This window comes from Lithobates pipiens, unplaced genomic scaffold (assembly GCF_037356315.1).
Source record: "Lithobates pipiens isolate NorthernLeopardFrog02 unplaced genomic scaffold, aLitPip1_a1.2 Scaffold_28, whole genome shotgun sequence".
NCBI lineage: Eukaryota > Metazoa > Chordata > Amphibia > Anura > Ranidae > Lithobates > Lithobates pipiens.
Window position 1 is genome coordinate 180548994 of NW_027507789.1, and position 140755 is coordinate 180689748.

A 140755-nucleotide genomic window follows, 5' to 3' on the forward strand; every position below is an offset into this window, starting at 1 on the left:
TTTAACATAGAGGCAAAAATCGGGCTTTTTGGAACAATGTGCTATGGACTGATCAATCAAAGATAGAGTTGTGCTGTCAAGACATAGTAATGGAAATGTTATGGACTTGGGTTGCTTAGAGCCTGGGCAGCTCGCAGTCATCGAGTCAACTAAGCATTTTATCAAAGTGTGCGTTAATTAAAAATGTGAGGCCATCTTTCCAAAAGTTGAAGTTAAACCAGAATTTAGTTTCTCAAGATAATAATGATCTAAAGGTCACCAGTAAAGCCACCAAGGAATGGCTCATTAAAAAATAGGTTTATTGACTTGCCTTAGTAAAAGCCCTCATTTGATTCCCATTAAAATTTTCTCAGGAGATTTTGAAATGGTCTGTCCATACAAGGAAACCTACAGACATTTTTCAACTGAAGGAATTTTGCATGAAGAAGTTGTCAACAATTGCACAGCATCAATATCAGAGTCTAGTGGACAGTGTCAGAAATCATGAAACAGACTGAGACAGAAGTACAATCAAATCACACTTGTTTATTAATAAAAATAAAAAGGTAAATAGAAAAAAGCGTAGTCAAGCATAGCCAGAGTCCAGTAGCCAGATCGGGTAGTCAGCCAGTCCAAAGTTCATTAACCAGATCGGGTAATCAGCCATGCCTGTAGTCAGGGATCCAAGGAGAGCAACTCCAAGCAGGATAAGAAGCCGGGAGGGATGTCAGCAAGCCAGTCTTGAAACAAACAGCAGGAGATGGTTCCTTGTGATGTGACCAACGCGAAGGCAAAGGAAAGAGTGAGCTGGAAGGCTTTAAATAGGCAGGTCAGACGAACATCATTGGGAACAGCTGGTAACTGTGGAAAGAGAAGAGAGCTGGCAATTAGCCGACAGCTGAGCGGCCAGCCCAGAGGAGGAAGGGCTAAGCCAGCCCTGACAGACAGCTATACAAAATGCTACTACAAGAAGTAATTTCTACTGGAAATGGCATCACCAGTTTTGATGCCAAGGTTGTATCTACTTCTTCCATGGTACACCATTACATCTATTGATATTTGAATATTCAATTGATATGTTGAATAAATGATCATCAAAAATTTCTTGTGTTCTCTCTCAGTCAAGTATATCAGCCTTTACCTGTAGGCACTGTGAATAAAGAGCTAATATAAATCTGTTCAAATAGGTTGAACAAGTCAGCAATTTCTTTGTGTGGTACATGGCTGTATATAAATATATTTACCGGCTGTCTAATATAAATGACAGTTTTTGGACATCAATTTTCAAATAGCCTTGTCATGCAGTCACACAAGGCAAATTGCACATCAGGCATTCTCAGGTTTCTCAACTTTTGTAACTTTTGAGCTTCTGTCTGCTTTCCCCCAAAGGCGCTATGCAAATATTAAGCCTGGCCATACATTATACAATCTTCTTATACAGTTTTCCTTTAGATTTATCAAAATCATATAATATGAGGTCAAACCTAAGCATTTTAAATTTGTATGCAATCAGGCAGGTCCTTGCACTACATAGTTGAAGGTAAATCTAAAGGAAACTGAATAAGAAAAGTGTATAATGTATGGCCAGCAACTCTTCTGAAACTCAGAAGTTGCATATGGTTAGGGTGTACCAGGTGCCCCTTGGACAAGGCAATAGGTTTCTCAGGCAGTGAGCACTGCTTGTGGAATAGGAAGGGAACATTTAGAAGTCTAGTTAACCAGTACCCCCAAAAACTGATCCTTTATCTTTAATTCCTCCAGAAAAACAGTCATGAATGTCTTGGGATGTGAAGGTGTCAAGACATTCCTGTGCCTACAGCCTAAGCCCTTGTACACACGGTCGGACATTCCGACAACAAAATCCATTGGATTTTGTCTGAAACTGGTGTTGCATACACACGGTCGGACAAAGTTGTCGGAAAATCCAATCGTTCAGAACATGATGACGTAATTTAGTTACGACAGGACTACGTTCAGGCTAGTAGCCAATAGCTTTGGTCTCGTAATTTGATCTGAGCATGCGTGGCACTTTGTCCATTCGGAATTCTCTACAAAAGAGAGGACAAAGTCCGATCGGATCATGTGTCGGAAAATTTTATAGCCCAGCTCTAAAACTTTGTCGGTTGGATATTCCGACAGAAACAGTCCGATGGAGCCCACACACGGTCGGATTATCCGACAACACGGTCCGATCGGACATTTTCCAACCGTGTGTACAGGGGCTAATAGCTGTATATCTGTAATGTGAGATCTACACCACTGCTGCTTCTGACTTCTAGTTCTAGGAGATCTGGGTTAAGGTTTGGTGATGTCACTACTGTACTCCCTGTTCTCCTTAATGCAGGCTCTGACACGAGGAAGCAAAACCCCGCCCCTACCAAGATGGCCACCTACATTTGAAGACACAGTGCAGAACAAGGCATGGAAAGTCAGTATTGGGGAAAAGATCATCTGCTGGGAGAAAGTATGCAATACTGAGGACTAGTCCTTTGTCCTCTGCTTGCCTTTTTTGGGGCACAACTTACGATGTATATTGAACACCATGCCTAATTTGTTTTATCAGCACTTTAATGCTAAACCCAAATAGTCGTTTGTGCAATATTGTCTTGCTATCTTTTTATGCAATAACCAAAATAGAACACAATATATAAAATTGGATTTTTAAAGCACAGCACTTTTCTTAAAATACAATTTCTTTTGAATACACATAGGGGGCTTGGTTTAGTCGCTGGCTAAGATACTTCATGCCTGTGTCAGACTGGCAGAGGATCTGAACAGGAAAACTAAGTGTAAATTTGTGTTTCCTCAAAAACTGTTTTACAAATACAGAAACAAAAGTGCCAAAATTCTAGCCAGAGTGTTGCAAGCTAGAAAGGCGGCCTCCACGATCCACCAAATTCACACCCCACAAGGCCAACCTGGGGTGACTTCCACAGAAATTGCATCTCAATTTGAAATGTATTACCCGGCTTATACAACCTTCCTCCAGCATAATGCCAATCAGATGACCCCAGACCCCAACTAGAACTCATCCAGGACCTCCTTGAGCAATATAGCCCCAAACCAATTCCCCACGAGACAGTTACCTAATTAGATGGTCCTTTATCTTATGAAGAACTAAAAGCATCAGTTAGACAACTAAAGTCAGGGAAAAGCCCAGGTCCAGATGGATATACTGCAATCTACTACAAAACGTTCCTGGATGTCCTTGCTCGCCCTTTCTCCGGGCATTCAACTCTCTATCAAAACCAGACATTAACATGCATAACCTTTCCGAGGCACAAATCTCAGTCATTTCAAAAGCAGGAAAAGACCCCAATCTAGTGATTAACTACCGTCCAATCTCACTGCTCAATGTAGACCTAAAAATATTTGCCAAAATACTGGCTAATCGCCTAGCACCTAGGTTTCATCCCAGGTAGGGAAGAAAGAGGCAATACTATCAAGGCAATTAATATCCATCATTGGCTCACCTCCTCCAAAAAAACAGGATTCTTTCTCTCCCTTGAAGCAGAGAAGGCTTTCGACAGGCTGGCCTGGGACTATCTCATGGCGGTCTTACAGAAGTACAGACCGCATGTTACATTTCATTATGGCTCTCTATAAAGCACCTTCAGCAGTGAATGACAACCTTAAAGAGATAACAATTGCAAATTATCAGTAAAAAGTAGCAGCCTTTGTGGATGATGTCCTGCCATTCCTTTCTGAGTCACACATCACCTTGCCCAACTTTATCCAAGATTTGCATCTCTTTCAATTTGTTTCTAACTTAAAAATAAACTTTAGAAAATCCCATGCTTTAAATTTCACCTTACCAAAGGCATTAGTAGAACAATGCAAAACGAATTTCCCATTCCACTGGCAATCAGAGGCAATAACATATCTAGAGATACAACTGCCAACACGTCTATCTGAACTCTATGCCAGAAACTATATACCGATTATACGAGCCATAACAGGATTTGGGACAAACCCATTTTTTCCTGGTTTGGGAGAGCGGCTATATTAACAAATGAATGTGCTCCCACGCTTACGTTATGTCTTGCAGACAGTGCTGATAGAATTACCTTCAAAATTCCTGCACACCTATCAGAAAATATGTACAACCTTTCTATGAGGCAGAAAACGCCCAAGCGTCAGCCATGCTCAACTAACCCTACTGAAATCGAAAAGGGGAGATAGGTCTTCCAGACCTAGGTAGATACCAATGGGCCTGGCTTCTAGCCAGAATAATTGACTGTGAAGAGTCTTCTGAAAGCCACCCCATGGTTGACAATCTGTCAACTCTACTCTGCAAAATTATCCGCTTATCAAACCGACCATTGTCAGCTTCCACAAAGCATGCACTAAAACCAAAATATCAGCAACTATGGGTCCCCTAACACCATTGCGAATGAATCCAGACTTTCAGTCTGGGACATCCCTTGGTTTTCTAGCAGGGGCGGATCTGAAAGATGGGCTTCAGGCACACCGCTTCCTTAATGCAGGGACATTATTGGATAGAGAGCACTTGGTCTCTCAATGGCCAGACACTAGTATAACCCCCATGGACATATATTCAACTTCGTCACTTCTTCCAAACCTCAGCTCACACTACCAAAATGTGTCGGCCACTTACCCCGTTCGAACACATATGTTCAAAAGCCGACCCTCAACAACATGTCATTTCTACAGTTTATGGTCTTCTCGGAGAACATACACCACAGAATACAGGCAAAGCATATTACACCTCACTCCCTATCAAGAATTATCACAAATCTCTAGCAATGCACATGATAAACACGGCTAGATCATGCATACCAGTACATTGGAATTCGCCATGGGTGCATTCCATAAAGGAATGGTTCACACGCATTAACAAAATCACTGAAATGGAGGAGCTGATACACATAGCTAATGAAAAAACAGACAAATATAATTCAACATGGGCCTGTTGGCTTCACTTTCGCACAACAGATGCATACAATCACATAATGAAAAATGGTCACTCGCAGGCCCATGCCGCAGATTCCAATACTCCCTGAAACTCACCTCCCTTTTAAAAAGGCACCACTTTCTACATCACCTTCCAATCCAGAAAACATACGCCCCAAACTTTAGAACATTTTGATAAGTGAATTGATACACTCATTGATTACCATACCCCATGGCTACAAACATAATACAGATAAGAATGCTTGAGCTGTCAGGCATTTCTCCAGAAGGCTCAGATGGTTTTTTTTTGGGGGGGGGGGGGGGTTCTTTCTCTTTCCCCTTCTTCTCTCTCCTTCTCACTTCTCTTCCTCATCCCTGTCTCTAGACCCTCATATTGGGCTGAAGATTTCTCCACAGCCAGGTACTCTACAGTAATAGGAGGACAATAGAGGCCAAAAGTGGATATAAGAGTACAACCACACTAACACAATAGATCCCTCCAAGAATAATAATATGCATTCCCAAATACCTCTCACTCCCTCTGCTCCGACCTTCTCCCTTTCCTATATTCAAGCTGTTCTCTAAACTTATAAGCTCTTAATAACCATTTTTGAGATAAATTGTTATAAGTCTCATAAGGTAAAGATCCATATACTACTACCCCGACTTTCAACCTCAAGGTTAAATGTTATGTTATGTATTTCCATATATGCAATTCAAATGTAAAAGTCTTGATGCTATTATCTGACTCACGAAAGGACTGTTTTCTTACTACTCATTTGCTGGGAATGTCTTTGACTATGTAATGTTTGTAATGTTCAATATGTATGAGATGTTTACCCGTATGTAAAATAAAATTTGTTTTGGAAGAAAAAAAAAAGAACACACATATAAAAATTGTGTTTTTTGTTATTCAACATATCATAAAATTGATCAATGATACAATTCATCCAGCAAGTCTATAACATGACAGTTCCTCATATTTTCATAGACATATACTAATTGCTTGTGGCCCGGCACGTTTCATGGACATGGTCCACTTCTTCAGTTGATGCCGGTATAATTATGTATCAAAAATTAGCTAAGTAGCTAAACTTCCAACACTTGTATAGACAGGAAGAAAACTTTATTCACAACATTCTAGGGGGTCCTCAGGAATGTTCTGATGCTCAAAGAGAGGAGCAGATATCTTCCAATCATTTAATTTCTTTACTGATGAAGAGTAGATATTTACATCTGAGTCACGGTCAGAGCCGCACATATAATGCCAAGCTATAAGAAAGGGAAATTTGGATTCAGTGTTGTATAAAATTAAATAAGGGCTTGTTACTCTTCATCGAAAACACATCCAGAGTCCTTCTCAAAGTATTTTATCCAAGATACATGAAAGGCATCGGGCTACAAGCAATTATTAAATGAAAATATGAGGAATTGTCATGTTATAGACTTGCTGGATGAAATGTATCATTGATCAACTTTATGATACACTATATTACCAAAAGTATTGGGACTCCTCCCTTTACACGCACATGAACGTTAATGGCATCCCAGTCCTAATCCGTAGGATTCAATATTGAGTTGGCCCACCCTTTGCGGCTATAACAGCTTCTACTCCTCTGGGAAGGCTGTCTACAGGGTTTAGAAGTGTGTCTATGGGAATGTTTGACCATTCTTCCAGAAGTGCATTTGTTAGGTCAGACGAGAAGACCTGGCTCGCAGTTTCCACTTTTATTTATCCCAAAGGGGATCTATCGGGTTGAGGCCAGGACTCTATGCATGGCCAGTCAAATTCCTCCACCCCAAACTCACTCATCCATGTCTTTATGGACCTTGCTTTGTGCGCTTGTCCAAATCATCATTATCCCAAAACTTTTGGTAATATAGTTTATGTTGTATAACAAAAAACACAATTTTTATATGTATAGCTTTAATAAAGAAATTGTATTTTAAGAAAAGCGCTGTGCCTTAAAAAGCCCATTTCATATCTTTTGTTGTTCTATTTTGGTTAGTCGTATAGAGATGTGGCAGTATAATTATAATCTATCTAAGCTTTTTGTACAGTACTTTTGGCTCATACAAATTTGTTACATAATTTTCCCCAAAAAATGTATTATTTGTCATTGCATTATTACTTTATTGCTAAAAAAATATATAAAGTTAAAAAAAATCTACAGTGCTTAGAAGACAAAGAACTGCCTTGGTATACGGAAGACTGACTTTTCACAAAACTCTTTGAAGAAGTGTACCTGTATCCTCATACTATGGTAAACTAGCATCTGGATTTTAAATTCAGAGTCCAATTTTCTTCCAGAGCAGGCAAACTACAAATGTCCCCTTCTACGTCTACCTTTCTGGCCGTGCAATTGGTCAGTCAGAGCACTCATGATATTTAACAGCCAATAGCAAGCCTGAGGAGACATGGAGCTGAAGTAGCTGGATAAAGTCGGTATTTGCATATTTCAGCTTCTCAAGTTTAGAGACTACTGGGATGTTCTGGAAAAGAGCAGGCTATGCCTGTAGACACATCTAGGAAAACAAGGTCACTTGATATTATGTACCTTGTTGCCAGGAATTTTGCTGTAGAAAATGCTGGCAGCCATGAACTATGAAGCATCTGTATTGACAACTAATTCTGAATAAGCTCATTAGTAGAGGACACACGGTAGAACGCCACTAAGTGTTCTCTGCATCAGAATGTCCCTGTGACATTACACTGATGTAATTTAAAGTAGAGAAAAACTCCATTGTATGTTCTATGTCCAAGGTTCAACGGGGAGAAGGTGCGGTCAAGAAGAAAATTAGGCAATCCCTAAATTTGAGCATAGGTGAAAGGAGAAAACCACCCAATAGTGGGATTATCTGGGCCCAAAAAAAAGAGTATAAGAGTGTAGCAAGGCCTCTTTGGGGACTGTTGAGAATTACCTGCTCATCTGCACGGCCATGACCAAGTGAACCTTCCAACCCACCTGACACTCTGGGTTCAGACATCCTCATAACACTGTGCGGCAAGAATCAAACAACTCAATAGTATTAGGTTCTGAAATATTTTACTTGAACCAAAAAGAGGAAAGTTATTTCACAGAAAGAGGTAATAAATCTGCTGAGCCGGGATAACAGCGCCAACTCAGAAAGCAAATTCCTCCCAATGGCATAAACAATGATTCAGCAACGAACAATATTATATACATCTATGTACACTATATTCAGATCCAAAATCATCTCCTATGTTTTAGTTAACTACTTATGTTGCCACTCTGAGATAGATGTGATCTAGCCAGCCTATGCTATCCTAATGAAAGAGCAGGTCTACAGAAGGAAATATATGGGCTTTCCTATAAGTAATGGCAATAGAGCTCCACGTTGCAGATCTGACGTTCTTTGCTAGCTAGTTGGAGCTTATTAACTGTAATCCATTTGGTTATATGTAAATCAATAGGTTCCTAGTGGTGATGAAGAAGAAGTGTTGTTCTGTAATGGTGGCAATAGATAAAAGATCAAGCTATTTGCCATCTCACCAACGACCAAATCGATCTGAGGTCTTCTGGACAGGAACACGTGTAGTGGCACTCAGGCAGTGGATCCGCTGTCTCAGTCTTCCAAAGTGACTTGCCTCACACACCCACACTGACGTGCAAGTGATCCAAGTGATGTTAGCAACAGGATGTCCGACAGCGAATAACATAGCTAGGCCCCTTAGGCCTCCGGGTGGAAGTAAGGGTCCGCATGGTAGGCTGCCACCTCTCTCTCCCTGTTACACAGAGAGGTCCGTCTGGCATCAGGCCCAGGAGGAATAGACATCTGCGTGGGCTTCTCACTCCTTTTATGGTCACTCCCAGCAACCTTCATGTTACCGTAAGGATCCCTGGGATGTGTAGTCGTACACACAACCGGACTTTCCTGCAGAATATGTCCGACGGAATCATTCCGTTGGATAGTCCGACCGTGTGTGGGATAGTCTGATCATTTTTCTTAAAAAAATCAGATGGACCTAGAAATAGAACATGTTTCAAATCTGTCCAACGGATTCAATTTGGGAAAACCGTTCGTTTGTATGCTGGTGCGACGGACCAAATACGACGCAATGGCAGCTATTGGCTATTGAACTTCCTTTTCTAGTCCCATCGTACGTCATCACGTTCAAATGAACAGACTTTTCTCTGGCGCCGCCCCCCCCAGTCCCCCCACCCCCGGGAGCCACCCATGCCGATGCCGGCGCCTGAATCCCCCCCTGGCCCGGCTCAAACCTACTCACCAATTCCTTTAAGCTAGCCAAAAACACCTGGAACCCCGAATCCGCTGTGGCGTGGTCGGTAACCAACGCGGCCGGAGGGGGAGGCACGGTCACCGCTGACCGCCCCGCTGACCCCTGCCCAACCCCCACTGTCCCCCTACCCCAGACCTAGAACTCTGTGAAACAATCAATGCAGCCTTACTGTGATGCATGGATGGGGTCCCACCAGCCGAAGGTCCCGTCTCCACTGCCTCCCTCAAACTCAACGAATCGAAAACAGAGCTTCTTATCCTACACACAAACCAAAATTCCCAAACCAAGACCCCTTGGACACCACCCACCATCTTTGGACAGACCATCTCTCCAAGGACCGAGAGTCCAAGAGTCCAAGAGTCTCGGAGTCATTTTTGACTCACAAATGTCAATGGATGCACTAATAGGATCGGTAGTCAGCGGATCCCACCATCTCCTCCGCCTGCTACGTAGACTCATCCCCTTCATTCCTAAAGAGGACAAAGCAGCGGTAGTTGGAACAGTAATTAATTCACGACTCGACTATGCAAACTCCCTCTATATAGGGCTACCCCAATATCAACTTGTGCGCTTACAACTCATCCAAAACACGGCGGCAAGACTGATAACAGGAAAAAAACCCTGGGAATCCATCTCCCCTTCCCTGAGGAGCCTACATTGGCTAACCGTAAAAAATCGGATCACATTTAAGACCCTCTGCCTCATCCACAAATGCACACATGGAGACCCTCCTCAATACCTACGCGAGAAAATAAAACACTATACACCCAATCGCATCCTTCGTTCATCTAACCAAAACCTTCTCCACATTCCCAAATCCCGTTACAAATCAAAGGGAGAACGGAGATTCGCAGTCCAAGGACCATGGCTATGAAACGCCCTACCGACTCACATCCACATGGAAGAAAACCATCTGGCTTTCAGGAAAGAACTCAAGACCCACCGCTTCTCAGATGCTTGACAACACAGGACGAATCCAGCGCCTTGAGGCGATTTAGTTCGCATTTGTTAGCGCTTTACAAGTTATTCATTCATTCATTCAGAACGGTGGTCTGCCTATGTAAACAAGAGAGATCGGCGTTCTGTCAGTATGGAGGACATTGATCCTGTATTCCTACAAAGCAGGTACAGGGATCTATGCCTTCCCTTTAGTAAACGCACCTCACCCACAGTAAGAAAACACTTGTTAGGCACACATTTAACCCTTTGATTGCCCTACATGTTATCCCCTTCCCAGCCAGTGTCATTAGTACAGTGACAGTGCATATTTTTAGCACTGATCACTGTATTAGTGTCACTGGTTCCCAAAAAGTGTCACTTAGTGTTCAATTTATCTGCCACAATATCACAGTCCAGCTATGAGTCGCAGTTTGCCGCCATTACTAGTAGAAAAAAAATGTCCCCGGATTTCATTTTAAAAAGTTGGTCACCTTACCTTAACCGGCTGGATCAAAATTCGATGTTGATCGATAGATCGACTTCTGTACCACCAGAATGCTTAAACATGGATCAAAATTCGTCCAGTCCCTACTGAATGGGGCGAATTTCGATCCACGTAAAAACACCCTGTCGGATTGTTGCCACTCAATCAGCGCCGCAGGCTATAGTCTGTAATGCTAATCAGTGGATTCTCACAGAGGGGAAGTCTCCTTGCTCTCAGAATACAATCACTCGATGGGAGGATTCCTCCATCCACCTCGAATGTGTTGATGGGGAAATAAAGTCATTTCTTTTTTTCTTTTTCCTTAAACCTGCTGGTTCAATGAAAAGAAATGACTCATCTATGGGCTGCTTTAGAAGGCCAGCGGGAGCTGGCAGTAGGAAAATATGGTCATTATTTTATGATACACAAAGCTTTGACAAATTAAATGTCATTCAGTTAGCATTTGCCTCCATTTTATGTGTAATTTGGTTGTCTTCTATTTCAATGGCTTTCTATTTTCATTACGTAAAAGCTGGGTTACTTCTAAAATGGTTATTTTGCATTTTCTGTGTCCAAAATACTGTATCTGCTTTGTATTTTTTTGATTTTTCCAATCTCATGTATAAACACCCCATCCCCCCCCCCCCCCCCCAGAGCACCTGACCACACTTCACTTTATTGAGGCTTCTTGGCCTTTTCCACTTTGCCGCTTCCTTATTTACCACATACCGAGGAATGACTCACTAGCCTGCTTGTGATTGTCATGCACAGTGCAGCACATGGTTGCCTTAGGAAAAAGCAAAGGAAAGTGTTGTCATGTTAAAGGAAAACTGCCATGTGGCAATCACATAGCTCCCAACTGTCCCTGATTTCGAGGGACTGTCCCTGATTTCGAGGGACTGTCCCTGATTTGGAGCAATGTCCCTCATTCCTCCTCAATTGTCCCTCATTTTGGACTGATCCATATAGTTGTATATAAAATGCACTTTTTATCCTTCAAAAAAAGTGTTTCCCAGCACTAAACCTTTCATCCAAATTCAAAATTTCTGGATTTGTAAATTTTAAAAGCCAATATAAAGGAATAGTAGTGGTAAAAAAAAAAGCCCTTGTGGATTTACCCCCTTCCTGACCAGAGCACTTTTTGCGATTCGGCACTGCGTCATTTTAACTGACAATTGCGCGGTCGTGCGACGTGGCTCCCAAACAAAATTGGCGTCCTTTTTTTCCCCACAAATAGAGCTTTCTTTTTTGTGGTATTTGATCACCTCTGCGGTTTTTATTTTTTGCGCTATAAACAAAAAAATTACAACAATTTTGAAAAAAAAAACGCATTATTTTTAACTTTTTGCTATAATAAATATCCCCCAAAAATATATAAAAAAACTGTTTTTTTCCTCAGTTTAGGCCGATACGTATTCTTTTACATATTTTTGTTAAAAAAAAAATGCAATAAGCGTTTATTGATTGGTTTGCGCAAAAGTTATAGTGTCTACGAAATAGCAGATAGTTTTATGGCATTTTTATAAAAAAAAATTTTTTACTAGTAATGGCGGCGATCAGTGATTTTTATCATGACTGTGACATTATGGCGGACACATCAGACAATTTTGACACATTTTTGGGACCACTGGCATTAATACAGCCATCAATGCTTTAAAATTGCATTGATTACTGTAAAAATGTCACTGGCAGTGAAGGGGTTAACCACTAGGGGTCGGGGAGGGGTTAAGTGTGTCCTAGGGGAGTGTTTCTAACTGTCTGGGGGATGGGCTTGTGTGACGTGGACACTGATCGCTGCTCCCAATGACAGGGAGCAGACGGTCAGTGTCCTGTCATTAGGCAGAATGGGGAGATGCTGTTTACATCGGTATCTCCTCGTTCTTGAGCTCCGTGACACAATCGCCGCGGCAATCGAGTCCGTGGGTCCCACGGGCACGGTCACGGAGCTCGCGGCAGGCGCGCACACGACGGAAATTTCAAAGTAACGTACAGGTACTTTACTTTTCCCAGCCGTGCCATTCTGCTGACGTATATATGCATACAGTGGTCAGCAAGTGGTTAAATAACCTTTTTATTTGGTTAATTCTCCTTTAAGGGGGTGTGACAGGGGGCGTGTCCTATGTCTACATACGTTTGCTAGTAGGTGTCCCTCATTCCCATCTCAAAATGTTGGGAGTTATGCAATCATGAAACCTTCCATTGGTGACCATTCCTTCTGATAATGCAAGTTGTCTGGCTGTCATGCTGGTGCATTTGCTTCTAATGCTTTCCGAATCACTGAGCTGGAACAAGTAAGAAGATAAGTAACTCTAATACCGCGTACACACGATTGGAATTCCGGCCAGAAAAAGACCGATGAGAGCTTTTCATCGGAAAATGCGACCGTATGTATGCTCCATCGGAATTTAGCTGTCCGAATTTTCGCCAGCCAAAAATTGATAGCATGTTCTCAATTTTCCCAACGGAAAAACGTTCTTTCGGTAATTCCGATCGTGTGTATGCAATTCCGACACGCCAAAAATCACGCATGCTCAGATTCAACTACGAGACAGAAGCTATTGGCTACTGGCTATTGAACTTCCTTTTTCTAGTCCCGTCGTACGTGTTGTACGTCACCGCGTTATAAACGATCGGAATTTGATGTGACCGTGTGTAGGCAAGACAGCTTGAGCCGAATTCCGTCGGAATCTCCGTTGCGAAAACCATCAGAGCTTTTTCCGACGAGAATTCCGATCGTGTGTACGCGGCATCACACTCATTTACACCATGCACGTTCCAGGTCTGTGACCCAATTATTATCGATGTCAGACAAAACCGGCTTACAAGCATTTTTCAGAAGAAGATCTGCAATGGTGTTCTCTCCATACACTCATGACAGGGTCACTTTAAGCCACTCTCACACAAGCTATAGCTGCAGAATAACACAAGAAAGCCAAATAATGAAAAGGGGCATTTAAGAATGAGATAACAATATTGTAAAAATAAAATGTAGGAGCAGTTGGGAATCATTGCTGATCTTCTTGCATGGAAAAAAAGGTGGAGTATCCCTTTAAGCTAAAACTCAGACATGGCTGGCCTGCAGTAAAATTGGCAGAAGGGTGTGCATTGTTTCTGGCTCTCACAGATCAATCTTCTTCCTCTCACTGCAGAAGGGGATCAATAAGTGAAATTCTGCCTGCATATTAGGAGACACAACTGACTAGTACAAACAGGCTTCACAGATGAGGGAATTGTTACTTCTACGCATTTTTTAATGAAAAATAAAGTAATGCAAGTGCGTAGAGCACATTGAAGAAGGACAACAATTGGGGATTCCTAAACTCCCAACCGGGATATGAGAAGGCTTCTCCACTAGAAGACCCAGAATGTTCCCTGCTTCTCTAACAACCACCCACAGCCTCCATAGAACTCAACAACATAGGGGTTGCTAAAAGTTACCTATCCTATAATTTTGCCCAGTTCCACATCTTTCTTCACTGTGCATGTAGAGCTAGAGGATGCTAGAACTGCCAATAATAATATGAGCACAACTCAATTAGTCAGAGCAGAAGAGATCTAAAGATTATAGATGACTCTTTATGGTTTTGAAGCTTAGGCCCATGAAGGACGACTATTGATGCTGACACTTCTGAAACTAGTTGCAAGTCACTAGCAACAGGATCTTAGAATTCTGCCTTTTACAAGGCCTAAAGCCAACTCACTGTACAATCTCCCCTGTAGGTGAGGGAGCATAAAAAGAGATGCCTTGCTGATCCAACCAGCATGGTAGGAGCAGTTGAGTACTTTCATTGCTCTCATAAGGATATTATTGCTGGTGTCACTGTTTTTTCGGGTGGAATGAAGCCCAGTACTGTTTAACCCAGAAGACTAAAGCCTAGTGCCCACCACACTGACAGCTCTGATCGGAGCCGCTGTACTAACAGCGGTGAATGTCGGCCGGTTTCTATTGGGCTTGAGTGTACTAGGCATAAGGGCATACTGTGCGGTGCAGGCCATCATAAACCTGCCCCTTGAAGTGGCATATAGGTATATATAGAGACCCTAAATGTGTCTGTATAAGACTTTGATTGAGGTTGCACTAAGCAAATTGGGAAGGCCAACATCTGAGTTAAGGATATGTATCTGACCCAACCAGCCCCTAAAGTCCTTGTTCAGAGCTATGGTTTTAGAAATGATACATATTTGGAGCACCTTGCCATAGTGTTCTTTCTAGGATTCTGCCTGCAGAGGTTATCTGCATAGACTGATCATTACTTGGGCCTCATCCTGAAGCAATGTGTTGTAGGCCCAGGATCTTAGATCCCTGCTGGAGTGGATATCTTGAGGGAGCTGGGCTTGGAAAGAGGAGCTGGGTAATGCTGGAAATTTTAGGACTGATCCATAACCCACAGATCAAGGATCCTGTGACTATGAGAGGGTCAAGAGCCATGCTGTGCCTGCTCCTAAAGGATCATACATCTGCTTGGCTACTCTCACAGGGCCAGAAAATACCAAGACGTCCAGCTACAACTTTATTCCAATATAAGTCAAGGACAATCCAAAAATTGTCCAACACATTTCAAAGGCCCCAAAACTGTCCCTTCATCAGGTCTTGATTGAAAACAATATGAATGAACTAGAAGTGAACTGGTCCTTTAATGTTATTTATTTCAGTGCGATTACTAGTACGGGCAGCTGGTCCAGCTGCCATGGGACAAAGGGGCATTTTTGGACCCCTGAAACACCTTGGATACTTTCTAGATTATCCCCCTGACTTTTATTGGTATAAAGTTGTATCTGGGCCCCTTAGCAATGGTGTGGAGATTCATTTTTTTATTTTTGTTACATTAAACCACAAGACAAGAAACCCATAGAGATCCTCTGGGGCGTTGAAGCCGCCTGCCTGGGAACCATTATTTTCATCTACATCAATACTTTAGGATAGCAATACCAATAATATAACCTTATGTGTACAACGCTATTTTTCCACTTTGCTTAACTCACAGAAAGGCTGCTCTTAACGGACCTACTGCTACCAGAACACTTGTCCTATTTTTATGACCTTTTTGGTGTATCTTGCACCCCCAAACCCTCACTCTTGGAATTGAGTTCCATAATAAAAGGTAAAAGGACTACATTGACTGGTACCCACCTTATTTTACACCTTACCATACACCAAGAACCAGAACCTGAGATGGAAATGTTAACCTGTCACAATACTTAAGGGGCCATTCTGCACGATCCCAAAAGGATGACATAAAATACAAAAAATACACAGCGGGAGTATTATATTATCTATAAGGCTAGTGTTGGTTAGACTTTGGCACCTGAAACTCGACAATGTGTGTTATTTTTGTGTTTCAAAATACTGATCTGTGTGACATTGCACGTGTATTTCACTATTAGGAAAATGTCTGCATTTGTGTTTGATTGTTTTGTTTGTGCAGTTCACTATTGTGTTTGTCTACTGTATATTTCAGTATATTGTAGGTACCTATAGTTTGTGTGTTATTTTATCTGTTTGCCTCACTTTAAGGCTGCTACACAGAAATCCTTATCCCATCTCTCCTGCAAGCAACAATCAATTCTTTTCATGAATTCTTTTTCTCCTGGGCTTTTAAAGTAAGATTTATTGAAGAGCAGCATTTAAAATGCAAAAAAAAGTGTTTTTAGTATAATCAGCAAACAAACTAAGATGGAGAGTGGAGGAGGTAGTGCTCGCTCCTCCGAGACAACTACGTGAATAGGCATAATTGTAATGTAGTCATTTTCAAGTGATCTCTTTTTGTTGTTACAGGATACGTAAACTCCCTATCCTATGCACATCACAAAAGGGCCTTCTCAAAACTGTTGCCACAAGGCTGGAAGTGCACCATTGTCTTTGTATGCTGTAGAACAGGGTGTCAAACTCAATTTCATCATGGGCCGCATCATCAGTATTGTCACCCTCAAAAGACCAGCTTTATCTGAGGTGCACTACGTAGAGCAGCCATTCTCAACCAGGGTTCCGTGGATCCCTGGGGTTCCTTCTGAGATTGCTAGGGGTTCCTTGAGCTGTAGCTGATGAACGACCTATTTGATGATACCTACTGAGTTCAATGTTCAGCACCACTTAGCAAACCCAGCAGCATGACACCAAATATCTTTTTAACTGTCTTTAAGGGTGGCATTCTAAACACCACTTTAAGGGGGACATTCTTCCTATTGACCACTAATATAAGGAGCATTGTTCCTATTGAGCCCTAATGATTTGGTTTTAGTAAGGGTTCCTTCGAGAAATGAAAATTATTTTTGGGGTTCCTCTAGGGTTAAAAGGTTGAGAAAGCCTGACACTAGAGAGTGCAGAGTTCAGGATTGCATTACGTTCATTACGTTTCAGAGTGCAGAGTTCATGACTGGTGTATGGCTGATGTAGTCTGCCACCACCGACCTACTACCACAACCCCTCTTACTGCCCAGCAATACCTTAGAAACTCTCTGGATTTTAAATGGTAGTAGCGGGCCCCTTTATTAACAACCATAACAATTTTATATAAAACTTTTTATATTTTATATTTATTTTATAACCCAACTTTTTTACTTCAACTGACTGACTATGTCTCAGGTTGATGCAGGAAGGTATATATCTATCGCATCGGCTGTACCACTACCACCTCAGCATCCTGGCCCCTAGCCGCAGTTCCACCAGCTCAGGGACAAACTGATGCAGCCTGATGCAGCCCGATGACCGATAGCTCATTATTTCCATGGTAGGGAAGGTACCCATATCGCCATACCGAGATGGGCCCAACCCCTTCCACACCACATACTGTATTCCTTCCACCATTCCGACCTTCAAGAAACCGAGACCCCTACTCCAGACGCCCCCAACCAGTGAAGCCTCACGAACCCACCACAGCTTCAAGGCCCACTGAAGCCCCCCCTGGAGGACCAGAAACCACATATCTATGCCCACCACTGACAGGTGCCTTCTGTCACCCCTCAAATACAACCCATTATCTCCCTCCAACTCCCCATGGCAAACAACCAGCCCCCCCATTGAGGACCACAAACATGGCCACTGCTTTATTGACCTTGATCCTGGCCTTGTTCATCCGATCATCTGACTAGGCCCCCCTCCAAGCTGCCCTGCCAATGATATCAGACCACACCAGGACAGTGTCCAGAAAGGCCGAACACAAGCGAAGAAAGTCCCACTTAATGTCCCGAATAAGATCTCTTGAAGCCCTAATACTTTGGTCATTACTGCCCATATGCAGTAACAGCACATAGGGATGCTTGTCCATCCTGGCGTACTGCTGAATTTCTGGTAACACAGCATACCAGGAATCCCAATCCACCGAACCACTGCATCACTGTGGGGAAAACCCAACTGCCTGCCTTCCGGTCTAACCAATGCCCCCCAGTAAACATACGAGTGGCCCAGAATCCACATCAAGCACACCGGGCCTGAAAAACATAAAGCACAGGAGACAAAGAGAAACCATGATCACCCCCTCCACACACACACAGACCCCAACAGTTAACCCACCGGCCAAACAAGGCCACAGCACACAGACAACATAAGACAAAAGATGCCTCCCTTATTGCACCCCGCTAAGGAACAGATAGTGTAAAATGGATCCAAGGCCCGACAAGTCCTTGATGACCCATTTGAGAAAAGAACTGAACATCTCAAAATATGAACAGGAAATGGCGCAACCCATCGGCAAGCACTGGTCTACAAAGTAGTCCCCTTCGCAACGGCAACCCAACAGGCAAACACTGTCTGGGTGGACCAGCAACAGGTGAAAAGCTGATTCAATATCAGTCTTGGCCATCAGCGGCCCCCGACCAAGCTTTTGAACCCACCGCACTGCTTCATCAAACGATGAGACAGTACATAGGGAGGGATCGATCGCATCATTCACCGACCCCCCTTTCGGGTGGGAAAGGTGGTGCATAAGGCAAAACTGATTCGGCTCCCTCTTGGGGACTACCCCCAACGGTAAAACCACCAGATCCGCCACCGGCAGAACAGAGAATGGGCTCGACATCCTCCCCAATGCCACCGCCTTCCGCAGTTTCTGAAAAAACTCTTTGGGATGAACATAAGCCGACTTCAAGTTAGCAGAAACAGGGGGGACACTGGCCAACAAACTTGGAATTTGAAAGCCCTGCTTAAAACCCATCCACAAAGTTCTCACAGCATAATACCTACTTAGGTACGGTGCCATTTTTTCCACCCTCACTGGTATCTTCCCTCTTTCCAGTGTCGGCCATCTTCTTTACTTTTTTGAAGCACTTGGCCACTGAATGTGAACCTCTGCACCCAGAGCACTCGTGTCAGAAACAGCAGGAACCTCCAAATCTGCAGGTGCCCTCATTAAACTGCCAGCAGAACCACTTTTGTTTTGCAGCCAATGGTGAAGAGGTAGTGGCACCCCTGGCCCCACCAGGAAAGGGGGACGGAGCGACCCTAGCCTGTACCATGAACAAGCCAATGTCTTTGTGATCCCATTGCAAGGTCGGTCTCACAGCCTTCCGTTGTCGGAACTGCTCGTCGTAGCGCAGCCATGCCACGCTCCCATAGACCCGTTGGTCCTCGCTGATGGCGTCCAAACAGCAAAACAACGCTGAACAATTTTCCGGTGCCCTTTTCCATATTACGCTAGCCAATATGTTGAACGCTTAGAGCCAGTTGGTGAATGTCCGTAGAATAAGTCTATAGCGACTCTTCTCTTTCTCCTTTTTGCTCTCTTCACGTTTAACCTTATTCAGGTTAATCTTTTCCAGCGGCATCAGCGAAAAGATCTCCACATAGTCCCCTTTACAAATCTTCTCCATAATCTCTGCTTTCAAATGAGACCTCAAGGGGTCCTCGTAGAACACATAAACTTCACAGCATCAGCAAAGCCGCACCCTGTCTGATGACGACTCACCCAGGGTGGTACCCGTAACATTACTCACCTGCAAGTACTGATCCATCTGACGCAGTGGGTGACCATGGAGCCACCTTCACCACTGGTGGCAGCAAAGGCGGCACAACAATGGGCGTCCGCCCTACCCCCTGCTGCCGTCCAGGCTGAAATTGGGGAGACCAAAACCAACGTCATCAGCAAACAGGGCAGTAAAGCATCCCCAGCTCCCGCTGGCCCCTGGCCACCAACCCCCCCGCTAGATCCAGGAGAGCCAAGCCCGCCAACCAGAGCACCCCACCCGTCCCTGGCCACTGTGACAGGCACAGAAACAGGACCGCCCCCCGCTTGCAACAAAGGAGATAAAGAGACACTAGGGACACCAGAGGCATACAAAGACACAGGACTCACAAGGACAGATAAAGATACATTCAAGGACTTTCCAGGCTGCCTTAGGGAATCCATGCACACAGCTGCACCTCCGGATCCCTGAAGAGGCCCCATCTGGACCGCAGCCGCCATGACCTCCTCTGCATCCGAGTCAGACACTTCTCCTTCTGACCACTGATCCTGCCGCATGACAGCGGATGCCGATGAGGTGGAGGGGACCGGACACCCGCTGGTGTCATCATCAGCCAACGCCCGGTGCACCACGTGAATCTCTGTTTCCAGACTCCCCTGCCGAGCACTCTGTGGGCCTGCACCCACCCCAGCTGCCAATCTACTATCGCTGCCGTCTTCCAAGGCAACTCCACTTCCTCCCGGCTGGGTCCTGATCCATAGCCGGTGGAGGCCTGGAGGGGGGTGGAAATAGCACCCTCCTTGCCGGGTTCCCTCCAATGTCTGGGATTCTTCCAAGCACCCGCTGAGGAAGGAGGAGGAACAGATCTCGACATCCTCCCCAATGCCACCACCTTCCGCAGTTTATGAAAAACCACTTTGGGATGAACATAAGCCAACTTCAAGTTCAAGTTCAACTTCCAACAAACTTGGAATTTGAAAGCCCTCCTTAAGACCCATCCACAAAGTTCTCGCAGCAGCCCTATTCGGATACCTACTTAGGTACAGTGCCATTTTTTCCACCCTCACTGGTGTCTTTCCTCTTTCCAGCGTCGGCTATCTTCTTTCCTTTTTTGAAGCACATGTCTTTGTGATCCCATCGCAAGGTCGGTCTCACAGCCTTCCGCCGTCAGAACTGCTTGTCGTAGCGCAGCCATGCCACGCTCCCACACGCTGGTCCTCACTGATGGAGTCCAAATAGCAAAACAATTTTCCGCAGCCCTTTCCCATATTACGCTAGCCAATATGTTGAATGCTTGGAGCCAGTTGGTGAATGTCCGTGGAATAAGTCTATAGTGACTCTTCTCCTCTTTCTCCTTTTTGCTCTCATCAGGTATAACCTTGTTCAGCTTAAACTTTTCCAGCGGTATCAGCGAAAAGATCTCCACGTAGTCCCCTTTCCAAATCTTCTCCATAATCTCTGCTGTTGAATGAGACCCCAAGGGGCCCTTGTAGCACACATAAACTTCACAGCATCAGCTGTCTGATGACGACTCACTCGGGGTGGTATCCGTAACATTACTCACTTGCGAGTACTGATTCATCTGACGCAGTAGGTGGCTGTGGTGCCGCCTGCACCACTGGTGGCAGCAAAGGCGGCTTGATCCATAGCCGGAGGACGCCTGGAGGGGTGTGGAAATGGCACCCTCCTTGCCGAGTCCCGCTAATGTCTGGGATTCTTCCAAGCACCCGCTGAGGAAGGAGGAGGAACAGGTCTCTTCACCCTGGGGGCTAGAGGATCCAAAATCCAATCCAATGATCCAATGGCTCCCTGTGCAGTGGCTCACCCTAGGGGTAGTGTCTGGGATGAAGCGCGCAGGAAGCCGGGATCTCCTTGCATGTGGAGAAGCAGGGGCAGGAGTGACAAGGCCTTTCCCCAACCGACCCCTGTAGCACAGCAGCCAGCTATGAGTTCAGCCACTGAGGGCCATTGGCCATGGCTGCAGAGCGCAGCTGCCCCAGAATTTTGTCCAGGTCCTCCATCTTCTAGCAGCAAAGGAAGGGGGGGGGGGGCTATACCTTATGCTTTCTTCAATCCTGCAGTCCCCTTACTGACCTCTACCTATGCCCCCGAGACCAACTCAGCCTGCAGCCCGCACCCCTACCCCACCATTGACCCAATCAGGAAGCCCCCCTTTTTAGGGCTAACTATCAATACCCCAGTCCAGACTGCCCAGCTCCCCCAGTCATGTGGGCCCTCCTCCTACGTTGCCCTTCTGCTCCAGGCCTGTTCTGAATTGCACTATATAGAGAGTGCAGAGTTCAGGATTGCACTACCTAGAGATTCCAGAGTTCAGGATTGCACTACCTATAGAGTGCAGAGTTCAGGATTGCATTACCTAAAGAGTGCAGAGTTCAGGATTGCACTATGTTCAGATTGCAGAGTTCAGGATTATGCTACGTACAGAGTGCCGAGTTCAGGGGTGCACTACATACAGAGTGCAGAATTCAGGAGAGAGCTATGTACAGAGTGCAGAATTCAGGAGAGAGCTAAGTACAGAGTGCAGAATTCAGGAGAGAGCTATGTACAGAGTGCAGAATTCAGGAGAGAGCTAAGTACAGAGTGCAGAATTCAGGAGAGAGCTATGTACAGAGTGCAGAATTTAGGAGAAAGCTATGTACAGAGTGCAGAGTTCAGGATTACACATTCTGGAGAGCTGTCTGCACCATGAGGGATCTGTTAAATCTGAAAGCAAAGCTGTCCCTTGTAAACACAGAAGGCTGAGGATGAGAGTCGGAGGTGGAAGAATAGAGTTCCAGCTGCAAAGATGAGAAATAGGGCAACATGACAAGGCCTGGAGGGCCGGATACGGCCCACGGGCCTTGTGTTTGACATATGTGCTGTAGAACATACTATCGGTCATATGGTTGTAGGTATGGGGGTTAGGTGTCCACAAACGTTAAGCCATATAGTGCATGTTGGTATTACATAAAAATGGGAAATAACTGAAAATCTGTACCAACACCTGCCCCCATCCTGCTAAGTCTGCCATTTTAACCACAAGGATTTGGCCTTAGAGAATTCGCTGTCACAATATACACAAAGCTCCATTCACTAAACTTTATTTGCCATAAAACTATTTCTTTACAGCAATGACAACAAAGAGTTGAAACCAACAACCACCTGGCTTCAAATAACGAGCCTAAGCCAAAGGAGGGCAAGGCTGTCACTGGGTCGGGGCAAATTCCTTTCTTGTATTAAGAGCAGTATGGACTTCAGAGAGAGGGATATCATTTTGTCCCTGTACAAATCATTAGTAAGACCTCATCTGGAATATGCAATTCAGTTTTGGGCACCAGTTCTCAAAAAGGATATCGGGGAACTGGAGAAAGTGCAAAGAAGGGCAACCAAACTGATAAGAGGCATGGAGGAGCTCAGCTATGAGGAAAGATTAGAGAAATTAGATTAGAGGCCCCCACCATTACATCAGAGGCCCCCATCACATCAGAGTTCCCCCCCATTACATCAACCCCCCTCTTCACATCAGTGGCCCCCCTTCACATCAAATGTCCCCCTATCACCTCAGAGCTCCCTCTCACATCAGAGATCCCCACACATTATTACATTATAGCCATCCCTCAACATTAGAGGCCCCCATCACATCAGAGTCCCCTTCACATCAGAGGTTTCCACATCAGGTCAGAGGTCCCCATCACATTTGAGGTCCCCCATCACATCAGAGGCCCCCATTACATCAGAGTACCCTTTTCACATCAGAGGTCCCCACATCAGGTCAGAGGTCACCATATGACATCAGAGGCCCCCATCACATCAGAGTTCCCTGTGCACATCAGAGACCCCCATCACATCAGAGGTCTCTATCACATCGGAGGTCCCCTGTTCAGATCAGAGTCCCCCATCACATCAGAGTCCCCTGGTCACATCAGAGGCCCCCATCACATTAGAGGTCTCTATCACATCGGAGGTCCCCTGTTCAGATCAGAGTCCCCCATCACATCAGAGTCCCCTGTTCACATCAGAGGCCCCCATCACATTAGAGGTCTCTATCACATCGGAGGTCCCCTTTTCAGATCAGAGCCCCTCCCTTCACATCAGAGGCCCCTATCACATTAGAGGTCCTCCCTTCAGGTCAGAGCCCATCCTCACACCAGAGCATCTCTTTACATTAAAGTCCCCTCTTAACAATAGCGGCACCGTATCACATCAGAGGTCCTCCCCCTTCACATCATTGACCCCCCATCACATCAGGGGACCCACTTCAGATTAGAGCCCCCCCCCACCATCATGTCAGAGGCCCCTATCACATCAGAGGTCCTCCCTTCATGTCTGAGGTGCCCTCCATCACACCAGAGCCCTTTACATTAGAGTCCCCTCTTACCAATAGCAGCACTTCATCACATCGGGGGTTCTCCCTTCTCATCAGAGGCCCCCCATCATATCAGTGTCCCCCCTATACATCAGTATATCCCTTTACTCTCCATCGCATCAAAGTTATTTCTATACATTAGAAGCCTCATATAGATGAGTTGACCTATCACATCAGAGCCTCCCCATTACCACAGAGTACCCCCATCACATCAGAGCTCCCCCCATCACAGAGCCCCTCGATCAGAGTCCCAGTGGCACACAAAGTAAGAAAAACTGCCATATTCAATCCAAAACTAAAATAAAGTTTTGACTCTTGAAGAGATACTTTAACCATCGGGACAGTTACCCCTTGCCCCTGGACCCCTTCCTATATCAGCATCATGTTTTAATGAAACAGGGCAGCAAAATCCATGTCGTTTTTATGCAGTATTAAATATGAACTCCAGGGAGAAATACAAAAAGAAGAAGCAGCCCTGCAGCTACACATTTACAAAAAAAGAATTAAACTAAATGCATTGAAATGCAGCCAATGTAAATATCTGAATCTGTGTTCATATCAACTTCCTGTCATCTCCTGCACATCAAAACTCAGGCTGGGTGAAGGAGGGGGAACACTAACAGCCAATCTGGTTCTGCGGCAGAAAAAAAAGGGCTAATGGCATGTGAGTAAAGGGATGACCCTGTCGTTATGCTGCTACACTGCTGACCAATCAGACCAACCCACTCTGCTGCTGCAGTAAAGGTCAAGGACGAGGCTGAGCTGTCTGGCAGCATCTGGATCACAAGACTGCCGGGCAGAATTATGCCACGTACACATGGTCGGATTCTCTAATGGAAAATGTGCGATCGGATCATGTTGTCGGAAAATCCGATCGTGTGTGGGCTCCATCAGACTTTTAAAAATTTCTGACAACAAAATCCGATTGTTTACATTCCGATTGTGTGTAGACAATTCTGACGGACAAAGTGCCATGCATGCTCAGAATAAATTACGAGATGAAAGCTATTGGCTACTGGCCCATTTATAGTCCCGTCGTACGTGTTCTACGTCACCGTGTTCAGAACGATTGGATTTTCCGACAACTTTGTGCGACCGTGTGTATGCAAGACAAGTTTGGGCCAAAATCCGCTGGAAAAATATGACGGATTTTGTCGTCAGAAAGTCTGACCGTGTGTACAGGGCATTACGCATCCTGCAGCAAGTACAACAGTTCCCATGTATGTATTTAAAGCGGAGTTCCACCCTAAAATGGACCTCCGCTCATCGGAATCCCCCCCCCTCCGGCGCCACAATTGGCACCTTTCAGGGGGGAGGGGGGTGCAGTTACCTGGATAATCCAGGTAACTGCACCTACTTCCGGGATAGCTGTCTGCGGAAAGGGGCGTAGATTACGCCCCTTTCCGCAACTGCCCGCCCCTTTGCGCAAGTGCCCCGCTGCCTGCTGGGAAACACACAGTCCGGATTGCGCCGCGCGGCTCGCGCATTCGCGCAGTAGGGAACCGGGAAATGAAGCCGAAAGGCTCCATTTCCTGATTCCCATACCCAAGATGGCGGCGGCAGGACCCGACAGACGACCTAGCGATCGGCTTCGGGTGCCGACATCGCGGGCGCGCTGGACAGGTAAGTGTCACTATTTTAAAAGTCAGCAGCTGCAGTATTTGTAGCTGCTGGCTTTTAAAAAAAAAAAAAAAAACGCGGAGTCCCGGTGGACTCCCGCTTTAAGCTGCATATATATCTGTTTACCTGGAGCTCAGGGTTAAGGATCATACAGGACTAACACTGCTCTTACCCGTAGCTGCTTAAGTCGCAGCGAAGGCATGAGCAGTTATGTCGCGTACACGTGGTCGGACTTTCCGATGGCAAACGTGCGATTGGAGCGTGTTATTTCTGACCGTGTGTAGGCCCCATCGGACAGTTTCCAACGGAATTTCCGTCGCACAAAATTTGAGATCTGGTTCTCAAATTTTACGACAACAAAATCCGATCGTGTGTACACAATTCCGACACACAAAGTTCCATGCATGCTCAGAATCAAGCAGAAGAGCCGCATTGGCTATTGAACTTCCATTTTCTTGGCTCGTCATATGTCACCACGTTCTTGACGTTTGGAATTTCCGACAACGTTGTGTGACCGTATGTGTGCAAGACAAGTTTGAGCCAACATCCGTCTGAAAAAATCCCATGGATTTTGTTGTCGGAATGTCCGATCAATGTCCGATCGTGTGTACGCGGCATAAGAATTCATAATTCATCCATTTTTTTCCTCAAGATTTGTACTGCTGTTTTGATACAAGCGACCTGATTAATCTACCTTATTATTTTCTAGGTCAGCGTGTCATCCAGATATCCCCAGAAAAACAATGAGCTTTGACCTCCCCTTGGTAATGGCAATGTTCCCTTTCTGTTACCATGGCAACCTAATGCTTATACTGTATGGCGGCCAGGGGCGGACTAACCATTAGGTCCCTCGGGCACTGACAAAGGGCCCGTAGTCAGGGGGGCCCCAGGAGTGGCTCACAGGGGTGGCACCTCATAGTGCCCTCAAAAATTGCACTGAGGTATTGGCATACAATTCACATTATTTATTTTAAATAATATTGTACCTGCTGTGAATTCTGTCTGCTACTTAGCTGGGGACTCTTTTTTGTAGAGGAGGGATACAGCTCATTAGCCACTGAAATTTAGTTAGTCCCGGCTGAGAGGGGGGGCGGATTGATTCAGAATGCTGTGCAGAGGTGCTACCTTTTAAAAGCCCCCCTGTGTCACATGGTGCCTCTGCATCTGGCACGAGAAAGAAGAGAAGAAGAAGAGGAGAAGAGAGGAGAGAGGAGCAGAGAGATCAAGAGCCCAGAAGCAAGGAAGGTATGATGATGACTGCTGAGCTGCTGGCTGTTTCCTTGCTAGACCGTGGGGGAGGGAGCAGAGATGCTGTAGGCAGAGAGCTGACTGAGTCTGCAGTGCTCTTCATCTGCCAGGGGGGAGGGGGGTTCCCTGTTGTGCAGGCTGTGGTGGTGAGGAGGAGGAATTAGGATGGTTGATGGCTGTTCTTTTTATAAGGGAGCTGATTGCTGAATCTGGGCAGGGAAACTCCACTCTGTGCTCCTGTCATTTGATTTATGTCAGCAGAAGGCAGCCTGATCTGCTGCAAGAGGAATCCTGTCCTGGGATCTTGGCCAGTGGCGGCTGGTGAAGTTTTTGGATGGGGGGGGCGCCAGACCCCGCCCATCATGACCCCGCCCATCATTTGGCCCCTCCCACTTCTCATAAACCACGCCCCTTATGTAATCCACCTAATCCGTCCCCTGTATTCCACTTCCTTCCACCCATAGTGTCACGAGTATACAGCTCAGATCACAGGACAGAGTATACAGCCCCAGAATCACATGACAGATTATATATCTGGATAAAATATTGAAAATGTCAATGTTTAAACCAACTGTTAAAGAATGCAATAAAAGTACCACGAATCAGTGATTTTTTTTTTTTACAACAGAAAACAAACTTTATTGTACAACAAACAACAAAAAGACTAAAGCTCGGTTCACACAGGGGCGACTGCGATCCGACTTGAGGTCGCCCCTAGTCGCCTCAGGTTGGACAACATTTAAAAATCAATGTAAGTGAATGAGAGCCGTCTTAATGCACGCTACTGAAGTCGCCTCCGACTTCAAAAGAAGTTCCTGTACTACTTCAATCCGACTTGCAGGCGACTTGTACCCATTGATTTCAATGGAGGTCGCCTCCAAGTCGGATCTCTGTCTATACGGAGGAGACTTTGACATAATTATTAGCTCTGAAGGGGGAACTCCATGCCAAATTTCTGAAAAAAAATTTGGTGTGGGTCCCCCCTCCGAGAGCATACCAGGCCCTTAGGTCTGGTATGGATTCCAAGGGGAACCCCCTACGCCGAAAAAACGGCGTGGGGTCCCCCCCAGATCCACACCAGACCCTTATCCGAGTACGCTACCCGGCCGGCCAGGAAAGGGGGTGGGGATGAGCGGAGGCCCCCCCCTCCTGAGCCTTACCAGGCCGCGTGCCCTCAACATTGGGGGGTGCCTTGGGGGAGGGGGGCGTGCGGCCCCCCCACCCCAAAGCACCTTGTCCCCATGTTGATGAGGACAAGGGCCTCTTCCCGACAACCCTGGCCGTTGGTTGTCGGGGTCTGCGGGCGGGGGGCTTATCGGAATCCGGGAGCCCCCTTTAATAAGGGGGCCCCCGGATACCGGCCCCCCACCCTATGTGAATGAGTATGGGGTACAATGTACCCATACCCATTCACCTGTAAAATAAAGTACAAAAAAAACACAACACACAAGATAAAATAATTTATTGCACAGCTCCGGGGGTCTTCCGTCTTTGGGGGTCTTCTCGCCGGACTCCTCCGCTATCTTCTTGTAGCTCTTTTACTAGCGGAGGAGCCCGGCATTCTTCGTCGCCGCGGCCTCTTCTTCCGACTTCGGGGGTCTTGTCCCCCTCTTCGGTTCTTCTACCGGGCCACCGCGCCTTCTTATAGCTCTTTTACAGGCAGTGGCCCGGTCTTCTGTCGCCGCCGCCCGTTCTTCTTCTCCTGGAGATCTTGACTCGACGATCTCTCCGGCCGCAATGCCAGGGACGCGCTGCGCTGCCACTTATATAGGGACAATGGGGCAGTGTCACATGGGTTGATGTCACATGGGTTGGTCACATGGGTTGATGTCACATGGCGACAGTCCCAGCATCCTCCGGGACTGTGACATTGTAAGGGGGCGGGGTCACCATGTGACATCAACCCATGTGACCAACCCATGTGACATCAACCCATGTGACACTGCCCCATTGTCCCTATATAAGTGGCAGCGCAGCGCGTCCCTGGCATTGCGGCCGGAGAGATCGTCGAGTCAAGATCTCCAGGAGAAGAAGAAGAAGAACGGGCGGCGGCGACAGAAGACCGGGCCACTGCCTGTAAAAGAGCTATAAGAGGCCGCGGCGACAAAGAAGAATGCCGGGCTCCTCCGCTAGTAAAAGAGCTACAAGAAGATAGCGGAGGAGTCCAGCGAGAAGACCCCCGAAGACGGAAGACCCCCGGAGCTGTGCAATAAATTATTTTATCTTGTGTGTTGTGTTTTTTTTGTACTTTATTTTACAGGTGAATGGGTAGGGGTACATTGTACCCCATACTCATTCACATAGGGTGGGGGGCCGGTATCCAGGGGCCCCCTTATTAAAGGGGGCTCCCGGAATCCGATAAGCCCCCCGCCCGCAGACCCCGACAACCAACGGCCAGGGTTGTCGGGAAGAGGCCCTTGTCCTCATCAACATGGGGACAAGGTGCTTTGGGGTGGGGGGCCACACGCCCCCCCTCCCCCAAGGCACCCCCCCATGTTGAGGGCACGCGGCCTGGTACGGTTCAGGAGGGGAGGGGCGCCCGCTCGTCCCCACCCCCTTTCCTGGCCGCCGGGTAGCGTGCTCGGATAAGGGTCTGGGGGGGACCCCCACGCCGTTTTTTCGGCGTAGGGGGTTCCCCTTGGAATCCATACCAGACCTAAGGGCCTGGTATGCTCTCGGAGGGGGAACCCACGCCAAAATTTTTTTCAGAAATTTGTCGTGGAGTTCCCCCTTCAGAGCTCATTCTCTGATTGGCCACGGCAAAAGTCGCCTGGCCTGGGGCGACTTGTAAGTCGCCCCAGGTCGTGTCTAAAAGTCGTGTTCAAGTCGTCTCCAAGTTGCCTCAAAGTATAGAAAACCTTTCTGGCTCTGAAAGCTTTTTTTCCATTCATTCAGCTAAATGCATGAACATTCTCAACAAAGTAGAAACTAGAAAGCCTTTATGCGGTGACTCACCTCCTGCCTCACTGTCTTGCAGCTCCGCTCGGGCTGAGGAACGGAGCTGCCGACGTCACTTCCGGGTTTCGTGAAGCAGCCGAAAGCCGGAAGTGTCCTGCCTGTCTAAGAATGACAATGCTCCCGCCCGTAGAATCACAGTGATTTTACAGGCAGAAGCTAGTCGGCGTTCTACAGTGCGCCGCAAGGCGGGTTTTTAACCCGCAAATGAAGCGCCATGGATGCAATTTTGTGATTGCATCGACATGGCGCTTCTCATAGTGCACTGTGACCGGGGCCACAGTACACTATGTTAAATGACATTTTTTTTTTAATGTCTTAAAGGGCCCGTTTTTTTTTTTTTTACTTTTTTTTTTTTACACCTAGGGGGAGGGGGGCGGCGCCCGAGCGCACCCTATGGGCGGGCCGCCACTGATCTTGGGCACAGCAATCATTAGAATGTCCCCCAGATCAGGAGTGCCTGATTTACAGTATCCAAACAGAGCCAGTGCCCCCTTAAAAATATCATCACAATTTTTTAAAAACAGCAGAAAATTATCTAAAATAAAGACACTCCATGCATTTCTCATACACCCCCTATACTCATAGCACACTCCATGCATTCCTCATACATCCCCTATACTCACAGCACACTCCATGCATTCCTCATACACCCCCTATACTCACAGCACACTCCATGCATTCCTCATACACCCCCTATACTCACAGCACACTCCATGCATTCTTCATACAGCCCCTACACTCACAGCACACTCCATGCATTCTTCATACACCCCCTATACTCACCGCACACTCCATGCATTCCTCATACTCCCCTTATACTCACAGCACACTCAATGCATTCTTCATACACCCCCTATAATCACAGCAAATGCAGCCAACCTTCTCCATCAATTGCAGGCTTTGTGCCCATAATATGCAGCCGCTGTGCCTACCCGCCTGCTATCTGCCTGGCACCTAACCCATCGGGGGAAAATACAGGGGATTGGTACCAATGTATGCCACCCCTCTAGTCCCAGGTCATTTTCTTTCTGCTGCCCAGGTCCCCCTGTGTGCTCACCTGCTCCCCCCCTTGTTTTAGGATGACGACTGGGGAAGAGGCCGGTTAAAGTGGTTGTAAACCCTTACAAACCACTTTGACCTACAGGTAAGCCTAGATTAAGGCTTACCTGTATTTCCAGGAAATATCTCCCAAACCTATACGGTTTAGGAGATATTTGCCCGAAGACGGGCACCGCTATCTACGGCGCATGCGCCGTGTGACAGCGGCGCACAGGCGCACTGAGCGTGGCATCGTCGATGACGGCAATGCCGCGAGTCTCGGCTCCTGTGCGAATGCGAATCACAGCGCCGGAGCAGCGAGACCCACGGAGACCCACCAAGAAGATTTACGCTCGGAACTACAGGGGACAGCGGTGACTTTGCTGGCTCCTGTGTCAGGTAAGTGACACATAATGGACTACTATGCGGTGCAGAGTAGTCCATTATGCTTTGCCTTTACAGGGAATGAAAGAGGAAGTAAACACATCAGGGTTTACTTCCTCTTTAATATGTCACAAATGCATATGTGTTGGAGCTTTGAGGTGCACACTCCAATACCATAGGCTGTGCACACCTATGGGCAGGGCTGAGAGTCATGGCACAAGGAGGGTATCCCATGAGGACCAGAATGAATGAAGTCGTTAACTGTACACAAACACTAACCATGAGTGAAAGAAAAGTTTTTGTATTATCATTCATATACTCTAAAAAATGGGCAAGAAATCATAAATTCTAACAGGGTATGTAAACTTATGAGCACAACTGTGTGTGTGTATATATATATATATATATATATATATATATATATATATATATATAGTGTACTGTGACTTGTCCTTCGACTTGGGACTGCAAAAGTCGCATGACAAGTCGTAACCCATGATTTCAAATGATTACCATCCATATCTGTGCGACCTCAAGTCGCAGAGACTTCAAAGTAGTCCCTGCACTACTTTCGTCTGACTTTGATGCGACTTGGGGTCTCAAGATTACCTAGACATTGCTTTGCGTCAAAAGTCGTGTGACTTTCAGGTCATAAAAGTGTGAAAGGGGCCTTAAAGCAGAACTAAACTCATCGATTTAACAGTTTTACCCAAAGCATGCTGTGGATGCCAGGCTGTGAAAGACAACTGTCAAATCTTACTGTGCTGTCAACCAAACTATGAAGCCACCATTACATGACTGGTGGATGATCACTGATCACATGTACAGCGCCATGGAAACTGCAGACCTCAACAGAGGCTAAGATGGCAGCTTTCTTGGCTGTAAAAGAGAGGAGTTTAGTTCTCCTTTAAAGAGGTAGGTATTTTTCACTTTACTTTTCTAAAAAAACAACTGCAAAAATATTATATATATATATATATATATATATATATGTGTGTGTGTGTATATATAAAAAATAGTATGCCGAAGTTGCCAATACAATCTTGATTTCACTAACCTGGCTTTAGCAAAAATTTATCTGAACAGTTGATTGGTTGCTGATATTTTTACTAAATATTCCCACTAAGGGCTTGTGTATAGGAGAAGCCTCATACAAGTCTATGTTAGTATGGTGTAATGCAACTCAGAAGCAGCTTAAAATTATCCTAAATTCAAGACAGTTTCAAACTCAAATCGGTAGGGATTTTTATGGAAAAAAGTAAATGATCAGTAAAATATTTTTGATTGGTTGTTTGGCACATTGCTTAACCGCTTCCTGCCCGCCCTATAGCCGAATGCCGGCCTTAGGGCGGGCGGCTTCCCGTGCCTGGCCGTCCCTGGACGGCCTGGTGTTTACTTCCGCAATGCGCGCCGCCGCGGGCGCGCATCGCGGAAGTTCTGTGTTTGCCGTGTCCCCCGGGGACAGGCAAACACAGATCGCTGTAAACGGCCAATCACAGCGGCCGTTTACAGCGTGATCGGCGTGTCCAATGGGAGATGATCTCATATGTAAACATATGAGATCATCTCTCAGCGCCGCTCTCCCTCCTCACACAGACAGCGTGTGAGAGGGGAGAGAAGAACGGCTGCAGCAGCCGTCAGTGTAAAAAAGAAAAAAAAGTAAAAAAAAAGTTTAATAAAAAGTGCCATCCTCCCCCAGAGCCATCCTCCCCCAGTGCCACCCCCCCCCCCAGTGCCATGCCCCCCCCCCCAGTGCCATCCTGCCCCAGTGCCATCCTGCCCCAGTGCCATCCGCCCCAGTGCCATCCTGCCCCAGTGCCATCCGCCCCAGTGCCATCCGCCCCAGTGCCATCCACCCCAGTGCCATCCACCCCACCCCAGTGCCACCTGCCCGCAGTGCTATCTGTCCCCAGTGCCACCTGTTGTCAGTGCCATTTGTCCCCAGTGCCATCTGTCATCAGTGCCACGTATAAGTGGCATCTGTCATCAGTGCCACGTGTTATTAGTGCCACATAGTGCCATCTGTCATCAGTGCCACGTATTAGTGCCATCTGTCATCAGTGCCACGTATCAGTGCCATTTGTCATCAGTGCCACCTGTCAGTGTCACGTGCCATCTGTTGTCAGTGTCACGTGTCATCAATGCCACTTATCAGTGCCATCTGTCATCAGTGTCACGTGTCATTGGTGCCACGTATTAGTGCCATCTGTCACCGGTGGCACGTATTAGTGCCACGTATTAGTGCCACATGTCATCAGTGCCACGTATTAGTGCCACGTGTCATCAGTGCCACATATTAGTGCCACGTGTCATCAGTGCCACGTATTAGTGCCACGTGTCATCAGTGCCACGTATTAGTGCCACGTGTCATCAGTGCCACATATTAGTGTCATCTGTCATCAGTGCCACGTGTCATCAGTGCCACGTATAAGTGTCATCATTGCCACGTATCAGTGCCATCTGTCATCAGTGTCACGTGTCATTGTCCTGGTATTTCAAAAGTGTAATAAGTAGTCAACAAGTTAGATGTGTAATTTATGCTCCTAGAACACGTGATGGCGCTCCCTGCATGTTGGGCCTCTCTATGTGGCCAGGCTGCGAAAAAGTCCCACACATGTGGTATTGTAATACTCAGGAGGAGTAGCAGAATTTTTTGGGGGGTGTCATTTGTGGTATACACATGCCACGTGAGAGAAATAACCTATTACAATGACAATTTTGTGGAGAAAAATAAAGAAAATGAAAAATCTTCATTTTGCAAAGAATTGTGGGAAAAAAATGACAACATCAAAAAGCTCACCATGCCTCTTACTAAATACCTTGGAATGTCTACTTTCCAAAAAGGGGTCATTTGGGGGGTATTTGTACTTTCCTGACTTGTTTGGGTCACAAGAAGCGAGATAGGCCACCAGTACATCAGATGTGATCAATTTTGTGCGATTCGCACCACAGCTTGTAGACTCTCTAACTTTCACAAAGACCAAATAATATCCACTAATTTGGGTTATTTTTACCAAAGATATGTAGCAGTATAAATTGTGGCCAAAATTTATGAAGAAAAATTAATAATTTGCATAATTCTGTCACAGAAACAAAGAAATGTGCGTTTTTTTTCAAAATTTTCGGTCTTTTTTCATTTATAGCGCAAAAAATAAAAACCCCAGAGGTGATCAAATACCACCAAAAGAAAGCTCTATTTGTGGGAAAAAAAGGACACAAAATTCATTTGGGTACAGTGTTGCATGACTGAGTAATTGTCATTCAAAGTGTGAGAGCACCGAAAGCTGAAAATTGGTCTGGGCAGGAAGGGTGTTTAAGTGCCCAGTAAGCAAGTGGTTAAGAATGGTTCAATGTTGTGAGATTAAAGTGTCAAAATAATAACGTATTAAAGTGCATAATAAAATGTCTTCCAAACAATGTATGTATATATCTATCGTTTTATATATATATATATATATATATATATATATATATATATATATATATATATATATATATGTATGTATATATATATATATATATATATATATATATATATATATATATATATCGCTATATATATATATACACATACATATATATATATATATATATATATATATATATATATATATATATATATCGATAGATATACTGTATACAGAAAAAAAAAAAATATATATATATATATATATATATGTGTGTGTGTGCATTTGTGTTTGCACATATCTGCACTTCCAGTATGTCTTGTCACTTTAAGCGATTATTCACTCTCCTCTGCCAGCCCTCTAATACATTTTGACAGATGGATCACTCTTTTTTTCTCTAATCCCTTCCTCCCTCTCTGTTTTTGTTTCGTTCCAGCAATTCATCTCTCTGTAGGACCCTGCAGGAACCTTTTCAGATTACAGAAGGCAGGAAAAAAGGGAGAGCTCGAGAGAGGGGGAGTGATACAGAGAGAGGAGGGGGGGTCACATAGAGAAAGGAGGAAGGAGGATGTTGCTTTTCGTGATGCTAGTTTAGGCCAGGATGCATCAGCTCCAGTGACATGGTGGGGGACTGTGTTTGATAACGGTGCTCCATTGCCGGGCTACATCATCTCACCGCTTTGTGACACACCGGAAAGGATGCTCCAGTCTTGATGTGACAGACACAAAAACAGGAGGAGGCTGGAGGGAGAGGAGGAGGAGGAGAGAAGAGGACTATGAGATCTGGGTACCCACATCCTACATCCCAAAAATGATGAAGACGGAGGGTAAGACCCCAAGTGGGGGAACCAGGAGTTCCTCACCGCACAGAAATGCCTATGAGGTTGGGGTGCAAAAGCTGCGCACAGGCAAAGATGGGGCGCCGGAATCGGAATCCGAAGAGGCGCGCAAATCCAGGTGTAAATACGGTTCCAATGTGCACCGCATCAAGAACATGTTCCTGCAGATGGGGACAGTCCCAACAGGTAACGAAAACGAAACTGGGAAACCAAAAGAGAAGCCATCCCGACTGACATTGCCGCGGGCCGGCAGTCTGAATGAAAACGTCAACCATAGCGCCCTGCTGAAGCTAGGAACCAGCGTTTCCGAAAGGGTAAGCCATTTCGATGCATCAGGAGATAAACCGGGCTCCAAATTGCAAGAAGCACGCCGGGTTTTTGAGAGGAACCTACAAGAGAAGGAGACCACCAACAGGATCTTCTTGCGTAAAGAGCGAGGTGGCTTCCAAGACCGCAAACTAGATGTCGTGGTGAGGTTCGGTGGGAGCACGGAGTCCCTTGACAAATTGGACACTGATGCCGTCTCACCCACGGTCAGCCAGCTAAGCGCAGTTTTCGAGAACGCTGACCTCCGCAATAACATTCACAAAGTTCCCCTCAAAAGCCCATCTAGCCGCAGGACGAGAGTTTTTCAGCCAGAAGCAACCAATGCCACCGAAGAGAAGAAACCCGCATCTAAAACCGTAGATGCGCCTCACAGGCCAAACTCAGTCCAGGAGATTTGTAAAATCAAGCCAGTGGAAGTGGAAGAAAGTGGTGAGTCAGAAACCGACGTGGTTAAGGAGGCAGAACCATCAAGAGATGAAGGACCTGTCCACAACGCAACTGAGAATGGTGGGACAGAAGCTAAGGGGGTAACGGCGCGGGAAGCAGAGCTGGAGGAAGAAGTGGAAGCAGAAGCCGCAGATGAAGAATACAAGCGGGAAGACTGGTCCGAGGTTGAAGTAATAGAACTGAGTGCCTACAGTGGACTAGGGGAAGATTCAGGGGGCAGTGGTTTGGATGAAGATGAGGATGGTTTTTATGAACCGGTCAACAGTTGCCAAGAGATTGAGGGCCTCTCCGAAGAGGAGGAACCTGCTCCTGTGCGGAAAATACGGTTCAGCACAGCCCCCATTAAGGTAAGCCACCTGCAACTTCTTAGACTATTTCAGGTACTGTTGTCTGCTTACTCCAATTATAAGGTTGAAAATTTAAAAAAATGTGGGTAAAATAGATAAACCTAAATGAAGTCTGCAGTATATTGTGATTTTAAGACATTACACGGCAAGTCAATTATTTTCTTCTTTTGGATACATCACATGGATCCACCAAAAGGTAACCTAAAGCCTTGTTGGCCAACTAGGCACCAAATCAGCCCTTTTTACGATGACCAGTCGTTATTTTATGATGCTTATAAACTGTAGTTTAACCAAAATCCCACTGTCTGTTTAGACAAGCACTAAATTCCAACATTATTATGTTTGTCATGTCAGCAAATAATGTGAGAGGCTCAAGAGCGTGTTTCCGACTTGGAATATAGGCCATAAATTCCCAGAGTCCTCTGCAATGAGACCAAGACTCGATTTATGTCAAGGCATCTAGCCTTGCTGAGTCTCCATGACAGCAAGAAATGGAGATCTACCGGGGCTGGCATTGTTGACACAAACAAGCTCGCTATCATGATATCACCGATGTTTAATCTACTGACCTCACCTAAACCTTAAATATGGATTCTATGGAATTAGAAGGAGAAGCAGTAGTGGCTTCTGTCCGCCTGCTTGTCCTTCTGTCTGGGTGTCTATGTGTAGATCAATCCTTCCAGCAGAGCTGGTGTTTTTCTCGGATTCATTACTGTACAACACACTGAGCTGTTTGAGTGTAGGAAGTGTGTGTCTGTTTGACACTTCCTGCTGCGGGGACAGTGGCAGGCTGGCAGGGTGTGGGGGGGAAGAGTCTCCCCCGCCCCCTCTACCCCCACGCTTCCTGTTATTGGGGCTATCAATGATATAGAGATTCCTGTACAGTGACACAGCTGCAAAGATGAATGTAGAGCTTATTATATATTGCATTTCTTTGGTTTTGCTTCATAAGGCATGCAGTAATGAAATGAAAAAAATGCAGCAAGCATAATTAGTTGTCTATGGCCACTGGCACCCAGGGATGATCCTCCATGTTAAAAATTGCCATAGGTTTTAAATAGTGGTGCAAAAATAAGCAACATAGTGTTGCCTTTTGGTATATGCTCAAAGGTGACTGGTTATTATGTGTATGATAATCACCCAGGCATCCCAAACCAATCAGTGGTACTAATTGGATCAGTAAAGAATTAAATCAGATTGGTTAATAAGAGAAACAGATATTTTGCAAAGACATTATTTTAAAACAGAGGCCAGGCTGACTAGTGGTCCATCCTTATGGAGCCACCGTAATCGTTGCCTGAACCTGCCTGTAGTATGCATGCCGTTCTTTGACGTTTTAGCATAACAGAGGTAGGGTTTGGGCCTATCCACAGGGAGATGTTCTAACATGTTGATAGGCCTCCTTGTACAATTATGAGCACTTCTGGATGCCTCCAAACCTTATTATCACCCTATAGAACATGTCCCACAATCACAAGAGGTCTTGGAAAGCTGGAACTGGACTGTGAACCAAAACTGTTATTTGGTTTTCAGAGCTACCCGTAGTTGAAAGGATCCTAAGCAATGACATTTACACTAAACATACTGGTCTGGTCATGCAAAACAGAAATTTCTGTGCTTGGTCGATGCCATCAGGTCAAAGTCACACTGGAATTTCTTTCATTAGTGGCAGAATTGTTAAATGGTCACACACCTTCTCCTGCGATGTGGCTCCTTTGCTGGCTAAAGCAATCAATGGTACTAATCTGATGAGTAAAGGATGAAATCAGGTTATTTTGAGAAACAGCTATTTTGCAAAGAGATTATTTTAAAACAGGTCAGGCTGACTAGTGGTCCATCCTTACAGACCCACCGTAATCTTTGTCTGACTCGGCCCGTAGTGTGCATGTGGGTCTTTGATGCTTTAGCATAACAGAGGTAGGGTTTGGGCTTATCCACAGGGGAATGTTCTAACAAGTTCATAGGCCTCCTTATACAATTATGAGCACTTCTGGATGCCTCAGAACCTTATTATCACTCTAAAGAACATGTCCAACATTTACAAAGGGTCTTCCAAATCTGGAACTGGACTGTAAGCCAAGACTGTTATTTGGTTTTCAGAGCTGCCCGTAGTTGAAAGGATCCCTGAGCAATGACATTTATACTCAACATACTGGTCTGCCCATGCAAAACTGAAATTCCTATGCCTGGTCAATGCCATCAGGCCAAAGTCACACTAGAGTTTCTTTCATTAGTGGCAGAATTGTTAATGGTTCACATACACCTTCTCCTGCGATGTGGCTCCTTTTCTGGCCAAGCCAGCTAGATTTTACTCTGACATTCTTGTTAGCGATCAAGGTTCTATAGTGTTTTGGCAGAGTAGTAATGTCCAATAGGTAAGCTGGCAGTTGCACCTTGGTGAAGTATCACCAGTGGCAAGATAACCAATGTATGGGCCTTAAAGTGGTTGTAAACCTCCTATATGAAATATGAACAAAGCATATTTCTCTATATTGTGTACTTGTCTCAGTTAAGCCTCATACACACTATCAGATTGTCTGCTGAGTTTTTCCTTCAGATTTACCAAAACCATATAATATGAGGTCAAACCTTAGGAGTTTCAATGTGTATGCAATCAGGCAGGTCCTTCCACTACATGGTTTTGGTAAATCTGAAAGAAAAACTCAGCAGACAATCTGATAGTGTGTACGGGGCTTTAAGAGCACTAAATGTAATTTCTGTTTGCTGCTTAATTCCTTTGCTATCAGCAAGTTTTTCTGACACCAAGAGAAAAATGGTGGCAGGAGAGGGAGCTTCAGCTGATTAAAGCGGAGGTCCACCCTAAAATGGACCTTCCGCTCATCGGATTCCTCCCCCCCTCCGGCGCCACAATTGGCACCTTTCAAGGGGGAGGGGGGTGCAGTTACCTGGATAATCCAGGTAACTGCACCCACTTCCGGGCTAGCTCTCTGCGGAAAGGGGCGTACATTACGCCCCTTTCCGCAAGTGCCCGTCCCCTTCCGCAAGTGCCCCGCTGCCTGCTGGGAAACACACAGATCCCAGAGGCAGCGGGGACCATCATCATTGCGCAGCGCGGCTCGCACATGCGCAGTAGGAAACCGGGAAATGAAGCCAAGATGGCGGCGGCAGCACTCGAGTGTCGATCTAGAGATCGGCTTCGGGTGCCGACATCGCGGGCGCGCTGGACAGGTAAGTGTCACTATTTTAAAAGTCAGCAGCTGCAGTATTTGTAGCTGCTGACTTTAAAAAAAAATGCGGACTCCCGGCGGACTCCCACTTTAAAAGCCTCATCTCTGTCCCTGTATGCTATGTGATGAGGGGTATGTCCCTTCACTCCAATCGGCTCTCAGAGCTCTCCTCTCTGAGCACTGCAGAGTGTAACTTCAGCTCTCCATCCCTTTTTCCTGACATGTCAGGCAATTTTTATAAATTCTGGACTTTGAATGGATGTAGCGAACACAAGGCGGCAGATAAACAGGTACAACTTATGTAGGAGGATTTGATTAATCTCTGTGTATCACCTGAGGCCAGTCAATTCACTGGGTATATGTAAGGGTTTACAACCACTTTAAAGTGATTCTGGGAGGATTGAAGTATGGGGGGTTGCTCTTCATGATGCTTTTGTAAAGCTGCAAGTGTGAAAAGGTCATTGTGGTCCTTAGGGCAATGTCACATGAGGAATTCTGCTACTGGCAACATATCACCAAGATAAATCTACCACTGATCTCCAAAGAATTGCTTCTTTGCTGGCCCAGTACACCTGCCAAACCATCCTTACTAGTAAAGAGTAAAGATGAGCTTTGCATTCAGGTCAACTATGACTTTGACCCAAATCCAAGATGTTTGCAGCCTGCCGTTCATCTACTAAAAAATGTTAGAAATAAAAACAGACACCTTTAAAATAATCCTTTAAAAAAAAGAAAACAAGTAATGTAAATCTAACATCAATCACCAGTGATATAGTTCCAATGCCCCAAGGTCACAAACACAATGACCTGTGCATGGCAATCCTCTCCTGCCAGGCCCCCATCGCAATGGCAGTTCTAGGGAACCTGGCTGACGTCATTGACCAAATATGGTCATGACCATCGTTGGTCATTGACATCAATTGGGATACCCTGGCTGCTTTGTTGACAAACATAAACAGGCAAGGGATCGGAAACCTTTTTGTTTTGTCACTGTAGGCTGGGTTCACACCGGAGCGATGCGGGAACGCCGCAAATCCGTGGTGTTTTCCCGTATCGCATGCCTCCCGCCGGCAGTTCACACTGCCCTATGCGGACTGCTGGGAGTGTCAGTGAAATGTTAATGACACCCCCAGATCAGTTCTCATATCGCAGTGCGATCTGCAAACTCGGACAGGAATCGGATCGCATGGCGTGAACACCCATGCGATCCGATTCTGCTGCGGACCAAAAAAAGGGTCCCGTGCGAGTTTGCGGCGGGTGCGATGCGAATTCAGCCATACTATCTGTATGGCTGAACTCGCATCACACAGAGATCGGATGTGATTTGCACTGCAGTGCGGTGCAAATCACATCCGGTTCTCGCTGCCGCAGCGGTGTGAACCCAGCCTTAGTTGGAGTACATCCTATGAGTACGCCACTTTACATACAATTTTAAGGCATGTATTTTAAATTTGCCCTTTAAGCCTTATTGAAAAAACTGCGCCAAACAGTATTCTTTTTTAAATATTTTTTGAATTGGTACCTGTCCCAAATGGTAGTGTCCAGATACCCAAGTCCCTTTTCACCAAAAGCTTCCAAACTGTCCTTAACCTCCTTAGCGGTAATCCCGAGTCTGGCTCGGGTTGGAATTTTAATTACAATAGCGGTAACCCCGAGCCAGACTCGGGCTTGCACCGCTCGATGCAGGGGAGGACACAGGTAACGTTACTTACCTTGTCCCCTGGATCCAGCGATGTCCTCCGCGCTGTGTGATCGAGCTGTCCTCCGTTCGATTCACAGTGCCGAATGCTGCCGAGCTCCGTTCCCTGCGACGTTACGGCGCACGGGAGCGGAGAACGGCGGCAAATTCAAAAATGTAAAAAGACACAAAACACACACAGCACTGTAATCTTACAGATTACAGTGCTGTAGTAAAAAATACACACCCCCTTTGTCCCTAGTGGTTTGTGCAATGCCCTGCATGCACTTTTATATTATAAATACTGTTTTTTACTGCTTGGAATTTGGAGATTGTCCATAGCAACCAAAACATGTCCCTTTTTAATTTTTTTTTGGATTTGATTACATTATTGAATAATTTTTATTATTCTTTATTATATTATAAACTTTATCATACCCGGGATGTCCGCTAGACTCTGGTTTGAAGAGATTTCAGAGCGTTATTCCTAAGAATTACAGGACTACAAAATAAAAGCCAGATTTCCATGCAAAATAATTGTACCGCTTTCAGCACCTTATTCCAGACTGAATCATACCGCCAGGGAGGTTAACAATGTACCGATACAACTCAAGTAGACTTTATTGGGGTTCAGGCACTATGTTTGGGGTTTGTGGATGTATTCGGGTAATGTCCAACAAACCAAACTTTGCTTGGTTTACTCATCATTAGTGAAGAGGCAGTGGGGGAGTAACATCTTGCTGGCCGGCTAGTGAGGTAGCACACCCACAGAAACAGGTAGGTGGTTGACTAGTGATGCTGTTGTTGGCAAGTTGTCACCACCAACAGGATTGTTTGTATGACATGGGCCCCTAAACTGGTGATTGGTGATTCCACTGTTGGTGACAAGCATACAGTTTTCTTAACCAGTTGCCGACCGCCGCACGCCGATGTACGTCGGTACAATGGCACGGGCAGGCATAAGGACATACATGTACGTCCCTTGCCTCCCGCGGGTCGGGGGCCCGATCGGGCCCCCGCCCGGTGCCTGCGGCGGTCGGTATTCGTACGGGAGCGATCCCGGACGAGGGGACGGCCATTCATTCATGGCCACCCCCTCGCGATCGCTCCCGACGAATAGAAATCCCCGGTGACATCACTTCCTCTCCTGTAATGTAAACACAGGAGAGGAAGTGATGTATTCTCTCCTCCGTGTCGGTATTTTTCGTTCCGACACGGAGGAGAGCGGATCAGTAAGTTGCACCAACACTCTACACACACAGTAGAACATGCCAGGCACACTCACACCCCCCCTTTACCCCCCGATCACCCCCCCAATTACCCCTGCCCCCCAGTCACAGTGACACCAATGTCATTTTTTTTTTTTTTTTTTTTTGCATTGGTGTCATTTGTGACTGTAATAACTGTTAGGGCAGTTAGAGTTAGCCCCCTTTAGTTCTAATGTACCCCCCTAACCCCCCCAATAAAGGTTTAACCCCGTGATCACCCCCCGTCGCCAGTGTCACTAAGGCTGGGTTCACATTGCAGCGGTTTATGAGAACGAATGTGATTCGCACCGCACTGCAGTGCAAATCACATCCGATCTCTGTGCGATTCGAGTTCAGCCATTCGCCGCACCCGCCGCACCCGCCACACCCGCCGCAAATTCGCACGGGACCCTTTTTTTGGCCCGCAGCAGAATCGGATCGCATGGGTGTTCACACCATGCGATCCGAGTTTGCAGATCGCACTGCGATATGCGAACTGATCTGGGGGTGTCAGTAACATTTCACACACTTCACACACTCCCAGCAGTTCGCATATGGCAGTGTGAACTGCCGCCGGGAGGCATGCGATGCGGGAACCCGCCGCGGATTCGCGGCGTTTCCGCATCGCTCCAGTGTGAACCCAGCCTAATAAGCGATCATTTTTCTGATCGCTGTATTAGTGTCACAGGTGACGCTAGTTAGGCAGGTAGGTATTTAGGTTCGCCGCAGCTTTTTATAGCGCCAGGGACCCCCATATACTACCGCATAAAGCCCCCTGATTGCCCCCTAGTTAACCCTTTCACCAGTGATCACCATATAACTGTTACAGGTGACGCTGGTTGGTTAGTTATTTTTTTATAGTTTCAGGGCACCCGCCATTTATTACCTAATAAAGGTTTAACCCCCTGATCACCCGGCGGGTGTCATTTGTGACTAATAACTGTTAGGGCAGTTAGGGTTAGCCCCCTTTAGTTCTAAGGTACCCCCCTAACCCCCCCAATAAAGGTTTAACCCCGTGATCACCCCCCGTCGCCAGTGTCACTAAGGCTGGGTTCACATTGCAGCGGTTTATGAGAACGGATGTGATTCGCACCGCACTGCAGTGCAAATCACATCCGATCTCTGTGCGATTCGAGTTCAGCCATTCGCCGCACCCGCCGCAAATTCGCACGGGACCCTTTTTTTGGCCCGCAGCAGAATCGGATCGCATGGGTGTTCACACCATGCGATCCGAGTTTGCAGATCGCACTGCGATATGCGAACTGATCTGGGGGTGTCAGTAACATTTCACTGACACTCCCAGCAGTTCGCATAGGGCAGTGTGAACTGCCGCCGGGAGGCATGCGATGCGGGAACCCGCCGCGCATTCGTGGCGTTCCCGCATCGCTCCAGTGTGAACCCAGCCTAATAAGCGATCGTTTTTCTGATCGCTGTATTAGTGTCACAGGTGACGCTAGTTAGGCAGGTAGGTATTTAGGTTCGCTGCAGCTTTTTATAGCGCCAGGGACCCCCATATACTACCGCATAAAGCCCCCTAATTGCCCCCTAGTTAACCCTTTCACCAGTGATCACCATATAACTGTTACAGGTGACGCTGGTTGGTTAGTTATTTTTTTATAGTTTCAGGGCACCCGCCATTTATTACCTAGTCTCACTAGTGTACCCCTAAATTTAGGGGTGTCTACTTTCCAAAATGGGGTCATTTGGGGGGGGTTTGTGCCATCTTGGCATTTTATGGCCTTCAAAACTGTAACGCCCTTAGAAAGCCTGAAGGCGGTGCTTGGTTTTCGGGGCCCCGTACGCGGCTAGGCTCCCAAAAAGTCCCACATATGTGGTATCCCCATACTCAGGAGAAGCAGCAGAATTTATTTTGGGGTGTCATTTCACATATGCCCATGGCATGCGTGAGCAATATATCATTTAGTGACAACTTTGTGAAAAAAAAAAAAAAAAAAAAAAGTTTGTAATTTTCCCGCAACTTGTGGCAAAATATAAAATATTCCATGGACTCAACATGCCTCTCAGCAAATAGCTTGGGGTGTCTACTTTCTAAAATGGGGTCATTTGTGGGGGTTTTGTGCCATCTTGGCATTTTATGGCCTTCAAAACTGTAATAGGTAGTGAGAAGTGAACTCAAAAATTTACGCCCTTAGAAAGCCTGAAGGCGGTGCTTGGTTTTCGGGGCCCCGTACGCGGCTAGGCTCCCAAAAAGTCCCACATATGTGGTATCCTCGTACTCAGGAGAAGCAGCAGAATTTATTTTGGGGTGTCATTTCACATATGCCCATGGCATGCATGAGCAATATATCATTTAGTGACAACTTTGTTAAAAAAAAAAAAAAAAAAAAAGTTTGTAATTTTCCCGCAACTTGTGGCAAAATATAAAATATTCCATGAACTCAACATGCCTCTCAGCAAATAGCTTGGGGTGTCTACTTTCTAAAATGGGGTCATTTGTGGGGGTTTTGTGCCATCTTGGCATTTTATGGCCTTCAAAACTGTAATAGGTAGTGAGAAGTGAACTCAAAAATTTACGCCCTTAGAAAGCCTGAAGGCGGTGCTTGGTTTTCGGGGCCCCGTACGCGGCTAGGCTCCCAAAAAGTCCCACATATGTGGTATCCCCGTACTCAGGAGAAGCAGCAGAATTTATTTTGGGGTGTCATTTCACATACGCCCATAGCATGTGTGAGCAATATATCATTTAGTGACAACTTTGTGTAAAAAAAAAAAAAAATTTTTTTTTTGTCATTATTCAATCGCTTGAGGCAAAAAAATAAAATATTCAATGGGCTCAACATGCCTCTTATCAATTTCCTTAGGGGGTCTACTTTCCAAAATGGGGTCATTTGGGGGGGGGTTTGTACTGCCCTGCCATTTTAGCACCTCAAGAAATGAGATAGGCAGTCGTAAACTAAAAGCTGCGTAAATTCCAGAAAACGTACCTTAGTTTGTAGATGTGACAACTTTTGCGCAAACCAATAAATATACAATTATTGACTTTTTTTTTACCAAAGACATGTGGCTGAATACATTTTGGCCTAAATGTATGACTAAAATTGAGTTTATTGGATTTTTCTAATAACAAAAAGTAGAAAATATCATTTTTTTTCAAAATTTGCGGTCTTTTTACGTTTATATCGCAAAAAATAAAAATCGCAGAGGCAATCAAATACCATCAAAAGAAAGCTCTATTTGTGGGAAGAAAAGGACGCAAATTTTGTTTGGGTACAACATTGCATGACCGCGCAATTACCAGTTAAAGCAGCGCAGTGCCAAAGTGTAAAAAGACCTCTGGTCATTTACCAGCAAAATGGTCCGGTCTGAAAGTGGTTAATGGGTGTTAGTCCATCGTTGACTCTAAACACTACAGAACTGAACTTGTGAGCAACACAGAGGCATCTTGCTGGTCAGGCCATCTAGTGAGCAACTCCATGGGAAAAGATAAGTGGTAAGCATGGCTTATCTGGTGTGGCCCTAACTCCATTGCTAATGTGGACCAAGTAAGCAGTCAGTGAAGCCTGAAAGGTCTGAACTGATGCATGCTTATTCCAGGTCAATGACTCACCAGGTAGTGAAGTGACAATCAAGATCCCACTGCCTGTACCTTGTAGAACTGACAGCTTTCTTTTAAACCACCTACCTGTTCCTTCCATCTGGCAGTAAGCTCTGGAGGCTGCACACCAGCTACTGCAATTACGAGAAGGCCCACTCTCACTGCTAGATTCTTCTTTTTATATTATGAGGGAGGAACACCTAAACACCCCCTGTGCTAGTATAAGGATTAAGACTCCAAGGTGCGTGAAATCAAGCTCAAATCTGTCATGGGGGGATATTAGAGTCATCATACTGGAAGTTAGCGGGTAAGTCAGCCCACCAGGCTCCACTTACAATCAATACGATGAACTGACCATTTGAACAAATCTCTTTCTGAACATTTTTTTGAATGTGAATAGCATAGATCAGAAGACAAAAGCGGTCAGTGTTGGGCAAAATAATTTTCTCCGTATTTATCGTTTTCCTTACTTTTTTGGGGTTTCACAATGGTGATGGGTTTTCATTTGTGAGACTACAACTCCCTGCATGCCTTGTAAAAAGAATAACGTTTTTTTTTTTTTTAAGGTGGGAGTGATACACTAAAAGAAAATATAATTCATTCATATTGGAAATGTGAAGTTTACCTGACTAAAGTGATAAAATAGTTTGATATTTCAACTTTTTTGTCCCCGTCCATAATCAGTTCCCTTTAACTTATATTCATACCTTTAATGGTGAAATTGGCTTTCTGCCCACACTGACCTCCTTTTTCTGAAAAGGCTGGTTGCCTGGCTGTGAAGCTGATCCAGTGGCCTCAGTATTTTCTGGTTCAGAGATAGCCTAACAATTAGCATTTTAAAAAAGGTTAGAATGGGCAGCCAACTAAAGTTTCCTTTAAATCTCTGCTCTTGGATGTATACGGAGGAGCACCCAGTACAAAAGTTCATCTCACTTATGCCGCGTACACACGATTGAATTGTCCGGCGTACTTAGTCCGGCAAACAATCCGACGGATAGTCCAGCGGACTTTCTACCGAACGGACTTGGCCACACACACGGACACACAGAAAGTCCTGGGTTTGCTAGCGCGATGACGTACAGCATGTACGGCGGGACTAGAAAAAGGAAGTTCAATAGCCAGTAGCCAATAGCTTCCTTTTCGTACTTGCTTCTGAGCATGCGTCATTCTTAGTAGGCCGGACTAGCATACTGACGAACGTATTATCCGCTGAAACCCAACTCCGGCGGAAAGATTGGACTGCAAAAATACTTTCTAAGGCCGCGTACACACGGGCGGATTGTCTGCCCAACTTAGACCGCTGAACCGTGTTTCAGCGGACAATCCGCTCGTGTGTGGGCTTCAGCGGACTTTTTCAGCGGACAGTCTGACGGACTTTGTCTTTCGGAATTTCCGTAATTTTGTCCGTCCAAACTTGGTTTTGTCCGTCCAAACTTGGTTTCAGCGGACAGTCCGCTCGTGTGTAGGCAAGTTGGACGGTCTAAGTATGGCGCATGCTCAGAAAGGATTTACACGGCCGAAGGTTGCATTGCAGTGTATTGGACGTCGTTTTTCTAGTCCCGTCGTACGTGCTGTACACGTCATCGCGCAAGTTTTCAGCGTTCATTCAAAATTTGGACGGACTGTCTGTCGGATTGTCTGACGAACTTAGTTGGGCAGACAATCCGCCCGTGTGTACGCGGCCTAAGTCCGCTGGACTTTACGCTGAGAAAGTCTGCTGAAGCCCACACACGATCGAATTGTCCGGTGAAATGCGTTTCAATTTGATCATGTGTACGCGGCATTAGAGGACTTTTTGAAACATTTAATGGTTAAGAGCATCAATAAAGCCAATGCATTTCAGGGGAAAAAGCCTCCTTCCTAAACAGGTCTTGAGCAGTCAATATGAATAGAATCACCACCTTTAATGCCATTAGGAGATGCTAGTCTTTATCAAACCCTAACACAGGTCTTTGTGCATTATTTCATGATTTTGTTATCGTTGATTGCTCAAGCCCTGAAGAGGGAAAAAGCAAAAGCAAACTTTTGTACGAGGGGCTTTACAGTACACATCCAAGTTATGTGTTGAGCACTCTCTTTGTCGCTGTCACAGTGGTAGCTACCCAAGACCAGAACAGGGTCCACCTATACCATATTCTAATCATGGAAAAGCACCTTATGCCCCATACACACGAGCGGAATTTCCGACAGAAAAAGTCAGATGGGAGCTTTTCATCGTATATTTCGACCGTGTGTATGCTCCATCTGATTTTTACGTCGAAAATTCAGACGGAACCAATTCCTATTGGGAAAACCGCTCGTCTGTATGCTGTTCCGACGTACCAAAAACGGCGCATGCTCTGAAGCAAGTACGAGACGGAAGCTATTGGCTACTGGCTATTGAACTTCAGTTTTCTAGTCCTGTCGTACGTGTTGTATGTCACAGCGTTCTTGGTGTGACCATATGTATGCAAGACAGCTTGAGTGGAATTCCGTCGGAACTCCGTTGGAAAAACCTTCAGACGGGAAAACCGGTACTGGGCATTACAGTGGTACCATCAGAACTAACTTTCACTTCTACAAGTCCAGAGCTGTTATATACTGTATATATCATGTTTAATCTCTTGGCGTTGATAGCACACAAATAGGAGGCCCCTCGGGAGCTGGGCCTTGGTGCCGAGTGGCTGCATATTTGCATGCAACGTTGAAAAAACAGCTGTGCCAAGAGCGCGCGCCGGCCACAGTCATCTGTGGCTAACGGAAAGCCCTCTGATCATGTGTCCGCCATGATGCCGTCACGTGCCGCCAATCGCAGCAGTCACATGGTCATAAATCCACCCCACCTCCCGGCATCCAAAAACCCCTTTAAAGGCTGGAAGGTGTTAAAGGTTAAATATACACTATGGGGCGGATTTACTAAAGGCAAATTTGACTGTGCACTTTGCACGTGCAGTTGCTCCAGAGTTTGCTTACTTACATTATCCAATCATGTGCAAGCACAAATGCAGTTTTTGTTATTTTCCTTGCATGTGATTGGGTATTCTTTGCAAAGTAAAGCATCATCTCATTTACTAAGCTCTGGAGAAACTGCATATTCAAATTGTACAGTCTATTTTGCCTTTAGTAAATCCACCCCTTTGTGTACATGGAAAGTAGCCATAACTTTATCTAAAACAAATTTTAAAAATATGCTACAACATGCATGTAAACACGTGCAAGTCATGGGTAGTATTAGGTTCAGGGAAATGTCATAATGTGTACTCAGAGAAAACAAACTGGGGCCTGTGTATAATGGGTGTACTAATGGGAAGAATTTGTGCTTGCACATAGCAACCATTCAACTTCCAGCTATCATCTTTTCCGCAGACCAGATGTAAATTGGAAATGCAGATGGCAACAGAACAATAACAATGTATCAGTCAGCTCTAACCTTGGGTAAAAATAACTCAATCCATAGTCCAGTCGTGGCAGGGATACAACCTAAAATAGCTCTATTTATGCATAATCGTGATTAAATCTGTAAATCTCAAAGATTCAACTGAATCTTTGAGCTATACAGATCATTTCTTTATTAGGGCTGATGCACGTAGGCACAGAGGGCTGTACGGCATAGAAAATGGCCGCATTTCTGTTCTCAGGTGGATCACAGATTCCCTATTGACCAAAATGGACGTCACTTGTGTCAAAAGGTCCTTACTCATATCGGCCCATGCACAGTGGGTGGTACAGTGGTGTAGTCTCACCTAGCAGTAAAAAGGGTCGCTGGTTTGAATCCCAACCATGACACTACCTGCCTGGAGTTTGCATGTTCTCCCTGTGCCTGCATGGGTTTCCTCTGGGTACTCCGGTTTCCTCCCACACTCCAAAGACATGCAGGTAGGCTAATTGGCTTCTGTCCCAAATTGGCCCTAGTATATGAATGGGGGCCTTGGATTGTGGGCTCCTTGAGGGTAGGGACCAATGTGAGTGTGCAATGTACAGGGATAGGGACAATTGTAGACACTCAGGTTGAACTGGATGGACTGGTGTCTTTATTCAACCTTACTAACTATGTAACATGAGTGCATAGGGCCATACAGCTTCGAACGCGGCCATAGGTGTTTCGTACAGCCGTCTGTACAAATCAATGACAGGATGCAGCTGTACACCGGAAAATGCAGATCTGAGCATATACATGCGTAGAAGTATGGATGTACATTCCTGGATACAAACAATCTGTGTCCAGGGTAGTAATTCTGTACCTGTTCATGAATATGCATGTATCTGAGCTTACCAGCGTACAGTCACACCCTGTAATTGATTTGTACAGGTTGCTGTATGCAACACCTGTGATTGCCCGGCACAGAAATATGACCCGTATGGCCCTATGCATCAATGTGCATGAACCCTTAAGAATAAGGCAGGCCATAGATCAAGGTTAGGGAACCTCTGCTTTCCAGCTGTTTTGAAAGGTAGGGAACCTCGGCTCTCCAGCTGTTTTGAAACTACAAATCCCATCATGCCTGTGCCTCTAGGAGTCATGCCTGTGATTGTCAGGGTCTTGCAATGTCTCATGGGACTTGTAGTTTCAAAAGAGCTGGAGAGCCGAGGTTCCCTACCCCATAGACCATGGGTTGCAGGAAAGAAATTTGCACAATCCCCCCATCAACACAGACAGTGTTGATGCAGGAATCCCTCCTGCCAAGCAGTTTGTCTTTGCCCAGGGGGAGGGAAAGCATTCACCGTAGGGAGAAGACAGTGATGATTGCTAGCAGCTATAGCAGCCGTTAATTGCAAGTTAATCCAGCAGGCTGATTGTACCCAAGATGATTAATCGATTTACTTGGTACATTCTGTATGCCCATTAATGGTTCAAATCTTGGCCAGTTCCGGATGAACTGGCCAAGATTCAAACCGTCTGTGGCTGGCCTGAGGGCCCTTTCATGCAAGTGGTGTCCATTTCGGTCAGCAGGGGATCCATAAACAGATACCCTGCCAAATCAGGGCAGAATGGAATAGATGACACTCTTGTAACACCCATGTCCCCTCAGGTTTTCCTCCAGCCTGAAACTAAGCCCATAATAGGTCTACGGGCCGGTGGATTTAAGCTATAATCATCCTTTTACCTCAGATCTGTCACGTTTAGGTCCAAAAAAACAGAAAAGGATGCATCGGATCTAGGCAGACTTGAAGGTACATGTTTGTTTGAAGCCGCCTACCCATAACAAACATGGAGCTTCCATTCAGATCCATCTGAAAACTGGAAGCAGATCTGATTGGGCCTCCTGTGTGAAAGGACCCCAAGCAGAGCTATTTTATGTTGTATCTCTTTCTTTATTAGACTGTGGTGTGAGTTATTTATACTCAAGGTTGGCGCTGACTGATACATTGCTATTGTTTCTTATACTAGATTAACGGAGATTGGTCTAGTTCAGTTAAACTGCTGGATACATAATTTTTTATGCCCTAGAGCAGGGGTGTCCAAACTTTTTTCAAACAGGGCCAGATTTGATGAAGTGAGCATGTATGAGGGCCGAACATTTTGCCTGACATTCTTTGAACCATTAAAATGAAATGCAAATTAACTAATACATGGGCTAACAAGAATTCTCTTGCCTTTGTGGCTGTGGTGAGGAGTCTAAGGATGAGCTTGGGTGTGTTGGATATACCGTATTTATAGGCGTATAACACACACCTTCATTTTAAGAGGGAAGTTTCAGAAAAAATCTAAAATTTAAATAAAGAACTGTGAAGCAAAATAAGGGTGAGTGCCCATCAATGCAGCCTAATCAGTGCCCATCTACAGCCTCACCATTGCCATGAATTCAGCTTCACCATTGACATGAATGCAGCCTCACAAGTTCCATGAATGCAGCCTCACCATTACCATGAATGCAGCCTCACAAGTGCCACGAATGAAAAAACTCGCCACCGCCCCCATCTACAGCTGGCTATAGCAGTAAGCGGCATTGGAAGGCTGAATCATATAACAACAAGGCCTGGGGAATGCCCGGGAAAAACCCAAGCCTACTTATCAACCAGCTCGCAGACAACCAAATTAACCTAACAGTACGTTAAAAACGGGTTTAGTCCGCACACAATTGCAAATGCATGTGTAAGCCACAGAGCCTCGTTAAGGCACCCTGGTATCTGTGGTCCTAACACTAAAATATGAGTGTTCCCACAGTGGAGGCACATGCATTCTAATGGATAGATGAGGGCAGGTGGACTGAAGGGGAGCCACCCCTTCTTAAAGGTACATGCAGCACACCAAACACCCAGCATGTAGCACAATGGCTGCAAAGGTGTTGGTGCATTGCTGGACCAATACAAATATGATATGAAAAAACTCGCCACCGCCCCCATCTACAGCTGGCTATAGCAGTAAGCGGCATTGGAAGGCTGAATCAGATAACAACATGGCCTGGGGAATGCCCAGGAAAAACCCAAGCCTACTTACCAACCATGAATGCAGCCTCATCATTGCCATGAATGCAACCTCACCATTGTCAGGAATGCAGCCTCACCATTGACATGAATGCAGCCTCACAAATGCCATGAATGCAGCCTCACCATTGCCATGAATGCAGCCTCCCCATTGCCATGAATGCAGCCTCACCATTGCCATGAATGCAGCCTCACCATTGCCATCAGTGCAACCAGTGCAACCTGATCCATGCCCATCTGCAGCCTCGGAGGGGACAGGGAGGGGGCAGGACAAGCGCCAACAGATTACATACAGGAGAATCTCCTGTTTACTCGGTGGCCTCTTTAATACAAAGTCCCGCCTCCTATGATAGACGGAGCAGTTGTCCAATGCCAGCCCAGGAGACGGGACTTCCTATTACAGAGGCCGCCAAGTAAACAGGAGATTCTCCTTTATGTAATCTGACAGCACTTGTCCTACCCCCTCCTAGGAATGATAAATACAGTTCGTAGGGGGCCACAAAAGATATATATATATATATATATATATATATATATATATAAATTACCAGTGGGATCGTATGAATCCAGGCCACGGGCCGTAATTGGCGGGCCAAACTTTGGACATGCCTGTCCTAGAGTGTGCCGAAGAAACAAGTTTGTGTATTTCCTGATAGATACTAATGGGTTGCTGAGATATTTTCCTGTCAGCATACTTGTTATTAAATAGCCTTCTTTAGAGTTTCTTTGGAAATACCTATGCCAGGATGCAGTCTACACCCCCACAAAGCCTAAACAGGACCAAAAAGGAACAGAATGGGTACCCAAAAAATACTGCAGTGGCATCCACAAATGAAGTTTAGGGTATCCCAGTGTTCAGATATCTGCTGAGAACTTTTTTGTTCCTCAGAAATACACACAGGAGCTGCTGCACCCCTAAAATTATTTAGCCCATAAGTCTCTATATTCTAACTAGAGTCCATGTTTGACAATATAACAAGGATTCTGGGCAACACAAAGTCTTCCTACTATTATATCTTTCTCCAATCAACCCCATGCTATCTGGTTCGCTCTATCAAAGCAAAGAGAAATGTGGAAGTAGAAAGTGCACTTGTCCATAGCAACCAAGTTGATTTCAGTCAGTCAAGATTGATATACATTGCTACACTGTACACAATAGGCCGGTAACCTTACAAAAGGGAGAGCCTGTGAAGTTGTAGTCTAAGCTAACAACGGAAAGGAAGTTTATGTACTATCATGTGATAGGCTGTGGTTAACAAGCTGTGATGTGTAAGATAGAGCGGTGTCACCAGTAAACACACAGCCGGCCGAGCTGTGTGTATGTCTTATGCAAACTAGTATTGCGTTTTGTCATGCGGAAATACTCGCCTCATAGTATAAGGCATAAGTATGGAGGATCTGCCCAATGATTGTCACTTATTTCCAAGAACGTATGATGTTTTATATATCATTTGAGTACATTAAACCTGGTTTGGACCCTGGTATTGAAATTCTTACACACTTGTATTATTCTATATAATTTCTGCTCAACTTTGGTCATCAAGGGTATAGGGAGCCTGTAAGTTGTGCAGGCCCCAGTCACACCTGGGCATTTTGTAGCTTGAAGCCTGAAGCTACAAAACGCTGGAGGGGGAAAAAAATCAATTATTCTCTATGGAGATGGTTCACATCTCCACTCCAAAACGCCTGAAGCCAGAAGCTCAAAAACACCTGAAGCTTAAACACGTCTGAAGCTCAAACACGTCTGAAGCTCAAACAAGTTCTGGAACTTTTTCTTTAGGCAGATTAGTGGTTTTTCTTCTTTTTTACATTGGTGACCTTTTGTCCTGCATAAAAACGTGGCAAAACGGCGTACAAAACGCAGCGAAATCGCAGTAAAAAACGCTGCAAAATCATAGTAACATCTCGCAATTTTCTGCCTGAAAACGCTACACTCAGGTTTGAATGGGTCATTTGAAGGACTTTAAAGATCAGAACTTGTGGAATGGCAGCCATCTTTCCAGATGGGCCCATTCAAACTTTTTTCGTGTTTTTTTTCTGCACTTGACCAACACCAGTTGCTCTCAAGGGCACTAAGAAAACAATTATTTTCTATGTGCCCTGTTTGCACTGCAATGTTGCCTTCACCACGCACCACTGCTCATCTGAAGTCACCATTTTTGCACCACAGCATTGCACTTAAATTGTCACTTTGACATACAGTGCTTCACACCTCTTTATGACCAATAGGGCCTTGTCTCTATCATTTGCAGTGCCTTATTTGTCTCCATAACATACAATGCCTCATACCTTTCTATGAGGCCTTCACACTAGGAGGTCCAGCACCTCACTTTTTAGGGCGGCCCATTTGTTCCAATGCTTAAATGAGCATGAAATGTGGAAAAAAGTGAAGGCATGATTTTTAAATGTGCCCTGCACCATAGCGCATGATACTGTGCAGGGTAAATTTCATGTCAATCAAGTCAATTTAAATCACTAGTAAAAAGGCTTGATTTAAATCAACTTGATTTAAATCACAATTTTTAAAGAGCAACTGTCATGTCTGTCCCACAGTAGATCCTCTGACCTGCTTTTGACTCACCGACAGTCCCATTCACTTTAGTAGGATGGCTGGTGATGCGGCAGTGACACAACAAGGTGAGGGACGTGGCTGCAGCAGGAGAGGGGATGCCCACTAACATGCGCTGCCATGATGGATCTGAAATGACAGGTGCTCTTTAAATGTAAGGACTTATTCTTGCTGGTAGTTACAATCTTTAATATTTGCAAACAAAATGAAGGTTTCCTATTTAGAATAATAAGCTGTCAGGTTAGTAAAACGGCAACAGCGGAACCGATTCAATCATACAGTTTGTAGTGTACAAAGATTTGCAAAACAATGGGATAAAAGGAATATTCCTAAACTTTGGTTTATCTCCTGGTTACTGTGAAATTGTGTGAATGCATCAATGCGGTGTATGTTATGTCAGCTTGCAGAGCTTGGATTCATTGAAGTGAGTTGAGTTTACCAAAAATGTAAATATTGCAGAATATAAGCTCCATTTCATGCTGAATAAACTAAATTATTAATGTATCTTAAATAGAAAACTAGCTTTAGATAGATTTTTACTCCAAAAGCATTTTATTAAAATAATATTGATAAAAAAAAAAAACTGATTTAAATAAAAAAAATCTGATTTTGAAAAAAATTTTTTTTCAAAATCATTGATTTATATCCACCCTGGTACCGTGGTACCATGCGTTTTTGTGTTCCCTATTGCACACTTGAAAGATGCGTGGGGTCTGCTAAAGGGCAGCGTGTTTTGTGCAGTGCAGGAAAGTGGGTAATTTTGCATGCATTCCCGAACCGCAACTGGTGTGAACAGAGCCTTACACACAGTGCCTCATTCCTCTTTATTAAACATAGTACCCCATCCCTTTCTATTATACACAGCTGCTTATTCTTCGCTATTACACAAAGTGCCTCATCTTTCACTTTTGTATGTAGTGTCTCAGCACTCTCTAATACACACAATTGGAGAGATTTACTAAAACTGGTGCACACAGAATCAGGACCAGCTGTGCATGAACCAATCAGCTTCTAACTTCAACTTGCTCATTTAAGCTTTGACTATAAAACGTAGAAGCTGATTGGCTACTATGCAAAGCTGGGCCAGATTCTGTGTGCTCCAGTGTTAGTAAATCTCCCTCAGTGTCTCAGCCCTCTTTATTACATGCAATGTCTGATGCCCTGTACACATGGTCGGAAATTCCGACTGAAAAAGTCAGATCGGATTATGTTGTCGTGTGTGGGCTCTATTGGACTTTTTCAGTCTGAATTTCCGACAGAAAAAGTTTGAGAGCTGGATCTAAAATTTTCCAACAACAAAATCCGATCTGACTTTTTCTGATTATGTGCAGAGAATTCCGACGGACAAAGTGCCACGCATGCTCAGAATAAATGACGAGACAAAAGCTATTGGCTACTGGCCTCTTTATAGTCCCGTTGTACATGTTGTACATCACCTCGTTCCGAACGATCAGATTTTCTGACAACTTTGTCCGACCGTTTGTATGCAACACTAGTTTCAGCCAAAATCCGTCAGAAAAAATCAGACAGATTTAGTGGTCGGAATCAGGGCCGTCTTTAAGGCAGGGCAAAAGGGGCAGCGGCCATGGGCCCTATCATTGTTGTGGGGCCCAAAGCAGCTGCCTCATACTTGCCAATTATCCCAGTTTGAATTCTCTTGTCCTTTGAAGTTTTAGTCCTGTGCTGTGTCCCAATATCTCAGTGTGAAGTGCTGGTACTAATGCTGCCCAACTCTGCCTTATTGTTTTGTACAGGTGACTCACCCACAGACCCTGTGTTTACATGTAAATAACCGGCATTCATATGTAAATAGCGGCGGCATTCATAAGTAAAGAGCTGCGGCTGGTGGTATTGATATGTAAATAAAGGCAGCATTCATATAGTTCATTCCCCCCTGCAGTGAGGAGATGATTTTCTGTTACCACTAGCAACCAGTCTGTAAGCAGTAATACTGTACAGTAATCTCTAGCAACCAATTAACAAGCAGAAATCATTTTCTGTAACCTCTAGCAACTAATCAGTGAGCTGTAATGTGTGCTGTAACCTCTAGCAACCAGTCAGTAAGTAGTAACTGCTGGCAACCAATCGCAATTGCTGCCTGATTTTAAGTCTAGCTGCTATTTATGTATGTTGGAGGGGGGGCCCAAGAAAATTTGTACCCAGGGTCCAATCAATATTAAAGACGGCCCTGGTCGGAATGTCCGACCGTGTATACAAGGCATTAGCCCTCTTTGTTACATGCAATGTCTTAGCCCTCTGTATTACATACAATGATTCATGCCTCTTTATTACAAGCGGTGTCTAATTTCTCGCAATTTAAATGCAGTGCCTCATCAGTTTCTAGTACTTACAGTAACTCATGCCTCACTACTATATGCATGGCCTAATCCCCCCTCCAATACATACAATGGCTCATGCCTCTATTAATGTTTTCCCCTTCCACGCACCTTTTATAATCTGATTATACAACCTACACAGGTTAGGTTAAATGATTCAAACACTGTAAGAAAATTGTTTGAAAGAACCAATTGTAAAATGTATGTCCAAAAAAAATCTGTCCGGACATATTACAATCTGATCTATACTGTGTAAGGTCCTACCTAGGCAACTCAATACATTTAAAGGAAATCTATGGTCACAGCATACACTTTGATTTTGTCAGCCTTGTAATACAAACAATAGTTTCTGTATTACTGACAATTCAATAGAAGCCTTTTTGAAAAACCTTATTTTATGTTGTGTGTGCTGCCTGTCTGCTGGCCATCTCTTTTCAAAACTTTCTGAATTCCTTGCGTGGTTTGCAGCTTCTCCTCTGTTATTTTCCATTTATATGGACTAAATATCCCATGGTACATGGCTGCCTGCAAGCAGGGATTTCTGTACTTACTCCACCTCCTAAAACTCCTCCTCTCAGGACCTCTGTATTCACAAGGCAGGTGTAACGACATATTCGGCGACCCATCACAGTTTGCTACGGAAGTGGCACCATCGCCATCACCATCGCCACCATCTTGCTACACCCCACACTAGTCCACAGTAAGGATACACTAAGAAGGGGAGAAGCGAACATGTTGTTACAACTACCGGAGTTTTGCATTTTACATGTATTTATAACAGTAAAGTCAGTTTATATAGTGAAATACAGGACTTACAACTCTGACTACTTAGATCTTGAATTTTAAAAGCAGCAGCAACCCTGCTCATCTCACATGTTTTCTAATGTGACAGAAGTTCGCTGCTTTTAAAATTCAACATCTAAGCAGTCAGACGTTCTATGTCCTGTATTTCACTATATACTCACTTTACTGTTATAAATACCTCTAAAATGCACAACTCCGGTGGGTGTAACAACATGTCCGCTTTCCCCCTTCTTAGTGTAACCTTACTGTGGACGAGTGTGGGGTGTAGCAAGATGGCGGCGATGGAACGTTACTTCCGTAGCAAACTGCGATGGGTTGCCGAATATGTTGTTACACCGGCTCTGTGAAATGTGCAGGGCATATTGATGACTTGTCACAAGGAAATAACATATAGGGATCTTCACAAAGTAAGTTTACAAACTTCAGCATTGTTCAGAGTAATAGGAGCAAGCTAGAAATAATTGAACTACAATGTAGAAATTAATATATGATTTTACATTTTGACCACAGATACACTTTAATGTGGTTGTAAAGCCTTAAAGAGGTTGTAAACCTCCAAAAAAAAAAGCTGCAAAAAGGCATAATGAGCTAGTATGCATTGCATACTAGCTCATTATGAAATAATTATCTTAGAACAATTCCCTGCAGCGGCACCGGCACACTGCTGACACGGCCGACATCTTTCCCAGAGTTACTTCCGGGTTCGCTGGCTCCGTTGCTGGGATTGGACGGAGCCATGATGACATCACTCCCGCTCATGCGCGCGGGTGCCACCAGTCATGGCACGGGTCCTGAAGAAACAGCACGGGTGGGCCATTCCTTCAGTGAGCATGCGCCGATGATGTCGCCCGCAGCGTATATAGTAAATATCTGCTAAACGGTGCAAGTTTAGGAGATATTTAAAGTACCTACAGGTAAGCCTTACTATAGGCTTACCTGTAGGTACAAAAAGAGGAAGACTTTACTTTCTTCATTGTATGCATAAGGGTGAAAAACTTTCTGTGCTGCAGCTCCCCCAAGAGCCCCTCTTTTTCTTACCTGAACCCGATCCGATCCAGCAATGTGCAGTGGCTCCAACCGCTGTCTCTCTCATTGGACAAATTGATAGCAGCAGGAGCCATTGGCTCCCATTGCTGTCAATCAAACCCAGTGACACGAGGGGGCGGGGCTGAGTCCCGCTGTCTGTTTCAATGGACGCAGCAACGGGACTCGGGAGCGAGCCTGCACGTGTACCCCCATGGAAAGGGGTTTTCCATGGGGGCACCCGATGAAGAGGAGGAGACTGGAGCGCCATCAGGACACCCCAGAAGAAGAGGATTGGGGCTGCTCTGTGCAAAATGATTCCACAGAGCAGGTAAGTATAGGCCCTCTAAATCTAAACACCTTCACCCTACATTTTTGTTGGTAAATCTACTTCAGATTGCATAATATGGTTGACAGTGCATGACTATCTTTAATCTATTATTGTTCAGACGAATGCAATTGATTTTTTATACAGCCTCATCCAGATTTTATAAATGCATTTGCCCATATTTACTCCCACACAGCTTTATTATTTTGTACATTTCTAAAATGTAGTGAGCGCGGCTAAGCAGGCAGGTGTTCTGGAGGTGATTCTGACGCTTCCTAAATGCCTGTTCTTTTTATTTATTTTTCAATGGGAGTAATTCCCCGCAACCACAAGCCAAGCTTTTTGCTTGCTCTTGCGGTGTGGCCCAATTGACTTGAATGGCAACATGTCAACTCGACACGTTCCCTTGAATTTGCACTGGTCGCTGCATGTGAACAGCCCCCTCCAGCTGTATCGTAATCATTGGACGGGTGGACGAGGCCAGTAAAACTACTGCTCAACCACCTACAGTATATTTACCCGGGCAACCCATGTGAAAGAGGCCCTGAAAGCCCACCTGGAAAGCCCTCATTAATAACACTTAGTGCCTTGTGCATTGGTTGCAGAAACCTTTCCCAACCTTTTCAACAAAGAGAAACTCTTGAAAACCCTTTCTGGACTTGGGGAACCCCTTCTAAAGATTACTATATCTACAACTCATGATACATTAGTGTGATGGTCAGTGGCAAGAATGCTCCTTAGCCCTTGTACACGCGGTCGGACATTCTGACGGAAAATGTCCGATCGGACCGTGTTGCCGTATAATCCGACCGTGAGTGGGCTCTATCGGACTGTTTCTGTCAGAATATCCGACGGACCAAGTTTTCCAGCTTGGCTATAAAATTTTCCGACAACATGATCCGATCGGACCTTGTCCGATCATGTGTAGAGAATTCCGATCGGACAAAGTGCCACGCATGCTCAGATCAAATTCATACACCAAAGCTATTGGCTACTAGCCTGAACGTAGTCCCGTCGTAACTAAATAACGTCACCACGTTACGAACAATCAGATTTTCCGACAACTTTGTCCGACCGTGTGTATGCAACAGTTTCGGACAAAATCCGTCGGACAAGATCCGATGGACAAAATCCGACGGATTTGGTTGTCGGAATGCCCAACCGTGTGTACAAGGGCTTATACTTTTGGTTATTGGGGAGTATTACACCCTTACAGAGAGCTAAAAAACTCAATGGTATTAGGAACTTATCTGAGGTAGAAATTGCTCATTGCTTAAGGCTGGGTTCACACTGCTGCGGGGGGAGATCTGGATGTGATTCGCACCGCAAATCACATCCGATCTCCGTAGCGATGCGAGTTCAGCCATACAGATAGTATGGCTGAATTCGCAGCGCTCCCGCAGCAAACTCGCACGGGACCCTTTTTTTGGTCCGCAACAGAATCGGATCGCATGGTGGTTCACACCATGCGATCCGATTCCTGTGCGAGTCGGCAGATCGCACTGCGATATGCGGACGGATCTGGGGGTGTCATTAACATAACATTGACACTCCCAGCCGTCCGCATAGGGCAGTGTGAACTGCCGGCGGGAGGTGTGCGATGCGGGAAAACGCCGCGGATTTGCGGCGTTCCCGCATCGCAGCGGTGTGAACCCGGCCTAAAGGACACTTAGCAACCACTGGTGGAACCCTAGTTGAGAAATCCTGGGTTACAGGGCCAAGAGAAGAACCTTCAGCTTCTGAGTGCCCACCACTATGGGTCACCACTAAGGAGGACCAGGGCTAAGGGATTTTATAGTAAATGCCAAGATTTTAATACAATTTCTGCTACTTATTTCCAGATCACCTGCTTATACATGTTCCGTTGTTCCCACTCTGAAAGATAATTAGATTTAGTTCCAACTAGGTCAGTTGGCTGGTAAAAGTATTAAAGGATAAGTTCACCTTTAAAAAACAGGAGCCTGGAAAACATTGCACCAGCCATCAGCACATCGCTGATACCATGCAGGACTCCTGTAGACTGTCAGTATAGGCTTCACACCGACAGGAAGACTCAATGAACTACCACAACACTCAACAGGCCCGTGGTAGTTCCTTAGGAACTACAAGCCTACAGCCACAAATGCTGTCTGTACTTGTTCATTCCTTCACAGAACTCTCTAAATAAATGATAAATTATGGTACGGGGAACTTCTTGTACTGCTGTCACACAGAGGCAGCATGCCAACGAACTGCTGCAGGAGCGGGAACATGTTACATGTTCCACCCTCAAAACGGGTGAAACTCGTAACATGTTCCCAAAGGTGAGCTTATCCTTTAGGGGGGATAACTGCACACCTTGAAAAGATAAAGCTTCAACTTCTTTATTGAATTGATTAAAATCATTGGACAACAGTATAGCTACACAGAGAAAGCAGGTTGATGTGTTTCATGTCCACAGATGCTTAACAATGTGGTTATGATTATCACTGTATCTACAATTCATGATAGTAGTGTAGACATTAGTGCGATGGTCAGTGGGAAAATGCTCCTTACACTTGTGGCCATTGGGAAGAATTACCCCCTTACTGATAGCTAAAAAGATCAATGGTATTATTGGGAACCTATCTGAGAGGTACAAATTGCTCATTGCTTAACCACTTCCCGACCAGCGCACGACGATGTACGTCGACAGAATGGCACGGGCAGGCATATTGGCATACAGGTACGTCCAATATTCAATGCCGCCCTGCCATCGGGAGCGCGCCGCCGGCGGCGCGCTCCCGCGCTGGTCGGGACCCCCGTGAGTCTGGTCGCGGGACCCGCGGACTCGATCGCCGCGGGCATCCCCGCGATCGTCTCACGGAGCGGCCGAATGGAGGAAATGCCGAGTAAACAGCATTTCTCCATTCTGCCTAGCAACTAGTGACGCTGATCTCTGCTCCATGTGATTGGAGCAGAAATCAGTGTTCACTAAATGAAAGCCCAACCCCCCACAGTTAGTAACACACCCCTAAGAACACTTAACCCCTACACTGCCACCCCCTGGTTAACCCCTTCACTGCCAGTGTCATTTACACAGGAATCACTGCATTTATATAGCAGTGATTACTGTATAAATGACAATGGTCCCAAAAATGTGTCAAAAATGTCCGATGGGTCCCCCACAATGTCGCAGTCACAATAAAAATTGCTGATCGCCGCCATTACTAGTAAAAAAAAAAAAATATTAATAAAAATGCTATAAAACTATCCCTATTTTGTAAACGCTATAACTTTTGCGCAAACCAATCAATAATCGCTTATTGCGATTTTTTTTACCAAAAATATGTAGAAGAATACGTATCGGCCTAAACTGAGGGAAAAAAATGTTTTTTTATATATTTTTGGGGGATATTTATTATAACAAAAAGTAAAAAATAATGCGTTTTTTTCAAAATTGTCGCTCTATTTTTGTTTATAGCGCAAAAAATAAAAACCGCAGGGGTGATCAAATACCACCAAAAGAAAGCTCTATTTGTGGGAAAAAAGGACGTCAATTTTGTTTGGGAGCCACGTCGCACGACCGCACAATTGTCAGTTAAAGCGACGCAGTGCCGAATCGCAAAAAGTGGTCTGGTCTTTGACCAGCAAATTGGTCTGGTCTGAAAGTGGTTAAAGAACCCCTAGAAAACTCTGAAGGAACCCTAGTTGAGAAACCCTGGGTTACAGGGCCAAGAGAAGAACCTTCAGCTTCTGAGTGTCCACCACTATGGGTCACCACTGATGAGAACCAGGGCTAAAGGATTTTACAGTAAAAATCAAGATTTTAATACAATTTTGGCTACTTATTTCCAGTTCACCTGCTTATACATGTCCCATTGTTGCTAGTCTGAATCGTCCGGATGTGGACATTTTCAAGATACCGTAATTAGATTTAGTTGCCTCCAATGTGAAGTGATAATAATAATGAATTCATTCAAGCTTGCATGAAACTAACTGTGCTCATCCAAACAGGTCTTCAGCACATACTCCAATGAGGAATATGACCGCCGCAATGACGATGTAGACCCCATGGCTGCCTCTGCAGAGTATGAGCTTGAAAAACGGGTTGAGAGGCTGGACCTCTTCCCTGTGGAACTGGAAAAAGGTAAAGCACACAGTATACTTCCGTGTCTTCTCTTATGTTCATTTACAATCATCATATCTGCTGTGTGTTTTTTTTTTTGGGTCATGATTGTCTCATACGAAGTCAACTCACCGGAATGGAAAGTAGTCTAGGGTGACCCTAGCCTCAGTAATGCTAAATTAATATTGGAACATGCAGATCCCTGTATTTGTGTCCTGTCGCGTTCCAACTAGGCCAGATGGCTGGTAAAAGTATTAAAGGATAAGTTTACCTTTAATAAATTAATAACTGCAAATTTTTTTTGCAAGTAGAAAAATATGGATTTATTATTGTTTTTTTAGAAGCCTGGAAAGCATTGCAGATCGCTGGTACCATGCAGGACTCCTGCAGACTGTCAGTGTAAGCTGTCTGCTCGTACAGCGTACAGGCAGGCAGTTTCACACTGACAGGAAGACTTAATGAACTACTGCAACACTCAGCTGCAAAGGCTGTCGGTACTTGTAGTTCATTCATTTACAGAACTCTGTGAATGAATGACGCAGATGTGTGACAGCTGGTACAGGGAATGTCTCCCTATACTGTTGTCACACAGAGGCAGCAGACCCCTGAACAGCTGCAGAAGCAGGAACATGTAAAAAGGGGTGGAACATGTAACATGTTCCCAAAGGTGAACATCCTTTATGGGTGGATAACTGCACACCATGAAAAGATTAAACTGCTACTTCTTTAGTACTACTGGTGGATTGCCTATGTTATAACCCATATATTGTTGCAATGACCCATTTGGTGATCATGTATTGTTAGGATTGTCTGAATAGCTCATGTATTGCTAGTTCTTTTCCCATGTATTTTTATACAGCGTTCCCTGCCCGTGTGTTTTCAGTATTTCCAGTGTTTTTCCCATGTGTTGCCTTGTCTTATCTACATGTGTCCATCTGCTGTCACAACAATGTGTTGCCCAGATATTGCCACTATTGCCAATTTGTTACTCACATTTGCCCTTATATAATCATAGCTTAGTTATATGTTGCCGTATGTGTGAGTATGGGACCAAGTGAATGCTGTTTGTTTAAGGGATTTTGTTACTACATGTTGTCAAACCGCTTCCCTGAAAACCAACAAACATATATTGTCCACATCTCCATTTTATCATGCCACAGTGACACTACCCTGTTTCCCCGAAAATAAGACCTAGCGTGATTGTCTGTGATGGCTGCAATATAAGCCCTACCCCCCAAATAAGCCCAAGTTAAAGTCCTTGTAGGTCTACTTTTCAGGGTGGGGCTTATTTTGGGGGAAACAGGGTAGGGCTTATTTGGGGGGTAGGGCTTATATTGCAGCCATCACCGACAACCGTGCTGGGTCTTATTTTTGGGGAAACAGGGTATACCCCTAACCCTTCCATGATTGCTTTTCACATTCATAATGCATCCTAGTTCCTGGATTAGGACTTTATATAGTGTTTACAAATATACAAGTGTTTTTGTGGTTTCTTGGAGTATAGGTAAGGTGTCTATTGTTTATCTCTCTGATCTACTTTTTTTTGGGATACCTATAGAAGCATAATCCCTGCCCTAAAATGTGTCCACTAGATGGAGTACTAGGGTAAAAGTGGTTGCTATCTTTTACATTATTTACACATGTGCTTATAAATAACTGCAAAAAGTACATATAGATATATATATATATATATATATATATATATATATATATATTTACAGTTGTATGCAAAAGCGACTACGTTTGTGGCGTGTGTACAGAAAAGGCTTCTTTAGCATCACTCTCCCATACAGCTTCTCCCTGTGAAAAGTGTGTTGAATTGTTGAAGGATGCACAGTGACACCATCTGCAGCAAGTTGATGTAGGTCTTTGGAGGGGGTCCATGGGGTGTTTTGGACCATTATCACCATCCTTTGCCTCTCCAATATTTTATGTGGCCTGCCACTTCTGGCCTTAACAAAAACTGTGCCTGTGGTCTTCCATTTCCTCACTATGTTCCTCACAGTGGACACTGACAGCTTATATCTCTGCGATAACTTTTTGTAGCCTTCCCCTAAACCATAATGTAGAACAACCTTGGTTTTCAGGTCATTTGAGAGTTGTTTTGAGGACCCCATGTTGCCACTCTTCATAGGAGAGTCAAAGAGAACAACAACTTGCAATTGGCCACCAATTTACAATCAATAGCCCCATCCTTTAGCCCCTCAATGCGGCAAAGGCTGCCTGTACTTTTAACAATGAAACAGCCCCTAATGTTTCCACCTCCGTGCTTGACTGTAGGGATGGTGCTCCTAGGGTCAAAGTCAACATTTTTCTTCCTCCAAAACACCCCATGTCGAGCTAATACCAAAGAGCTAATTGTTGGTCTCATCTGACCACGGAACTTTCTCCCAATCCTTCTCTGAATCATTTAGATGTTCATATGCAAACTTCAAATGGGCCTGTACATGTGCCTTCTTGAGGAGATAGACAGGACCGTTTTTAAGGCAGGGCAAAAGGGGCAGCTGCCCTGGGCCCTGTCATTGTTATGGGGCCCAAAGCAGCTGTCTCATACTTGCCAACTATCCTGGTTTAAATTCCTCCATCCCTTGAGGTTTTAGTCCTGTGCTGTGTCCCAATATCTCAGTGTGAAGTGCTGCTACTAATGCTGCCCAGCTCTGCCCTATTGTTGCGTACAGATGACTCAGGTGCAGACCCTGTGTTTACATGTAAATTACCAGCATTCATATGTAAATAGCAGTGGCATTCATATGTAAATAGGAGTGACCGGCGGCATTGATATGTATATCATGCTCCCCTGAGGTCATATCCACAGTAATCTCTAGCAGCTAATCAACCAGCAGAAATCATGCGCTGTAACCTCTAGCAACTAATCAGTGAGTCGTAATGTGTGCTGTAACCTCTAGCAACCAGTCAGTGAGCGGTAATGATACACTGTAACCTCTGGCATCCAATTGCAATAGCCACCTGATCTGATTCATTAAACTTTTGAGTCTAGCTGCTATTTATTGTATGTCTCAGAGCAGGCGGAGAGCAAAACTACATGGGGGGGGGGGGGGGGGGCAAGAAAAGTTTAGCCCAGGGTCCAATCAATATTAAAGACGGCCCTGGAGATAGACCTTGTAGGCGCTGCAAGATTTCAATCAATGGCGGTGTATTGTGTTACCAATAGTTTGTTTGGTGACTGGTCCCAACTGCCTTGGAATTTGGTTAATGGTATTTTTCTTTTTTCAGTGTGCCTGAACTAATACCCGGCCCCATCCAAACCTTTTTTCTTTTTTTTGTTGGAGTGGAAGTAGGGATAAAAAAATCTCAGGCAGATTTTAATGTACAGTCTGTGTCCCCATTGGAGAGATCTCATCTGGGACAGGGACACAGACTGCAACAAACACAGTAAAATGGGGAAGTGTTAGAACCTCTATTGGTTTGTTATCAAAGTATAGCTAAGGGCCGGTTCACACTGTGGGCGATGCGAGGCGACACGACTTGCCTCGCCGCAATCTGACAAGTCGCCCCCGTTCTGTACAATGGAACCGTTCTGAGAGGAGCGACTCGAGTCGCTCCGACTCAGAAAAAAGGTTCCTGTACTACTTCTGGGCGACCTCGGGGCGACTTGCATTGACTTCTATACAGAAGTCATTTGCAAATCGCCGCTGAGGTCGCGGCGAGGCAAGTCGGTGTCGCCTCGCATCGCCCGCAGTGTGAACCGGCCCTTAAGGCAAAACTTTTTTTTAGCTTTGGATAGAGTGGAGAGGGATTAGAACCCCTGTTTTTATTGCTGTCTGTGTCCTCGTTAGGGAGATTCATCCTCTCTATTTGTCCTGTTTACCATTATCATTGAAGGTGAATGTAAAAGAAAATCCCACATTTTGGGTTGTTCCCAGAAAAGTAATAGAGGGGAAATCTTCCAATGAGGACACTAGTTCTGGTTACCTGGGGGTCCCCAAAAAATTCCCTTAATTTTAAGGGATTTCCTCATACTTCCTGTTTGGCTATGGGACAGGAATTAAATGGGACACAAATGACAAAAAAAAAAAAAATCTGACGGGTTATAAACCTCCTTTGCTCTATCCCAAATAAAAAAAATACAAATTTGCATATAGTTCTCCCCCCTCCCTCTTGTCAATCATCTGGGACACATGGCCGGTCCCAGATGATTGCGCGGCCAGTAAAAATACAAATTAGCATATAGTTCTACTTTAAAGTGGAGTTCCACCCCCAAAACAAAAAAAATAAATAAAAATTTGGAGAGAAATGATTTTTTTACTCACCTCTAAATGCCTGTTGCTAAGGGGTCCCTCTTAATCTGCCTCCTTCAGCGCCTGGGCTCATGTCCTCGCTTCCCTCAGCGCAGGAAGGGAGATCGCCTCTCCCCCCCCTCTTGTCAATCTTCTGGTACACGTGACCAGTCCCAGATGATTGCGCGGCCAGTGACGGCGAGCGGCGCGCGCATGCGCAGTGGGTGCCCGGCTGTGAAGCTACAGTCGGGCGCCCACAGTTAAAATGCCGGCGCCGCCAAGCGGAGGGGGGGGCGAGCATGGCTTCGATTCCCCGCATTGCTGGACCCTGGGACAGGTAAGTGTCCGATTATTAAAAGTCAGCAGCTGCAGTATTTGTAGCTGCTGACTTTTAATTTTTTATTTTTTTTTAAACTGGAAACCCCACTTTAACCACTTGCCGCCCGCCCTATAGGCAATTGGCGGTGGCAAAGTGGTTGCATAATCCTGATCGGACATCATATGACGTGATCAGGATTATGAGCCGCTGCGCGCCCCCGGGGGCGCGCATCGTGGCGATCGTTGTTACGGGGTTTCAGTCTGACACCGGGCAACTATGATCTCAGTAAAGAGTCTCCGACGGAGATTCTTTACCACGTGATCAGCCGTGTCCAATCATGGCTGATCACAGTGTAAATAGGAAGAGCCGGTGATCGGCTTTCCCTCACTCGCGTCTGTCAGACGCGAGTAGAGGAGAGCCGATCGGCTGCTCCTCTGACGGGGGGGTCTGTGCTGATCGATTATCAGCACAGCCCCCCCGAGGATACCCACACTGGACCACCAGGGATGCCCAGCAAAAGGTAATCCTCCCTAGACCACCAGGGATGCCAGTCAGTGCCACAATGGATGCCAATCAGTGCCCATAATGGATGCCAATCAGTGCCCACAATGGGCATCACTGATTGGCATGCATTATTGTTTGGCACTGATTGTCATCCATTAGTACAGTATAACATAATACAATGCCGCCTATGAGTGCCCACCTGTGCCGCCTATCAGTGCCCACCTGTGCCGCCTATCAGTGCCCACCCATGCCCATCTGTGCCGCCTATCCATGCCCATCTTTTCCACCTATCCATGCCCATCTGTGCCACCCATCCATGCCAATCCGTGCCAGCTATCAGTGCCAATTTGTGCCACCTATCAGTGCCCATCCGTGTCACCCATCAGTGCTGCCTATCAGTGCCACATATCAGTGTCCATCAGTGCCACTTCATTGGTGCCACATCACTGATGCCCATCAGTGTAGCCCCATCAGTGCCCATCAGTAAAGGAGAAAACTTACTTATTTACAAAGTTTTGAAACTGAAACAAAAAAAACATATTTTTTTTCAAAATTTTCGGTATTTTTTTATTTGTAGCGCAAAAAATAAAAACCGTAGAGGTGATCAAATACCACCAAAAGAAAGCTCTATTTGTGGGAAAAAAATGATAAAAATTTCATTTGGGTACAGTGTAGCATGACCGCGCAATTGTCATTCAAAGTGCGACAGCGCTGAAAGCTCAAAATTGGTCTGGGCAGGAAGGTGTATAAGTGCCCGGTATTGAAGTGGTTAAGGTTTGTGTCTACTTGTCCCAGTGACAACCACTCCCCCCTTTTTTTTTATCAGTTTGTCACCAGGACAGAAAGTGGGGTCATGGACACCAAAAAGAAAAGTATTTATTGTATTCAATGCTAAAAAAAAAAACTAAAATAAAAAAATACCAAAATATTGAAGCCACACATATTTCTTACCAGCATACTTGTGATAATATTGATCCCAGTGGATTAACATTATAAACAGACAACTAGCATTTTACATTTCCGAACAGATATTTTACATTGCAGGACCACGCCACTACTGCAAGCCAATAATTTGCTACCCCATTGATCTCAATGGGCAAGTATCACCTGTAAAACTTTGCAGCCTGAAATAAAAATCGCTGCAGGCGCAGCATGCGTACAGCCTTAGTGGCTGTAATGTTAGAATGTGCATGGAATGTGCAGGAACATAAAAACCGTGGCTCAGCCGCCTGTTTTTACCGCTGCCCGGGTGTGCAAAATAGGCCCCACCAGATCGACCTTGAAACTCTTCGACTCTGGAGCTCCACCCATTCATATCCAAGCCCCGCCCATTTTGATAAAGCCATTTTCCCTACTGCTTCTCGATTCTGCATCTGTCAGCAATTACGCTATATAGGGTATAATTTGCCTTCAGGAAAAAACGAATTAGCGGTTTCCCTTGAGGATCTCAATCTAGGGTCTGAGGCGAAATGATAATGTGTTTGATGCCATGCCCTCTCCGATCTGCAAACGTTATCTTCCTTGACTTGGACTCCAGCAAGAAATGAGGAGGAAATCAGCTTATTTCAGAGAAGCGCTGTGTGCTCCAGCTCCAGCCCCCTCATCTCTCACTGCAATCCATTATCCAAAACAAATGGCACTCACAGACATTGTGTGTTAGTCTTGATGAATTGCAGATTTGGTCCCGTGTTCCTTGTGTACAGTGCATCTAGAAAGTATTCACAGTGCTTCACTTTTTCCACATTTTTTTTATGTCACTGCCTTATTCCAAAATGCATTAAATTCATTATTTTCCTCAAAATTCTACAAACAATACCCCATAATTACAACGTGAAAGAAGTTTGTTTGAAATCTTTGCAAGTTTATTAAAAATAAAAAACGAAAAAATCACATGTACAGAAGTATTCACAGCCACTTTGTCATGACACTCCAAAAATTGAGCTCAGGTGCGTCCTGTTTCCACTGATCATCCTCGAGATGTTTCTGCAACTTGATTGGATTCCATCTGTGGTAAATTCAGTTGATTGCACATGATTTGGAGAGGCACACACCTGTCTATATAAGGTCCCACAGTTAACAGTGCGTGTCGGAGCACAAACCAAGCCATGAAGTCCAAGGAATTATCTGTAGACCTCCGAGACAGGATTATATGGAGGCACAGATCTGGGGAAGGGTACAGAAATATTTTTGCGGCATTAAAGGTCCCAATGAGCACAATGGCCTCCATCATCCATGAATGGAAGAAGTTTGGAACCACCAGGACTCTTCCTAGAGCGGGCCAACCGGCCAAACTGAGCGATCGGGGGAGAAGGGCCTTAGTCAGGGAGTTGACCATAAACCCGATGGTCACTCGGACAGAGCTCTAGCGTTTCTCTGTGGAGAGAGGAAAAACCTTCCAGAAGAACAACCATCTCTGCAGCACTCCACCAATCAGGCCTGTATGGTAGAGTGACCAGACGGAAGCCACTCCTCAGTAAAAGGCACTGCGCATGCGCAGTACACAGCGGACACTATCCGATGGGGGACAGTATGGACACCGGCAATATAAAACTGCAAGCAGGCAGGTAGGTGTATTGCATGTATATTCTGCTATAATAGCCTGCCTGCTCGCAGTCTGTTCTAAAAAGCTTTTAGTTCCACTCCAAGACAAATTCAGGTACCTACACAGCTTACAATACATTTAAAGCACAATCATAGCTGGTCACATGTAAACAGACTTGCTGGTTATTGACATTCCTTTCCTCATGCGCTGTCTCTGTGTGAGGAAAGGAGAACCGATAACCAGCAAGTCTGACAGGACACAGTGAGTGCATAGTTTACACTGATAATCAGAGCACTAATGATCAGTGCAGCCCCATCAGTGCAGCTTATTAGTGCAGCTTATCAGTGCCTATTATTGCCGCCTATTAGCGCCCATCAGTGCAGCTTCATCGGTGCCCATCAGTGCTGCCTCGTCAGTACCCATAGTTGCAGACTCATCAGTGCCCATCAGTGTAGCCTCACCATCCTCCATTGGTGCAGCCTTATCAGTGCAGCCTTATCAGCGCCCATCGGTGCAGCCTCATCAGTGCCCGATTTTGGTGTTTTGTTCCCCAAGCCACTTTGTTACCACTTTTGCCTTATGGCAAGGTGCTCTATCATCCTGGAAAAGGCATTGTTCCTCACCAAACTGTTCTGGGATGGTTGGGACAAGTTGCTGTTTGAGGATGTTTTTGTACCGTTCTTTATTCATGGTTGTGTTCTTAGGCACAGTTGTGAGTGAGCCCACTACCTTGGCTGAGAAGCAACCCCACACATAAATGGTCTCAGGATGCTTTACTGTTGTCATGACACAGGACTGATGGTAGCGCTCACCTTTTCTTCTCCGGATGCCCCAAACAATCGCAAAGGGGATTCAGCAGAGAAAATTGCTTTTGCCAGTCCTCAGCAGTCCAACCTCTGTACTTTTTGCAGAATATCAGTCTGTCCCTGAGGCTTTTCCTGGAGAGAAGTGACTTCTTTGCTGCCCTTCTTGACACCAGGCCATCCTCCAAAAGTCTTCTCCTCACTGTGTGTGTAGATGCCCTCACAGGGCTGGTGCTACCATTAGGCAAACTAGGCAGCCGCCTAAGGCGCACTTATGTCTAGGGGCACCCGGCCACTGATGTTCCTACTCTCTTCTCTCAAGAGCAACTAAGTCTCAGCATCAGCAGGCAGCCACTGCTTCGTTCGCACAGTGTTAAAGGGGCAGCAGCGGCGGAGGACTGGGTTTGTGTCCTGACTCCAGAATGAATGGAAGCAAGCAAACATTGATGGGTGCTGGTGTGGCTAGATTGATGGGCGCTGGTAAAGGCTCCATTTGATGGGCACTTCATTAAATACGTGGGGTATACATGGGCAGGGCAAAGGGGGTGGAGTCAGGGCTGGAGCCAATGGGGGGGGGGGGCAAAATGAGGTTTCGCCTAGGGTGTCAAAAATCCTTGCACCAGCCCTGTGCCCTCACACCGGCCTGCTGCCAATCCTGAGCAAGCTCTGCACTGGTTGGTGGTGCCCCGATCCCACAGCTGAATCAACTGTAGGAGACAGTCCTGGCACTTGCTAGACTTTCTTTGGCTCCCCGAAGCCTTCTTCACAAATGCAATGGAAATGTTTATGGGATTAAGTTCATTTTCATGGCAAAGAGGGACTTTACAATTAATTGCAATTCATCTGATCACTCTTTATGACATTCTGGAGTATATGCAAATTGGCATCATAAAAACTGAGACAGTAGACTGTGAAAATTAATATTTGAGTAATTCTCAAAACTTTTGGCCAAGGCTGTACATGTAATATCCTGCCCCCATTGTGTTTAGCTGGTTAGTGGGCATGGAAGAGGAGGCAGGGAGTGGGCTGTCATTTACTACTGTGTAAAGGCCCACATGTGTGACTCTATAGTCACATAGACTGCTTAGGTGCAGGGGCGGACTGACAACTCATGGGGCCCCCGGGTAATAGGAGATTATGGGGCTCCTGGGCAATAGGAGAAGATTATGGGGCCCCCAGGCAATAGGAGATTATGGGGCCCCCGGGCAATAGGAGATTATGGGGTCCCTGGGCAATAGGAGAAGATTATGGGGCCCCCAAGCAATAGGAGATTATGGGGCCCCTGGGCAATAGGAGAAGATTATGGGACCACCAGTCAATAGATTATGGGGGCAAACAGTATACACACACATACAGTATACACAAACAGACACACAATATACACACATAGTATACACACACAGAATACACATACACACACTGAAAAGGTATTGGAGAGGCGAAGCAGCTATAATCTTGGGATTTTTTTTAAAAACACAGATTTTTACATGCTGTCCCTGATTTTATTGAGACTGGCAACCCTGATCTGGCCCCCTTAGTGGCATGGGGCCCTCGGGCAGTGCCGAATGGTCAGTCCGCCCGCTTAGGTGTGATAAGGAGGTAATGCTCAGCATAGAAAATCACTAAAAACTGAGCATGTGCAGAGCTGCCAACACTACTCTGCAAAATCTCTAGCTGAATTGGAGGCATGAACAGAAGGGGGAGATAGAGAGCAGCAGGATTAACCCGAGTACAGAAAACAAATCTCATAGTGACTGAGTGAGTATGAACAGCATGTAATACATCATTTATTGATAGTTTTTTTTATGATGTAGGTTTAGTGACACTTCTGTGATAGGCACATTTATTATAGGCACATCCTGGACTATACTAGCTGAGAATCTTCCAGACTCCAGGATCCCCAGGAGATAAAAGATTCGGGTAGGTTATTAATATGCCCCAATCTACCCAACTCTATATCAGTTTTGAAGGTGTTGGCCCTTCAAGTGGTATCATCTTACCATTTACACTTCGGTATCTTTCGAATGCAAAAAGAACCTTGCATTTTGGACCAATGAGTTCTATTTCACAAGGAAAGCTGTATTCAGTCCCATCCAAACTCTTTCTAAGGACACATCTCCCAGCACTCTTTTATCATAGTCATAAACAGCTCGAATACATCTATTATTCCCTCTAAAGTGTTTTACCGCATATTTAAAGAGAAGCTTTTAAGCTCAACAAAGGATCTTCCAAGGGGTTTCCACAACATGAATTTATTGGTTTGTACATGCCCTTAAGCGAATTTCATGAAATGCGTTCGTTTATTTTCCTGCATTCAATCCAAGGAGGACTGTTTTTGTTGCCCTTGGGTATAGCAAAGAGCTTCTCTATAGACATAATTGTGCTTGAACAAAGCTGCCCAGCAAAGGTCATTTATTAAAGGGGATGTCTATAAAAAAAACAACCCATATTGTATTATTTGGACCCCTCTAAGTAGGTTCACACCTACCTAGATCTAAAGCTGTAATTACGATTTTCTCTGCTGCGTCACCTGCTGGTGAAGGTCGGTATCACAGTTTTCAGTAGCACTGAAATGGAATTTCAGCCAAGAATTTTATGGTAGCGAGACTAGTATTGGTAGCCCTCTGTATTTCTGTTATGACAGGTTTATGATAATTAAGTATGTCTAAAGGAGAACTGTAATTTTTAGCATTGGATAATGCAGTGAAGGATTATACCCCCTACCCTCTGTAGGATTAATTGTTGTGTTTGTGCCTACTGGGAAGCTTCACACTTTGCTGTCACTGAGTCAGAAATTGATGGGATATCCAAGTTTTTAAAGTTGTGATCAGGACAGGAAATAAGGAAAAACAATACCTGTTAATTCTCCTAGTGAAGTTCAGATAATGTAGCTTCCTGTGATAGGGTGGCAACTATGCTGCACTGCTCCTGAGATCAGAGCTGTCACGCTCATGTAGGCTGTGCATGCTTGTACTACAGTGCGATGGAAAAATGTAGCAGGGTGTGTGGCTGCTAATTGTTATGGCTAATTCAATAGCCTATAGCTTGTCAATCACCATCTGGCCTCACTAGGGTTGCCACCTGTCTAGACAGTCCAGGTTTTGAATCATGTGTCCGGGTTTCAGTCCACCTGAAACTTGGACACATTATTCAAACAGTAATGTGGCTCTGAATAGTTCTTGATAGGAGGGTGAGGGGGCACTATGTGCGCTGCATTACTATTCTCTTTGGAGTGCCCAAAGGTGTCCCGGGTCTGTTACAATCCTATAATGTATTCTAAAACAAAAAAAATGACAGTGCACTGTAACAGTACACTGTACAGTGCACTAAAGTGTTCAGATTTGGCTTGAAGAAAAAGCGGCAACCCTAGGTCTCACCTAGTCCTGCCCTCTTCTTTTTGGATTGAAAACACTACCTCCATTCCTAAAGCCCTCCCAGTGTGAGCTGCAGTGTCTGGAAGGGAAGTGCATGAGACATACGTGGAGGAAGACTGGGCTCGGTCTAGGAAGGAAAATTAAATTTTTTGTTTTCATTTTGAGGCTTGTGCATTACAAAGTAACTGGATTTGGTACTTGTGTATACAGTCATAGCTATTAGATTAGTCTATTTACACTCAATATTTCACCTGTCTCCAGAGGCATAACTAGAACCTTCAGGGCCCCATGCAAAAAACCATGAAGGACCCCCGGCCGGGGGACCTTCCCTCCAAGCCCAAGGCCGTTACTTCCGAGCCCAGTGGTGGAACTCCAGGGCCAGTCATAAGTATGACCTTTGTGCGACCCTGGTAGTTCCAACACTGGTGTCAGTAGTTTTTTATTTATTTATTACCTTTTTTTTATTTTTATTTTTTTATTTTTTTTACAATATTGTTTTTTAAGATTTTTTTACAATTCTTTTAGGAGCCTAGGTGGGGGCTTTGGTGAAACATTTGAGACAGAGAAAGAAGACTGAAGACACAACCCTCAATCTGCTTCTCTGCAGCCTCAGAATGAATCAACAGGAATAGCTCTGTACAGAGCTTCCTGTGTATTCAAAAACTGAAGACTAGTAAACACAGTTTACTACACTTCAGTTATAAATGAGCACACGATACAGATCACTGACTGTCATTTCAGATAAGGAAGGGGCCAGTAAATGACATATTTACCGCCCCCTTCCCCACTCTCCATCCTGACACATCCCCCGCAACAGCTGGCGGGAGAAGGGGAGGGGGGAAGCCAACAGAGCTCCCGGGGAGAAAGGGGGTCAGGAGACAGGGTGGGGACCAGTGAAAAGCAGAGGAAAGTGGTGCGAGAGGGAGCACAGAATTTTCCATTGCCGGGGAAGATCATGGGGGGGGGGGGGGCGGGCGAGAACAGAGGGACCCACGGGCAGCAGAAAGACGCTGGACAGGAGGGGCAGCATATAGAGGAACCAATGCCCTCCATGTTTGTCCTGCAACCGCTGAATGCCCACGGGAGGGAGGGGAGGAGAAGTGGGCATTTATCGGCTGCAGAAGGAACATGGAGGGCATTGTTTCCTTTATATGCTGCCCCTCCTGTCCTAGTGTAGAGGGTAGCCGCATGGGCCCCCTGGAGCATTTGGCCGGGTCGCAATGGCAACCCCTGTAGTTATACCCCTGCCTTGCTCCTTTACCTCTCAGTGACTCCTGCAGTAAGATGTCTGGGAGGAAAGAAAAGCATACTTACCATGTGAAGCAGGCCAGACATAAATCTATTTTTTTTTTTCAACCTGCCCTTTAACCACTTCAGCCCTGGAAGATTTGGTTGCTCAATGACCAGGCCATTTTTTGTCTTGTGACACTGTACCCAAACAAAATTGAGATCCTTTTTTCCCTTTTTTTTTTTTGGTGGTATTTGATCATCTCTGCGTTTTTTATTTTTTTTCGATATAAACAAAAAAAGAGCGACAGTTTTGAAAAAAAACACAATATTTTGTACTTTTTGCTATAATAAATATCCCCAATTTTTTTTAAAAAAGCTAATTTTTTCCTCAGTTTATACCGATATGTATTCTTCTACATATTTTTGGTAATAAAAATTGCAATAAGCATATATTGATTGGTTTGTGCTATAAAAATGCACTGATTACTGTGTAAATGTCACTGGCAGGGAAGGGGTTAACACTAGAGGGCAATCAAGGGGTTGGGGTTAACTGTGTTTCCTAGTGTATGTTCTAACTGTAGGGGGATGGAAGTGACTGGAGGAAATGACAGATCGTTGTTATTAGCTAGTAGGAACTCACGATCTTTCTCTCTTCTCCTCACAGAACAGGGATTTGTGTGTTTACACGCACACTTCGCAGTTGTGGCTCTCGTGCCCGCGATGGCGATTGCCGGCCACACGCATCTGCACCCCTGCAATGCAGAGCGTGCTGCCTCTGGTGGCGCGCGCCTGCTGTCCCTACTTAAAGGGACCGACAAACGTCTACAACGGTTCACGGGATCGTGCCGACCTGCTGCTGTATAATGACGGCGGCTGGTCAGCAAGTGGTCAAACAAAAAATGATCCAACTCCTTCATCCACATTTTCAAAGAAGATGGGGGAATCACTCCCACTGCTTATGTGTTCTGATGGCGAGGAGCCTTCCCCGCCATCAGAGCACACTGATCAATGTTGCCGACTATAGCTGACAGCACTGATCTTTTGGGAAAAACCCAACCATGCATAAATCAAAATTTAGCTGGTTCCTGCTGGCTGGATTGCGATCCATATATGGCCACCTTACCTATAATGTGAGAGGTGGGGGGAAATTGGGAATTCAATGTCTATAGCAGTGTTTCTCATCTCTAGTCCTCAAGACGCCCCAACAGGTCATGTTTTCAGGATTTCCCTCAGATGAAACTGCTGTGGCAATTACTAAGGCAGTGAAGCTGATCAAATCACTTGTGCAAAATAATGGAAAGCCAGAAAACATGACCTGCTGGGGCACCTTGAGGACTGGGGTTGAGAAACACTGGTCTATAGGATATACTGCATGTAGTTTGCCATCTCTGATTTCTCTCCCTGCAAATGGCCTGGTTGTTATGCTGATCCAAAAACCTCAAGCTTTCTGGAAAAACATGAAGCTCATGCTTACTTTTTGCTTGGGGTCAGCGGCTATGAAAGTACGGAAGACAGTGGAAGCCAGGTTTATAAGGAAGTCGGGAATGTCTGTTTTTTAAAGGTCATCTTAAGCAAACAATACATGTGGTAGTCAAAGACTGTCATAATACACCTAGGAAGCCCCCAAGAGGGCCACTAGGCTCTACCCACGGACTGCACTATAAGCAGCTGCAGGAGACCACCATGTACATACTACAAAAAGCCTGTAAGGAGGTTCAGGGTCGACCTTTTAAAGGCCTGGCTGCGTCAAGCCTCCCACTACTTCTGGATGCCGTCACGATGCTCCAGGCTGTTGCCCGGCAACCATAGAGGTCATCTACCACCGCAGACAAGGGAAAGGTGCCATGCTGGGACCTGACAAGCTGCGTGGTTCACATCCCTGCAACTGTTCACTTTTTAATCGAAAAAGAGAGATTTGCCTGTCAGTTTATTCCCTAATAGTTTAGGATTTTATTTAATAAAGCAAAGAACTATATGGAATTTTCAAAAACAGCCATCCGCGGTTCCCTTCTGTTGTAGGCTAATGTAACGAAAGTTTGATACAGAGTATTAGGTTTGATCACTCATTCCAATGCCCTGCTAAAGTAAGGTGACCAGATTTTTAAAATGAAATCCGGGGGACATATTTTTTTTTTTTTACTAGTAATGGCGGCAATCAGCGATCTCTGCCCTTCGCCGCTGCCGCCTGCCTCACAGCCTATCAAGTCTTAGGCCGCGTACACACGGGCGGACTGTTCGTCCAACTTTGTCCGCTGAACAGTGTTTCAGCGGACAGTCCGCTCCTGTGTGGGCTTCAGCGGACAGTTTCAGCGGACAGTCTGACGAACAAAGTTTTTCGGAATTTCCGTAAGACAGTCCGCTGAAACTTGGTTTGAGCGGACAGTCCGCTCATGTGTAGGCTTGTTCGTCAAACTAAGTTCCGCGCATGCTCAGAAAGGATTTACACAGCGAAGGTTGCATTGCAGTGTATCGGACGCCGAATTTCTCGTCCCGTCGTACGTGCCGTTCACGTCATCGCGCAAGTTTTCAGCGGACTGTTCGTTCGTCGTGTGGTGGTCAAGTCCGCTCATGCAAATTTTGAACGGACTGTTTGTCAAACTGTTTGACGAACCTAGTTGGGCGGACAGTCCGCCCGTGTGTACGCGGCCTTACTCTACGGGCCCCGGCTGCTACTGGGTGGGGAGCGGAGGGAAATTCCTCCGCCAGGGAAGGCAAGGAGATAAGCAGATAGACGGCTGGCCGGGACTTGAGCCAAGGCAGAAGAACATGCAGAGCTGGATGGGCATGCACCCGAAACTAAAGAAATATTCCCTCCACTCCAACCAGCACATGATCATCAAAAAGGGGCACAGATAATGGGAAAAAATACACTCCCCTAAGCTAGGAAGAGCAGGGGTTGTAATTCAGATTTTTTTTTTTTTAATTCTGCACTGACTGTCTTTGAAATTGCCCCAGCCCCTGTTCAAATCCAATCCAGGGACAAAACCCGGGACAGACTTGGTCCGGGGACAGTGTCCTCAATCCAGGGACTGTCCCCGGAAACCGGGGATGTCTGGTCACCCTATGCTAAAGGCTTAATCCACCCAAAAGTGATATGAGTCCCGTAATTCCTAACTGGGAGTTTTGGACATTCCTGCCCACCTTTTCGTGTTCCAGTTCCTCCCCTTACATTCTTCATGATATAAAATAAAGAGAATCCAGCTAGGTTGGTGAGAAGTCCTCATAGCCCTCATAATGGTGTGGGTAGGTGTGAAGATCCAGGAACTCAGAGATTTCACCAGTAGAGTCACCAAGAGATAGAAGAGAATGTCAGGTAGTTTAAGTCTCCGGCATCTACCAAAAAACTGAAAAGACCCTTTTGGTCGGATTGTTCCTTTAAATAAACCCGGCCATACATGGATAAAAATTTAGCTGGTTCAGCAGGGACCTTGCCAAATTGTAATCCATGTATGGGTAGAGTGGTTATACAGAATGCGATCTACAGATCTATAGCTGCAAATATATATTTCATTAAAAAGTATGTTTTTGTGGACTCTCTAAGTCTCTATCCTTCTTACCGTCTTTATTCATTTTCTTTCTCTTTTCTACACTCCTATTCTACTACTTCTCTTTTCCTTTTCCTTCTCCTTTTCTTTGCATTCCTACTCATTTTTTCTTCTTACCTCCTTGGGCCACCAGGCATAGGCCTGGGTGTGATGGTTACATGGTAAAACATTTTTTTGACATTTATATATAGTATATCTTAGGCCGCGTACACACGAGCGGACTGTATGGCGTACTTAGTCCGTCATACAATCCGACGGACAGTCCGTCATACTTTCCACTGAACGGACTTGACCACACACGGATGCACAAACAGTCCGTCGAAAGCTTGTGCGATGACGTGTACAGCACGTACGACGGGACTAGAAATAGGAAGTCGAATACACAGCAAAGCATCCTTCCGCCGCGTAAATCCTTTCTGGGCATGCGCCATTCTTAGTCCGTCGAACTAGCCTACTGACGAGCGGATTGTCCGCTGAAACCAAAGTACGACGGACAGAATTTAGAAAAATCCGAAATTACGCCAGACTGCACGCTGAAAAAGTCCGCTGAAGCCCACACACAAACGGACTGTCCGCTGAAATGTGTTTCGACGGACTAAGTACGCCATACAGTCCGCCCGTGTGTACGCGGCCTTAGAAAATAAATTTTTTAATTATATGGTCTGATAATCGCTATCATTTTTACTCACATCTGGTGCAACGTGTTCTGAAATTCCAAGGATCCATATGGTGATGCCAATCTCTTACATGCTATATATAACTACTCTTGGGACTTCAAGGACTTGAACATATCAATGTGGCTTAGTTTATTTTCTTTTGAAGTTTTGTTTATTTTTCCATGATATGACTATCAATGCAATGTATTGTTATGTTGAACTGCATCTAAATAAAACCCTTTGTACAAAAAAGAAAAAAAAAAGAAAAACTGTAGCACTGACCTCCAAAGGAGCGGCTGATTTTAATGGGCTTGCCATTACCTTCTTCACCTCGATTTATATCTAGGGGTTTCCCGTGGTAGATGCCCATAAACTATAGAGACTGACGATCGCATAAGGGGATTTTTATTTGCAAAAACATAGTTAAATAACAGTCTCTCAGTATAGGATCAGAGGGTTTGGGTGAAAGGTCCAGGTACTCTCAGTCCTTGTACACACGGTCGGACATCCGACAACAAAATCCGTCGGATTTTGTCCGAAACTTGTGTTGCATACACACGGTCGGACAAATTTGTCGGAAAATCCGATCGTACATAACGTGATGACGTTATTTCGTTACGATGGGACTACGTTCATGCTAGTAGCCAAGAGCTTTGGTCTAGAAATTTGATCTGAGCATGCGTGGCACTTTGTCCGATCGGAATTCTCTACACACAATCGGACAAAGTCCGACCGGATCATGTTGTCGGAAAGTTTTATAGCTCAGCTCTAAAACTTTGTCCGTCGGATATTCCGACGGAAACAGTCCGATGGAGCACACACACAGTCGGATTATCCGACAACCCGGTCCGATCGGACATTTTCCGTCGGAATGTCCGACCGTGTGTACAAGGGCTTAGTGTCAAAGTCAGTAATAAAAGAACTTTCTTACTTTGAATAAAATCCAGAGAATAGCCATTCACAGCTGGATCTTCACCCTAGTTGGATAGTCCTTCTCTCACCAGGCCTAGCAGCCAACAGGGTGCTTGAGTCAGGAACAAGTCTCTGCCACAGACTTTGTTGTAGAACATGTACAGAAAACTAGAAAACTTATAGAACACTCGTGTGGTACCAGAAACTTGCAGCCGGTCAGGCAATACCACACAAGATTGGATTCACTTAGGTCCCTCAGCTTTACCAGGCTCTTGCCAAGAAGCCAACCCTTGCGTGGCCTTTTTCTGAAGAGTCCTCCCCTGGATAACTACGAAGTTGCTGGGCCTCTCCACAACCTGAGATGGCACCGGACCACCTCCGAATCCTTGCTTTAGTTTCCTTGCCTCGGGCTAGCCAGCCCGAGACATAAAGTCGGGTAGATCCGCACCCCAGGCCATTGGCGTCCTGGGGGCTGGTCAGGAGGACCAGGACCATGGAGTCAGAACATACTTCTGGACCGAAACCCCGAAACACGTAACATCTGCATCTTAAGTACTCTCTCCCAGAAAGCACAGCAAGAATGACACTCCCACTGGGCTGACTCTGAGAGAGAGTAACCTTAAAGCACCCAACCAGACTGTTTCCATGCCTGCCAAAAGAGACAGCCCCCCCTATGGCCAGGCCGAACATGCTATAGTCTAGTCAGACTGATGCTGAGGTCAAAATTTGGAGTAATTATACCCAAACCAAACTGCAGTTTAGGTGTAATGTTAAATTTCAAAAACACATAGCGCATGCTCTATAGGAGCCGGCACTACAGAAGTTTTTCAGAATTTTTTTATTTAAGAAACATACCTACCTACCTGCATCCATCCCCCGCCAGCTCCAACACTGAGAACCAAGCGATCAAAGACTACTGATTGCTCGGTTCTTAGTGCTATGTGAGCAGAGAGCTGGTGACTGTCGGTCATCGTCTGCTCGCCCCTTCGGCACTCACTGGAAAGCTGGGCTGTAGAGGGGTTGGGAGACGCTGGCTCAGGCTCTCAGCAGCTCACTAAGAGGCTGAGCAAGGTGCTGGTCCAGGCTCCTAAGTGGATCTCAACCATATGGTCGTGATCTTTCCCCAGCCTGGACCGGCTCTGTGATGTCAGCTGAAAATGGGCCACAAGAGTGCAGAACAAACTGCACTCCAGTGATCCACAGGAGAAGTACAGCCAAGCACAACCATTCACTTACTACTTATTATCATTTCATAACTTGCATAGAGGAATATATGCAGATGAAGTGCTGCCGCTTATCAAACACCAATAAATGACAGAACTGCTCCATATGATGCAAACTGAGATACATTCCAGATCCTTCAAATATGTTCAACCACCCACATACACAAGCCCTTAACTGCTCATTATCATACCTTATTATATGTTTTTTTTCCCCTGCAGACTCTGAAGGTCTTGGAATCAGTATTATTGGGATGGGAGCTGGTGCTGACATGGGCCTGGAGAAGCTGGGAATCTTTGTTAAGACTGTGACTGAAGGTGGAGCAGCCCACCGAGATGGGAGGTAATGTCAACCAGAAGTCAGTTTTTCATATACTATCCTATAGTAAATACTGTACTGATCTGAGGCCTTGATTATTTTATATGATTCATAAAAACATTACAATCACAATCCAAAAGGGATTGTGCATTACATAGTAGGACAGTCTCCATACAATCTCCTTTAGATTTTCCAAAAACAATGTAGTATGTGGATCTGCCTTAAAAATTTATCTAAATTCATATTCAATTGGGCAGGTCTTCACATCACATAATTATTGGGGATGAACTGATTGTAAGCTGGTGACCACTGGCGATGTGCCATGTAATTATTGATCAAATTGCCATCTTATAGTGATGGTTAGTGGGGTAAGTGCCCCCTTACATTGATGGTAAGCTGCAAAATTCCTTCTTACATTGGTGGTCAGTGGTGCATTGGCCCCTTATTATAGTAATTAGAGGATAGGCGGCCTCTTACAGTGTTGAAGTGTCTCCTTACATTAGTAATCTGTGGTGAGTGTGCCCTTACATTGGTGGTTGGCAGTGAAGTGCCTTCTTACATGGGTGGTCATTGGTGAGGTGCCAACTTAAATGGTTGGTCAGTGGTAAAGTGCCCACTTAAAAGTGGTGAAGTGCCTCCTTACATTGGTGGTCAGTGTTAAAATGCCCTCTTACATTGGTGGTCAGTGAAGAGACCCTTTATATTGGTAGTGGTGAAGTGCATATTGGTGGTCAGTCCTGAAGTGCCCTCTTACATTGGTGGTCAGTGAAGAGACCCCATACATTGGTAGTCAGTTGTGGAGTGCCTTCTTACAAAGGTGGTCAGTGGTGAAGTACTTCCTTACATTGATGGTCAGTGTTGAAGTGCCCTCTTACATTGGTGGTCAGTGAAGAGACCCCTTACATTGGTAGTTGGTAGTGCAGTGCAGTATCCCTACATTGGCAGCCAGTTTTGAAGTGCCTTCTTACATTTTTGGTCAATCTTGAAGTATCTCCTTACATTGGTGGTCAATGGTTAAGTACCGCCTTACATTGGTAATTAGTAGTGAAGTGACCCCTTGTGGAGTGCCTTCTTACAAAGGTGGCCAGTAGTGAAGTTCCCCCTTACATTGGTGGTCAGTTGTGAAGTGCCCTCTTAGCCCTGGGTGCCTTAGCTGCCCAAAAATACAAAATAATTCTGGAGCTGTAAGGATCATGTCACCACTGACAACAGCCTGCCCCAAAAAAGAACTTATTGTGCAATGTCCCTACGTTAGACCATATCGGTAAGAAAGTCAGTTAAGGTACTTGTTTTGGATTGTGGAGGTAGTACTGGGGGCATCATTGGTATGACCCCCGGTATTACAAGGTAAGAGTACTTTAGTACCTACCTATCATGCTGCCATACTCTAAGGATTCTCTGAGTGGGTAACACAGAAATTTTGCTAGCTATGCTTACCACAAAAAAATAATTTCCGTATAAATAAGGGACAGTCCCTTTTAAAATTTGATAGAACTCCTCTACTTTATCTAATGATATTGTATTCTAATGAAGACCTCCAAATGTGATTTAAGCAGCAGACCATGAGTTTGTATCCATCAGTCCTGGACTGGCAATCTGTCAATATGGGCATTTGTCAATGGAAGAGGAGTAGGCCGATATGGTATGTTCACCTTCTGTCAGCAATTAACTGTTCTTTTCATAGACCAATCAGCAGCTCTAGAACACTGAACACTGAAACCCGATGACAGTTGCATTCCACAGCTGATCCAATATATAACACCCTGGGGTGGTTTACAGTAACCAGAACAGCTGCCTATAGCAATAAATGAGGTATAATCTTTTCAAAGAAACCAAGATTCTGACTGGTTATTCTGACTAACTATCAAGGGTTGGTTGTTTCAGCCTTTTTAATTTAGCCCCGGATTTGAGTAATCTGGCCAAAAATATGTTCCTAAATTGTAAAGTCCATGTGTTTCCAGTTAAGGGTACTGTTAAAACTACAGTATACAGACATTTTTTGACAATTGTGTGTTTCTAACCCTTTAGTAATAGTTTGAGGAAGGCCCTTTTCTGTCCCAATATGACTGCTCCCCTATGTACAACGCCAGCTCCATATAGACGTGGTTTGATGAGTTTGGTGTGGAGGAACTGGAGTGACCTGCACAGAGCCCTGAATTATTCAACTCTACTATTGAACACCGTTGGGATGAATTGGAATGCTTAATGTGAGACAGGTCTTCTCACTGAAGATCAATACCTGACCTCACAGTTTGGTATTGAGTAACTTGAGTGACCTGCACAGAGCCCTGACCTCAACTCTACTGAACACCATTGGGATGAATTGGGATGCTGCATGCAAGCCTTCTTACATGCAAGGTCTTCTTATTGAACATCAATACCTCACCACAGTGTGAGTGGTCTGCACAGAGCCCTGACCTCAACTCTACTGAACACCTTAACAATGAATTGGAATGGAATGCTACATGCGAGGCAGGTCTTCTCATTGAACATCAATACCTGACCTCACAGTTTGGTGTGGAGGGACTTGAGTGACCTGCACAGAACCCTGACCTCAACCCTACTGAACGTCTTTGGGATGAATTGGAATGCAACTTGCGAGCTAGGTCTTCTCATTTAGCATCAATACCTGACCTTACAAATAGGCAAACATTCTTACAAACCCACTTCAAGATTTTGTGGAAGATTTTCCCAGAAGAATAGAGGCTCTTGTAACTGTAAAACGGGAGCCAGGCCCATACTCATGCGTATGGTTTTGGAGTGAATACCCAACAAACTCAAAGGTGTGATAGTCAGATGTCCATAAACATTTGATTATAATGCTTCCTCTTATATGGAAGAAAAAGCCATTGGTTTTGACATTTAGGGGGCACACCATTGTAACCACCAACGGGGAGCCGCATGTCATCACTGCATACTATATGGGTAATCCCTTAGTGCAGGTGTCTCCAAACTTTCTAAACAAAGGGCCAATTTTAAAACCTTTCAGTATTTAGGGGGGGCTTGACCATGGCCAGTAGGAGTAGGAAATGTCCTGGCATCAGTGGAAGTAAACAATGTCCTATCTTTGGTATTAGGGAAATTATTAGTGCCCCATCATTAGTATCAGTGAAAGGAATAACACCCCATCTTTGGTGTCAGTGGGAGGAATAGTGTCCCATAATTGGTGTCAGTGGGAGGAATAGTGTCCCATCATTGGTGTCAGTGGGAGGAATAGTGTCCCATCATTGGTGTCAGTGCCCATTTGGGAAGATGTCCAGGAGAGATGCAACCCTACGCTTTCCCTCCTCGTCAAGGACCTCTCCCTACCACCAGTACTGTCCCTAGCATACCTTTCCCTGCACTACCCACTCACACAAGGCATACCAATCTTGAGAATCAAGGCCTTAAAAAGGCTCTGCCAGACCCACATGGGGCAACCACATTCAACCAGATCGCTGGTTGAATGCCAGATTCCTCCCAACTGCAGCTGGCTGTGGTTGAGCACCATCCGCAGTGGCGGAAACAAACTGCACCTGCCTACATATTCCAAAATTGGAGTATATTTTCCTTATTTTAAAATGGTTTTAATGTGCATATCAATAAAAAGAAATTGTTTTTATATATGAGTGTATGGATGCCTTAAAAAACTTTTTTGTGCAAAAGTATTTTGGTTCTTCACTTAATCACTTGAAATCGGATGTGGCACCAGTTTATGATAAGCCCAAGATAGTTTTTTCTAAACCTACATTAGATTTCATGAGTTTTGTGGAATGGATTACATAACTTTCTCATACACAAATGTACTCTGACAATCATTGATATATTTTTCAGGATTCAGGTGAACGATCTGCTGGTAGAAGTTGATGGAACCAGTCTGGTTGGTGTCACACAATCCTTCGCCGCTTCTGTTCTGAGGAATACAAAGGGACGTGTAAGGTGAGATAAATTTCGGCACTATATATTTTTCTTTGACCTGATCCTTGTACTTTTAAATGCTTCTTTTTCCATATAACATATATACTGTACAGTAGATATAGAGAAGTGCCTGAAACGTCCAGAATCCAGAAGATTTGTGATAGGAACCTCATTATTGTTGGTATCTCTGCTGCACTATAACTGACTTCTACTCCGTATCTACCTTATTATGTGGCCAAATTCCCAAAACTCCCATGTTAGAAGGAGTGTTAGAGTTAGCAACAATAACAAGGAGATCTTGCTGCTGGAGTACCCCTAAGATATAAGATAACTAGGAGACGGCAGTGCCCATCATACTTCATCTGTAGATGAACTGTCACTTCTAGCCCTTGTACACACGGTCGGAGATTCCGACGGAATGTGTCCTATCGGACCGTTTTGTCGGATAATCCGACTGTGTGTGGTATGCATCGGACTGTTTCCGGCGGACCCAATTTTCCAACTTGTTGGAAATATTTTCCGACAACTTGGTCCGACCGTGTGTATGCAACAGTTTCGGACACAATCCGTTGGACAAAATCCAAGGGATTTGGTTGGCAAAATGTCCGACCGTGTGTACAAGGGCTAAGATGGAGTGACTCTGGTATCTACAATACTACCCCCTAGCTCACCAGTTATTTTACCATTCCAGGATGTGGTAGTGTTGACACAATTAGATATGTGTGTGATGCTATTGGATTTTGTGTGTAAGGTTCCTGATTGGGCGAGAAAAACCTGGAGAGCAGAGTGAGGTGGCCCAGCTGATCCAACAGACACTGGAGCAAGAGAGATGGCAGCGGGAGAACATGGAACAGCGCTACAACCAGTGTAACGAGGACGATGAGGAAGTGAGTCTGTAGTATCTGTCTATCTATTTGGATATTATATTCTACATACCTAATTACTGAGCTTGGAGAGTCCATTAATTCTGCTATCTGCTGTATAACCAAAGTCGTGTTTGGTGTCACAGACAGGGGAGTATGCCACAGACGAGGAAGATGAAGAGATGAGCCCCATGTTTCCAGGTGGAGAACTTGCCATTGAAGTATTTGAATTACCTGAAGGAGAAGATGCCTTGTCCCCTGTGGAGATGGACCCTGAGAAACTCGTGCACAAGTTTAAGGAGGTGAGGGTTACATTTAAATGGTAAAAAAGACAATACATTTTTATTTTGAGAAGTTATCTGACCCCCTAATTGATGTCTCAACTGCCCAACAAGCACACACAAACAGTAAATTAAATGGCGCTGGAAAGGTGGGTATGCCTTAATGTTTCCCTAAAGAGTCAGTGAATAACAGTCTATATACTGTTATGCTAAGTCCATAAATTCATTAGTAAGTGTATAAAACTAAGCAACATAAGTGGCAGCTCCCTGTAGTGAGTGAAGCAGTAACAGTAGCCAGTGTGGAAAGCATAAGATGGCTACGGAACGAGCCAGGCCAAAAGTGATGTCAGCAGGAAACCAGAGATACCACAGACGGGGAGGTGACACGTTTCCAAGCATCCACTTCTTTCTCAAACCTTCTACACTTAGTTGGTGTGCCTTTTTATAGCCCTTGTACAAAGCAGAAGCCTTTTCTGTTGGCTGTGTTTTTATAGGGGAACAATAGTCTACTGGTAAGAATAACCCAGCTTAGACTTTAGGGTATCTACAGATATGTGTCTAGTAAAGTGGTAGTCAACCTACTTGATATAGATGGCCCCAGTTGCAGTTCCTGATATCACCAAAGAGCCACACAAAATAATCAGTAAATGTAATCCTACAGAAAGGTCTCAGAGATTGCAGACAGACAGGTAATATCAAAATGGTTTAAAAATGATTGTGCTGTCCTAAAAATGATGTTAAAAAATCAGTGATTACAGTGAGAATAAAATAAGTATGGGAAAAGCAGCTACGACTTCCTGCAAGATACACACTGTGTGGTCACACACCAAACTGAGAATGTGCAGCCTGTCCCCTGGCTCTGTAAATATCAGGTTCTTTTTTGGAGACAGTGAAAGAAGGGGAGGATCACAGGAGACAGGATCAAACAGCCTTTTTGCCCAATGCAAAGGATTAACACCTTAGGTTACACAGGATTATCTGTCAACGTGTACCTGTGAATGGTAAACATCTGGGAAGACGCTGTGACCTTGGCTGCATACTTAAAGGCCCGGTCTGGGTATTAAGCCAGAAGCGAATGTGATCTCCTGTAATAGGAGATATACAGGAGTCGGTAAGTGGCAGTGTGTGTGGAGGTGGAAGGCACATCTTTTTCTCATCACTATTCCTGGGTGTGCTGTGGGCTGATTTCACATTGGAGATCTACTATCAATAGAATGGACTGTTTATAGTATGCTGATTGGTCAATTTTTATTCATGATTTTCACTCCATAAGGGTTGAATAAAATTAATTCATTGCACAGATTCACTTTTATGGAAAATATAGCGTGACTTGATATTGGAAAATGCAACAGGTCAGAGACTGCGGCCATGTTGCAGGAGATGGACATCATAACCACAGCTCTTTTCAAGCAAAACATCTATCCACCTGTCTTTTTCCACAAATTAAGTTATATATCTACTCTTTTCATTGAATGGTAGCTCATAATAATAATCATGGTTTTTACAGTGTGCTAATTTTAATGTGATAATAAAATTGTATTTTTGTGTAGCACTGACCCTCGAAGGAGCGGCTAATTTGCTTGGTTTACCGTTACCTTCTTGACCTCGTGTACATCTAGGGGTTTCCCAAGGTAGATGGCCCTAAGAATTGTAGAAACTGACACTGGTTCCGCTTTTGGGATTTTTATGTGCAAAAAGAAATAGACAAAACACAGTCTCTCAATGAGGGTTACAGGGTTCAGGTAGAAAGTTTAGGTACTCTTGGAACTACTCAAAATAGGAAGTCTCTCACTATAGAAATCCAGAAAATAGCCACCCACAACTGAATTCTCACAGCTACCGGATAGACCTCCTCTCACTAAGCCTAGCAGCCGATAGAGTTCTCAGATAAAGCCTCTGCCACAGACTTACATATGGAACGTTTGAATAAAGTCTCTGCCACAGACTTGTTGTAAAACACTTGTAGTAAAGTCTCTGCCACAGACTTGTTGTAATACACTTGTAGTAAAGTCTCTGCCACAGACTTGTTGTAGAACACTTGTAGTAAAGTCTCTGCCACAGGCTTGTTGTAGAACACTTGTAGTAAACTGAAGGATGTAGACAAATTTAGTGAGCCGTCATACATTACCAGTATCTTGCAGCCGGTCCGGTGATACCGTATGAGTGTAGATTCACTTGGGGTCTTTCAACTGAGCCTCCAGCCTTCCGCATTGGCCTTCTCCCGAAGAGTCCTGCCCTGGTTGCTTCCTCAGTTGCTGGGTCTCTCCACAGATGGGACGGCACCGGACCACCTCCGAATCCTCCCTCCAGTTACTTTGCTTTGGGCTAGCCAGCCCCGAGACTTGGAATTGGATGGATCCGCACCCCAGACCATGAGGGCCTCGGAGGCTGGTCAGGCCCAGGACCAAACAGACAGAAAAATCTTCTGGACCGGAACCGAGAAGCATGTGATGTCAGTACCTTAAGTGCCCTCTCCCAGAATGCACAGAAGGATGACACTCCCACTGGGCTGGTTCCAAGAAAAGTGGCACTCAATGTGCCCAACTGAACTGCGTTCTCACACTTGCCGGTGATGATAGCACCACCTGTGGTCAAGCAGAACACAGTGCAATCCAGCTAGACTGGTACTGAAACCATAATTTAGTATAATTAAAACCAAACTGCGGTTCTAGGAATTTTAAATAGAGAAAAACACATAGCGCATGCTCTTCAGGAGCTGGCGCTACATTTGTATTCTGTAAATTGTATCTTTTCTTTTTCTATTGGCATTGCTTTGGCACATACAAATCCCCATGTCATTCTGTTCCCTCTTTGGGGCAGTGGGAATTTACTACTGCTTTACACATCTGTTTATACTATATTAGATCTCACTATTGTCTTCTCATGCAGCTTCAAATAAAGCATGCCGTGACCGAGGCAGAAATCCAACAATTGAAGAGGAAGGTGAGGAGAGACTACTCTGCATGTACAGCTGTCTTTAAATCTATGAACAAAAATGTAATTTATTGCAGCTAACTGGTCTTTAGAAGTAGTGGCAGCATTTGTTTACTTTCTTCAGGTTTTTATTCCTTTATTTTGGTGATCCTACCAATAACACACTTCCTGTCCTAAGGTGACAACGCTCACTTCCTGTACTGTATCTCTGGGGGGAGCTGCATTGTCACTCCCCTGAGTTATTACAGATGTTTTGTAATATATTTTATTACCCACCAGTTTATCTTGAAAATATTTCCATGATATTATATTATAATCAGATTTGTAGAGGGCATATTTATTAGAACATGAGACTGCTGACCTCAAATGTCAATCTGCCTGTGGGGAAGTAATGCCTGACTTTGTTTTTCTGCTCTGAAATATGTTGTTTGCCTTTCAATCTCTTGGTGCATGATGTAACACTGAAAGAGGAAATTGAGTAGTCCTTTCAGAAAGTACCTACTATTTTCTACTATTTTTGGTAATTTATATCTATATATATAGATATTCTCTCTATCTATCTATCTATCTATCTATCTATCTATCTATCTATCTATCTATCTACCTATCTATCTATGTATATATATATATATATTTATTTATATCTATAGATATAGATATCTGCCCCGAAGCACCCCCCCCCCCCTCCCCATGTTGAGGGCATGTGGCCTGGTATGGTGCAGAAGGGAGGGGGGGCTCACTCTCCCTCTCCGCCCTTTCCTGTCCTGCCAGGCTGCATGCTCATCTAAGGGTCTGGTATGCATTTTGGAGGGAACCCCACACCATTTTTTTTTTAATTTTAGCATGGGGTTCCCCTTTAAATCCATACAAGACCCAAAGCCATGCTGGTTTTTTGTTTTTTTTCACTTTTTTTTTATTGTCAGCAATGTTTATTTTTTATTCAGCTGTCAGCGGGGAAGCCCGTTGACAGCTGATGACTCATCCGTCGTTAAGGACGCAGCTGCCATTTTCCCAGGCCACTCCTTAACAACCAGCTATTCACTGTTCCCTGATTGAGCAAAGCTTTGCCCAATCAGGGCTTGGAATGCACTGTGCAGTGCCCGCCCACCGAGCACCCCACAAATTCACCGAACAGGCAACGTTCGGGACAAATATTTGCTCGGCTCGAGCTGTTCGTCCAATAAATACTATATTATTGCTTAAAGAGGGAGTCCACCTAAAAAAAAAAAATATTAAAAGCCAGCAGCTACAAATACTGCAGCTGCTGACTTTTAATAAATGGACACTTACCTTTCTTTGAGTCCAGCGATGTCGGCAGCCGAAGCTGAGCAATCGCTCGGCTCTCGGCTGCTGCCGTCGCCATTCTCTGTGAGGGAATCAGGAAATGAAGTGTTGCAGCTTCACTTCCCGGTTCCCTACTGCGCATGCGCGAGTCGCGCTGCACGTCATAAGTGGTCCCCACTATCTCCTGGTACCTGTGTGTTTCCCAGGAGACAGTGCGGGGTGCGAGAAGGGGCATGACTCCTGCGGGAGTCTATTCCCGGAAGTAGGTTCAGATACCTGTATTATACAGGTATCTGCACCCCCCTCCCCCTTGAAAGGTGCCAATTGTGGCACCGGAGGGGGGGGGTCGATGAGCGGAAGTTCCACTTTTGGGTGGAACTCCGCTTTAAAAACTATAAAGAGAAACAGTGATTTTTAATTAAACACTTACGGCCCATACACACAATATGAAAATCTGATGAAAAAAACGCTTTTGAAGCGATCGTACGATAATCGGATTATTAGTACAAAGCTTTCGAGAGCCGACCACGACACTTCATCCGATATTATCCGATCATACAAACATAAATTTTTTTCTCAGATGATACCAGATTGTACGATTTTTGTTTAATCAGTACAGTTGTCACCCGAAAATACAATAGAAATACACTACAACACATGACATCACTTCCGATTTTTTATTCTGACGTACGTTAATTTGTGTAACTTTAGTAACCTCTCCATTTTTGACATTCGACTAGCATGCAAAAAATTAACGGACGATCTGTCCTCCGATTTTTTGGATCGTGTGTATGGGCCATTAGGCCCCTTTAATACGGGCTGTCTGATCAGCTCCACCTGTCAGTTTTTCAGGCGGACCATCCATTCACCCCTATGGAGCAGCAGATGACATGTCCCTGACTATCGAAACAGGTCAGCCAAATACAGACAGACGCTGGTCCTATTTTCCATCCATCTGGCGGATCGGATGGGATTGGATGTAAACGGACAGACGGTCTGTTTTTATCTGATCTCCCCATAGAGGAGAGTGGGTTCTGACAGGTCCATCTAAGCACAGTGAGCGGAAACGGACCTGTCATCTGCCTGTTCAGCGGGGATCAACAGAGCGATCCCCCATTGAGAAAAGCAGAGTCCATCAACACGGACCTGACCCATGTGAAAGGGGCCTTATACCAAAAGAATGATTACATTCCCACAAAAGATGCTAGATTCCCTTTTATCTCAATGTCTTCTCTGTCTTTGTAGCTGGCTGGCCTGGAGCAAGAGCGATCTCGCTGGAGAGTGGAGAAGGTGCAGCTGCAGCAGAGTGTTCAGGAGAACAGGGAGCGTGTGGAGAAGCTGCAGGGCTACTGGATGGAAGCTCAGAGTCTTTGTCAGGCAGTGGATGAGCATCTGAAGGAGACCCAAGCCCAGCACCAGGGACTGGAGCGCAAGTACAGCAAGGCCAAGAGGCTCATCAAGGAGTACCAGCAAAAGTAAGTGAACCGGCCTCTCTAAAAAAAAAATAGTTTTTAAAAAAAAAATTATTAATGATAACTATTTATTTTGTAACCAAGAAAGTAGAGCATGTTGCTTGTATGTGATTATTGGAGTACAACTTTTTTTTATTTAGCATATAGTGGTGATGGGTTAGACCTTGTGTTGGTTTTTTTATTGCTCTCTGTGCCCCTGTTAAAGTAGTTGTAAAGCCTTACATATACCCAGTGTTTCTACATCAGTTGTACCTGTTTATCTGCATTCTTCTCCCCTCTACATCTGTTCAAAGTTCAGAATTTTAAAGCTTGTCTGAGAGTTTAGAAAAAAAGTGGGCGGAGAGCTGACGCTACAATCTGCATGCTCAGTGAGAGATGAGCTCTGAGAGCTGATTGGAGGCAAGAGACACGCCTCCTTCACAGATCACACAGGAACAGAGCTAAGGCTGTCAATTTGCTTGAGGTCCCTCCCCTGTCACCTTTTTTCTCTTGGTGTCAGGAAAACTTGTCAGAAGTGGGAGTTCAGCAAAAAAGTGGGTGGAGAGCTGACGTTACAATCTGCAGGCTCAGTGAGGAGAGCTCTGAGAGCTGATTGGAGGGAAGAGACATGCCCCCTTCACACAGCACACAGAGCTAAGGCTGTCAACCTGCTTGAGGTCCCTCCCCATCACCTTTTTTCTCTTGGTGTCAGGAAAACTTGTCAGAAGTGATTCATGCTGATAGCAGAGGAACAAAGCAGCAGACATAAATGACACTTATGCCGCGTACACGCAGCCGGACTTTCTGGCAGAAAAGGTCAGGCGATCTTCCCGACGGACTTACAAACTAACGGACTTGCCCACACATGAACAGACTGTCCGCTAAAAAAAGCGGCGCTTTACCGCCCAAAGCTGCCCCACCCCAGTGTGAAAGGGGCCTTAGCAGAATTTATTTTGGCCAAAATTTAGGAAGAAATTTGATTTCTTTGAGTAGAAAATATTGTTTTTAGTTCAGTTTTCAGTCTTTTTTCATTTCTAAAATACAAAAAAAAACCCCAGTGGTTATCAAATACCACCAAAAAGAAAGCTCTATTTCTGTGAAAAGAATTATATCAATTTCATTTGGGTACATCGTTCCATGATCGCGCAAAAAGTCCAGGGCGGCCGACCTCCAACAAGGCACTTTTATTGAAGATAAAAAATCCAATAAACAGTCAGTTCATGTTGCAATGTCTGGGAATATTAGTTGACGCGTTTCACACCATAATTTGGTGCTTAACCACTTGCTTACTGGGCACTTAAACACCCTTCCTGCCCAGACCAATTTTCAGCTTTCGGTGCTCTCACACTTTGAATGACAATTACTCAGTCATGCAACACTGTACCCAAATGAATTTTGTGTCCTTTTTTTCCCACAAATAGAGCTTTCTTTTGGTGGTATTTGATCACCTCTGGGGTTTTTATTTTTTGCGCTATAAATGAAAAAAGACCGAAAATTTTGAAAAAAAACGCATATTTCTTTGTTTCTGTGACAGAATTATGCAAATTATTAATTTTTCTTCATACATTTTGGCCACAATTTATACTGCTACATATCTTTGGTAAAAATAACCCAAATTAGTGGATATTATTTGGTCTTTGTGAAAGTTAGAGAGTCTACAAGCTGTGGTGCGAATCGCACAAAATTGATCACATCTGATGTACTGGTGGCCTATCTCGCTTCTTGTGACCCAAACAAGTCAGGAAAGTACAAATACCCCCCAAATGACCCCTTTTTGGAAAGTAGACATTCCAAGGTATTTAGTAAGAGGCATAGTGAGCTTTTTGATGTTGTCATTTTTTTCCCACAATTCTTTGCAAAATGAAGATTTTTCATTTTCTTTATTTTTCTCCACAAAATTGTCATTGTAATAGGTTATTTCTCTCACGTGGCATGTGTATACCACAAATGACACCCCCCAAAAAATTCTGCTACTCCTCCTGAGTATTACAATACCACATGTGTGGGACTTTTTCGCAGCCTGGCCACATAGAGAGGCCCAACATGCAGGGAGCGCCATCACGTGTTCTAGGAGCATAAATTACACATCTAACTTGTTGACTACTTATTACACTTTTGAAATACCAGGACAATGACACGTGACACTGATGACAGATGGCACTGATACGTGGCAATGATGACACTTATACGTGGCACTGATGACACGTGGCACTGATGACAGATGACACTAATATGTGGCACTGATGACACGTGGCACTAATACGTGGCACTGATGACACGTGGCACTAATACGTGGCACTGATGACACGTGGCACTAATATGTGGCACTGATGACACGTGGCACTAATACGTGGCACTGATGACATGTGGCACTAATACGTGGCACTAATACGTGCCACCGGTGACAGATGGCACTAATACGTGGCACCAATGACACGTGACACTGATGACAGATGGCACTGATAAGTGGCATTGATGACACGTGACACTGACAACAGATGGCACGTGACACTGACAGGTGGCACTGATGACAAATGGCACTGATACGTGGCACTGATGACAGATGGCACTAATACGTGGCACTGATGACAGATGGCACTATGTGGCACTAATAACACGTGGCACTGATGACAGATGCCACTTATACGTGGCACTGATGACAGATGGCACTGGGGACAAATGGCACTGACAACAGGTGGCACTGGGGACAGATAGCACTGCGGGCAGGTGGCACTGGGGTGGGGTGGATTGCACTGGGGTGGATGGCACTGGGGCGGATGGCACTGGGGCAGGATGGCACTGGGGCGGATGGCACTGGGGCGGATGGCACTGGGGCAGGATGGCACTGGGGCAGGATGGCACTGGGGCAGGATGGCACTGGGGGGGGGGGCATGGCACTGGGGGGGGGTGGCACTGGGGGAGGATGGCTCTGGGGGAGGATGGCACTTTTTATTAAACTTTTTTTTTACTTTTTTTTTTTTTTTTTCTTTTTTACACTGACGGCTGCTGCAGCCGTTCTTCTCTCCCCTCTCACACGCTGTCTGTGTGAGGAGGGAGAGCGGCGCTGAGAGATGATCTCATATGTTTACATATGAGATCATCTCCCATTGGACACGCCGATCACGCTGTAAACGGCCGCTGTGATTGGCCGTTTACAGCGATCTGTGTTTGCCTGTCCCCGGGGGACACGGCAAACACAGAACTTCCGCGATGCGCGCCCGCGGCGGCGCGCATTGCGGAAGTAAACACCAGGCCGTCCAGGGACGGCCAGGCGTAGGAAGCCGCCCGCCCTAAGGCCGGCATTCGGCTATAGGGCGGGCAGGAAGCGGTTAATCATGAGCTATGATTAAGCACTACAGTTTTTGCCTTATGATTCGTTGCAGAGCCAGCACCTGAAGTGTTCCAATAGGGCATATGCCTCAAGGGGATTAGGGTTTGGAGAGATATTTTCTTCTTCATGAAGGGGGTACATTTGGAGGCAACCCAAGCAGGAAGCTGTCAGTGCTGGGCCAATCAGCTGTGGGCAGGAAATTTGCTACCCCACAGCTGTACGTATGCAAAGGGACAGGGATGCTCATTATCATTGATCGAATATGCCTCCCTGGCCATGTTCAAATTCATTGAGCTTTTATCATTTACCTAATATGATGGCCATATTAGGTCAGTGATGTCACAGGCACCCTCGCCCCCTTGTGTATATGCAACTGTGGGATGGGGAATCACAGCTGGTTGGCTGGTCACTGACAGCTTCCGTTTGAATTTGAACCAAACCTAACTTCACCTCTAAAGAAGAGTGGGAGATGGTCATTGGAGAATGTTTATTTGCTTTGACCAAATTGGCCAGTGTTTCAATATAGTTATATGGAAGATAGATGAATGACAAAGATCTGCACATATACAGTGCATTCGGAAAGTATTCACATTGCTTCACTTTTTCCACATTTTGTTATGTTACAGCATTTTTTCAAAATGGATTAAATTCATAATTTCCCTAAAATTCTGCAAAACAATAAATTCCTCATAATGACAATGTGAAAGAAGTTTGAAATCTTTACAAATTTATTAATAATAAAAAAATGGGAAAAAAAATCACATGTACAGTATCTCACAAAAGTGAGTACAACCCTCACATTTTTTTCTGATCCTCAGAGAGTTCTTTGCCATGAGGCTCCATGTTGAACTTCCAGTGACCAGTATGAGAGAGTGAGAGCGATAACACCACATTTAACACATCTGCTCCCCATTCACACTTAAGACCTTGTAACACTAGTGAGTCACTTGACTCTAGGGAGGGAAAATTGCTAATTGGGCCCAATTTAGACATTTTCACTTAGGGGTGTACTCACTTTTTAAGTCTCTTTGCGTATGCTACAAGCTTGGCATGCCTATTTTTGGGCAGTTTCTCACATTTTTCATTGCAGGACCTCTCAAGCTCCATCAGGTTGAATGGGGAGAGTCTGTGCACGGCCATTTTCAGATCTCTCCAGGGATGTTCAATCAGATTCAAGTTTGTGCTCTGGCTGGGCCACTCAAGAGCATTCACAGAGTTGCCCCATAGCCACTCCTTTGTTATCTTGGCTGTGTGCTTAGGGTGGTTGTCCTATTACAAGATGAACCTTCGCCCCTGTCTGAGGTCCGGAGCGCTCTGGAGCAGGTTTTCATCAAGGATGTCTCTGTACAATGCTGCATTCATCTTTCCCTCGATCCTGACTAGTCTTCCAGTTCCTGCTGCTGAAAAACATCCCTATAGCATGATGCTGCCACCACCTTGCTTCATCATAGGGATGGTATTGGCCAGGTGATGAGCAGTGCCTGGTTTTCTCCAGACATGACACTTGCCATTCAGACCAAAGAGTTCAAACTTTGTTTCATCAGGCCAGAGAATTTTGTTTCTCATGGTCTGAGAGTCCTTCAGGTGCCTTTTGGCAAACTCCAGGCGGGCTGTCATGTGCCATTTACTGAAGAGTGGCTTCCGCCTGTCCACACTACCATACAGGCATGAATGGTGGAGTGCTGAAGAAATGGTTGTTCTTCTGGAAGGTTCTCCTCTCTCCACAGAGAAATGCTGGAGCTCTGTCAGAGTAACCATTGGGTTCTTGTTCACCTCCCGGACTAAGGCCCTTCTCCCACAATCGCTCAGTTTGGCCGGGTGGTTCATTCTAGGAAGAGTCCAGGTGGTTCCAAACTTCTTCCATTTTTGGATGATGGAGGCCATTGTGCTCATTGAGACCTCCAATGCTGCAGAAAACATTCTGTACCCTTCCCCAGATCTGTGCCTCAATACAATCCTGTCTTGGAGGTCTACAGACAATTCCTTGCACTTCAAGGCTTGGTTGGTGCTCTGACATGTGGAGCCTTATATAGACTGGTGTGTGCCTTTCCAAATCATGTCCAATCAACTGAATTTACCCCAGGTGGACTCCAATCAAGTTTTAGATACATCTCAAGGATTACCAGTGAAAACAGGATGCACCTAAGCAAGTGTCATGACAAAGGCTCTGAGTACTTATGTGATTTTTTTTTATTTTTTTTTATTTTTAATACATTTTCAGAGATTTCTAACAAACTTGTCATTATGGGATATTTGCTTGTAGAATTTTGAGGAAAATAATGAATTGAATCCATTTTGGAATAAGGCTGTAACATAACAGAATGTGGAAAAAGTGAAGCACTGTGAATACTTTCTGGATGCACTGTACTTTATTAATGATAAATTTGATGCTGAAGCTGGCATGGCCAGGTTAAAAAAATAGAATACAGTGATTCAGACCCAAGACAGTACACAGCTAAATTAAGAATAAAAAAAAAGGTGTTGTTTTTTTTATAGGGGTGCAATGCCACCCCACTCTCATTCTGAAACAGTACAAAAGGTTTTTGTTACATTCTTTGCTTTTGACCGCACATCATTTTCTACCTTCAGAATATAAGGTTAAATGGGAAATTGGATAAATCCAAATAAATAAAGCTTTTGGATTTTAAAGCGGAACTTCAGTCATGTTTTCATCTTTCCATCTATTAAATCTTCTGCCCTTGTTGTTTTAACTTTGGATAGTAAAACATGTTTTTTATGCCAGTAAATACCTTCTACAGCCCACTTCCTGTTTCTTCTCTGGTCATTAGCCTAGGCTTATGACATCATGCACAGCACTCTCTCACACTCTCATGAGAGTTTGCCAGGAAGTAGGGGGGGGGAGTCATAAGAGGGCCAATGAGAGCTGCAGAGCTGGAGGTGTACCTCTGGGTGACTGTGTAAATCCAGGAAGTGAACAGGAAGCAGCTTCAGCTGCCCACAGTTAAAATGGCTACAGACAGACTTAGTGGAGGGAGATTTTTGCAGCATATTTGGCAAGTACAGAATCACAGTATATATAAAATAATATGCAAAGTGGTTGGACAGAAGCTTCAAAATGGCAAAGATGTTTTTATTACAAATTATGTGAGCAGGCTGCAGTTCTTCTTTAAGATCTTGTCAACAGGACCTAAAAAAGATTATATTGCTGCTATACAGAAACAGAATTATGATTGAATTAATCAGTTTAATCAATAACACTCTTATTTGCAGGGAGCTGGACTTTTTGAAGAAAGAAGAGATTCAAAAGCAGGCACTGGAAGAGATAGAGACTGCACACGCTGCCGAGATCCAGAGACTTCAGGAAAAGGTATCATTAGATGCAGTACAGCTATTGAAGCCTGATATGTCATTGTGTTAGCTGACATGTTAGTAGTTTGCATGTACTAGTGATCGTAGTAGTGCTTGATGCACTGAATGCATTATTGATGAAGAATGCATTAATCCCAATCAACCTATGAAAAAAAAGTTGTCATAAACATAAAGCTGAGCTCTAACCTTCCCTTTAGTCTTGCACATTTGTATAGGTTCTTCTCCTGCACTAAAATGAGTTGAGCTGCATCTTGATATAGCGCGGTCATTTACCCTGTAGGGTCCCGACACCCTTACTAGGGCCAATTTATAGACAGGATCTGATTAATATACCAGCATGTCTTTGGAGTGTGGGAGGAAACTGGAGTAAACCCGTGCAGGCACAGAGAAAACATGCAAACTCCAGGCAGATGATGTTGTGGTTGGGATTTGAACCAGCGACCCTATTGCTGCTAGGTGGTGTAGTGGTTAGCACTCTCACCTAGGCCCCAATGGCTTATTCTGATTCCACTGCACACTGTTAACGTCTCACATTGTGCATTAGAAATCACAGCTAGTCAGATAGAGCTCGCCTCATTTTCTGGCTGGAGGAATTCCAGCATCGTGTAACGCTTTTTGCCCTGACAATCCCTAGTCCCACCTCGTCTCTTATTGGATTTCAGTTCTTTGTTTCATAGAAGTTTAGCATCACATGTGGGTCGTCTGCATGCAAATACATCCACTTCTCCGGACTGACATCCACCCATCAAGGCATGTTGATATTTGCATAACTCCCATAAGCCCGTAGAGCAGTGATTCTCAACCAGGATTCCTCCAGAGGTTGCTAGGGGTTCCTTCAGCATTGGGCAATTTCTGCCTCTCGGATAAGTTCCCATTCACACCATTGATCTTTTTAGCTACCTGTAAGGAGGTAATTCTTCCCAATGACCACAAGTGTAAAGGCCATTCTTCCCACTGACCATCACACTAATGTATCATGAGTTGTAGATTTCAAATTTTTAGAAGGGGTTCCCCCGAGACCGGAGAACTATTTCAAGGGTTCCTCTGTGTTGAAAAGGTTGAGAAAGGCTGTCATAGAGGATCAGTGCTTATACTTACCTATTCCCTGGGCACTCCGGTCAGGTCACATGTTTTCCCCAGCGGCTGCCTTTAGTGAGGAGGAGAGATCGTCAACAACAGTTGCAATGCCTGTGCGGTGGCATCTCCCATACATAGGCCTGCTATGGGCCGTCAACTGTCCTTCCTCTACCCTAAAGCCAGCACTGGGAGCCGATCATGGGAGTGGACCGCAGAGGCCAGGGAATAGGTAAGACATCTTTCCTCTACAGGCTAGTAAGTATAGGGCTTAGTATAAGGGTGGGTGCAGGTTTAAAGCGGGAGTTCTGCCGTTTTTTTTTTTTTTTTTAAAGTCAGCAGCTACAAATACTGCAGCTGCTGACTTTTAAAATAAGGACACTTACCCGCCCAGTGCGCCCGCGATGTCGGCACCCAAAGCCGATCTCTCGATCGTCTCTCGGGTGCTGCCGCCGCCATCCTGGGTATGGGAATTAGGAAGTGGAGCCTTGCGGCTTCACTTCCCGGTTCCCTACTGCGCATGCGCGAGTCGCGCTGCGCAATAAGGATGGTCCCCGCTGTCTCTGGGATCCGTGTGTTTCCCAGCAGGCAGCGGGGGACCCGCAGGAAGTGGCGTAAATATCCGCAGATTCTGCGGATATCTATGCCGGGAGTGGGTGCAAATACCTGTACTGTACAGGTATCTGCACCCCCCCCCCCCCCGAAAGGTGCCAATTGTGGCGCCGGAGGGGGGGGAGGGTTCCAATGAGCGGAAGTTCCACTTTAGGGTGGAGCTCCGCTTTAAGTTTACATAGGATTAGCCTGGACTGACTGCTATTAGCTATTAGTGTATAACCTAAGAATGAGTCACCTTATGGCGACTTTTAGTAACGCAACTTGCTACGAGTAGCCATTGACCTTAAAAAAAAATGGAAATCCAGTAGTTTCCTATAGTGTAGGCTACCCCAAATCTGATAATCAGAGACTAATATAATGGGGATAGTTCAATTATTATTATTATTATTATTATTCAGGATTTATATAGCGCCAACAGTTTGCGCAGCGCTTTACAATATGAGGGCAGACAGTACACTTACAATACAAATCAATACAGGAGGGATCAGAGGGCCCTGCTCGTTAGAGCTTACAATCTAGAAGGGAGGGTCAAGTTGAAACAAAAAGGTAATAACTGTGGGGGATGAGCTGATGGAGAAAATGAAAATACAATTAGGAAAGGTGCGGTTGGATAAGTAGGAAGAGAACCATCGTAGAGTACGGTCACGGAGACCAAATTAGCATTCTTAGTGCATCTCAATCAATTATTCTTAATACTGCTTTCTTTTTTTTTCTGTCCTTATCACAGGTCACTGAATTAGAGAAGAAACTTGTGACCCTTCAGTGCCCTACTCCTCCTTAGAGTATACATTACAGAAAATAGGGAATGTTGGGCCCATGGTCGCTTCTGGTTGTCCGCCAGTGCAGGATCTGTGTCACCAGTGAGGTCTGCCCCCCCTCTTATCTTACTTAATACTCCAGTGATTCAACGGGGGTGAAGTCTTACTCGCATCTGGACGTGTGATTGTGGTTCTCTGTCAACATCTAACCGGACAACGGTGGGATTCCAGCTGGTTGTGTCGTGACTGCAGCTCTGTAGCCTGTGTCTATGTATTTGTGTGGGCCTTAGGCTCATGTATTCCTGGTGGACCTTGGAATGTGCCACATGGCAAGATATTGTATTCAGTGACCCCACTGGCTGTATCTCATAAGGACTTTGAAATGACTGGGATCCTTTGCCCCCTGGTGGCCTAGACACTGACTGTGGCCTCTTCTCCTGGATTTTGCGTGTACCTGTGCTGTGTTTGTGCTGGTGGTCTCTGTCTAATACCTGCCCTTGGCATCTCAAGGAAAGTATGTACCATTAACTCTTCCTCTGTTCCAAGTTTTCTTTTAACAATAGTGACTCCCTTTCTTCTCTGCTTGCATACAGCAGGGGCAAGGTTGTGATGGAGCTGCCATCTTGTTGGTTATCAACATTTGTTTTCTTTTTTATGAACCAAACAGATCACTGGACCTCATTTATCAAGGTGTTCGGAATACAAATTACTTGCTGGCAACCAGTCAGCCTTTTCCTTATTTTTCCATTTCAAGCGGCAACCCTAAAGGCTGGATGGGTTTGGTAGTTCTGAATAACACAAATATTTTATAATAGATGCCTTGATAAATTAGGTCCACTTTGGCGTAAACCCAAGACCAGCCACACTTGGCTTTTAAGTTACAGGTGGATGCTGCTGGTGACTCAGTATTCCACTGGCTGTATCTACCTTCTGTATGATCCTATACCACCCTTTTTTACCCATGGATCCCATTGCTATAGGAATCCAAGGTAAGCAGACCTGGTAACTGGGATGTAGAGATATTAGTAATAGAACCCCAAGATAAAAAAAAGAATCTGCCGAGTAATATACCGCAAATGGCAATTTTTGGTGGACTAACCCTTTATTCTACCATCTAATGAATTTACTAGAATTCTGCTACAGCCCACAAGATGGCTTCCTCCAAAGTGTACAAGCACTTAGTACACTGTAGTGAAATACATAGTGGATAGCTGAGCAACTGAGAAATTGACATAAGGTAAGGTGTATGAATCTGAGTGTATGAATGACTGCATTAGCCAAATTCACCAACTAGGACCTACCAAACATCTATGAACTGCTAGGATCCAACCAAATCTGGCCTTTACAGACTAAACCAAACTTTTTATTACCCTTTCCTATGTTGTGCTCTCAAAATTCGACCTGGCCTAGTCTTATAAGCAAAGTGGCTTTGCTGTTTTTCAATAGAGTTTGTGTTCATCTGGGGAACCTAACATATAGGAACTGCTAGGATCCAACCAAATCTGGCTATCACGGACTAAACCACACTTTTTATTACCCTTTCCTATGTAGTGCTCACAAAATTAGACCTGGCCTAGTCTTACAATCAAATTTGCTTTGCTGTTTTTCTGTATAGTTTGGGTTCATCTGGGGAACCCAGCATATAGGAACTGCTAGGATCCAACCAAATCTGGCCTTCACAGACTAAACCATGCTTTTTATTACCCTTTCCTTTGTTGTTCTCCCGAAATTAGACCTTGCCTAGTCTTATAATAGAAATGGCTGTTGTTGTTGTTCAGTATAGTTTGGGATCATCTGGGGAAAGAAACATCTAGGAACTGCTAGAATCCAACCAAATTTGGCCATCACAGACTAAACCACACTTTTTATTACTCATTTGTGATCCCAAAATTAGGCCTGGTCTACTCTTAGACCCCTTTCACACCACACCACTGATAGCGTCGGCGGTAAAACGCCGCTATTTTTAGCGGCGTTTTACCGCCAGATTTGCAGCGGATTTGCGGCGCATTTCGCCCGCTAGCGGGGCGCTTTTACCCCCCGCTAGTGGCCACGAAAGGGTTCAAACCGCCGGCAATACGCCGCAATAGCGGCGTTTTGCCGGCGGCATTACAGCGCTGCCCCATTGATTTCAATGGGGAGCAACGGTGGAGGAGCGGTAAACACACCGCTCCTTCACCGCTCCAAAGAAGCTGCTGGCAGGACTTTTTTATGACGTCCTGCCAGCGCACCACTGTAGTGTGAAAGCCCTCGGGGCTTTCACACTACATACAATGGTGCAGCTTCTTTAGGGCGGATTGCAGGCGCTATTTCTAACACTATAGCGCCTGCAAAACGCCCTGGTGTGAAAGGGGTCTTATATTCAAAGTGGCTTCTGCTGTTTTTCAGTACAGTTTGGGTTCATCCGGGGAAAGGAGGGTTGGAGGGGGTCCAACATTCTCTGGTGTTAAAGTTTAAAACATATTTAGTCTTACATATACATGTCTGTAGGGCTTGAAAATGATTGCATGCTTATCGATGGAGATACTGGTGAATTCCACTGATTTGTTGGTTCTACCTGAAGGTGCGACACATTTGAGCATGTCTAACTAAAGCTTGGTTAGAACATATAAAACATAGTGCCAGGAATTGGGATGCAATCTCAGGTACTGTCTGGGCATTGAGAGGTAAAACACTGAAGGTGATGGCATAATCACTACACTACACCGCACAAGAGAGCAATTCTTTGTATTATGTTGAACATAGGGGCTTCTGATAAACACCAGGGCTGGTCATAGACACCAAGGTCCACCTTTACATTTTTGTATAGCAAGAGATGTCAAGCATTTCCTGACTTACAGCAGCAATGATCTTGGATTTGGAAAATAAGGAAAAAGTCCTGTAAGGCTTGAGGGCTCTTACAATACTGAACAACATCTTGCTATTATCATTGAGCACAGGAAGGCTGTCCTATTTCAGATGAATGTCTTATCTAATTAAATTGAAAGAGTCGGCACTCGGGTTCTGATCTTCTATGTCTTTTATTTCATCTTCAGCTTACAAAGCATGGCAGAGGTGCTAGTGCCTTCATTGTAAGCTGAGGATGCTTTGATTGTAAGCTAAGGATGAAATAAATGATATATAGAAGATCAGAAACTGAGTGTCGCCTTCTTTTTGTTTGATGGTTATGAGGCTAACAAGAGCCTGAGAGAGCACCAGCATCCCCTGCTGATATGTGGAATATAAATGTGGGAGGTAGAGTGCTTTTGTTTAAGTCTTCTCTTTTTTTAGGCCTACAGGAGCTATTTTACAACACTGGAAGTAAGTCTCCATTGCCTCCACATCTCTCTGGACCTGCGTCAATTGCCCTTCCTGTCCTTTTATTAAATGCCCTTCCACTTAGTGTAACATCTATAGCAGTTAGTGGTCCTCAAGCCCCTACTGAGGTGGGGTTTTTCTGCAATCCAGGCCCAGCACCACCCTGTGGGCCAAAAGGTCCTAGCATCTAGAGTTTCAAGAGCGCTAATGCTGCCATTCAAACGGTCATGTGTGCACGATCAGATTGTACCTTGTACATAGCAGTGACAATGAAAAGTGTGGCTTTTGTATGTGTGAGAGTGTGTGTACTGAAATGTATCACAGACACACAATAATGAGCTTCAGTAAAAAAAAAAGCAGCAAGCCTTTAACAACCAATCAGAATCCCTCTTTCACTGATCTGACCTCTTTTAGGTTAGACATACACAGGGGAGTTTTATATGCTCAGTCATGCTACTAAAATGATAGAAATACAGAAAGGAGCAGCAGACCAAAACCAAATAAAAGAGTCCAAGATTATTGTCATTGTTTGTAAAAAAAAAAAAAAACAGTAATATAAAATGAGCCAACACGTTTCATGCCAGCTCTACTCCGCTTTATCAGGACTCAACACATGATAAAACTTGAAAGGACTCAGAGAAAATGACTCTTCAGGTATATTAGAACCAGCACTGAATTTTCCACTTGGAGCAACAACTTGACAGTGTTGAGTCCTATGAAGGAGGAGTGGTATTGCCCCTGAAACACATTAGATATTTTTATATGACTTTTTTTTCCCAACAACTAAAATTAACTTGGACTGTTTTATTTGGTTTTGGTCTGGCGCTCCTTTCTGTATTTCTATGGTTTGCGCTACTGTTGGGTGCCCATCGAGTGAAGCCTTGCCGCCTTGCCATGGCTATTTAGCTTGTTGGAAGTTTTCCTTCATCTGACTACACTTACAAGTCTAAAAGCTCCCAGTGCCTCTTTGAGTATGTTCTTTTGGAGTCCATGCTACTAAAATCATTAGAGATTAATTGCAAGGAGGAGCAATTGATGGAACACATTGCTCTCAATGGCGTCAGCTACAGCATGCAGTAGCATCTTGTAGCGATGTGTTAGTATTAAAGATTTTTACTACGTCATGGGGCTTGTTTAGTTTACGTCATAAGAATCCACATCCATGACCAACTACTACTCCTACCACTTAGTCTTTCGCCATTTTGATACACTATATTGCCAAAAGTATTGGGATGCCTGCCTTTACACGCACATGAACTTTAATGACATGAACTTTAATGGCATCCCAGTCTTAGTCCATAGGGTTCAATATGGAGTTGGCCCACCCTTGACAGCTATAACAGCTTTAACTCTTCTGGGAAGTCTGTCCACAAGGTTTAGGAGTGTGTCTATGAGAATGTTTAACCATTCTTCCAGCACACATTTGTGAGCTCAGGCATTAATGTGGACGAGAAGGTTGTTCTCTGTCTCCACACTAATTCATCCTAAAGGTGTTCTATTGGGTTGAGGTCAGGACTCTGTGAAGGCCAGTATAGTTCCTCCACCCCAAACTCGCTCATCCATGTCTTTATGGACTTCACACCGGTGCACAATCATGTTGGAACAGGAAGGGGACATCCCCAAACTGTTCCCACAAAGTTGGGAGCATGAAATCGCCCAAAATGTCTTGGTATGCTGATGCCTTAAGTGTTCCCTTTACTAGAACTATGAGGCCAAGCCCAACCCCTGAAAAACAACCCCACACCATAATCCCCCCTCCAATCAAATGATGTGGAGGGGTGGCCCAATACTTTTGAAAATATAGCGTGGATGAGCACGTTTGGGGTGGAGGAACTTGACTGGCCTGACCTCAACCCGATAGAACACCTTTGGGATGAATTTGAGCGGAGACTGCGAGTCAGGCTTTCTTGAAGACTGGTCATACATAGACATGCTCCTAAACCTAGTGGACGGCCTTCCCAGAAGAGTTGAAGCTGTTATAGCTGTAAAGGGTGGGCCAACTCAATATTGAACCCTACGAACGAAGACTTACATGCGCATGTAAAGGCAGGCGTCCCAATACTTTAGGCAATATAGTGTAGCTTGATTGAGCTACTAATCTCCCCTGTACCTGTAGGCCTAAGTGAAATTGGAGCGGTGTGGGTTACTGAATATGCTTAATGCTCATGTATGTACAAGCTTTCCTCATTCCGCTGTATATAGCTTCAAACTGTGAATCAACTTCTAACGTTTTAGAAACATTTGCATCTAAAGCAACTCATGCAATGTAGATGCGCACCTAATAACAATGACAATGCCACTGGTTCTGGCAAGGAAGCTGCCGGCAGCCATGTCAATTCCTGGCAACCCCATCTTGTGACAGAACAAGAGGAAGGACAGAAGGAAGAGGCTTCTGTAGTCACGTAACACCAAGACATCTGGCACTGTCCTTTAAGAGAAGAGGGCGGGGTTTATTTGTATATTTTGAACAAAGGGATGCATGGGGGGGGGGGAGGAGAGGGACTGCCACTAGGGGGTGTGAATGGGTATTATTAGAAGGAGGTTGAATGATACTGTGCCAAATTACTATCTGTCTATTTATTGGTATGTTATGGGAACAAAAAAACAAAAAAATGAATGGATGTAAATAGGACCTTTTAAAGTGAAACAGAACAGGTCGATGAAAAGCAAAGCATTCTGGGGGATTATTAATCCAAGCAAAGTTTGGCATTAAACAGACTCTGATCAAACTAATATTGTTGCTTCTTGTAAAACTTGAGGTGTGCGTATGTGGATAACAGTAGCGCTACAAAATATTCCTGGTTTGGGAACTTGAGTTTTCCAATAGTGTCTTCTTAAAGTGTATAGTTTATGCCTCGTTTCCACTGGGCGGTTCGGGTCGGGACAGTTTGGAAGGGTTTGAATGGTTCCGGCCTATTCAGGTGAGCGTTTGCACTGCAAGTCGGGCCGCCAGGGGGCCATACGGGGGTTTCAAAAAAATGCCTTTGATGTGAGCATTGGCGGCTTTTCTGTCTGCCAATCAGTGGAATGTATTGTGTGATGCCAGTAGCTCCACCCTAACCGTACCGTACCATTTTCTATGGCCCCACATCTGAAGCAGGACCATGAATGGTGCGGTATGGTTCGGTTGTATGGGCCGCTTTCATAATGGAAACACTCAAAATAGCGAACCAACCCAAACTGATCCACTCAGTGGAAACGAGGCATTAGTTGCCTGTGCCTATCCGTGGGCATTTCAAGGGCATTGTTTAGGGGCCCTACCGCCATGGAGGTATTCCCTCCTCCCTTTACTTCCTAGCAAAGAACAACTTGGTGGACTAACTTCCAGCAACAAAAATGTAATAAGTCCCTAAGGATACTTTTTTTCTTAAAAGAGGTGCCAAAAAAGTGATGTGACACCATCGGTGGGAGAGGTGTCACTGGATCTAATAGAGAGAACGCCCCACCAAGGACCTGTAGGTTTTGAAAGGTATTCCAATATCAAAGCTGAAAACTATAGTTTGGAAATCATACAGAGCACACAGCCTCCCTGCATCTTGCCACCTCACCACCAAGCCCACCTTTGTTTAAGTAACTTGTTACTATTGGAAGACCTGCTTCTGAAATATGCAAGTGGGTAATGATTGGTAGATTTGAACCATAAAGGAAGCCCATTGAGAATTCCAAAATGTTCAACCTGAATATACCCCACTGTGCCCGCTGTACACTCTTGGGTCAGTGGAGTGTGGCAGGCTGCATCATTATGTTGATGAGCTAATCAAGCAAAATGCTCTTCTGTTATGCAGACGGGACAAGGGGTGGGCAGGAGCGGCAGCTGCCCTGAGAACTGTGGTACCATGTGAGATGGGTGGGCACCACAAAGAGATTGATGGGGGAGAGGATTTGTGTTAGGAGGAGGAGTTTGGGGGGCAGCGGGGTAAAAGAATTGTTCTATGAGAGGAAATTTGAGGGGGTAGCTTTAAAGGAGCGGTGATTCAGGGGGAGTTGTGTTACAAGGGGGGTGGGAGAAGAGGAGTTGTGCTAGGAGGGGATATTTTGGGGGCTTGTGCTAGAAGAGGCGATATGGTAGAGGAGGGAGGGAAATTGGTCTAGGAGGAGAATTTCTTTTTGGGAGGAGGAGGATTTGTGCTAGTAGGGATGATTGGGGGGTGTTTGTGCTAGGATGGGGGAGATATTTGTACTAGGAAGTGGATTTGGAGAGGGAAAGGAGAGAATGTGTACCCGGAGGGGAAAGGGTAAATTTGGGGGGGGGGTGGAGGATTTGTGCTAGGAGGGGTGATTTTTTTGGGGGGGGTATGGGGGATGGAGAAGGTAAAGATTTGTACTGGGAGGGGGATTTCACCTGGGGGGGCGATTTTCACTGGGAGAAGGAGATTTATGCTTAGAGGGGTAATCACGCAGATTAGTACCCAGTTTTTTTGGGGGGGGGGGGATTGTTGACATATAATGCCCATACATATTGGGGGGAGCGCAGTTTGGGCACTAGGTGACCTTGTCCCGCCATTGTCCGGACACCATTCATTGTTCCTCCTCTTCTCCCATTTCATCCCTACTCCCTATAACCTTTAAATTTACAGTCCAGCCTCCATCCTTCCATCCATCCATCATTCAGGTGGTTGGCAACACCTAACCCTCCAGACTGGCATATTTGAACCATGAAGCAAGCCTATTAGGAATTCTGACATATCCAGCTGTTTCGAAATCATAATGGATTTATAGATGAAGGTAGATGCTGGTGACCTTTACCAAAGTGTACTGTTGGCCAGATGATGAGGGAGAAGTTGTCCTATTTTGTCAAAATTATGAGAAGAACCAACACCCACACCCAATGGAAAAAAAAACAATTATGCTCAGAAAAATTGAAGTAAAAGAGGAAAAGGATGACCAACAATAAAGTGGATGGGTACAGTAACGGAAATTATGAACATGTTGTTGGGAAGATCTAAGACCCAAACGGAAGTCAGATTATTCTGGAGAAACACGATCCATATGGTCACCAGGAGTTGACATTGATTTGACGGCACATAATATTATTTGTTTTCTGGACAGGATTACGTTTTCATTGGATGATGGAACTTCTCAAGAGGCCATCTGAAACTCTTAGCCCTTGTACACACGGTCGGACATTCCGACAACAAAATCCATTGGATTTTGTCCAACGGATTTTATCCGAAACTGGTGTTGCATACACATGGTCGGACAAAGTTGTCGGAAAATCCGATCGTTTGGAACGTGATGATGTTATTTAGTTACGACGGGACTACGTTCAGGCTAGTAGTCAATAGCTTTGGTCTAGGAATTTGATCTGAGCATGCGTGGCACTTTGTCCGATCGGATCATGTTGTCGGAAAATTTTTATATCCAGCTCTCAAACTTTGTTGATCTGACATTCCGATGGAAAAAGTCAGATAAAGCCCACACACTGTTGGATTATCCGACAACACGCTCCGATCGGACATTTTCCATCGGAATGGGCGACCGTGTGTACAAGGGCTAAGAGTGTAATAGAGCCCCAGATAAGTCAGTTATTAATTCCCTACATATACTTACATTGTTTTTTGATACCTCAATCTGTCTTTGGACTGGCCTGCTGTACTCCACTGCACACGAACATTCAGACCAGAACAGAAAATTGCAGTACTGTAAGCCAGTCAAGCATAAGGCTGTGAACCTAATAAATAGAGCTTGATGATTGGAGGAAAGCTCCCGCTTCTTCGTAATCTAATCATAGACTAAACTGTCCACAAGAAAGAGGGCGCCACCTTCTAAGTGCAGTTTATCAGTAACTGAACAACAGCACAAATATAATGCACTCACCCTGTCAATCAGCATTGAGTATTTTTAATCCTTATTCTGCCAGCATTAGTAAATAGGTAGGAAAGTATATAATATTTACTAGTTTTATACATTTTTTTTTTCCATTTCTTTAGTCACTTCCCGGTTTCCATGCCTAGGCAAATTGTGTCATACATCCGAGGAGCCTTCAGGAAGGGAGAAGAGGTTTTCTCAGCTAAGTATGACCTCCTGCTTCCATGCCTCAGCTAAGGGCAGATGGATTCCAGGGATTAAATGCTACATGAATCATCTGCCCTTACTCAAGATGGCCGCAGTCAGAAATGATAGGGGATGCTACATGAATCATCTGCACTTACTCAAGATGGCTGCAGTCAGAAATGATAGGGGATGCTACATGAATCATCTGCCCTTACTCAAGATGGCCGCAGTCAGAAATGATAGGGGGTGTTTTTCAAAGTTGTTCCTCAACAAAATACGGCATGGAGACATGGGAGGATGGGGGAGTTTGCTTTGAATATTAAAAATGAATTAAATAGGGTTTTTGGTTTGTGGTGCTCAGATGCAGTGTAGTTCCTCTTTAATGATAATAAAGACTGTCACGTAAAGATCTGATCAGTCCACCCAGACACAGATCACCTCCTAGAGATGGAGAACCTACTGGCTAACTGCAGAGTTCAGCAGGAAGGTGGCCATGACAAGCAGAGTGTAGCATGGAAGCGGATGGGGCTACACTCTTCCTCTTCTCCAGCAGATGATCAATATCAGAGTGGACTGATTGGACCATATCTTTGCTACATGCCAGTCTCTATTATCATTATATGCATTATATTTGTGCTTTTATTCACATGATTGGATCACAAAGAAGTAGCTCAACTCTGTGTTCTCTCCTCCAATCATCAAGCTCCAGTTATTAGATTCACAACCTGATGCCTGACTACATGCCAGTATCTACCATCATTAAAGTGATTGTAAACGATCATCTTGTAATACAACCCATTCAGTTTATAATAGAAATAAAATGCAAAACATTTCTGTATAGAAATAAAAAAAGACATTATAAATACCTTGCTTCCCTTTGTTGCAAGTGCTCACACCCCCTCTGTTCTCAGCTTCATAAGAGCTGGGGGAGAAGCAGCAGCAGCACACTGATCTTCCCAGTAAATGGCTGTGCAGTGGGGGCGTGTCAGGACAAGTATGTTCATTGGAGGAGAGCATACCGAGTCCCCAGCATAGCGAGAGAACTGACCACATTGTGCTCTCCTGCTAAGTGTGGTCAGTTTTTAATAGGATAGCAGAGGGACTGTCAGGAATTTCACACAAAGGAAGCAATACAAAGAGAACAGGATACTTTTTCATACAAGTACATGGTACAGCAGGCACATATCAGGAATATGAAGTGTTGGGGTAACAAACGCCTTATGTGATAGCATTATATTTGTGCTTTTATTCAGTTACTAATAACCTACACTTAGAAGGTGGCGTCCTCTTTCTTTCTGACATTTACAGGGCTACCCAAGTTCCTTAATTTGAGAGGAACAGCAGCCTAAAGTGTTTCCATTGGCCACAGTTGGATTTTTTTAGGACTTTATTTATGTGTCATGATTTTGGACACTATACGAAATCATTCATCATTGCGCCATCCTTTTTCAAATATTATGGCCAAAACTGTAGTGGGGAAGAATAAATCATCTGGACCTGGCTGTGGAGTGTGGCTGTGATGCCTGGATATATAGAGTTTACTGCACACACACATATATATATATATATATATATATATATATATATACAGTATATACACTATATTAACAAAAGTATTGTACTGCCTTTACATGAACTACAATGGCATCCCATTTGCAGCTATAACAGCTTCAAGTCTTCTGGGAAGGCTCTCCACAAGGTTTAGGAGTGTCTATGGGAATGTTTGACCATTCTTCCACAAGTGCATTTGTGAGGGCAAGCATTGATGTTGGATGAGAAGGCCTCACTCACAGTCTCAGCTCTAATTTATCCCAAAGGTGTTCTGTTGGGTTGAGGTCGGGACTCTGTGCAGTCCAGTCAAGTTCCTCCACCCCAAACTCACTCATCCATGTCTTTATGGACCTTGTTTTATAGATATATAAAACAATATATATATATATATATATAGTGCCTTGCGAAAGTATTCGGCCCCCTTGAACTTTTCAAACTTTTGCCACATTTCAGGCTTCAAACATAAAGATATAAAATTTTAATTTTTTGTGAAGAATCACCAACAAGTGGGACACAATTGTGAAGTGGAACGAAATCTATTGGATATTTTAAACTTTTTTAGCAAATAAAAAACTGAAAAGTGGTGCGTGCAAAATTATTCGGCTACTTTACTTTCAGTGCAGCAAACTCACTCCAGAAGTTCAGCGAGGATCTCTGAATGATCCAATGTTGTCCTAAATGACTGATGGTGATAAATAGAATCCACCTGTGTGTAATCAAGTCTCTGTATAAATGCACCTGCTCTGTGATAGCTCAGGGTTCTGTTGAAAGCGCAGAGAGCATCATGAAGACCAAGGAACACACCAGGCAGGTCCGTAATACTGTTGTGGAGAAGTTTAAAGCCGGATTTGGATACAAAAAGATTTCCCAAGCTTTAAACATCCCAAGGAGCACTGTGCAAGCGATCATTTTGAAATGGAAGGAGTATCAGACCACTGCAAATCTACCAAGACCTGGCCGTCCCTCTAAACTTTCAGCTCAGACAAGGAGAAGACTGATCAGAGATGCAGCCAAGAGGCCCATGATCACTCTGGATGAACTGCAGAGAATTACAGCTGAGGTGGGAGAGTCTGTCCATAGGACAACAATCAGTCGTACACTGCACAAATCTGGCCTTTATGGAAGAGTGGCAAGAAGAAAGCCATTTCTCAAAGATATCCATAAAAAGTCTCGTCTAAAGTTTGCCACAAGCCACCTGGGAGACACACCAAACATGTGGAAGAAGGTGCTCTGGTCAGATGAAACCAAAATCTAACTTTTTGCCCACAATGCAAAATGATAGGTTTGGCGTAAAAGCAACACAGCTCATCACCCTCAACACACCATCCCCACTGTCAAACATGGTGGTGGCAGCATCATGGTTTGGGCCTGCTTTTTTTCTTCAGCAGGGACAGGGAAGATGGTTAAAATTGAGGGGGGAAGATGGATGCAGCCAAATACAGGACCATTCTGGATGAAAACCTGTTGGAGTCTGCAAAAGACCTGAAACTGGGACGGAGATTTATCTTCCAACAAGACAATGATCCCAAACATACAGCAAAATCTACAAAGGAATGGTTCACAAATAAACATATCCAGGTGTTAGAATGGCCAAGTCAAAGTCCAGACCTGAATCCAATCGAGAATCTGTGGAAAGAGCTGAAAACTGCTGTTCACAAACGCTCTCCATCCAACCTCACTGAGCTCGAGCTGTTTTGCAAGGAAGAATGGGCAAGAATTTCAGTGTCTCGATGTGCAAAACTGATAGAGACATACCCCAAGCGACTTGCAGCTGTAATCGCAGCAAAAGGTGGCTCTACAAAGTATTAACGCAAGGGGGCCGAATAATTTTGCACGCCCCACTTTTCATTTTTTTATTAGTTAAAAAAGTTTCAAAAATCCAATAGATTTTGTTCCACTTCACAATTGTGTCCCACTTGTTGGTGATTCTTCACAAAAAATAAAAATGTTATATCTTTATGTTTGAAGCCTGAAATGTGGCAAAAGGTTGAAAAGTTCAAGGGGGCCGAATACTTTCGCAAGGTACTGTGTATATATATATATATATATATATATATATATATATATATATATATATATATATTGATATATATATAGATATATCTATATATTAGGCTTGTGCAATTCGTTTCGTAATGAATCGAAATTCGCCCGAATTTTGCATCTTTCGGACATTCGGATGCATCCAAATGTCCGAATAAAAAAATAACAAATTACAACGAATACAAAAGAAATTATAGCAGATATAACGAATTAATTTGACATGATTCGGTAATTCTTTAAAGATCTAATGAAACAAAAGGTCAAATCTTATAGTCCAATCAGCTGATTAATTTTGTGAAATTATAGCGCATATAACGAATGAATTCGAGATTCAGTATATCGACACGCTACGAATAATAACGAATTATCCGAAAACGTATTAACGTAACATAACGAATATAACAGAACGAAATTATGTATTTTACGAATGACAACGAAACTAAACTAAATTTTCTGTTGTGCACAGGTCTACTATATATATATATATAGATATAGATATATCTATCTATAGATAGATATAGTATGGCTGTGGAAATTAAAGATTAATTCCTCGATTAATCATTACATTTTTTGATCACTCAAAATTCTTATGATCGGTACTCACCTCTCTGCCGGCTTCCGGGTCTTCAGGGAGTTCCGTCAGAGATCTGATGATGTCACGGACATCGATGTCACTGGACTCCTCCCCCCTTCCCCAAGTGCCTCTATCTGCTAATGAAGGGAAGGGGGGAGGAGTCCGGTGACATTGAAGTTCCGATTGAACGTAACGCGTACGGGAGAGGAGCTACACATGACGTCACCCGCTGCTGCCCTATGGAACTAACATGATTGTTGGCTTTACATGCTGTGTTTTTATCATCTTTATGTGAGTAGTTTGTGTTTGAACACAAAAATGAAAATATATATATATATATATATATATATATATATAGTATGTTTATATAAGTAAAATATTAGATGTTCGCTTACACCTTAGATCGATGTATACTGTCATAACCAATTAAAAGCTATGAGGAATGGTTAAAAAAAAAAATAATAATACATCACACTTTGAAAGCAGGGATGGACAAGGTTTTTCAGCACCACGTGTCCACATCCCCATTACAGATGATGGTGAGCAGAGATCATGTTCCAAAATCTTTTTGGGCAGATCTTACAAGCGCAGGCCACAAGGACCGCTATTAGAGAAATAAAGAACCACATCTGGGTTCCCACTGACCCTCAGTGCTATGAAGGTGCAGGATGCACAGGGAATGTGTTCAGAATAATTCAATATTAACAGGATCTGTTCCAGAAACAAACATATATATTTCATGTGCACATACATCTCACTGAAGATCAAAGGCACCTACACAATAGTAACCAGAGGCGAGCTGGTAATTACGGTTAGTCATTAAGTAGCAGCGCAGCATGTGGATCCTTGAAATGCAGCACCTGCTGCACAGATATATTAATATAGGCTTCTGGGAAGGCAGGCAGGGACAGTCTTTTCTGGTTTCTTACATCCATAATAATGAAAATGTCTTCTATTGATGTCTTAAAGTGAACCCATCACTTTGCTCATTTAGTATTCACAGAAAGTATTCACAGCACTTCACTTTTTCCACATTTTGTTATGTTGCAGCCTTAGTCCAAGGCTGATTAAATGTATTGTTTTCCTAAAAAATCTTCAAACAATACCCCATAACGACAATGTGAAAGAAGTTTGTTTGAAAGCTTTGCAAATTTATAAAAAAAAATTTTTTTTAAATCACATGTACATAACGCCCCTTTCACACTGGAGCGGTGCGAACGTCGGCGGTAAAGCGCTGCTATTTTTAACGGCGCTTTACTGTCGTTTTAGCGGCGGTCTGCGACCGCTAGCAAGGTGGTTTTAACCCCCGCTAGCGGGCGAAAAAGGGTTAGAACCGCCCGCAAAGCGCCGCTGCGGCGGCGATATAGCCGTGCTGCCCCATTGATTTCAATGTGTAGGAGCGGTTTAGGAGCAGTGAATACACCGCTCCAAAGATGCGGCTAGCAGGACTTTTTTCACCGTCCTGCTAGCGCACCGCTCCGGCTTTCACACTGGAGTGAAAGGGGCCGGTTTTTTCAGGCGCTATTTTTAGCGCTGTAGCGTCTGAAAACCGCCCCAGTGTGAAAGGGGCCTTAGTATTCACAGCCTTTACCATCAAAAATCTAAATTGAGCTCAGGTGCCTCCTGTTTCCACTGATCATCCTTGAGATGTTTCTACAATATGATTGGAGTCCACCTGTGGTAAATTCCATTGATTGAACATGATTCGGGAAGGTACACACCTGTCTATATAAGGTCCCACAGTTAGTGCAGAGATGAGAACCTTCCAGAAGAACATCCATCTCTGCAGCGCTCCACCAATCAGGCCTGTATGGTAGAGTGACCAGACGGAAGCCACTTCTCAGTAAAAGGCACATGACATGCCACCTGAAGTTTGCCAAAAGGCACCTGAAGGACTCTCAGACCACGAGAAACAAAATTCTCTGGCCTTACGAAACAAAGCTTGAACTCTTTGGCCTAGTGTTGCCACCTCATCCAGGGTCCGGAACCTGTTTGAGCTTCAGGCGTTCGGCTTCAGGCGACTTGGAGTAATTTTAATTACCACCTTAATCAGCCACAGAACCTGTGGAATTATTATGTGTTCGGTTTTAAAGGGATGAGGCGGCAACCCTACTTTGGCCTGAATGGCAAGCATTGCGTCTGGAGGAAACCAGGGCACCACTCATCACCCAACTAATACCATCCCTACAGTAAAGCATGGTGGTGGCAGCATCACCCTGTGGCAGGGGCAGACAGACAACTCATGGGGCTCCTGGGCAATGGGAGATTATGGGGCCCCCAGGCAATCAGAGATTATGGGGCCACACAGTAGACACAAACACACACACACAGTATACAATCACACAGTATACACAGATATGTTTCTATTGGTAGAGTAGGTACTGGAGAGGTGGGGCAGGAGGATGTCAGTAAGGGACATTTCAGAGACAGATGTAAAAAAAACACAAATTTCTACATACTGTCCCTGGTTTTACTAAGGCTGGCAACCCTGATGGGGCCCCCTAGTGGCATGAGGCCCTCGGGCAGTGCCGCCCTTGCCCTGTGGGGATGTTTTTCAGTGGCAGAACTGGGAGACTAGTCGGGATTGAGGGAAAGATGAATGCAGCAATGTACAGAGACATCCTTGATGAAAACCTGCTCCTGAGCGCTCTGGACCTCCAGAATGGGGCGAAGGTTTATCGTCCAACAGGACAACGATCCTAAGCACACAGCCAAGATAACAAAGGAGTGGATACGGGACAACTCTGTGAATGTCCTTGAGTGACCCAACCAGAGCCAAGAAAATCTCTGGAGAGATCTGAAAATGACGTTGCACCGACACTCCCCATCCAACCTGATGGAACTTGAGCAGTCCTGCAAAAAAGAATGGGAGAAACTGCCCAAAAATAGGTGTGCCAATCTTGTAGCATCATACTCAAAAAGACTTGAGGCTGTAAATGGTGTCAAAGGTGCTTCAACAAAGTATTGGGAAAAGGCTGTGAATACTTATGTACATGGAATTTTTTTTTCTTTTTAATAAATTTGCAAAGATTTCAAACAAACTCCCTTCATGTTGTCATTATACAATAGTTTTGGTAATATAGTATATCTCTTTGGACTACAGAACCCATCCACTCTGTCATGTAAAAAAAGAGGAGGGGTTCTTTAATCCTGTTCTAGGGTGACAATGTTGCTTCTCAATAGAAAAGTAAGATGAGTGACCCCAAGAAATGTGTCACTGACTGGATCACTGGGTGACAATAATGGGGGGAAAAAAAAAATATGCAGACACCACACCTAAAAACTGGTTAGATGCAATCAAATAATTTCAGTATAAATAAAATCTCCTTTGCCGATATCCTACACTGTGCTCGTGTTTTATAAAATAGATTATTATTATACAGGTTTTACATAGCGCCAACAGTTTGCTCAGTGCTTTATAACATGAGGGCAGACATTACATTTACATTACAATTTGGTACAAGAGGAATCAGAGGGCCCTGCTCGTTAGAGCTTACAATCTAAAAAGGAAGGGGCAATAGTTGTGGGGGATGAGCTGATGGAGGAAGTAAAACAGTGTAAGTTAGAAGCAGGGTAGCCTTCTTTGAAGAGAAGGGTTTTCAGGGATCGTCTAAAGATGGATAGATTAGGGGACAGTCGGACAGATTGGGGTATGGAGTTCCAAAGGATGGGAGAAGCTCTGGAGAAATCCTGGATGCTAATAATTTCAGTATAAATGACATCTCCTTTGCCGATATCCTACGCTGTGCTTGTGTTTTATAAAATAGATACACGTGTATGTACGTCAGCGGACATCTGCACAGAGATGACGCACAATTGTGCCATTTTTACTTTGGGCGGATGCACTTTCTCTTGCAAGATGAAAAATTTAATTCCGTCTTTTAAAAGAGCCACTGCTAAGGAAACTCATGGTAATGAACAGGTCAGCTTACGTGTCAGATGTATCAATGATTACACTTCCTCTGTAGAGCAAAGAGCCCGGGCTGCCTGAAAGAACACAAGTATTAATAATATATGGCCGCCATGCATATTTCATGGCCTAGTCAGTATTGTGGGGCTGGAAGACTCAGAAGAAGTTACAGGTCTCCCCCCTACTTACCACCAAGCAAGACCATTACTGGGATCCGGCAGAAGTGAACGAGAGGCGGTGAACTTTGCTGAGCTCTGTAACAGGTATGTGTGAGTTCAATGTGTAGCTTTAATTATTGGTATGTGTATAGGGCAGGGCTGCGTCTATCTGAAGGGGAAAGCGGCTACTGAGATAGGCAGATCTCTCCTATGACGTGAGGGGAGACTTTTCTCTCCCCCCTGCGTAAACCACACCTGACTCAAACACATCCAAAATGATAGGGGCTGTATACCATTAATAGCGTTCAATAAGGACGTTCCAAGAGCAATCCACAGCTATCGATGAGATTTTGGTTTGCTGTGACCATATCTCTCAATCTTTTAATTATAGTATTCATATAAATAATTGTATATATATATATATATATATATATATATATGAAAAATGAAGGGGCTGTTTACCATCAATAGCGTTCAATAAGGACGTTCCAAGAGCAATCCACAGCTATCGATGAGATTTTGGTTTGCTGTGACCATATCTCTCAATCTTTTAATTATAGTATTCATATAAATAATTGTATATAAATATATATATATATATATATATATATATATATATATATATGAAAAATGAAGGGGCTGTTTACCATCAATAGCGTTCAATAAGGACGTTCCAAGAGCAATCAACAGCTATCGATGAGATTTTGGTTTGCTGTGACCATATCTCTCAATCTTTTAATTATAGTATTCATATAAATAATTGTATATAAATATATATATATATATATATATATATATATATATATATATATATATATGAAAAATAAAAGAAATATCTGCACTAAAATAAAACACAATAGTCAAACAGCAGATATGCACTATAACCCAGATAGTAGGCACAAAAGCAAATAAAACAATAAAAAAAAGTGCAGCGCTATAGATGTAGGATAATATTAATTCAATAATATAAGTGAATATTAAAGTACTATAATACAAATAATATGACAGTGAACCATATAAATCAATAAAATTAACAATTAATTGAGAAAAATTCCAACATGCACATAGGGGGTTATTTACGAAAGGCGACTCCACTTTGCACTGCAAGTGCACTTGGAAGTGCAGTCACTCTGAATCTAATGCCCCGTACACACGGTCGGACTTTCCGACCACAAAATCCGTTGGATTTTTTCTGCCAGATTTTTTCCGAAGCTTGTGTTGCATACACACGGTCGGACAAAGTTGTCGGAATTTCCGATCGTTCTGAACGAAGTGACGTCAAACACGTACGCCGGGACTATAAACGGGCCAGTAGCCAATAGCTTTCGTCTCTTAGTTTATTCTGAGCATGCGTGGCACTTTGTCCATCGGAATTGTCTACACATAATCGAAATGTATGCGATCGGATTTTGTTTTCGGAAGATTTTAAATCCTGCTCTCAAACTTTGTGCATCGGAAGATCCAACGGAAAAAGTCAGATGGAGCCCATAGACGATCGGATTTTCCGACAACATGATCCGATCGCACATTTGTATGTATGTATGAGGCATAAAGGGTAGATCTAAAATGAGTGGAAGCTCTGCTGATTTTATCATCCAATCATGTGCAAGCAAAAATGCTGTTTTTTTATTTTCCTTGCATGTCCCCCTCGGATCTACAGCGACTGCACTTCCAAATGCACTTTCAGTGCAAAGTGGATTTTCCTTTAGTAAATAACCCCCATAATATCTAAGTGATGATAAAATATGTGAGTGATGTAAGTTCATATAGAAAGTTCCTGGTGCACTGTAAGGTGAGTCATTCCTGAATGGTTAAAATAAGAAAAACTTGACCACGTGAGACCACCACCACAGATAAATAGGAGGCTTACCAGAAAACCAGTGACCGCCCAGACCAGGCTTGTTGGATCTGTGATCCCTAAGCCCTTGTACACACGGTTGGAGATTCCGATGGAATGTGTCCGATCGGACCGTTTTGTCGGATATTCCGACTGTGTGTGGTCTCTATCGGACTGTTTCCGTTGGAGTATCCGACGGACCAAGTTTTCCAACTTGTTGGTAAAATTTTCCGACAAAATGCTCCGATCGGACATACTCCGATCATGTGTAGAGAATTCCGATCGGACAAAGTGCCACGCATGCTCAGATCAAATTCCTACATCAAAGCTATTGGCTACTAGCCTGAACATAGTCCCATCGTAACGAAATAACGCCATCACGTTCTGAACGATCGGATTTTCCGACAACTTCGTCCGACCGTGTGTATGCAACAGTTTCGGACAAAATCCGTCGAACAAAATTCAACGGATTTGGTTGTCGGAATGTCCGACCGTGTGTACAAGGGCTTAGAGGTGTAACTGGAGCCTGGAGCGATGTCCCAATGTGCTAGGTCTTTATCTCTGAAAGGTATACACAAACACTGGGCGATATTTCAGTCCAATCCACGGGCAGAAGTGCAAGTGAGAAAATATGAAAGAAAAATGGGGAAACTCCAATAGCGCGATACTGTTGCAAAAAAGTGCTTTATTAGAGGGGAATGCACTGCTGCATAAAACGAGATGACCCACAAACGAGTCACTCGAACGGTAAAAAATGGAATTCCAGACACATTAAAATTACATCAGTGTGTGATAGCGATCGCGCATGCGCAGAGCGTGTGAGCGCGGCGTCCCTTACAAACACACACACACACACATATATATATATATATATATATATATATATATATATATATTACATAAATACATAAAATATAATATTATTATAGTATAATATTATACAGTAAATTTATACCTGTAAATAAATAATATATAGTAAATAATTGCTTTATTTAATAAAATGAGCCATCTGAGATGGGATGCTTGCCAAGAAGAGTCAAAAGCCTCTTGACAGCTCCGCTCATAAACAGATGACAGATATGGAATCTCTGGATTGTTGTACAGTTCTGGCTTTGGAAAGACTTTTAGAGCTCATTCACACCACATCATTCGAGCTGTGTTGAACTGCACAGAACATTGCAGGCTCAACACCAAGGTGCATAGAAAATAGTTATTTTCTATGTGCCTTGTTAGCCCCATAACGCTGCTTTGAGGTGCATCTCAGTGCTTTGCATAAATTATTTTTTTTAAAATACAGGCATGCTGCATTTTTTCATACCACATCTCATCTCTTGTTACTGCATGTCTCCCCACCTGAGGTGCAAAGATGTGGATGATATGACATTTTGTGACATTTTAATAAAGTTCTAAAACAAACAAAAAAAAAACAAAGTAAATGAAATGTCATTTCGTGGCACTTCAATAAAGTTAAAAAACAAAAAACACAGTAAATGAAATGTCATTTTGTGGCACTTCAATAAAGTAAAAAAAACGAAGTAAATGAAATGTCATTTTGTGGCACTTCAATAAAGTAAAAAAAACAAAGTAAATGAAATGTCATTTTGTGGCGCTTCAATAAAATAAAAAAATAAAAACTAAGTAAATGAAACGTCATTTTGTGGCATTTGGATAAAGTTAAAAAAATAAAAACAAAGTAAATGAAACGCCATTTTGTGGCACTTCAATAAAGTTTAAAAAAAAAACAAAGTAAATGAAATGTAATTTTGTGCCATTTCTATGAAGTTACCCAGTGTCTTGGGTTGTTACAATGCAAAGCACCACCCTTTACCAGCCACACCCAATGGGCACCAGTTTCCACCCATTTTAGCATGCGGACTGTGGTGTAAACAACGGAACAAGCCCTAAGGCTGGGTTCACACTGGTGCGATGCGGGAAGCCCTGCGAATCCTTTGCGGGTTCCCACATTGCACCTGAATCGCAGATGGTTCACACTGACATCTGTGAACGGCTGTGGGTGTCAATGTAAAGTTAATGACACCCCCAGATCAGTTTGCAGATCGCGGTGCAAACTGCCAAATGGTGCAGGAATCAGATTGTATGTGTGTGAACACCCATGCGATCCGATTCCAGCAGTGGCAGCTGGTGCTGTATATTTTTGGGGGGGGGAGAGGGGTGGCAAACAAGACATCCTGCCGCCACCCCTATTGGTCAGTCGTTTGAGTGGTTGGCCCCGCACTTTTACTATGGGGTCATGATGTGCAGGCACAGCCAAGCCAGTTAAGGCTTGTAGCACTAGAAGTGCCGGCGTGGGATAAGGTAAGTATGCATCTCTGGAGGAGGAGGGTGGGATAGATTAGGTCAGGGTAAGGGGGGGGGGGGCAAAAAAGAAAAATGTACTTTGCTTTAAAATGCACTTATCCTTTAAGGTTGCCTAGGAAGTGCTCAGTCAGTATAAAAAGTTTTGTTTTGTGCATTTGAATTTAAGCCAACCAAGGCGTTCTTATAATTTATTAATCTGATCCATGCTTAAATATTCATAATTTAGTGTCCTTCCTAACAGTGTACAGCTCTGTGTACATTGAGTAGAACTAATGCCGGCCACCAGGGATGAACACTTCTGTCTGGGTTCAGGTCTTGCTTGAAGTTCATGCACTTGATGGTGAATCCTATTGAAGTCTATGTGAGGAGGGTGGGAGGGAATCTTGTTATTTAATTCTGACCATTGTAGTAGGGAACCCAAGTAGGTATCCCAGGCAGTATCGAGATAAGGTCAAACGGTGCCTAGGACAAAGATGCCAAACAGGTTAAAGACATAGTAGCTTATCATTGAACCCATCAAGTTTACGGTATTCCACTCAAAGGGACTGTACTTTGAACAATTTTTTATGGAACTGCTATACTTATTTTTGTAGCATCTGCCCCTTTTGCCGACATTTTGTTACACTTCATTGGTAGTGTAGAAGTGGGCCACCACACATATTGGCATAGATACAATGCATGAAGGAAGCATGTAGAATTTGAAGCCGGCAGCAGGTGCACAAAGCAGAACCTGTAAAGTTTTTGGCCTAAAGTTTGAAAATACAGAGGATTTGTTGCCAACCCATGGTAGTAATGCACCCAAATAAGTGCCCAAAGCAGTGCCATGACAGGGTCAACCAGTAGGACTTGCAACAGGAGGAATTTCCAGCGTGGTTTTATTCATGTTAATGCTTCAGTGGGGTGCAGCCCACCTTTTTCAAGAGGCCTCACCAAAATACTATAATCATTAAAAAAAATACATTGGTATTTCCTCCTGTTGTAAGTTTCACTGGTTGACCTTGTCTTGGCACTGCCTGGTGTATCGCCCAAATTGTCCCCTCTGCTCCTCCCAGGACCTCCTGCTTTCTAGCTTCCTTGTTACCTCCTTCCACGCTCACCTTCAAGTCTCTCCCATCCTCTGGAACTCCCTGCCCCAGTCTGTCCGATCAGCCCCTACCCTGTTCACCTTTAGGAGTTCCCTGAAAACTCATTTATTCAGGGAAGCCTATCCCACACCCACTTAACTGTCCCCGAGCCACCCCCATCAAATCATTCTCTGCAGCTATTACCTTTTGTACCACCACTCCCTCCCTTTAGAATGTAAGCTCTATGAGCAGGGCCTTCCCGTACCTTTTGTATTGTACTGTAATTGTGTTGTCCCCCCTATACATTGTAAATCGCTGCGTAAACTGTTGGCGCTATATAAATCATGTATAATAATAATAATAATTAATGATGTTTTGGTGAGCCATCTTGAGAAAGGTGGGCTGCACCCTGCCGCAATGGTAACATGAATAAAACCACACCGGAAATTCCTCCTGTTGCAAGTCCCACTGGTTGACCTTGTCCTGGAACTGCCTGGGGCACTTACTTGGGTTCACTGCTACCATGGGTTGGCAGCAATTCCCCCAGATTCACAAACTTCGGGTTCTACTGAGTGCACCTGCTGCCTGAATAATATTCTTGTTACACGTGAAATGGCAGAAAATGTTTGTAATGTTACTAATACCATAGGCTTGCCAGTTATGGGCAGCTCTCAGGCTGTTGGTGAACTACATGCCTTGCCTGTACATGATGGGGTTTATAGTTCCCCTGCAGCTGGTTAGTCAGACTGCTTCTGCACATGGAAAGTCATTGAGGAAAGGATATGCAGTACGATTCCTGATGCTGAAGGGATAAATTGGTCATAATCCAGCCCTATTAATCCTGCTGAGGGATTTGATTTCCATGCACAGCTTATGTCGCAAGGCGCATATCTGACCCACATCTGCAAGATAAAGGTGGACTCCCGGAGCGGACATCACGGGTATGTGACACAACTCAAATGTCATGACAGCAAGAGGAGGTGCGCACATATATATATATATATATATATATATATATATATATATATATATATATATATACTCACATACAGACACATCATATACATACAGGCTATATTAGGCAATACTGAAAGAAGCAGAAAGAGACTAGATAATACACAGATCTTGCAGAAGGCACGATGAGATTAAACACAGCAGAGTAACTATGAGAAAAGAAACTGTAGAGGCAGCTCCAGGGTCCACAGGTCCAACTGTTTATGTTACGTTATAAGCCGACGCAGAACTGTTTTTAGGCCAGATGGGACATCAACGTAAAGGAAATCTGCCATTAAAGAATTATAGGAAACCATCCTCAATGCTTTTCAAGTCACTGAACCAAGACAAGTATATAACGGGAGTCGTCACCTTTCTCCCTACTTTTTTTTGTCCTAGGATCTGTTATCTGCAGTAGGGATTTACTAAAGGCAAATAGACTGTGCAGTTGCTCCAGGGCTTAGTGAATGAGGTAAAGCTTCACTTTGCAAAGAGTAACCAATCACATGCAAGAACATTTAAAAAAAAAAAAACATTTTTGCTTGCGTATGATTGGGTGATGGAAGTCAGCAGAGCTTCTGCTCATTTACTAAGCTCAGGAGCAACTGCTCTTGAAGAGAGCAAGTCCACTTTCCAAAGAGCACAGTCTTTTTGCCAGTAGCAAATTAACCCCATTGCATGTAATAACCTGCATAAACCTGTTCCTTGCAGCAAGTCAAGTGGGCCTCAAGAGTTGAGGTTCTAGGTAAAGAGTCAAAACCTACAGCCTACTAGATTAGACAGTTTGAAAAGCTCATCAACCCATGGGAACCCATCAAAATTCAGATTTCAAAAGTGGGCAGAGTAGTGAATGCTAATTGGTTGCTATGGTATACTGCAGTGTAAACCTCTGACAGGTATATTTCTAATTATGTTCTGGCAGGCTTAACTAAAGTTCATATACTCAAGGACTTGTGTTTATGGTTCTGGAAAGGTAGTAATTATGTTAAGGTAGCACTCAAAAGTTCAGGCATAAGTCAGAAGTTGTGATTAGGAATGCTAAAAAAAACCCCACAGGCATGGAATAATTTTTTTGGATAAAGTAGACATGTTGCAATATTTATTTTGCTCTCAATAATTGTGTTGACATGTAACACTGTGTAAATTGGTGCACTGATGAAGCCAACATTGGCCGTAATCTGAACAATTTTAAGGAAAGAGAAAAGTAGTTATACTGTAAGTGTTAGGAAAAGTTTTTTTTTATTTAATGGAGTTTCTATTTAATTAATTTTATTGATTTAGGGAGCAAGGGTATCCAAGTGAGAATCACCATCTACCAGTCTGCAAAGCATGAGAAGATAACTACTAAAGGAAGTCTCAAACATGTTCTCCAGTATGGCAGCCTTGCTGTCCCTATTTCATCTGGCCTGTTCTTTACATTCAAATCCGTCCCAAACCTGCCCCCTGTCTTGCCTCTGCTATGATTCTTCGAACCTTGTAGAGTGCAGAGGACTGGAACTTCCCGTGGTTCCTCACCACCTTCCTCACAGCACCTGGATGTTGGACCTCCGTCAAAACAACCTCAGCCGCCTCGAACCCGCCTCATTCCAAGCTTTGTGGTCACTTCGCATCCTTCTGTTGTCTGACAATTACATTGAGGTTGTGTCTCCAAGATCCTTCCGCTCTCTTGGCTTCCTGGAACGATTAGATCTTTCAAGTAACCTCATCAGCAGTCTACCTCTTGACTTCTCTAGAGGTCTGGGTTCTTTAAGAGAACTAAAAGTCCCTTCTAACAAGTTGACCTCCCTTAATTATGAGAGTCTCAGACATTTGGAGAGCTTGGAGAAGTTGGATCTTAGCAGGAACTACCTAGGTACCATAGAGCAAGGAGCCTTTCGTGGTCTTTCAAGACTTCGACACCTTCACCTCCAATCCAACCTTCTTGATTCGGTAAGAGGTGGCTATTTCTTTATGCTCCAGAACCTAGAACTTCTGGACCTTTCAGATAATAATATCAGCAGCATAGCAGTTGAGTCCTTTACTTCTCTGCACTCATTAAGGCTACTGGCTCTTTCAGAAAACCAACTAAGTCATCTCAAGTTCAAAACTTTCCTAAACCTCCAGACCCCTAGTACACACATTCAAGTTTCTGGAAACCCCTGGGTGTGTGACTGTGACTTGCAGAGAGTGTTTGGAAAGATAAACAGTGTTAGGCACCTTCACATAGATGACTATGATAACCTGACTTGTGAGGGACCACCACAGCTCTCTGGAGCAGCGCTAGTCTCAGTGGACAACCAACTATGTGTAGCAGAGACTGCCACTGTATTGGTCATTACCATCACTGTTCTGGTAACAGTGATTGCTGCCATTGTGATGGCTGAGAGGAATCGTAAGAAAAATCAAGATAAGAACTGGAATGACTCAGATGGTCCATTTGAAACACAGGACAAGTGAGACACGTAGAAAATGGGCAACCTGTACTGAGCACATGTGGAGGCTACCATTGCCGATCTCCCTTTCTGGAAAACAGGCCCGGATTGGGACAAAAAATAGGCCCGGACATTTAGACTGAGCAGCCTGGGGGAAGGGGGCTTGCAGATGTTTGTGGGGGCAGTTGGTGACAGAATAGTCACAGTTTCGGTCCTCTGTACTGAAATGTAAAGGGGCATGGTGATATAAAAGGGGACTGCACTGTAAAGGGATACTGTAATGGTTTCTGTGCCCCTTTACATTACAGCACCCATAGCAATCACAGCCCCCCTATCATAGTGCCCCTTGGAGTAATGCCCCCCACTTTTCTCTCTAATCTCAGTGCTCCCTTTTGCTCTCTGCTCCCCTGCATAGTTTTACCTTCAGCAGGGCAGAGGCAGGATTCAGCCTGTGTGTCTTCTCCAGGACCTCCTGCCCCGCCGACAATGTCATCCTATCAGCAGGGCAGGAGGAGCTGCATATCTGGATCATATTAACAAGCAGGTGATTACCTGAGAGACTCCCTGCCCAGATCTCCAGCAACTCCCGCCCCCTGTTCCGCTGATAGGATGACATCATTGGCAGGGGGAGGACTCACAGTTATGGCTGCATAGCGGAAGGTGAGCAGTGACTGCAGTCTGTGTTAGCCCTGTCTAGACCACAGTCACGGTTTACCTCCAGTTGTGTGGCCCATTTATGAACAGGCCATGGACCGGTACCGGTTCACAGCCCAGGAATTGGAGACCCCCTGCATTAGCCAGCTCTTGTTAGGACATGCAGCCTGGTGAGCCCTGCCCACCGGGCAAAAGGCCCGGTGTGCCCTAAAGCCAGTCTGGGCCTGCTGGAAATAATAGTTCTAGGCAGGTACCAGTATCTTCAATACTTCCAGAGTCATGAAACCTAAAACAAAACTGGAAATCAGGATCTCTGAAATTACTGGCTCTCACATCCACTATGCTTGTTCAAAATCAATGTGTCTAAAAACCAAAGAAAGCCAGGTAACCAGCACTTCAAGAAGGGGTTCAGCAATTGCAGCCTTTATATTTCTATCAGTAAAGGTTTCCTTTCAAGTGAACTGCTTGCACTCATTTCAATGTAAAATGTGTTTTTCAACTATGAATTTATGAATGCATTACGGTTAAAAAAAAAAAAAAAAAAAAAAAAATTACCTTTGGTTTAAAACCCAGTGGAAGATTTCAAAGTAGAAGTTCCACAGCAGACAGTATTGTTATTAGTTATCTGCAGTGTCTCTTCTTCAGGACCAGCTCTTGGAGGCATATTAAGTATTTTTTTGGCTCTGGCACCATGTTTAGTAACAATTCTCTTGGACGATACATTTTAGATTTTTTTTTTTAAAGTGAAACTTTAGTCTTGCTAGATCACTTCATGCTGGCCCCTTTTGAGGGTATAGCTATGAAAACAAGTGTCTGTAATGTTTAAAATCCAGCAATATATTGTATCTTCTCTGCACATGCTCAGTTGCTTTCTATATTTAGGCTCTATAAATCTGATCTGCTGACAGCCTAGAAATCTTATGGCGCTCAGGGGTTCTGGGCTTCACCAAAATGGCAGCCTTCGGCAACAAGAAACAGGAACAATGCTGGAGGCAATTTACAGCACACACGAATTTTGGTAGATAATTATTAATGTGGAATGTACCGTATTTATCGGCGTATAACACGCACCCTTTTCCACTTAAAATCAGGGGGAAATCGTGGGTGTTATAAGCTGATCCCCTGCCGATTGTGAGCCTCTCGGACGTTCTCTGCGGCTTTCGGCCATTCTTGGCGGCTTTCAGACACTATCGCAGTCCCGCCTGAGCTGCCGAGAGCTGCCAAGATACACAGGACATCTGGCTCTGTTTCTCGGCGGCGCCATTTTTAAATGGCAAGGCTACACTGACAAGGCTGCAAATGACAAGGCTGCAAATGACACTGACAAGGCTGCAATGACAAGGCTGCAAATGACACTGACAAGGCTGCAATGACAAGGCTGCAAATGACACTGACAAGGCTGCAATGATGGACACTGATAAGGCTGCATTGATGGGCATTTAAATGCAAGTTTTTTTCCTTAAACTTTCCTCCTAAAAGTTTTTTCCTTAAAATTCCCTCCTAAACTTGGGGTGCGTGTTATATGCCAGCACGTGTTATACACCGATAAATACGGTATATTCCTTGCTAAATAACATGATCTTTTATCAAGTTGTAAAGTTCCGCTTTAAATTGCTTTTACTTTCTCTCGATGAAATAAACTGTTCTCCAGTGGTCCAACAGACATCCATTTGTGGAAGGACAGTCTGTATCTCAGCTTCCAACCACACTACTTACCACAGTAGGGTTGCCACCTGTCTGGATTCACCTGGACAGTCTGGGTTTCAGTCCACCTGAAACCCGGACACATTATTTAGACAGGAATGTGGCTTGGACCAAGGCTTGACAGGAGGGTGAGGGGGCACTATGTGTGCTACATTACTATTCTCTTTGGAGTGCCCAAAGGTGCCCCAGGTATGTTACAATACTATAGTTTATACTAAAACAAAACAAAAAATTTACTGTGCACCGCTAAAGTGTTTGGGTTTGGCTTGAAGAAAAAGTGGTGACCCTACACCACAGCCATTAGAAATTGGTCGTATACTCTTATTTTGCTACTTTCATGTATCTTAGGTCACGGACAAGGTAGCAGGAGAATAAAAGCAAAAGAGTTGGGAGCTTTGTAAGGGAAATTTTGTTACATTGTTTGGGAGATGTGATGAGCCACCAAGTCCACTTAAAAGGGAAATTCTTATTAGAGAGCACCTCTTACAAAGGTCTATACACCCAAAAAGTGATAGAAACTTTCAACTGCTGGCTTCTAATACGAGACTCTAGCAGCAAGTCTCCCCCCACCCCAAAAAATAAAAATCTTGGCCACCTTGACATGTTGTCACTTTTATTGCATAGCTCCCAACTGTCCCTGATTTCAAGGGACTGTCCCTTATTTGGAACAAAGTCCCTCTGTCCTTCTTTCCTCCTCATTGTCCCTCATTTTGGTCTGATCTTTTTTTTTTTTTTCCCATAAGGTTTTATGGTCTGATCTATATAGTTGTGTATACAATGCACGTTTTCTCTTTCAAATAGTGTTTCCCAGTGCTAAACCTTTCAAAAAATGTCTACATTTGTAAACTTCAAAGGCCAATAAAAAGAAATAGTAGTGGTAAAATAAAGCACTTGTGGGCTTAACCAATAATTTTTTGTATCATTCTTCTTTGGGGGGGGGGGGGGGGGCGTGTCCTATATCTACATCGTTTTGCTAATAGGTGCCCCTTGTTCCCATCTGAAAAAGTTGGGAGGTATGTTAATGTTGCATTCTTCATAAAGTATAACTAAAGGCAAAACTTTTTTTTTTGATAAAGTGGAGAGGGATTAGAACACCTGTCAGTTTTTATTGCTGTTTGTGGCCTCCGTTAGGGAGAGATTCATGCTTTTGATTTGTCCTGTTTACCATTATTATTGACAGTAAAAGAAAATCCCATTGGGTTGTTCTCAGAAAAGTAATAGAAGGAGAAATCTTCCAATGGGCACGCTAGTTCTGGGGGTCCTCAAGAGATCCTTTTACTTTGCAGGGATTTTCTCTCACTTCCTGTTTTGCCTATGGGACAGGATGTGAAGGCAAAACTCCCCCAAATGAACGAAAATGGCAAAGAGCGGTATAACCTTCCCTTACTCTATTTAACCACAAGATGGCGCACTTGTTGCATTTTTATATCTGTGAACCCATTGAAGAATATTTCACAGATAGGATGGAGCCATGTGTATGTGTGTATTTACAAATGTATTTATTTCATTAGAAAATACATGTAAATCCCAGTTTTTGGTGTATTGTCGTCTACAGATATGGAAAAATTTGATGGTACCCTTACAGCTCATTGAATCAATGCTTAATTTCTTCTGAAAAGTGATGACATTTAAATAAATGGTTTGCTATATATTATTTTTGTGAAAAGAAAATATGTATAGAAAATGGTATGAATTCTTTGTAAAGTGGTCTTATCTTCACCTTTGCAAGTCTTGCCCCAAACGCTGAAAACACATGGATTAGAGGAATAAGGAGCAATGCCTTAGTCATCCCTCTGGCAGGCTCCCTCCATTTGTGCAACTGATCCCCCCAAAGACTCTACTGTAAGTTGCTGCAGCCAGCAGTCACATTAAGGACTAATAGCCCTGCAGCATACATGATGACGCACTGGGGCCTTCCATCACATGTTAGCAAGAAGCAGAGACCCCTAAAGCGTGCTGAAGCAAGCAATAAGGTAAGCAGTAGAGTTTTATCCTCTACCCTCTTCACTTAATACTTGCAGTGCAACACATGTTATTTCCCCATTCTGGGGTTAGATTTTCTTTCTTTTTTTTTAATGCAACCATTGAGCCAAGGCAGGAAGCAGAAGAACACAGGCAGCCACTTAACTTTAATGAACCTCTGAGAAACAGGGCAAGAAGGTTTTTATACGGACAGTTGCTGTAGCTGACCATGGACAATACCTATCAAGTAGGTTACATAGTTAGTAAGGTTGAATAAAGACACCAGTCCATCCAGTTCAACCTGAGTGAGTGTCTACAATTGTCCCTATCCCTGTACATTGCACACTCACATTGGACCCTACCCTCAAGGAGCCCACAATCCAAGGTCCTCATTCATATACTAGGGCCAATTTTGGACAGAAGCCAATTAACCTACCAGCATGCCTTTGGAGTCTTTGGTTGTACTGGACTATCTCAGTACTGATACACAAACAAATATGTCTCATATAAAAATAATTTGAATACATATAAAAAATATATACAGAAAAAAGAAAAAAAAAACAAGAATAAAATTCAATTCAAATTCCACCACAATTACTAACAAGAGAGAATTGGATCCCCTACTAGTTTTGCGGCTTGAAACCGCTTCCTCAGGAGGAATTGTCTTAAAAAACAAAACATACAATAACATATACAGTAATGTATCATCAAAAGACAATTTTAAACCAGCAAATATTGTAATAGAAAGATCTGCTCACCCAGATAATACACCGATAAGTAACCAAGCCTGGTATGTCTTTTGATGATATTTTACTGTATATGTTATTGTACGTTTTGTTTTTTAGACAATGCCTCCTGAGGAAGCGGTTTCAATCCGCAAAACTAGTAGAGGATCCAATTGTCTATACCCCACATCAAGTTTGTGGTGGAATTTGAATTTTATTCTTTTTTTTCTTTTTTCTGTATATGTTTTTTTTATATGTATTAAAATTATTTTTATATGAAACATATTTGTTTGTGTATCAGTACCGAGATAGTCCAGTACAACCTATTTGATAGGTATTGTCCATGGTCAGCTATAGCAACTGTCCATATAAACCCTTCTTGCCCTGTTTCTCAATACTAATTTGGATGATGGTACTTTATTAATTGTTACAAATTTCTGGTTATGTGAGGCAATACTCATATATTTCATTTAATGAACCTCTAATTTCCTAATTGGTATGCTTCAGGAGGAGACACCAATCTACTTTTCCTTTTAATATCTAGTCATAGGTTAGGAGTGGGGTTGCCAGCTTTTCTTCAAGCCAACACTTTAGCGGCCTGGGACATCTTTGGATGCCCCAAGGAGAGTAGCAATGCGGTGCGCATAGCGTGCTGCAGTGAATGGCGAGTAGGGCCATATTACTTTTTCGACATCATCAACCTGCCCTCCAGTGATGCCAAACCTGCCACCAGATGGCCGCTGCAGCTCACAGACAGCAACAGATTTGTGTGCGACTATCTTAGTTACTTGGGGAGCCACAGCCTGGTCTGAAATCAATAATGTGTCTGGGTTTCAGTCTGCCTAAAACCTGGACATATGATTCAAAACCCAAACTTTCCGGGTGAATCCCGTACAGGTGGCAACCCTAGTTAGGAGAGGGACAAGACCTGTAATGTGGGGCAATTGGTTCAACTAGATTTCAGTTAGGGATATCAGAGTAAAGTACAAATGCGTGCCACACTTTTTTACATATTTATTTATAAAAATTTAAAACCATTTATCATTTTCCTTCCACTTCACAATTATGTACCACTTTGTGTTGGTCTATCACATAAAATCCCAATAAAATACATTTATGATTTTGGTTTTAATATGACAATTTTAAGGGGTATGAATACCTTTTCCAGGCACTGTAGCTCATCCCAGCTCAAAACATCCAGTAGGTATGCAGGTACACATCACAAAGTCAGCCTCTTCACTGATGATGCCCTCCTGACTCTGACCAACCCTCTGATGGCTCTACCTAATCTTCAGAACCTCCTTTCCCGTTTTTCAGCTCTCTCTGGTCTCCGAATCAACCCCAAGACCATAGCTCCAAATGTTACCTCAACTCACTCTACTGTGTGCCAGCTATATCGTCATATTCCCATATCGTCCCTGGATTACCTAGGCATCAAGCTAACTCCCTCCCTAACTACCCCCTATTACGATCGATCGTCTTTGATGCAACACAGTGTTTGCCCTCCTTATCTTGGATTGAACGCATTCATGTGGTCAAGATAACTATCCTCCACAATGTATTACACTATTTTCGTACCCTCCCAGCCCACGTCCTCTCCTTTATTCTCCGCCTTCTTCAGAGCAGGATTCTATCTTTTGTATGGGCTTACCAGCACCCCAGGATCTCACGTTCCACCCTTTACAGGCACAGACTATAAGGTGGCCTCATAGTCTAACAAAATATTACCAGGCCACTCTCAATTGACTTTACTCCACACAACCTCGGACATTCCTTTGAGGGTGCTTCTTGAACTCCCTAACTGCACCCCGATTCCCCTCTCAGTCCTGCTGTGGCTACCTCACAAACTACGCCTACCCCCCGCTCTCAGTCTCCTTATGCGACACAGTTTGAAACTCTGGATTCTGTTACTCCACTAACCTTAAGTCCCCCTTCCTTCTGCTTCTCCCTCTCTTCAAGAATCCCCTATTTCCACTGGGTTTTGACCAACCGGGCTCCTTTTCCTGGTGGTCCACCTATGGGTTCACTGGGGTCCCCAACCTCCTTTGCTCTTGCAGTCTCCCGTCCTGGCCCCCTTTTTGAGAAACCCATGAGGTACCAACTGCAGAATTCTTTCGCTATGCCCAACTGCACTACTGGGTATCTTCACTGAGGCACAACTTCTCCTAACCTTTAAAAAAAAACAATGTTTGAACATCTTTGCCTTCCTTCCCCTGGTTTCCCCGGCCCCGTATCGAAGATTTATTCTTCTCTCAATGCTTTAGACTCTAGCCAAAGCAGCATCTTACAAATCATGGTGGGAACATGATCTGGTGACCTCTATTGATCCAGAGGACTGGAACAAAGCCTAGTCCTCCATTGCTAAGTGCTCCTTTAAAATGGCTACCCTAGGGGTGCATATAAGTTTCTTCTACGAGAGTACAGGTTCCATCCCAGATAAATTTCAAACCCATCCTACAGTGACAGGTGCTTCAGGGGTTGTGGTCAGCAAGGGAATGTCGTACACTTTTGGTGGTCCTGTCCCCTTGTTGCAGGCTCCTCTATTCCTTGTTCCATATACCCATCCACAAGGATGCCTAAATTGCTTTGCTGCACTGCCCTATCCAAGGATTATTCTCATACTACCAAAAGCTGGCATTGTACCTGACCATAGCTGCTAAACGGGCTTGGAAGAAACCCTCTGTTTCATTTGCCATGGTAAAGAGTATTCTGACCGACCTTATGAATAATGAAAAAATGCCTAGCATCTTACATGATTCCCACTCTAAATTTCTAAAAATGTGGTCGCCCTCCCCACCTTGCATCCAAACAACCTGGGTCTCTCCTAATAACGGCCTTGTAACTCTCCCACTCTGCAGGACTTATCCTTCTCTCACCTTTTTATGAAGGCCCTGGGTCCCCAGACTTAGGGCCCCCCTTCTTTTTTTTGCTGACTTATGGCTAACACTGACAGGTATAAAAAACATTTTGCACTTTTATTTTTACTGTATATCCACCCCAACTGGGGGCATCCTTTAGAACTGTATACATTTTACCCTTTGATGCAAACTAGTGCACCTGCAACACAGAATCTCCTTGTTGGCCCCTGGGCCTAGGAGACATATGTGGACCTTTGGTTTGTTTCCCTAGGACACTCAGTGGACATTCAATACCTATAAAAGTTTTCTGTTCATGTTCTCGCAGCCCATGCCTTTTTATTATGTTTTATATGCTATACCCCTGCGTGGGTGAATGGTTGTCATGTTGTTATGCTCATTACAATAAAAATTATACCAGAAAACATGGAGTAGGAAAAAGATATCCTAAAGGTTGCACAGCACAGCAAAACCTTGTGAGGAAGTGCATGGCAGCCTCGACCCGGGCTCCAACAAGGACACACCCTCCAACGTGTTTCACCACGCCCCTGGAACTTAATCATGGGGAACACAAAATGTATGATGTACTTATTTCTTCCCAGCATTCTGCAACATGAGGTCACTCAGATGACGGATCCTTTGGCAAACTATGGATTTACTGTAAATGCAGCCAACTGTTTTGCCTGCGGTAAATCATGCAATAAAATGCATGGAAATGTGAGTGACGTGAACAAACTTTTATAGCAGAATTACATCCACCGTAAGGAAAGGCTCAATAAATGCCAATACATCCACATAGCAGTGTTGTTTTCTGTAGCGTTTTCATTTCTGCCTACTAGTGCATGCACAGTGTGTGCTACACTTACAGCAGAACTTTGACTTACCTTTTAATTCTATATTTTAGAGTACAGTACAGGACATGGCCTGAATATTCATAGCCCCTGGGTTATAAACTACCTTGAGGTGACTGGACACCCACCCCGAGGACCTACGCCAGTGATGGCGAACCTTGGCACCCCAGATGTTTTGGAACTACATTTCCCATGATGCTCGACTACACTGCAGAGTGCATGAGCATCATGGGAAATGTAGTTCCAAAACATCTGGAGTGCCAAGGTTCGCCATCACTGACCTACCCTCTAACCCTACTCAACTCCTTGAGTCCTCAGTTTTGCTTCAAGCAATGAAACCATGGAATAGAAGGGAGGGAGGCCTGTGTCCTGTATTGTAACGTAATGTAATTTACAAGTAGGTCAAATTGTGTGTCTTAATTCCATAGTGCAGAACACAAGCTGAGTATTGATGGAGCCTGGGAACATCACAAAGCAATAATGAGAAACTGTGCCAACAGGACCAACAGACTTCTAAATGGCGCTGCCAAGACTTTGCAGCTGAAAGCTCAATCTACAGCAGATTGGACATCTAACTGGTAAAACTTTAAAAGGGTATGAAGAGGACCAGGTGGAAGCCTTACAAACTAGGCCACAGAGGCTTGGTGCCAGCCAAAATGCCCAGGAAACACCCACGGACCTGGTGGATTGGGTGCATCAAACCACAGGCCTTTTTGTCTTTTAGAGCGTTTCAAGCAATGAGTTGTCTTATCCATCGATTTGAAAGCAGGAGGTCCTGAGGATAAGACAGGAGTCCATTTTCCTGTTCAAGCAGTTGCTTTGAGGTACACGCTAATGGCTCCAGCCACATTGAACAGCAATTTATTTTGGGTACTTTGGAGCAGGGCACAAAGATGGAAGGATTATGTCTCAATTTACTTATACATGTACTTCTCACAAAGTAAAACTAGTCTTGGGCATAAAACTACCTTTTCTTTGAGACAAAATAAGGAACAGCTCCTTAAAAGAGAAAGAATAACTTATACTAGATAGTCACTGTGTCGCCATAATGTCCTAAATATATACACAGAACAATGATTTTCTGACGATATATATGTCTGCAAAAACAGTGTCCTTCTTGTGCAATGGTTGATGCGACCCCCTCCAACCGTGCCGTCTTAATCACCATTCATCTTCTAATGAAAAAAGGCTACGTGTGTCCACTAAGAAAACCAAATCTGTGCCACCGTCAGCAAGCAGAATGGCCACTCAACCATTGCACAAGAAGGACACTGTTTTTGCAGACATATATATCGTCATAAAATCATTGTTTTGTGTATAATTTTAGGACATTATGGTGACACAGTGACTATCTAGTATAAGTTATTTAGAAGGGGGTGGGTGTAGTAGTGAGGGGGAGGCGCAAATCCCCTAAGTTTTATACACCATTGTTTCAGCAAAACCCCATTTTACTTTTAAAAGAGCAACATCTATTGGAGATAAAAAAAAAGCAGCGAGTTCTGGGGAGAGACTAGCATAACCCACTGCAAATATAACGGAACCTTTATTTGTGGAAAACGTCATTATTGCGAATATATGCTGGTACAAAAAAATCCAATTGTACCTAATGGCCAAATCTTCCATGCTAAACATTTCGCTAATTGTTGGACTTCTGGGGTTGTCTACTTGTTACTATGCAAATGTAATTGTTTTTACATCAGGAAAACCAAAATAGAATTTTGGGAAAGGGCATATAAACACATTTTCAGTATGCAGTCATGAGACCCAGATCTTCCTCTTGGCAGCCATACGATCACACTACACAGTGGCAAACTTCCGAAAATGTAATTCTTAATTTTGGATCGTATGGACCCTGATCCAAGGGGGTACTGGAACAAAGCCTTCCTCCAGCTTGAATCTCGGTGGATACATAAATTAAAGGCCATACAACCACCAGGCATAAATTACAGTATTGGGTTCAAACCCTTTGAGGGCTTTTCTTCAGACGGTATAGAAAAATGATATCTCTATTCCGGGTATCTGGCAGTCTTATTCAATAACTTCTCTCTTTATCTTCATACATATTATGTATATACTAGTGAGCAAACCCTCTACTTGCCCGTTGGTCCCCTATTGGGTATGGATATTTTACTTTATTTCTCAGGTACTCTGTAAAATCTGGACCCTTTTTGGATAATGGCCCCTTTAACTTACCAATAGGCTTTTTGGCTATTCAGATCCTCCCAACACCTTATCTACAGCCATAGTTTCTGTGTATCAATTTCCTTTTGGGAAATCTTGTAAATATCCTCCTTGATATATGTTTAATACATATATAAATCATATGGTATACAATGTATTATAATCTACTACTGTATGCCGCACCTATGCAATTTTTTTTCAATATAGGACTAATGGTTGGGTGATTGACTAAATAAAACTGCTGAATTTGTTAATTTGAACCCAATTTTCCTGTAACAGGGGTCTCTGTGGTTCTCCAAGGTTTCCCCTTAATCTTACTATATTATCCATATGTTATTTTTTCATTATGTTTTTTTACCATAGGATATATTATTTTATTTTATTTTGGTCCCCTTCCATGTGTCGATCCAAACCCATCTAACTAATTTACTATTCATTTTCTATACATGAGAGTCACGTTAACAATTTGCTCCTTTTCCCAGCTGGGGTTGTACAGGGGGAGCCACATCTTTGGATTG

At 44.2% G+C, this 140755-nt stretch overlaps 2 protein-coding genes across 2 annotated transcripts; both read left to right on the forward strand.

The window, feature by feature from the left end:
• Window positions 1-26616: 26616 nt before the first annotated feature.
• PPP1R9B (protein phosphatase 1 regulatory subunit 9B) lies at window positions 26617-109184 on the forward strand. The gene is made up of 11 exons (XM_077460026.1): window positions 26617-26709; window positions 34936-36459; window positions 63566-63698; window positions 83243-83363; window positions 87153-87257; window positions 87988-88123; window positions 88246-88401; window positions 91270-91323; window positions 93844-94073; window positions 100612-100708; window positions 103127-109184. The coding sequence occupies exons 2-11, from the start codon at window positions 35311-35313 to the stop codon at window positions 103178-103180; spliced, it is 2235 nt and encodes a 744-aa protein (XP_077316152.1). The 5' UTR covers window positions 26617-26709; window positions 34936-35310; the 3' UTR covers window positions 103181-109184.
• An 18927-nt stretch (window positions 109185-128111) lies between these two features.
• On the forward strand, window positions 128112-132605 carry LOC143935875 (uncharacterized). The gene has a single exon (XM_077460028.1). It carries the CDS (start codon window positions 128257-128259, stop codon window positions 129328-129330), a length of 1074 nt encoding a protein of 357 aa, XP_077316154.1. The 5' UTR covers window positions 128112-128256; the 3' UTR covers window positions 129331-132605.
• Window positions 132606-140755: the final 8150 nt, after the last annotated feature.

Excerpts from the sequence above, each read along its gene's own strand:
- LOC143935875 (XM_077460028.1), top strand. The coding sequence starts at position 128,257 with ATGTTCTCCAGTATGGCAGCCTTGCTGTCCCTATTTCATCTGGCCTGT.
- PPP1R9B (XM_077460026.1), top strand. The coding sequence starts at position 35,311 with ATGATGAAGACGGAGGGTAAGACCCCAAGTGGGGGAACCAGGAGTTCC. Across the intron at positions 63,699-83,242 it reads CCCTGTGGAACTGGAAAAAG|ACTCTGAAGGTCTTGGAATC; the intron begins GTAAAGCACACA and ends TTTCCCCTGCAG. Across the intron at positions 83,364-87,152 it reads GCAGCCCACCGAGATGGGAG|GATTCAGGTGAACGATCTGC; the intron begins GTAATGTCAACC and ends TATATTTTTCAG.